General features: G+C 47.5%; 3 protein-coding genes across 10 annotated transcripts in view; 2 read left to right on the forward strand and 1 right to left on the reverse strand.

The window, feature by feature from the left end:
• Positions 1-727: 727 nt before the first annotated feature.
• SLC37A4 (solute carrier family 37 member 4) lies at positions 728-83780 on the forward strand. 8 transcript variants are annotated; one of them, XM_063943474.1, is made up of 11 exons: positions 728-920; positions 10024-10183; positions 31669-32146; positions 74023-74255; positions 75109-75352; positions 78001-78159; positions 79547-79632; positions 81043-81156; positions 81342-81407; positions 82359-82497; positions 83151-83780. In XM_063943474.1, the coding sequence occupies exons 3-11, from the start codon at positions 31993-31995 to the stop codon at positions 83315-83317; spliced, it is 1362 nt and encodes a 453-aa protein (XP_063799544.1). In that variant the 5' UTR covers positions 728-920; positions 10024-10183; positions 31669-31992; the 3' UTR covers positions 83318-83780. The 8 variants fall into 8 exon arrangements, with proteins under 8 accessions (XP_063799544.1, XP_063799545.1, XP_063799550.1 ...); XM_063943475.1 differs by having other exon boundaries at positions 728-915; XM_063943477.1 differs by lacking the exon at positions 728-920 and adding an exon at positions 935-1153.
• A 41273-nt stretch (positions 83781-125053) lies between these two features.
• On the reverse strand, positions 125054-140010 carry TRAPPC4 (trafficking protein particle complex subunit 4). Its single transcript, XM_063943481.1, has 5 exons — positions 139741-140010; positions 137775-137949; positions 129220-129323; positions 126986-127112; positions 125054-126337 (listed from the first exon to the last, which is right to left on the reverse strand). Exons 1-5 carry the CDS (start codon positions 139979-139981, stop codon positions 126259-126261), a joined length of 726 nt encoding a protein of 241 aa, XP_063799551.1. The 5' UTR covers positions 139982-140010; the 3' UTR covers positions 125054-126258.
• Positions 140011-140111: 101 nt separating this feature from the next.
• The window catches only part of RPS25 (ribosomal protein S25), a 4123-nt gene continuing 55 nt past the window's right edge, over positions 140112-144179 (forward strand). Inside the window, exons 1-5 of the mRNA XM_063943482.1 lie at positions 140112-140220; positions 140732-140827; positions 140943-141126; positions 143100-143198; positions 144168-144179. The exon at positions 144168-144179 is cut by the window's right edge and continues 55 nt beyond it. Of these exons, the coding sequence (XP_063799552.1) occupies positions 140218-140220; positions 140732-140827; positions 140943-141126; positions 143100-143194 (378 nt within the window). The 5' untranslated portion in view covers positions 140112-140217 and the 3' untranslated portion in view covers positions 143195-143198; positions 144168-144179. The remainder of the gene's footprint in view (positions 140221-140731; positions 140828-140942; positions 141127-143099; positions 143199-144167) is intronic.

Genomic DNA, 144179 nt, shown 5'->3' on the forward strand with positions numbered 1-144179 from the left:
AGGACGTTAGAGAAATACAAGTGGGTCATATGCAAGGGACCCTACTCTGTTGATTTCAGGTGTCAAATTTGTGGCCCAAGACTCATTAACCCTTGCATAACTGAATGATTCTGAATAAGAAGCTGGAGCTTGAATAAGAAGTTAATAAGATGCTGACCGAATAAGAAGCTAACTTCAGCCTCGTGTTTTTAGGGGATATAAAACTCATAGTGAGCATTTACTATTAATAGGGGGATTTCATCATAAGCCCAGAGTCCAGTCAGACCAACATCTTCATTCACGTTCACTGTCCACACACAGGAAACAAAGGTCCCTCTCCTGCCCAACTTCAAGGGCACACAGCCAGCCAGTAAAATGACAGAGTACACTGACACACACGGCCAGCCAGTGCAATGGCAGAGTACACTGACACACACACACACAGCCAGTGCAATGACAGAGTACACTGACACACACACACACAGCCAGTGCAATGACAGAGTACACTGACACACACAACCAGTGCAATGGCAGAGTACACTGACACACACGGCCAGCCAGTGCAATGGCAGAGTACACTGACACACACGGCCAGCCAGTGCAATGACAGAGTACACTGACACACACAACCAGTGCAATGGCAGAGTACACACTGACACACACGGCCAGCCAGTGCAATGACAGAGTACACTGACACACACAGCCAGCTAGTGAAATTACTGTCATTGCAGTGGCTGTGAGTGTGTGTCGGTGTACTCTGTCAGTGCAGTGGCCTGTATGTCGGTGTACTCTGTCAGGTCAGTGGCTGTGTGTTACTGTACACCGACAGCCACTGCTCTGATTGCACCGGCCAAAGATGGCGGCGGGCGGGCCTGTACGGGAGGCGGGCTCCGGCTGATGATGGAGAGCAGCACTAGAGAAGGATAACGGCCCTGTGTAAGGTGACAGCCCGGAGGGGATAACGGGGAGGGTACCGGCAAGCTGAAATGCTCTTACATGACCGACTGTCCAAAAGCCGAGAGATCTCTCCCTGTTCCCGGTGTGCGGGCTCCGGGTGCGGCCAGTGAGCGGCAGAGGGGCCGGAGTGTCCGCCTGTGATGACTGCAGCAAGCCCGGAACGCTTCTACTGCAGCATATGCTGCGCGCCCAGATACTGACTGCATTTATTACACGGGTATACAGCCCGTGCATTTATTATACCACATACACTTCCTGTGCATTTATTATCACACTTAGAAGTTACTTTAGGAATGGGAAGATAGAGGCCGTCTCTGTTTCTACAGCAGCGGTTGCGTCTGTTGCCTTCGTGCAAAGGACCTGGACAGCACCTCTTCTACTGTCCTGTCCTGTATGTATGTACTGTAACACTGCTGCAGCGTAGCCTATCCTGTATGTGGGATGCGGTCAGGATGCCGGCAGTCATATGACCAATGCCGGAACCCCCTACGCCACACGGAATCCCAGCGCTGGAACACTGACTACCAACATCCTGAAGGTAAGTGTCGGGGTGACAGGGGTATGTATGTACCGTAACACTGCTGCCGTGCAGCCTGTCCTGTATGTATGGGATGCGGTCAACATCCCAGCGGTTGGGATGCCAGCGGTCATGTGACCAAAGCCAGAATCCCAACACCACACAGAATTCCGGCGCTGGTACAACGACCGCCGACATCCTGCAGGTAAGTATTGGGGTGACAGTGGGTGCCCTTCGGATGGGACTTTCCATTTCCAAATTGTGCGGAGATTCAACATGCCTGGATCTACGGTGTCACATGTATACCGGGAATAGCTTATGGAAGGGGTCACCAACCACTGAGGACAGCGCAGTGCTGACCACATGTGCTTAATGATCGTGACCAGCAGCATCTGGCCAGAATTGTACATATTAAACAGACAAGTGACACTGGCTCACATCACATCCACATTCTATGCAGGAGGCACCAGACGCATATACAGCAGGTCAGTGCAGCGTTCCTTAGCTTCCATAGGATATGGGAGCAGAAGTCCCACCAGCGTGCCCCTGTGAACACTACGAAACCAGACACAGCACCTCACCTGGGCTTATGACTTTGCTAATTGGACCCTGGTGGACTGGCAACATGTTGCGTGATCCAAGGAGTCACATTAGCAGTTGTATTGGGCTGATGGTAGGATTCGGGTGTGGTGCAGACCCCATCAGGGCATGGACCCGAGTTGTCAACAAGGCACAATGCAGGCTGGTGGTGGTTACATAAGGTGTGTTCATGTGGATAGGTTGGGTTAGCTGGTCCTCCTGAACACGTCATTGATTGGTAACTGCTACATTGCAGTGCTTGATGACCATTTGCAGCCTTTTGTGGACTTCATGTACCCCCCAGAACGATGGAACATTGCAGCAGGATAATGCACCGTGTCAGCGGTCCTAAGTTCTGCAGAACTGGTTTGAGGGGCATTCTGGAGAGTTCCGACAAGCGGTGTGGCTACCACGTCGACACACCATGAACCCAATTGAGCATTTGTGGAACATGGTGGAAAGGTCTAATCGCACCCAAGATCCTGTACCTACAAATAACAGGGAACCCCGCGGAAGCTATCCAGATGGCATGGTTCAACATCTCTCCAAAGGTTTTCCATCCATTTGTGGAAGCAGCGCCACGTTGAGTTGCTGTACTTCACTGGTTTAGAGAGGGCCCTACACTATACTAGGCACCTATCCCATGACGTTTGCCACTTCAGTGTAGTAGCATGGATGGTGCTTGAAGATACACATTCATATGACGTCATTTACAGACACTCATTCCATGGGGTTGATTCAGTTAGGTGCTAGGCGGCTCACCCCGTGAGTAAGTGCAACATATCAAGAGCTGACTGTTCCCTTGTTGCCTAATATATTCCATCACTTGTCAGGAACCATCAATGTTACTGTATTCTGTTCACCTGTCAGTGGTTTTAATGTTATCGCTGATGGGTGTATGTCACCTAGACCATGGTAACATGATTAAACAGATTCTGATTGGTGGCATCAGAGAGGGGAAAGGATTTAGGAGTATGCACTGAGGTGGGCAGTGGACAGACAGCTGCTAATAAATCCTGTCATGCAGAATAGGAGAATTAATACAGGAGACACTACATTGTACAGCCGCTGTGAGTCAGACCACACTATGAATACACTTCTGGGCAGCCTTGTATAAGAAGAACATAGGAAACGTTGAGAGAGACGGACAGACAGCTTAATTTAGGTAAAGTTGTGATTACACCTCCGAGGCTGCATTTCTAGTACACTGCAGCCCATAATGTCATATAGCCTGTGCTGCACTGTCACTGTCCAGCTTAGGAAGTCTTACCACTTCCTGCATTGGGTGTCTGTGTTTTTTCCTCCCAACACGTCGGTTGTGTCTATGTTGCCTTCGTGCAAAGGACCTGGACGTGACAAAACGAGTGGGCAGGAGACAACTTCCGCCCTTACAGCTCCTAAATGTTTCCTTCGTTCTCCGTTCGTTTAGGGTATTTTTCTCTAACGTCCTAGTGGATGCTGGGGACTCCGTCAGGACCATGGGGGATAGCGGCTCCGCAGGAGACAGGGCACAAAAGCAAGCTTTTAGGATCACATGGTGTGTACTGGCTCCTCCCCCTATGACCCTCCTCCAAGCCTCAGTTAGGTTTTTGTGCCCGGCCGAGAAGGGTGCAATCTAGGTGGCTCTCTTAAAGAGTTGCTTAGAAAAAGTTTTTAGGTTCTTTATTTTCAGTGAGTCCTGCTGGCAACAGGCTCACTGCATCGAGGGACTTAGGGGAGAGATTTTCAACTCACCTGCGTGCAGGATGGATTGGATTCTTAGGCTACTGGACATAGCTCCAGAGGGAGTCGGAACACAGGGCTCGCCCTGGGGTTCGTCCCGGAGCCGCGCCGCCGACCCCCCTTGCAGATGCTGAAGATGAAGAGGTCCGGAACCAGGCGGCAGAAGACTCTCAGTCTTCATCAGGTAGCGCACAGCACTGCAGCTGTGCGCCATTGTTGTCAGCACACTTCACACAGCGGTCACGGAGGGTGCAGGGCGCTGGGGGGGGGCGCCCTGGGCAGCAATGTATAATACCTGTATGGCGAAAAATACATCACATATAGCCCTTGAGGCTATATGGATGTATTTAACCCCTGCCAGATATCTAAAACTCCGGAGAAGAAGCCCGCCGAAAAGGGGGCGGGGCCTATTCTCCTCAGCACACAGCGCCATTTTCCCTCACAGAAAGGCTGGTGGGAAGGCTCCCATGCTCTCCCCTGCACTGCACTACAGAAACAGGGTTAAAACAGAGAGGGGGGGCACTGATTTGGCGATATGTATATATATTAAAATGCTATAAGGGAGGAACACTTATATAAAGGTTGTCCCTGGATAATTATAGCGTTTTGGTGTGTGCTGGCAAACTCTCCCTCTGTCTCCCCAAAGGGCTAGTGGGTCCTGTCCTCTATCAGAGCATTCCCTATGTGTGTGCTGTATGTCGGTACGTGTGTGTCGACATGTATGAGGAAAATATTGGTGAGGAGGCGGAGCAAATTGCCTGTAATGGTGATGTCACTCTCTAGGGAGTCGACACCGGAATGGATGGCTTATTTATGGAAATTACGTGACAATGTCAACACGCTGCAAGCCGGTTGACGACATGAGAGGGCTGGCGAACAAATTAGTATCTGTCCAGGCGTCTCAAACACCGTCAGGGGCTGTAAAATGCCCATTTACCTCAGTCGGTCGACACAGACCCAGACACGGACACTGTTTTCAGTGTCGACGGTGAAGAAACAAACGTATTTTCTTTTAGGGCCACACGTTAAGGGCAATGAAGGAGGTGTTACATATTTCTGATACTCCAAGTACCACAAAAAAGGGTATTATGTGTGAGGTGAAAAAACTACCTGTAGTTTTTCCTGAATCAGATAAATTAAATGAAGTGTGTGATGATGCGTGGGTTTCCCCCGATAGAAAATTATTGGCGGTATACCCTTTCCCGCCAGAAGTTAAGGCGCGGTGGGAAACACCCCTCAGGGTGGATAAGGCGCTCACACGCTTATCAGAACAAGTGGCGGTACCATCTACGGATAGGGCCGTACTTAAGGAGCCAGCTGATAGGAGGCTGAAAAATATCCTAAAAAGTATACACACACATGCTGGTGTTATACTGCGACCAGCGATCGCCTCAGCCTGGATGTGCAGAGCTGAGGTGGCTTGGTCGGATTCCCTGACTAAAAATATTGATACCTTTGACAGGGACAGTATTTTATTGACTATAGAGCATTTAAAGGATGCATTTCTATATATGCGAGATGCGCAGAGGGATATTTGCACTCTGGCATCAAGAGTAAATGCGATGTCCATATCTGCAAGAAGATGTTTATGGACACGACAGTGGTCAGGTGATGCAGATTCCAAACGGCACAAAGATGTATTGCCGTATAAAGGGGAGGAGTTATTTGGGGTCGGTCCATAGGACCTGGTGGCCAGGGCAACTGCTGGAAAATCCACCGTTTTTTACCCTAAGTCACATCTCTGCAGAAAAAGACACCGTCTTTTCAGCCTCAGTCCTTTCGTCCCTATAAGAGTCATATCTGCCCAGGGATAGAGGAAAGGGAAGAAGACTGCAGCAGGCAGCCCATTCCCAGGAACAGAAGCCCTCCACCGCTTCTACCAAGTTCTCAGCATGACGCTGGGACCGTACAGGACCCCTGGATCCTACAAGTAGTATCCAAGGGGTACAGATTGGAATGTCGAGAGGTTTCCCCCCTCGCAGGTTCCTGTAGTCTGCTGTACCAATGTCTCCCTCCGACAGGGAGGCAGTATTGAAAACAATTCACAAGCTGTATTCCCAGCAGGTGATAATAAAATTACCCCTCCGACAACAAGGAAAGGGGTATTACTCCACACTATATGGTGGTACTGAAGGCTAGGTGAGACCTATTCTAAATCTGAAAAATTTGAACACTTACAAGGGTTCAAATCCAGATGGAGTCACTCAGAGCAGTGATAGCAAAGAACAAGGGGACTATATGGTGTCCCGGGACATCAGGGATGCTTACCTCCATGTCCCAAAATTTGCCTTTTCTCACCAAGGGTACCTCAGGTTCGTGGTACAGAACTGTCACTATCAGTTTCAAGACGATGCCGTTGGATTGTCCAAGGCATCCCGGGTCCTTACCAAGGTAATGACCGAAAGGAGGATTCGTCTTCAAAGAAAATGGACGACCTCCTGATAAGAACAAGGTCCAGAGAACAGTTGGAGGTCGGAGTAGCACTATCTCAAGTAGTTCTACGACAGCACGGGTGGATTCTAAATATTCCAAAACCGCAGTTGTTCCGACGACACGTCTGCTGGTCCTAGGGATGATTCTGGACACAGTCCAGGAAAAGGTGTTTCTCCCAGAGGAGAAAGCCAGGGAGTTATCCGAGCTAATCGGGATCCTCCTAAAACCAGGAAAAGTGTCAGTGCATCATTGCACAAGAGTCCTGGTAAAAATGGGGGCTTATTACGAAGCGCTTCCATTCGGCAGATTTCACGCAAGAACTCTTCAGTGGGATCTGCTGGAAAAATGGTCCGGATCGCATCTTCAGATGCATCAGCGGATAACCCTATATCCAAGGACAAGGGTGTCTCTCCTGTGGTGATTACAGAGTGCTCATCTTCTAGAGGGCCGCAGATTCGGCATTCAGGATTGGATGCTGGTGACCACGGAGGCCAGCCTGAGAGGCTGGGGAGCAGTCACACAAGGAGTGTGATCAAGTCTGGAGAATTCTCTCCACATAAATATACTGGAGCTAAGAGCAAATTTATAATGCTCTAAGCTTAGCAAGACCTCTGCTTCAAGGTCAGCCGGTATTGATCCAGTGGGATAACATCACGGCAGTCGCCCACGTAAACAGAAAGGGCGGCACAAGAAGCAGGAGGGCAGTGGCAAAACTGCAAGGATTTTTCGCTAGGCGGAAAATCATGTGATAGCACTGTCAGCAGTGTTCATTCCGGGAGTGGACGACTGGGAAGCAGACTTCCTCAGCAGGCACGACCTCCACCCGGGAGAGTGGGAACTTCATCGGGAAGTTTTCCGCATGATTGTGAACCGTTGGGAAAGACCAAAGGTGGACATGATGGCGTCCCGCCCGAACAAAAAATGGGACAGGTATTGCGCCAGGTCACGAGACCTTCAGGCGATAGCTGTGGACGTCCTGGTAACACCGTGGGTGTAACAGTCGGTGTATGTGTTCCCTCCTCTGCTTCTCATAACCAAGGTATTGAGAATTATAAGACATAGAGGAGTAAGAACTATACTCGTGGCTCCGGATTGGCCAAGAGGGACTTGGTAACCGGAACTTCAAGAGATGCTCACAGAGGACTAAGGGCCTCGGGAGCTAAGAAGGGATTTGCTTTCAGCAAGTACCATGTCTGTTCCAAGAGGAACCGTGGCATCGGCCTTTAAGAAAGGACCTGCTCCAGCAGGGACCTTGTCTGTTCCAAGACTTACCGCGACTGCGTTTGACGGCATGGCGGTTTGAACGCCGGATCCTAAGGGAAAAGGCATTCCGGAAGAGGTCATACCTACCCTGGTCAAAGCCAGGAAGGAGGTGACCGCACAACGTTATCACCACATGTGGTAAAAATATGTTGCGTGGGTGAGGCCAGGAAGGCCCCACGAAAAAATTTCAACTAGGTCGATTTCTGCACTTCCTGCAAACAGGAGTGTCTATGAGCCTCAAATTGGGGTCCATTAAGGTTCAAGTTTCGGCCCTATAGATTTTCTTCCAGAAAGAATTGGCTTCAGTTCCTGAAGTCCAGACGTTGTCAAGGGAGTATTGCATATACAGCCCTTGTGTGCCTCCAGTGGCACCGTGGGATCTCAACGTAGTGTTGGGATTCCTCAAATCATATTGGTTTGAACCACTCAAATCTGTGGATTTGAAATATCTCACATGGAAAGTGACCATGCTGTTGGCCCTGGCCTCGGCCAGGCGATTGTCAAAATTGGCGGCTTTGTCTTACAAAAGCCCATATTTAATTTTCCATTCGGACAGGGCAGAACTGCGGACTCGTCCCCAGTTTCTTCCTAAGGTGGTGTCAGCGTTTCACCTGAAACAACCTATTGTGGTGCCTGCGGCTACTAGGGACTTGGAGGACTCCAAGTTCCTAGACGTTGTCAGGGCCCTGAAAATATATATATATATATAATTCCAGGACGGCTGGAGTCAGAAAGTCTGACTTGCTGTTTATATTGTAGGCACCCAAAAATCTGGGTGCTCCTGCTTCTAAGCAGACTATTGCTCGTTGGATTTGTAGTACAATTCAGCTTGCACATTCTGTGGCAGGCCTGCCACAGCCAAAATCTGTAAATGCCCATTCCACAAGGAAGGTGGGCTCATCTTGGGCGGCTGCCCGAGGGGTCTCGGCTTTACAACTTTGCCGAGCAGCTACTTGGTCAGGGGCAAACACGTTTGCTAAATTCTACAAATTTGATACCCTGTCTGAGGAGGACCTGGAGTTCTCTCATTCGGTGCTGCAGAGTCATCCGCACTCTCCCGCCCGTTTGGGAGCTTTGGTATAATCCCCATGGTCCTGACGGAGTCCCCAGCATCCACTAGGACGTTAGAGAAAATAAGATTTTACTTACCGATAAATCTATTTCTCATAGTCCGTAGTGGATGCTGGGCGCCCATCCCAAGTGCGGATTGTCTGCATTACTTGTACGTAGTTATTGTTACAAAAAATCGGGTTATTATTGTTGTGAGCCATCTTTTTTAGAGGCTACTTCATTGTTATCATACTGTTAACTGGGTTCAGATCACAAGTTGTACGGTGTGATTGGTGTGGCTGGTATGAGTCTTACCCGGGATTCAAGATCCTTCCTTATTGTGTACGCTCGTCCGGGCACAGTACCTAACTGAGGCTTGGAGGAGGGTCATAGGGGGAGGAGCCAGTACACACCATGTGATCCTAAAAGCTTGCTTTTGTGCCCTGTCTCCTGCGGAGCCGCTATCCCCCATGGTCCTGACGGAGTCCCCAGCATCCACTACGGACTATGAGAAATAGATTTATCGGTAAGTAAAATCTTATTTTTTCTTTCTATGCAGCATTGTACCCCTCGCGGGCTCGCTTCGCTCGCCACGCATCGGGCTCGGTGTCTCGCTCCGCTTCGCTCGCCACACTTTTATATTCCAAATAGATTGTGACATGGACCCAGGGGGTTATGGGAAAGGTCCTTAGCGCGAAGAGAATCTAGACGCAACCCCAACACGTCCTCGTGAGCTGACTCATCTACATCGTTTGCCGACTATGGGCTTTCATGGTTGTCTCTCACCGTGAGGGGTGCTGTACTGTACGTATTTGCTAAGCGCAAAGACAACGAAAGAATGAGGTTCCCCTACCTGGTATCTGGTCACATCATCTGCCGTAACCGTGTCATCATTCATAATGTTGACATTAGAGTGTCAACATGGTTCAACAAGCCGACATCCTCAGAATGTCGTCTGCAATATTGCCATGTGAAATAGCAACATTCTGAGGATGCGCAGGGGCAGGATAGGGTTAGGCTGCAGGGAGGGAGATTTGTAGTTTAGGGTTAGGCACTAGGGAGGGGTAGGGGTTAGGGATAGGGGGTACAATACTCACCGGAACACCTGTGCTGAGTTCTCGCCACTTGTACTGCTGCTCATGTGACCACCGGGAGAAGGTGAGAGACCACTAGACCACCAGGGGTGATTTTTCAACAGTTCATCATGTTGAAATGTCATCCATGCAGACATGATAAATTACAACAAGCTAAGCATGTCGGCAGTTTGACCATGTTGACACTCTCATGTGACCTGATGTCTGTTGGCATGATAACTGTCAACCAATCATAACCCTCCCCACCCACTCTACTGTTTCATGAAGCACTGGTAACAGGGCAGCTTATGTCAGTGATTAGGGATGTGAATGGACTGTCACAGTTACTGTGCTATGAGTGAATTACAAGTACCTTTAGAGTCTGAAAGGGCTAGTGTGATATTCAGGAGAATCCATCTGTTTAAAGCATAATTTCCATTTTTATTTCAGGTGTGTACCATTTAATTCTGTAGGACCCCAGACACGTGGTGTGAGCCCGTTAATGCCCCACTTACTCCTAGCGACTGTATGGGAAAAAGACCAGACGCCGGATTGGGGAGCATCTGCTGCATGCCATGAATTGGGGGGACACTGGATTGCTGCACACCAGGTACATCCTGTTCAACACTAGTGCCCAGATTTATCAAGCCATGGAGAGTGATCAATTGAAGGGTGACAAAAAACCCCAGCCAATCAGCTCATGGGGTATATTGAATTGATGTCGAAAGCTGCCGTCTGTCGAAAAGACGGCAGTTTTCGACTTTTTTTTAGGTCGGAAGGGGTTCCAACCTATTCAATATTTTCGACAAGTTGAGGTATTCGACTTGTCGAAAAGCACGTGGATCGGCGGAATAGCTGCTGATCCATGTGCTTGTGTCGAAAATGCCCTTTTCAACCATCTTAGTCTGACATAAAAAAATGTCGGACTGAGATGTGGGACCCAGAGGAGGAGAGGGGGGAGATCCGCAGGGAGACGGGGGACAGCCGCAGGCATATAGGGGAGATCAGCGCTACAGTAGCGCTGCCACAGGATGTCACACAGTTGCTCACGGCAACTTCCACCTGTGGCCGGAGAGACCCCCAGACCACGTGGACAATGGCGGCGCGGCACGGCACTGAAGGGGTTAACCCTCAGTGACCGGCGCCATATTCAAGGACAATGGGCGCTTGGCGCCACTTTTAAACTATGCACTGGTGCTAAGCGCCATCTTTAAATGTAGTGTGGGTGCTAGGCACCGGGTATTTAAAAATATATTTAATACTGTGTTTTCACCATGTTATATTTAATGCAATAGGCACAGTTGTAGGATTGCACATTTACACTGCATGCAAATGCCAGCACTTAGAAGGAATGTGTAAGCTGTGTTGGTTTTAAAATGCATTTACGTTTGTGGACAAATGGCTTGGAAGCTTCTCACCTAGGAATTGAGATGCTGATGACCCTGGCACCTGGAAATGGGTGTATGGACAAGCCATTTCTTTGAGATTGAGATGTGTCTCTGTGTAACTTTATAGACACCTGCAGGTGAAAGGATTTGTTTGCTGTCTTCTCTGAATATTGTGTGCACTGGGTTTGCATGGAGATGTTAGAGAAGACAGGAACATGTTAATCAGATTGTGTTTTACAAATGCAAACTAGTGGGTTTCATTCAACAACAGTTTGATGTAACATTTCTTAGGCTGCATTATGTGTGATGCAGATTATGTTTAATTTACAGTATAAGAACGTTGTCTATGTGTGAGAGGGTGAATGCAATTGAAATGCAAGTTACATTTACATTTGTGAAAGAGACAGGAACATGATAATCAGATTGTGTTTGGGAAAGCACACTGGCTTGGTTATAGATGAAGAGGAGCAGGAATGTGCTTTATCTAATTCTTAACTTTTGAAATGTAACTTGTATTTATTTATATTTTCTGCGATAACCTGATTGGTTGGAGAAGACAGGGAGGGCTTACCCCCCTGTGGTACTGTGTGTAGAACTGAGATAAAAAGAGGATGCCTGTGAGCCTCCAGGTAGTTGTACCATCTTTATTCTGCTGGAACATCTTGCTGTATGCTGTTGCCCCTAGCAATAGGGAAGAGTCTTTTTTAAGGCTATTATTGAGCAAATAAACATCTCATCTGCCTCAAGAAGATTGCTTCATCTTGTGACCTACAGCGTTATGCCAAACATAGCCCCGTCCTCCAGCTGTCCAGGGAAGCACCTAACGTCTCCAAGTTCCGCCTTCCGCCAGCTACCGGTAGAGGCCTAGCAAGTGGCTAGTGGGGATTCGTCAACACCACACAGGTGTGGTAAGGCAGTGCGTCGGCACATACAGAGCAGAACCGTGGTTCCAAACACCACGGCAGGTTAGGAGTTTGGTGGTGGCAGCATAAACCCGCCCACAGCGCAGTGGGTGTAGTCAGTAACAGGCGGTTACTGATGGTAAGAGGGAATCCCCTATGTGGTCAGGCCTCGTGTGACCTGACCCTCCATTCTGTGCGCAGGAGACGGGACGCGAAAGCGGCGAGTGCTTTCGTACGGGACCGTCCTGTCACACCACCCGCCTCCAGCAAGTGAGGTCACACTTGCTGGAGCTGGGTGCACACTGCCGTGAGGTCGGGCGGCTGTGTGACATCCTCCTGCAGCGCTACTGTAGCGCTGATCTCCGTCTGCCAGCAGCTGTCCCCGCTAGTCTCCCCGCGGCCCCCCCCCCCCCACCCCACCCCCACCCCCTCTTCTCCTCTGGGTCCCTCATCTCAATTTGACTTGAAAAAGTCTTATTGAGATGAGATTGAATAGGGGTTGTCGGATCCATTCCGACAAATACATGTCAGAATGGATCCGACGCTAATTGAATATACCTACATGTGTCTGTCATTTTCCAAACAAAGCGTGTAACATGGCAGTTAGAAGCTGGGTGGTTGGCAACTTATTACCGTACTATTTATCATTCTCCAAGGCTTGATAAAATTGGGTATAGATTTCCAGTTTTGGGCTGATTTTGCCCAAATCAATATACAGTACTGCTTTAGGTTTTAGCTCTAACACAAAGGATGGCCTTATGGGAACAATTGAGAAATATATGGTGATTGTGGTAGTAAGAGTTTATATACTGTGCTCAGGATTAAAGTTCAACCTTTTCTTAATTGTAGGTACTTTTAGAGAGTGTTTTTATATGTAATGTACAGGGTAACCATACTTAAAATTCTCCATTGTACAGAGCCATATTCTTCCTCTCTGTGACTTATTGCGTAAACTTTTTTTTTTCCCTGTGGGATCCTGCTTCCCGTGTCCTAAGACTAAGTAGTCTCCCTAACAAATTTGGTGACATTCTGGTTGTTAGACGGAAGTACAGGTGACTCTGAATAGGGGAAGTTTAATTATGGCCACACTGTGTATATAAATTGATATAACCTTAGTCAGTGTTTTTATTTTCTCACAACGTATAACTATCTCACGTTGTAAATGATCGTGTGAACATTCCACAGTGCAATTTGCCTAACACAGGTGGTCATTCCGAGTTGTTCGCTCGGTAATTTTCTTCGCATCGCAGCGATTTTCTGCTAATTGCGCATGCGCAATGTTCGCATTGCGACTGCGCCAAGTAAATTTGCTATAAAGATTGGTATTTTACTCACGGCATTACGAGTTTTTTTCTTCGTTCTGGTGATCGTAATGTGATTGACAGGAAGTGGGTGTTTCTGGGCGGAAACTGGCCGTTTTATGGGAGTGTGTGAAAAAACGCTACCGTTTCTGGGAAAAACGCGGGAGTGGCTGGAGAAACGGGGAAGTGTCTGGGCGAACGCTGGGTGTGTTTGTGATGTCAAACCAGGAACGACAAGCACTGAACTGATCGCACTTGAAGAGTAAGTCTCGAGCTACTCAGAAACTGCACAGAGAAGTCTTTTCGCAATATTGCGAATCTTTCGTTCGCAATTTTGATAAGCTAAGATTCACTCCCAGTAGGCGGCGGCTTAGCGTGTGCAATGCTGCTAAAAGCAGCTTGCGAGCGAACAACTCGGAATGAGGGCCACAGTCAGTTATACCCCTTTTCCACTAGCTAAATTTACCCGTGTTTTTGCACGGGGGCGCGCATCAACACGGATTTATAGTAAGTGGAAACGGCTCAACACGGGTTGAGTGACCCTGGAATCCTACCCGGGTAGCTACCTGGGTTGAACACGGTAACACTGTAACGACCCGGCTAATTGTGCAGTGGAAACGGTCATTACCCGTGTTTTCAGACCCGAGTAACAAGTGACATCAATAGCTTTTACAGTGCGTATCCGGCTTAAGTGGAAACAGATCCGACCCGGGAATAACCCAGGTCGAAGTGCTGTGGAAACGGCGGGGCTGACAGGTTGTAGCCGGGTTAAACAACCGGGATCGGACCCGGTACTCAGGTGGAAAAGGGGTATTACAGAAAGACATTTTTATTATACTCCTGGTGGTGATATAGGTGTATTACAGAGTAACTGGTCAGAAGTGACCTGCCATAGATACCGGTCACTGAAAGCAGTGTTTATAAAGCAGCAGCGTCCCACGGTATTCAGTAGGGCGACCCCAAATGGTCGACCAGGACAAAAGGTGATAATAGTCGACAATTTTTAATTATTTTTTTTTAAATGCAACTTTTTCATCATTTGCGATTCGGAATAGTAACCACTAATTTTTTCAGATATGGTAAAACATACAAAATGACACCAGAAAAACTTGTCCATCATTTTTATGTTGACCTTTTGACGCCTTTTGATCTTTTGTACCCGTCGACTTTTTTCACCGTCTACCTATTCCATCTGACTTTTGACCCTGTTGACCGTTTATTACTATTATTATACATTTATTACTATAGTATTTTTACTGTACATCTATTGGACCACACCCGGATCCCACAGTCACATGCTATTGACACAGTCAGCGTTTTATGCTGCTGCAAGGAGGCAAGTACAGAAATGTGAGTATAAGCTCATGCAGGTCTGGGCAGCACTTCCAGGAGCCATGATGCAGGTGAAACAACAACATCTAGGAAGGATTTCTATTGCTGTTAAGTGATTGACAGTTTACGTTGCTCTGTAAGTGTTGGCTCCGAGATTTGACTGTCTCTCTTCTGAATTGTACATTGTTTTATCTGCAGCTTCTGTAGGTTTAATGACCCTACATGTCCCCATGTTGTTTATTTCCCCTTCTAATACACGCTGATGCACTCACAGTAATGTGTGTGAGAGTTTTCTGCTAAGTGTCTACATGAACCTTTATACAGATCAATACATTTTAACCATTGTCAACAAACAGGTTGTACAGAAAGTCCTGTTGTAGTAGCTGGTACGTTCCCCACGGCCCCAGTTCTGCCAGAGTCTCTGTGTAATTGTTTTTTCTTTTAATTTACTGCAGCTACTAAATGAAAGACACTGTGGTCAAGAAATCGGGGGATATCCAGCATGTTGGATTTCCCCGATTAGCCAATACCCACCAAAAAATTATCCGGATCAGCAAATCAGAGATTTTTTACATGCGGAAATTCCACAATTTCCCGACAGATTACCAATCAGCAGTGGCCGCATCAGCGTTTTGATCGGTGGAATAGATCGGAATGGGGAATCGGTACCCTGATGTATAGTCTGCATAATGCGGTTAACAGTAATGCAGTAAACAGTATTGCACAATGCAGTTAACAACAGCAGATATTATTTATTTTATTTATTAACAGTTTCTTATATAGCAACATTTTCCGTTGCGCTTTACAATTAGAACAACAGTAATAGAACAAAACTGGGCAATAACAGACAGACATAGAGGTAGGACGGCCCTGCTCGCAAGCTTACAATCTATAGGAAAATAGGCGTTGATACACAAGGATAGATGCTACCTATTGCATAATGGTCCACCAGATTGCTAGGTTCTTAATGGGTTGTATGATATTATCACCCAGCAATGTTGGCCAAGTGTCCGCAGGGTGTGAGAGTAAAGAAAGACAAAATATGTGATGTTATGTATACTATACAGAGAGGATGTAATTAGATAGGGAAGCACTGAAGGTCATGTGGGTGGGTCTGGAATTTGGTAGGCTTGTCTAAAGAGATGAGTTTTCAGGGAATGTTTAAAGGTTTGTAGACTAGAGGCGAGTCTTATTGTGCGTGGGAGGGCATTCCACAGAGTGGGAGAAGCCCGGATAAAGTCCTGTAATTTTGAGTGTGAACAAGTAATGCGTGTGGATGAGAGATGTAGATCTTATGCAGAGTGGAGAGGTCATGTTGGGAGATATTTTGAGATGAGTGAAGAGATGTATGTTGGTGCCGTTTGGTTAATAGCCTTGTATGTAAGTAAAAGTATTTTAGATTTAATACGGTAGAATACTGGTAACGACTGACAGAGCAGATCTGCAGATGATGAACATCTAGCGAGGAATATTAGCCTCACAGCTGCATTCAAAATGGATTGTAGTGGTGAGAGCCTATAGTGGTCATTCCGAGTTATTCGCTCGTTGACGATTTTCGCAATGGAGCGATTAAGGCAAAAATGCTAAAAATATTTTTGCACAAAACTTAGTAGATTTACTCACGTCTGAACGAAGAATTTTCATCGTTGAAGTGATCGGAGTGTGATTGACAGGAAGTGGGTGTTTCTGGGCGGAAACTGACCGTTTTCTGGGAGTGTGCGGAAAAACGCAGGCGTGCCAGGATAAAACGCAGGAGTGGCTGGAGAAACGGCGGAGTGGCTGGCCGAACGCAGGGCGCGTTTGTGACGTCAAACCAGGAACGAAATGGGCTGAGCTGATCGCAGTGTAGGAGTAAGCCTCGAGCTACGCAGAAACTGCTATGAATTATTTATTCGCAATTCTGCTAATCTTTCGTTCGCAATTCTGCTAAGGTAAGATACACTCCCAGAGGGCGGCGGCCTAGCGTGTACAATGCTGCTAAAAGTAGCTAGCGAGCGAACAACTCGGAATGAGGGCCTATGTTTGGGAAGACTGGTCAGGAGACAATTACAATAGTCAATGCGGGAGATAATGAGAGCGTGGATTAGAGTTTTTGCTGTGTCTTGTGGTCATATTTTGGATATGTTTCTTAGATGTATGTAACATGATTTTGAGACAGATTGAATGTGGGGAACAAAGGACAGTTAAGAGTCAATAATGACACCTAGGCAGCGAGCTTGTGGGGTATCTGTCTTCAACACAATTGTACATCACAGGTCTATTTGCAGTTCCTGCAATTCCACCAGTGTTTAAAGCAGACCTGTCATCACTATTTGGGTTGCCATCAGAAAGTCATGTATTCCAGGTTTTGTTTTAGAGTGCAATGTGTTATTGCAGGGATGGGGAACCTTCGGCCCTGCAGCTGTTGTTGAACTACACATACCAGCATGCATTGTTACAGTTTTGCGATTTTGCGATGCTAAAACTGTTGCAGGGCATGCTGGGATGTGTAGTTAAACAACAGCTGGAGGGCCGAAGGTTCCCCACCCCTGTGTTATAGGCACACTTTGTGTCTGATTACATTCTCACTAGTGACACCTTCACAAACTAAAATGATGTCACTACGAGCAAGAGATTCTATTAAAGGAACCCTCCACTCATATAAATAAATTACTCCCCGCACCCTTATTAAAATACTCAGCCAAAATACCTGTTTCCGGTTGTTTTCCCCTGCCCTTGTCTACCCCACTGGTGACGAAATACAGCAGGTAAGCCCTCCTAAATTGGAGCGCTCCCGCGGTGCTTACCCCACGCTCAGGCCCATCGGCGGGCGGATCAGCAGCCCTTGCAGCTCTCGTTGCCCTGTGTGGCAGCGATGCAGACGTCGTGGACGCCGAAGTGGATGACCGAGCGTCCGCGGCCCCCCTCAGCCCGGGCGGCGACTGGCGGGTGAATGGGCGGCCCCGAAAAGGGAATGACGGAGGACCTCATGTCGGTCCTAGTAGAAGGACCTGGGCTCAGAGGCAAGGCTGTCGTGCAGGCGCCCTAGTGAGGTGGCGGCGATGGCACCTGTCTGCACTTCCCGTGCTCCTGCTATCAAACATGCGCTCACTGCAAACAAGTTCAACGAACTGTCCCTCCTCCTGGGCAGCGCAGGTTCAGGCATTACAGGGTCGTCCGTCCTCTGCTTTACGGAGACGTGGCTGGGCGACCATATTGCGGACAACCCGATGTCTCTACCGGGCTTCGGTCTCTTCAGGGCCGATCGCTCCAAGGTTCTCTCAGGAAAAACGAAGGGTGGTGGCATCTGCTTCTACATCAATGACAGATGGTGCACCAATGTCACAATCCTAGGCAAATCATGTAGCCCTCACAATTTGCGTCAATTGTCCTTGTAGGAGTGTACATAGCCCCCCCCCCCGCCTGTGCGAACGAAGCCCTGCACCACCTGGCCGTATGCATATCCAACATAGACCAAAAGCACCCAGAATCTCTATTTATAGTGCTAGGCGACTTCAACAGAACTAACCTGAGCAAGGAGCTACCTAAGTACAAACAACAAGTCACGTGTCCCACTAGGGAAGGGTGCACCCTTGACCACTGCTACACTACCCTTGAGTCTGCCTTCCGGTCCATCCCACGTTCTGCACTCGGCCTATCTGACCACTGCCTCATACACCTACTCCCTACCTATACACAGAAGCTGAGAGTGGTTAAGGCTGTCGTCAAGACTGTTAAGAAATGGACAAGGCTAAGATGAAGCGCCAGGCCTGCTTTGACTGCACGGAATGGGGGGTCTTCGAAGCTTCGGCAACCGACCTGAACGACCTGACAGACACTGTCACATCACACATCAGCTACTATGAGGACATGTGTGTACCTACCAAGACTTACCGCATTTACAACAACAACAAGCCCTGGTTCAACTTCATCGGGCCAAAGAGGAGTCCTATAGCAGTGGTGACAGAGCACTGTACAACCGAACTAGGAACTCTCTGACTACAGAAATCAGGCTAGCAAAAAAGCGTTTCTCGGACAAGCTGACAAACGATCTTTCCACCAATGACCCCGTATCTGGAAAGGAATGCAATCTATAACTAACTACAAGAAAACATCGAAGTCCACCACCATGCACCAAGACCTAGCAGACGAGCTGAACCACTTTTATTGCAGGTTCGCAAAAGAAGTTGTCTCCACCCCACCCCCGCGACCCAGACAATCACCCCTACAGTGCCCTGAACACCGGCGGCCAACTCCAGGCACTGCAAGTCACCCAACAAGAGGTAAAGGCACTGGTCAAAAGAGCCAAACCCGGGAAAGCTCCAGATCCTGACGGAGTGTCACCATATGCCCTGAGAGCATGTGCGGGTCAGCTCGCCCCCATATTCACCAAGATCTTCAACAAATCACTGGAGCTACAGAAAGTCCCTTCCTGCCTCAAAAGGTCCACTATCGTCCCGGTCCCCAAGAAACCCTCTATCACGAACCTGAACAACTACAGGCCGATAGCACTTACGTTTGTGGTCGTGAAAATGTTTGAGCATCTTGTTTTGAATCACCTGAAAACTGTGACTAGCATCAAACTGTACCCCCTACAGTTCGCCTATAGATCGAATTAGTGGGCCTGCACTACATTCTACAGCACCTAGACATTCCCGGTATCTACACGAGTGTCTTATTTGTCGATTTCATCTCGGCCTTCAATACACTCGTCCCCAACTTCCTCCACCCCAAATTACTTTTCTCTAACGTCCTAGTGGATGCTGGGGACTCCGAAAGGACCATGGGGAATAGCGGCTCCGCAGGAGACTGGGCACAAAAGTAAAAAGCTTTAGGACCACCTGTTGTGCACTGGCTCCTCCCCCTATGACCCTCCTCCAAGCCTCAGTTAGATTTTTGTGCCCGAACGAGACGGGTGCAGGCTAAGGGGCTCTCCTGAGCTGCTTAGTGTAAAAGTTTAAAGTAGGTTTTTTATTTTCAGTGAGACCTGCTGGCAACAGGCTCACTGCACCGAGGGACTAAGGGGAGAAGAAGCGAACTCACCTGCGTGCAGAGTGGATTGGGCTTCTTAGGCTACTGGACATTAGCTCCAGAGGGACGATCACAGGCCCAGCCATGGATGGGTCCCAGAGCCGCGCCGCCGTCCCCCTTACAGAGCCAGAAGACTGAAGAGGTCCGGAAAATCGGCGGCAGAAGACGTCCTGTCTTCAATAAGGTAGCGCACAGCACTGCAGCTGTGCGCCATTGCTCTCAGCACACTTCACACTCCGGTCACTGAGGGTGCAGGGCGCTGGGGGGGGGGCGCCCTGAGACGCAATAAAAACACCTTTTTTGGCAAAAAATACATCACATATAGCTCCTGGGCTATATGGATGCATTTAACCCCTGCCAATTTTTACATAAAAAAGCGGGAGAAAGGCCGCCGAAAAAGGGGCGGAGCCTATCTCCTCAGCACACTGGCGCCATTTTTTCCTCACAGCTCCGTTGGAGGAAGGCTCCCTGACTCTCCCCTGCAGTCCTGCACTACAGAAACAGGGTAAAACAAGAGAGGGGGGGCACTAAAATATACAGCAGCTATATTAGGGAAAAACACTTATATAAGGTTATCCCTGTATATATATATAGCGCTCTGGTGTGTGCTGGCAAACTCTCCCTCTGTCTCCCCAAAGGGCTAGTGGGGTCCTGTCCTCTATCAGAGCATTCCCTGTGTGTGTGCTGTGTGTCGGTACGTTGTGTCGACATGTATGAGGAGGAAAATGGTGTGGAGGCGGAGCAATTGCCTGTGTTAGTGATGTCACCCCCTAGGGAGTCGACACCTGACTGGATGGTCTTATGGAAAGAATTACGTGATAGTGTCAGCACTTTACAAAAGACTGTTGACGACATGAGACAGCCGGCAAATCAGTTAATACCTGTACAGGTGTCTCAAACACCGTCAGGGGCTCTAAAGCGCCCGTTACCTCAGGTCGATACAGATACAGACACGGACACTGACTCCAGTGTCGACGGTGAGGAAACAAACGTATTTTCCAGTAGGGCCACACGTTACATGATCACGGCAATGAAGGAGGTTTTGAACATTTCTGATACTACAAGTACCACAAAAAAGGGTATTATGTGGGGTGTGAAAAAACTACCCGTAGTTTTTCCCGAATCAGATGAATTAAATGAGGTGTGTGATGAAGCGTGGGTTTCCCCCGATAAAAAACTGCTAATTTCTAAAAAGTTATTGGCATTATACCCTTTCCCGCCAGAGGTTAGGGCGCGTTGGGAAACACCCCCTAGGGTAGATAAGGCGCTCACACGCTTATCAAAACAAGTGGCGTTACCGTCCCCTGATACGGCCGCCCTCAAGGAACCAGCTGATAGGAAGCTGGAAAAATATCCTTAAAAGTATATACACACATACTGGTATTATACTGCGACCAGCAATCGCCTCAGCCTGGATGTGCAGTGCTGGGGTGGCTTGGTCGGATTCCCTGACTGAAAATATTGATACCCTGGACAGGGACAATATATTATTGACTATAGAGCATTTAAAGGATGCATTTCTATATATGCGAGATGCACAGAGGGATATTTGCACTCTGGCATCAAGAGTAAGTGCGATGTCCATTTCTGCCAGAAGAGGATTATGGACGCGACAGTGGTCAGGGGATGCGGATTCCAAACGGCATATGGAAGTATTGCCGTATAAAGGGGAGGAGTTATTTGGGGTCGGTCTATCGGACCTGGTGGCCACGGCAACGGCTGGAAAATCCACCTTTTTACCCCAAGTCACCTCGCAGCAGAAAAAGATACCGTCTTTTCAGGCTCAGTCCTTTCGTCCCCATAAGGGCAAGCGGGCAAAAGGCCACTCATATCTGCCCCGGGGCAGAGGAAGGGGAAAAAGACTGCAGCAGACAGCCTCTTCCCACGAACAGAAGCCCTCCCCCGCTTCTGCCAAGTCCTCAGCATGACGCTGGGGCCTTACAAGCGGACTCAGGCACGGTGGGGGCCCGTCTCAAAAATTTCAGCGCGCAGTGGGCTCACTCGCAAGTGGACCCCTGGATCCTGCAGGTAGTATCTCAGGGGTACAAATTGGAATTCGAGACGTCTCCCCCTCGCCGGTTCCTGAAGTCTGCTTTACCAACGTCTCCCCCCGACAGGGAGGCGGTATTGGAACCCATTCACAAGCTGTATTCCCAGCAGGTGATAATCAAGGTACCCCTCCTACAACAGGAAAAGGGGTATTATTCCACGCTGTTTGTGGTACCGAAGCCGGACGGCTCGGTGAGACCCATTTTAAATCTGAAATCCTTGAACACTTACATAAAAAGGTTCAAGTTCAAGATGGAGTCACTCAGAGCAGTGATAGCGAACCTGGAAGAAGGGGACTATATGGTGTCGCTGGACATCAAGGATGCTTACCTCCATGTCCCAATTTGCCCTTCTCACCAAGGGTACCTCAGGTTTGTGGTACAGAACTGTCACTATCAGTTTCAGACGCTGCCATTTGGATTGTCCACGGCACCCCGGGTCTTTACCAAGGTAATGGCCGAAATGATGATTCTTCTTCGAAGAAAAGGCGTCTTAATTATCCCTTACTTGGACGATCTCCTGATAAGGGCAAGGTCCAGAGAACAGTTAGAGGTCGGAGTAGCACTATCTCAAGTAGTACTACGACAGCACGGATGGATTCTAAATATTCCAAAATCGCAGCTGATTCCGACGACACGTCTGCTGTTCCTAGGGATGATTCTGGACACAGTACAGAAAAGGGTGTTTCTCCCGGAAGAGAAAGCCAGGGAGTTATCCGACCTAGTCAGGAACCTCCTAAGACCAGGCCAAGTGTCAGTACATCAATGCACAAGGGTCCTGGGAAAGATGGTGGCTTCTTACGAAGCGATTCCATTCGGCAGATTCCACGCAAGAACTTTTCAGTGGGATCTGCTGGACAAATGGTCCGGATCGCATCTTCAAATGCATCAGCGGATAACCCTGTCTCCAAGGACAAGGGTGTCTCTCCTGTGGTGGTTACAGAGTGCTCATCTCCTAGAGGGCCGCAGATTCGGCATTCAGGATTGGGTCCTGGTGACCACGGATGCCAGCCTGAGAGGCTGGGGAGCAGTCACACAGGGAAGAAATTTCCAGGGCTTGTGGTCAAGCATGGAAACGTCACTTCACATAAATATCCTGGAACTAAGGGCCATTTACAATGCCCTAAGTCAGGCAAGACCTCTGCTTCAGGGTCAGCCGGTGTTGATACAGTCGGACAACATCACGGCAGTCGCCCACGTAAACAGACAGGGCGGCACAAGAAGCAGGAGGGCAATGATGGAAGTGGCAAGGATTCTTCGCTGGGCGGAAAATCATGTGATAGCACTGTCAGCAGTGTTCATTCCGGGAGTGGACAACTGGGAAGCAGACTTCCTCAGCAGACACGATCTTCACCCGGGGGAGTGGGGACTTCACCCAGAAGTCTTCCACATGATTGTGAACCGTTGGGAAAAACCAAAGGTGGGCATGATGGCGTCCCGCCTCAACAAAAAACTGGACAGATATTGCGCCAGGTCAAGGGACCCTCAGGCAATAGCTGTGGACGCTCTGGTAACACCGTGGGTGTACCAATCAGTGTATGTGTTCCCTCCTCTTCCTCTCATACCAAAAGTACTGAGAATCATAAGAAGGAGAGGAGTAAAGACTATACTCGTGGCTCCGGATTGGCCAAGAAGGACTTGGTACCCGGAAATTCAAGAGATGCTCACGGAAGACCCGTGGCCTCTACCTCTAAGAAAGGACCTGCTCCAGCAGGGACCATGTCTGTTCCAAGACTTACCGCGGCTGCGTTTGACGGCATGGCGGTTGAACGCCGGATCCTGAAGGAAAAAGGCATTCCGGATGAAGTCATCCCTACCCTGATCAAAGCCAGGAAGGATGTAACCGTACAACATTATCACCGTATTTGGCGTAAATATGTTGCGTGCTGCGAGGCCAGGAAGGCCCCTACAGAGGAATTTCAACTGGGTCGATTCCTGCATTTCCTGCAAACAGGACTGTCTATGGGCCTCAAATTAGGGTCCATTAAGGTTCAAATTTCGGCCCTGTCAATATTCTTCCAAAAAGAACTAGCTTCTGTTCCTGAAGTTCAGACGTTTGTCAAGGGAGTACTGCATATACAGCCTCCTTTTGTGCCTCCAGTGGCACCTTGGGATCTCAATGTAGTTTTGGGATTCCTAAAATCACATTGGTTTGAACCACTCACCACTGTGGACTTAAAATATCTCACATGGAAAGTGGTAATGCTGTTAGCCCTGGCTTCAGCCAGGCGTGTATCAGAATTGGCGGCTTTATCCTATAAAAGCCCTTACCTAATTTTTCATACGGACAGGGCAGAATTGAGGACTCGTCCTCAATTTCTCCCTAAGGTGGTTTCAGCATTTCACTTAAACCAGCCTATTGTGGTGCCTGCGGCTACTAGGGACTTGGAGGATTCCAAGTTGCTGGACGTAGTCAGGGCCCTGAAAATATATGTTTCCAGGACGGCTGGAGTCAGAAAATCTGACTCGCTGTTTATCCTGTATGCACCCAACAAGCTGGGTGCTCCTGCTTCTAAGCAGACGATTGCTCGTTGGATTTGTAGTACAATTCAGCTTGCACATTCTGTGGCAGGCCTGCCACAGCCAAAATCTGTAAAAGCCCATTCCACACGGAAAGTGGGCTCATCTTGGGCGGCTGCCCGAGGGGTCTCGGCTTTACAACTTTGCCGAGCAGCTACTTGGTCAGGGGCAAACACGTTTGCTAAATTCTACAAATTTGATACCCTGGCTGAGGAGGACCTGGAGTTCTCTCATTCGGTGCTGCAGAGTCATCCGCACTCTCCCGCCCGTTTGGGAGCTTTGGTATAATCCCCATGGTCCTTTCGGAGTCCCCAGCATCCACTAGGACGTTAGAGAAAATAAGAATTTACTTACCGATAATTCTATTTCTCATAGTCCGTAGTGGATGCTGGGCGCCCATCCCAAGTGCGGATTGTCTGCATTACTTGTACATAGTTATTGTTACAAAAATCGGGTTATTGTTGTTGTGAGCCATCTTTTCAGAGGCTCCTTCTGTTATCATGCTGTTAACTGGGTTCAGATCACAAGTTGTACGGTGTGATTGGTGTGGCTGGTATGAGTCTTACCCGGGATTCAAAATCCTTCCTTATTGTGTACGCTCGTCCGGGCACAGTATCCTAACTGAGGCTTGGAGGAGGGTCATAGGGGGAGGAGCCAGTGCACACCAGGTAGTCCTAAAGCTTTTTACTTTTGTGCCCAGTCTCCTGCGGAGCCGCTATTCCCCATGGTCCTTTCGGAGTCCCCAGCATCCACTACGGACTATGAGAAATAGAATTATCGGTAAGTAAATTCTTATTTTCTCCTAGGGGTCGCAGGAGCTACCTGTTCCTGGATAGTAGTCTTCCTGACAGATAGGTGGTGAAAGCGGGGGAATTCACCTCTCAAGCACGGTCCATTAGTACAGGGGCCCCTCAGGGCTCTCACACCTGCTCTTCTCCCTGTACACAAATGACTGCACCTCAGAGGCGCAAACAGTAAAGATCATCAAATTCGCCGAAGACACCACCGTCATCAGCCTCATCAAGGGCGGAGATTAATCAGCCTATAAACGGGAAGTAGACTGGTTGGCCCAGTGGTGCAGCCTCAAAAACCTTGAGTTCAACTCCCTCAAAACTGTAGAGATGATAGTGGACTTCAGGAAGAAGTCTGCTAGTGCACCTCCGCTAACGATTGCTGACAGTGTGGTATTGCTAGTGGACTCCTTCAAGTCCTGGGGACCACAATCTCCCGGGACCTTAAATGGGGATCCAATGCTGATGCCACTGTCAGGAAAGCGCAGCAGAGGTTGTTCTTTCTTAGGCAACTAAGGAAGTTCAACATCCCACAGAAGCTTCTGCTCCTCTTCTACTCCGCGATTGTGGAGTCGGTACTGTGCTCCTCGATACTGGTATGGTACGACTCCGCCAGCACGAGGGACAGATGCAGGCTCCAAAAGGTGGTCAGAACCCCAGAGAAGATCATCGGGGCCGACCTTCCCTCAGTCCAGTACCTGTACCTGTCCACAGCTAAAAAGTGGGCAACGAAGATAGTAAGGTCCAGCTACACCCTGGTCACAGCATGTTTAACTTGCTTCCTTCAGGCAGGCATTACTGGGACGTCCCCGCCGGGTCCACCATAAGCCTCAAAAGTTTATTTCCCCAAGCGGTCCGCCTGCTGTACTCCTGAACATTGACTGACTAGACGTACATGTAACTCACTTGTGTCCCTACCTGGCCAATAAAACTGATTCTGATTCTTCCAGATTCTCACTAATCCGTTCCCCTGAAATCAACTTTAAATACATGATATTGATATAGATATAGATATATATATATATATATATATATATATATATATATATACAGGGTTTGATAGCGGCACTCAGGACACAGACACCGTGCCTGTGTCCTGAGTGCCGCTATCAAACCCTGTATGTATTCTGCTGTTATGCAGCTGTGAGGGCACCGGACCAAACTACGTGTCTCTATGGGAGTGCCGAGTTCTGTGGACTTGTGTGTGTGTGTGTGTGTATATATATATATATAATTTTTTTTTCTTTTTCTGGCCTCGCTGTATACAGCACAGAGACTTTTGTGCTATATATAGACAGTGTGCCCTTGCAGACAGCATAGCAACCAACTGATGGATACACTGCTATGTACTATACATCCTAGAACATTATAGTAAAACTTAGCCCTATATAACACAGCAGGTGCATTAGCTTGCATGCCCATCAAATGTCTTACATGCAGCCTGGAATCTTGATCAGTCCTGACACTGCAGATCAGTCATTATAAATATATCTATGAGGGGCATGGTCTCAGACATGGGCAATCTATTCATATGGATGGAGAACCCTTTTTAATTGCGCATATTGGAGACAGCCATTTTGTCACCTGAACTCACTGGCTAGCAGCAAGTACCTCAGTGATTACAAGGCCTTCATCTCCTACTCATCCCAAGTTACTATTCATACAAACACAGGGGTGGATGTGTTAAACTGGTACAGATTGTGTCGGTATAACTCTTCCCGATTCTCTTCTTTACCGAGGCGAAACAGGAAGCACCTGCTGGAGCGGGAGAGGGAAAACTCCGCCCTCTGGCAATCCCTGTCAGATCTCACATCACATTAGCCTAGTGCTGATACACTGTGTCTCTCCCTCGACCGGCTCTGCATGCATGAGATCTCACATGCCGCCCGCAGCCCGGCAGCTGCCTCAGACAGGGACAGAGCTGTCCCTATTGTGGTGATGGAAACAGATAGCTGCAGCTGTTGGAACAGTCAGTGCCACTGACCACATACATTTTTGGCGTGCAATGCTAGCCACCTCCTAGTCACCACCCATCACTTTCCGCTGCAGTTCTGATACCACCTGACCCGATCGCAACAGATCCTTTGTGCATGCACTCTGCGTAACGCATGCACAGTAGCACATAATCGCTCAGCTACATGAGCAATTGTCATTGTGTGAGACTCAGTCAGGCCCAGTATCAAGTGCGACCCATATACAGTGTGACACAACGATGTCTACACAGCGATGGGGGTAACCGCCCAGAGATTGCTGTACTTACAGCCTTGGATGGAGATCATGGTGTCCAGCATGTAGCAAGGAAGAGATTCCTGGGAACCAGCAATGGTGTTTGCAGATTACAGTACCCGGCCCGCCAGTGGGAGTTGTCAGGCTGCAGAGCATGGAGTAACCGTAGTCAGCATGGTCACCATCAGCGATTCTCAGCGAAGCCGGCAGTAGTTTTTGAAAGTAGAGGTGTATAGGTTCAGATTTACCTGGATCTCAAAACGGCATCTTATCCGGCTATCACGTGGTTTGGATAGCCAATAGAAAAAATCCAGATAAATCCAAAATTGCGCTAGTTTGGCATCAAGCACTGAGTAAATCTGAACCCGCACATCTCTATTTGACAGGCAGCAAAAAGCTGGATCAGGGTCTTTGTGGGGGCTTCATGAATAGTGCCCATGCAGAGTTGAATGCATGTCTGCACCGCTCGTAGTTGCGATCGCTTGATTCTGGAACATGCGCAGTACGTAAGCACACAAGATCTGCTGCGCAGACGGACTTACTTTCAGCTCTGCAGCAGCCTCTTAGGGCTGCAACACACGCGCCGGTTTCTCCCGGATGGCAAAAAGCCGGACAGACTTTGTCTGGCTTTTTGCCATCCGGCAGAGTCTTTCACACACAACGGCTTTGAACCGTGTGTAATGCTGTGCGCATGCGCAACAGCAGACACGGCTTGTTAAAAAAACGTTGTGTGTGAAAGCTCCCCTTCACACACACGGTCCAATGCCTACAAAGACGGCACGGCAGCCGGACCTTCCAGTGGATATTTCCGGCTGCAACCCGGCAGACAGGCCGGGGCCGTGCAGTGTGAAAGGACCCTACCCCTCACACTGTTAATTACAATACCGGCACGGGCAAAAGCCATCCGGCTTTTTCCCAGCCGGCAAAAGTCGGCGTGTGTGTTTCAGCCCATAGTGTATATAAAAATGGACTGTAAGGGCGGGATTCAAATCTTCTATTGCCCCCGATCTCCCGTCTAAAGTGACGGGATATCGCGGAGCAATATTCTAATGACCCCTGTTTTCGTGCTGATCGCGCCCATAAGAGACGGGTTTAGCCGCGTAAAGCAGCTAAACCCGACTAAAGACATGGGCGTGATCGTGAAAAGTCCCGTTTGGGCATCCAAACGGGTCACTTTTCACGCATTTCAGCTCGCCACCCCTGAGGGTGGCAAGCTGAAATGCTGATATCGCACCCATCGGCAGTAACATTTGAATACTGCTGGCGGGCGGGAGGGGCAGAGAAGATTTGAATCCTGCCCTAAATGTCACATTTTGCTAAAAATCAATGAGTTACCTATATTGTTCTCACAAGAGGTGTGTTTTCAGTGTTGTTTATATTCTAGAACGTTAAATAAGCTTACAGAAATGTTTCTTCTATGACAATGATCAGAGAAGCTTCTCACATTTGCCCTTTTGCTATATGAGAAGGGCAGCCTGCCAACCCCCCAAACCTGCAAGCTCAGCCTGGTTTATATTTAGTCTAGTGTCATGTGTTGTATTTATTTCCCAGTGCTTGCAGGAGTGGCCACCAGGGGCAGCCAAGAGCACCGAATGATATTTGCTATTCATTGTCTAACATGAATTAGCGGTCGCAGCTGATTGGTCTATTTGGGTCACTACAGATTTGTACTCTCATCAGTAAACAAGCCCCTATTTTTTTTTTTTTATTATGTTGCAAAGTAATTGCTGGCTTTGTTATTCTAGGAATATTGGTGATTTCTCCCCAGCTCTTTCACCCAAAGGATTAGAAATGTTTAGTTTCTTACCTTGCAGTCATTCTAAGTCAAGGCATTTCTTGGAAGCTAAGCTCAGACAATACAAGAATGGAGACAGCGTCATGTGCACAGGACATTTTATTTTATCTAAGGTTTGCCACCTGTCAGGGCTGAAAGGGAGTGAGGCAAGGCAAGTGACTAGGAGTTGTACTAAGCAGTGATAAAAGTGTAGAAGTGAGCCAGTGGAGAAATTGCCCATAGCAACCAATCAGCATTGACGTAACATTTATAATTTGCATACTATAAAAGTATACAGACCAGCTGATTAGTTGCCATGGGCAACTGCTCCACTGGCTCACTTCTCCGCTGTTATCACTGCTTAGTACATGTCCCCATATGGGGGTCTAGTTACGAAGCAGTGAAAAGTGTGGAGAAGTGAGCCAGTGGAGCAGTTACCCATGGCAACCAATCAGCATTGCAGTAACATTTATAATTTGCATACTATAAAATTATACATATCAGCTGATTGGTTGCCGTGGGCAACTTCTCCACTGGCTCACTTCTTCACATTAATAGGGTCTATTCACGAAGCAGTGAAAAGAGTGGAGAAGTGAGCCAGTGGAGAAGTTGCCCATGGCAACCAATCAGCTGCTCTGTATAATTTGATAGTATGCAAATTTTAAATGTTACTGCAATGCTGATTGGTTGCCATGGGCAACTTCTCCACAGGCTCACTTCTTCACATTAATGGGGTCTATTCACGAAGCAGTGAAAAGAGTGGAGAAGTGAGCCAGTGGAGAAGTTGCCCATGGCAACCAATCAGCTGCTATGTATAATTTGATAGTATGCAAATTTTAAATGTTACTGCAATGCTGATTGGTTGCCATGGTCAACTTCTCCACAGGCTCACTTCTTCACATTAATGGGGTCTATTCACGAAGTAGTGAAAAGAGTGGAGAAGTGAGCCAGTGGAGAAGTTGCCCATGGCAACCAATCAGCATTGCAATAACATTTAAAATTTGCATACTATCAAATTATACAGAGCAGCTGATTGGATGCCATGGGCAACTTTTCCACAGGCACACTTCTCCACTGTTTTCACTGCTTTATGAATAGACCCCTATGTAAGCTGTATGTCGGTGGACGCCAGCAAGATCTGTGTATTAGTGACGGTGACCCTGCTGTTCTTTCTTGCTCTTGATAGTGTTTTAGCTATATTGAGAATGGGCCACCATACAAATAACATCCAGGCAACTGTTATCATGCAACTGATCAGTTCATTGATGAAAGGGGGTAAAAGAGACCGGATTTTGCAGAGTAACCAACAAACTATGGTCCGGCAATGAGGCCGAAGTGACATATCTGATATCTCATATCCATAGTTAAACCCATTCATCTTTTATGAGACCAAAAGGCCATAGGGAATCTTCTGCAAGATGTAGTCCATAGGGAATGAATAGGATAAGAAAACATATAAGATGGGTGCAACTTGCTCCTAATGGAGCCAATAGCGAGAATGGACTAAAATTACAGAGAAAGGTCCATGCGAGATCAGCCAATCAGGGTGGTTTTCCAGTGCGGTAGCAAATCGGATGCAAGCCACTTGGTTTGGCTAAGCCTGTGCGGATCCCTTCTTGCATCTTGCAATGCCTCCCTATGGCTTCAGGTGAATAGTAAAAAGCTAAAATAGGATTTTAGGGGCAGGGGAGAGAGTTATTTTAATGCAATAGTTTTTTTTTACACGTTTGTGTATTTTATTTTATTTTAGAATTGTTCTGGCAGCTACGGGCATGCTGGTTCTTGCAGTACCACAAGCCTCTGCAAGCCCAAACCAGTACCTGGTTTTTACAGTATGTGCATTAGGTTTATTTGTTTGCTCATTAGTGCAGGACACCTCTCTCTCTATGGAGGGGGGAATACTAGTGAGCTGCAGATCTGGTTTGGCCTGTCCCTGTCATTTTGCAGAAGGTCAGAACTCAAGCCCATGCAAGTTTTGTTTTGTAGTTTCCCCAGCTCGGGACATGTGAAATGGGAAAGCATACTCATCCCCTGGAATTTGTCCTCATATAGCTGACATATTAATGAACAATAGTCCTGGAAAAAAACATCCTGCTTCTGCTGCTGGTACACTGCAACGTAAACACTCGTCAGCTGATAAACCGATTGTTTCTTCTTGTCTGTGTATATCTGTGCACCTCTATGGTACGATAGCAGCCGGTCTGTTCCATAAGGTCATTTCTCCTCTATTTCTGTTTGCTTTTCTTTTCCACACAACTTCAGTGTGTTGCAATGGAGGCCTAGAACGTGCCAGCTTGGAACAACTGTGGGTAATCGTTTGTGTATCTGTGAAGTGATATATTCAGCAGTGATAGCCAGATCTAGTCCTGCTTTTTCTTTATGGCTAATGCTAGTGATCTTCATATTACTCTATGTGCTATACCGACCTACAGGGTGTGTGACCCTCTCAGCAGACAAATGCCCTTATTTATCAATGAGTGATAAATTTCACTGTGAGTGATAAATTGCACCAGACAATCAGCTCCTAACTGCCACATCACAGACTGTGTTTGACAGTTAGGAGCTGATTGGCTGGTGCAATTTATCACTCATAGTGAAACTTATCACTCATTGATAAATAAGGGCAAAAGTAGTTTAAACAATAATAAAAGCTGGTATCATCCCTAGTAACTTGTGTTAAGGAAAAGGCTCAATATACAAGGTTAGCTGGGTTGTTTGTCTGCTTACTCTTTGTACCAATTGTACTGATGGTGTATTCACTGTTACAAGTGTCAGTAAACAGGCTACTTCTCTGTCCCTGCAGGGTAATGTGTGTGTGACACATCCGAGTTAATCATTCTCCCAGAAGCAATGCCTGACAGAGACCAGGGAACAAACTCACAGCTCAGCAGAACTCCTGAAGACTGGCAGAGCCCTTTCCCCTCCTCTGACTGTCTGCATTTAGCAGTGAATGGGCTCTCCCTGTGGAGTGGTTTCTCACTGGCAATCCATGTGACATATATGTGACCTGTGCTGATCTATATATATATATACACACACCTCTGCTGGAACTGGCTTGGGGCTTTGGACCCTTTACATGAACCGCAGGTTGTAAGTCTCTAGGATCTCCCCCGGGGCACGAGGCAAGATGGGGACGCAGGGCCAAGGATATGGCTACTACAGGACAGTCATCTTCGGTGCCATGTTTGTGGGATACACCTTGTATTACTTCAATCGCAAGACGTTCTCCTTTGTCATGCCATCTGTAATGCAGGAGATCACACTGGACAAAGATGATTTGGGTGAGTTATGAGTTATGTTTGCTCAGACGTTTATCTGCAGTGTGGATCTACTATTGCTCATATATGAACCCTGTCCGCCCTCTGTTATATCACTGCTATCTGTATTATCCTGTGTGCAGAACTATAGCACATGCTGTATACGGCTCTCTATTCAATATATGCAGTATGAGTTGCATTTAATCTGATGTCATTGCTTGCTTGTCTAAGAACATTGCTCAGAAATGGCATGAGATGCATGTGAGCAGAGCTTCTGCAGAACATTGCACATAAATGGAATGAGATGCATGTGAGCAGAGCTTCTGCAGAACATTGCACAGAAATGGAATGTGAGCAGAGCTTCTGCAGAACATTGCACATAAATGGAATGAGATGCATGTGAGCAGAGCTTCTGCAGAACATTGCACAGAAATGGAATGTGAGCAGAGCTTCTGCAGAACATTGCACATAAATGGAATGAGATGCATGTGAGCAGAGCTTCTGCAGGCTGCACTATATTTGTAGTTCATTAGGAAGCAGGAATCTCAGGCCGCTTGCTAGGTGTTACTTTTCTGGTACTGCGTCTCCCTCCCGCAGCCTGCCTGAGAAGCACCAAATGTCATGTCACTCAGACCTACAAGACGGCATGTGCCACCTGTTCCTGATCCAGCATTGTTCTTACTTTATGACCTGTTTTACACATTGTCAGATAATGCAGAAAACTGGAGACAAATTGAATTATTATTCTTTTCAATTATTCCTGCGACATTTGTTTCCCGTACGTGAACCTGACCCTTTTGTGCTGTTGTGTTTCCTGGGTGCCGTTGTAAGATGTTCCTCTGTATTCCCCTCCCCTCCTCCTGCCAGGACTGCCCACACTTACATTACACAGGCCCTGGGATGTAGAAGTTTATTTATCAGTACAGGGCTTGCAGGCAGCTGAATTATGTCCGTGCTGGCCTATTCCCACTCACCAGGGAGCTGGGGCTTGTTATGGTGCTTTAAATCTGATTACACCAGTGATTGGCAACGCGGTGTTTATTAGGGGACTTAGGAGTGTCCCTACGTTATAACAGAATGCCACAAATAACTTTCACAAAGGAGCATGAAATCTTGGTATCACAACAGCAGCATGAAGTGCCCGCGTTCGGCAAGTCGGGCGCAATTGCACTCTCACTACATGCACGGAACATAGGGGCAGATTTATTAAGCTCGGTGACGTGATAAAGTGGAAGGTGATAAAGGACCAGCCAATCAGCTGGTAACTGTCATTTTTCAAACCGAACCTGTGACATGGAAGTTAAAATCTGAATGGCTGGTCCTTTATCACCTTCCACTTTATCACTTCACCGAGCTTAATAAATCTGCCCCACAATGTGGATATTTGGCGGTATGCTGAGATGCAGGCATTTATGTGATGGCACTGCACCTATCCATACGCTCGTAGAATCACGGCCAGCGCACACTTACACCAGGTATAGGTGGAGGGCCTATCCAAAATCAGCGCGACTCTGCATAGCCCATAATTGCACCTACACACCTGCATCACGCACTGACTCAGCTTAGCCTACGTGTGTACACCTTCTTACCACCAGTTACCCCCATTCAGTCACAAGTGGAGCTGCAACCAAGATGCATACAAATAAAAACCATTGCATGATCCATCCGCAGAACAGACCTGCATGCAGCTCTGCATCAGCCTCACAGGGTTTTACTTGATGTATGGTTAGATAAGCAGAAGCTTCTATCCTGGACTAACCAGCTACATTAAAGTGAGTGCACTGTGCATCGTTACGCTGATGTGAGCCACAGGTCTGTAATTGGCCCCAGGCAGCGATTCGCCCGCCACCGCCTTAGAACACACCGTATGATTCCTACCATACTGTTCTAAGCCAGTGCTGTGCTGTAGTACTTGCCTAATATAACTAGGATATTTTAAGGTGAATTGTACTTCTAACCTTGCTGGCATTGGACATGTGACCCTTGCCAAAGCACACCACAGCCTAATCCACTGAAGGTATGTTTGCCAATGCTATAGCATAAAGAAGCTTTTGTAATGACTATTCTCATTGCTGTTGGTAACACTACTGTGGTGCAGGCTGTTCTCGGCCGATTGTGTATGTCCATTCATTACAATGACTCTGGCAGAGGACACAATGAAGGTTTTGTTTCTTCAATAAACATTTAAAGCAGCAGTCCCATACAGGAGAACTTGTGCTCCATGCAGGGAGCTCCTAAAGCTGCTGTACAGCCAAAGATTATCTAATGGATGTATCCAACTTGTCTGTATTACCATTTTCTCATGCGTCCTAGAGGATTATTATTATTATTATTATCCTTTATTTATATGGCGCCACAAGGGTTCCGCCGCGCCCAATTACAGAATACATAAACAAATAATCAAACAGGAAAACAGCAACTTACAGTTGATGACAGTATAGGACAAGTACAGGGTAAATAAACATAGTTACATCAGCAGATGACACTGGAATAAGTATCAGGTGGCAGAAGACTGCTGGATTTGGTGCAGTTGAAGAATATTAAAGTAAGAAAAGATAAGCACATGAGGGAAGAGGGTCCTGCTCGTGAGAGCTTACATTCTAAAGGGGAGGGGTAGACAGACAGGGGTGACACAGATGGGGTACATAGAGAGCGTAGAACAGAGGGTTAGGATGAGATTTGGCTGGGTTTGGTGAAGAAGTGGGTCTTGAGAGATCGTTTGAAGTTTTGTAGAGAGGTGGAGAGTCTGAGGGGTAGAGGTAGGGAATTCCAAAGAAGTGGTGCAGCACGTGAAAAATCTTGGAGGTAGGAGTGGGAGGAAGTAATCCGTAGGCAAGAGAGTCGGCGTGCATTAGCAGAGCGAAGAGGACGGGTGGGAGTGTAAAGGGAGATAAGGTCAGAGATGTAGATGGGAGAGGAGTGGGTGAGGGCTTTGTAAGCGAGTGTGAGAAGCTTGAAATGGATTCTGAAAGGGAAGGGGAGCTAGTGAAGGTCTAGTAAGAGAGGAGAGGTGGACGTAGTACGTTTGGTGAGGAAGATGAGCCGGGCAGCAGCATTGAGGATAGGATGGAGTGGAGAGAGGTATTTGTCAGGAATGCCAGTCAGTAGCAGATTACAGTAGTCCAGTCTGGAGATGACCAGTGAGTGGATAAGAGTCTTAGTAGCATCCTGGGTCAGAAAGGGTCTGATCCTGGAAATATTTTTTTGATGAAAATGGCAGGTTTGTGAGAGGTGCTGAATGTGTGGTTTGAAGGAGAGGGAGGAGTCAAGGATTACTCCAAGACAGCGCACTTGGGGGCTAGAGGAGATAGTAGTGCCATCAATAGATAATGAGATTGTAGGAGGTGAGGTTATGCGGGAGGGAGGAAAGATGATCAGCTCTGTCTTAGACATGTTAAGTTTAAGAAAGCGCTGGGACATCCAGGAAGAGGTAGCAGAGAGACAGTTGGAGATACGAGTGAGGAGAGCAGGGGAGAGGTCTGGAGAGGAAAGATAGATTTGGGTGTCATCAGCATAGAGATGATATTGGAAACCAAAAGAACTAATGAGCTTACCTAGTGAGGACGTATAGAGAGAGAAGAGAAGAGGACCAAGGACAGAACCTTGGGGTACCCCTACAGTTAGTGGAAGTGAGGGAGAGGTGGAGTCATGAGAGGAGACAGAGAAAGAACGGTCAGAAAGGTAGGAGGACAGCCAAGAGAGGGCAGTGTCACGCAGACCAATGGAGTGAAGAATTTGCAGTAGGAGAGGATGGTCCACAGTGTCAAAAGCAGCAGAGAGATCAAGTAGAATAAGTATAGAGTAGTGTCCCTTAGATTTAGCAGCATGGAGGTCATTGCATACTTTTGTAAAGGCAGTTTCAGTGGAGTGGAGAGGACGGAAGCCAGACTGGAATGGGTCAAGCAGTGAGTGTGAGGAAAGAAAGGAAGTAAGGCGGTTGTAGACAATACGCTCAAGGAGTTTGGAGGCAAAAGGGAGGAGAGAGATGGGTCAGTAGTTGGAGAGAGTGTTTGGATCAAGTGTAGGTTTTTTAAGAATAGGAGAGATGAGATGAATGCATGCTTGAAGGCAGAGGGGACAGTGCCTGATGAGAGGGACAGATTGAGAAGGTGGGAAAGATGGGAACAAGCAGAAGGAGAGAGGTATCGGAGGAGGCGGGAGAGGATAGGGTCAAGTGGGGAGGTGGTGAGGGGACAGGAACGAATGAGGACCATGACTTCCTCTCCAGATGCATGGGAGAAAGATGTCAGAGTAGGTGCGAGGGATGGGGAGGGTTGGTAAGGGATGGGAGAAAGCTGGTTACTGATGGTCTGGTGTGATGTGATGTCTTGACGTATGGAGTCAATTTTGGATGTGAAGTAAGTGGCAAAATCAAGAGCAGAGAGTGAGGAAGGGAGACGAGGTGGAGGTGGGCAGAGGAGTGAGTTGAGAGTGGCAAAGAGGCGCCGGGGGTTGGAAGACTGGGAGGAGATGAGGTTCTTGAAGTATGACTGTTTAGCAAGAGAAAGGGCAGCACTGAAGGATGAGAGCATAAGTTTGAAATGGAGGAAGTCTGCCTTAGAGCGTGATTTCCTCCAGTGTCGCTCAGCAGTACGTGAGCATTTTTGCAGATATCTGGTGCATTTGCTGGGGATGCTTCAAGAATCATGGGGTATAGACGGGATCCGCAGGAGACATGGGCACACTTTAAGACTTTGAATGGGTGTGAACTGGCTCCTCCCTCTATGCCCCTCCTCCAGACTCCAGTTTAGATTCTGTGCCCAGTGAGACTGGTCACACACTAGGGGAGCTCTACTGAGTTTCTCTGAAAAGACTTTATGCTAGGTTTATTATTTTCAGGGAGACCTGCTGGCAACAGGCTCTCTGCATCGTGGGACTGAAGGGAGATAAGCAGACCTACTTCTGTGAGTTCAAAGGCTCTGCTTCTTAGGCTACTGGACACCATTAGCTCCAGAGGGTCCGATCACTTGGTACGCCTAGCTGCTCGTTCCCGGAGCCGCGCCGTCACCCCCCTTGCAGAGCCAGAAGAAAGAAGCCGCGTGAGTAAAAGAAGATCAGAAGACTTCAGTGACGGCAGAAGGCGGCTTTTGAGGTACCGCGCAGCGGCTGCGCTGCGCGCCATGCTTCCACATACAGAATGGCACTGAAGGGTGCAGGGCGCAGGGGGGGCGCCTTGGTCAGCATAAATCCTCAAATAGCGACTGGCAGAAGTGTAAAAAGTGCCTGGGCACTAATTACAGGGTTCACTACGGCTGGCCGGCGGTCGGGCTCCCGGCGACCAGCATACCGGCGCCGGGAGCCCGACCGCCGGCTTACCGACAGTGTGGCGAGCGCAAATGAGCCCCTTGCGGGCTCGCTGCGCTCGCCACGCTACGCGCGCCACACTATTTTATTCTCCCTCTATGGGGGTCGTGGACCCCCACGAGGGAAAATAAGTGTCGGTATGCCGGCGGTCGGGCTCCCGGCGCCGGTATACTGAGCGCCGGGAGCCCGACCGCCGGCATACAGAAGACCACCCCTAATTACAGACCCCCGCCAGTATAAAAATATAATAATAAGCGGGACTGAAGCGCGCCATTAAGGGGGCATGGCTTAGCCCTCACAGCTCTAACCAGCGCCATTTTCTCCTCACAGAGACGCTGGTCCTTCCAAAACACTACTGTATAGATCAGTGTGAAAAACGAGGGGGGACACAGTTGTTTGGTGCAATATTAGTTAAAAATAAAAGCACTATATCATGAACGCTGTGTATATGAGCTGATAAACTCCTTATGTGTTTCCATGACAGAATGTACTGGGGTCTATCCCTTATAGCCAGTGTAATGTCGGTGGGTGTTTGGTACACGGGTGTCGGCATATCTGAGGCTGAGTGCTCTGCCACAAAGAGAATGATTATGTCGGCGCTGTCGACTCCTAATAGTACTTGGTACATGTTAATCAATGTCAACATGTCAGTAGAGGTATACTTTTCCCAAGAGAAAACTATATGGGAGACACAGACGTGGGGGGTGACCCTGTCGGCACCAACAATATCTGACTGGGTAAAATTTGACATGTTAATATGATGCATATCAGAAAGAGCTATACCTATATGTATATGTAGGTATGGTAAAGTTACATAGGTCTGTGGCACGATCACAGATGTGATAATATTTATGGAGGGAGTCCTATTCATAGAATTGATTTCTCTCAGACCCCTCGGGATCGCAACAATGTTATTTCTCTAACGTCCTAGAGGATGCTGGGGACTCCGTAAGGACCATGGGGATAGAAGGGCTCCCCAGGAGACATGGGCACTTTAAGAAAGAATTTAGTTCCTGGTGTGCACTGGCTCCTCCCTCTATGCCCCTCCTCCAGACCTCAGTTTGATACTGTGCCCAGAGGAGCTGGGTGCTTTTCAGTGAGCTCTCCTGAGTTTACTGATAGAAAGTATTTTGTTAGGTTTTTTTATTTTCAGGGAGCTCTGCTGGCAACAGACTCCCTGCATCGAGGGACTGAGGGGAGAGAAGCAGCCCTACTCTCGGAAGCTAGGTCCTGCTTATTAGGCTACTGGACACCATTAGCTCCAGAGGGATTGGTACGCAGGATCTCACCCTCGCCGTCCGTCCCAGAGCCGCGCCACCGTCCCCCTCGCAGAGCCGGAAGATAGAAGCCGGGTGAGTATGAGAAGAAAAGAAGACTTCACAGGCGGTAGAAGACTTCATGATCTTCACTAGAGGTAACGCACAGCACTGCAGCTGTGCGCCATTGCTCCACACACCTCACCTACTCCGGTCACTGTAAGGGTGCAGGGCGCAGGGGGGGGCGCCCTGGGCAGCATTTGGGACCTCATGTTGGCAAAAGTACACATATATACAGCTGGGCACTGTATATATGTATGAGCCCCCGCCAAAATTACTGTATAAGCGGGACAGAAGCCCGCCGTCGAGGGGGCGGAGCTTCTCCCTCAGCACTCACCAGCGCCATTTTTTCTCCACAGCTCCGGTGAGAGGAAGCTCCCCGGACTCTCCCCTGCTGATACACGGTAGAAGAGGGTTGAAAAGAGGGGGGGGGGCCACATAATTAGGCGCAAAAACTATACATACAGCAGCTACTGGGTTAACATTAAGTTACTGTGTTATTCCTGGGATATTATAGCGCTGGGGTGTGTGCTGGCATACTCTCTCTCTGTCTCTCCAAAGGGCCTTGTGGGGGAACTGTCTTCAGAAAGGACATTCCCTGTGTGTGTGTGGTGTGTCGGTACGCTTGTGTCGACATGTCTGATGAGGAAGGCTATGTGGGAGAGGAGCGGGAGCAAATGAATGTGGTGTCTCCGCCGACGGCGCGGACACCTGATTGGATGGATATGTGGAAGGTTTTAAATGATAATGTTAATTTCTTGCATAAAAGATTTGACAAGGCTGATGCATTGGGACAGTCAGGGTCTCAACCTGTGCCTGACCCTCTGTCGCAGGGACCGTCAGGGTCTCATAAGCGCCCACTATCCCAAATTGTTGACACAGATACCGACATGGATTCTGACTCCAGTGTCGATTACGATGATGCAAAGTTACAGCCAAAATTGGCTAAATCCCTTCGAAGTATGATTATAGCAATAAATGATGTATTGCACATAACAGAGGAAACCCCTGTCCCTGACACAAGGGTGTATATGTATAAGGGAAAGAAGCCTGAGGTAACTTTTCCCCCCTCACACGAACTGAATGAGTTATGTGAAAAAGCTTGGGAATCTCCAGATAAGAAAATGCAGGTTTCCAAACGGATTCTTATGGCGTATCCTTTCCCGCCAACGGATAGGCTACGATGGGAATCCTCCCCTAGGGTGGACAAAGCTTTAACACACTTATCCAAAAAGGTAGCCCTGCCGTCCCAGGATACGGCTACCCTCGAAGATGCTGCTGACCGCAAACATGAGGTTACCCTGAAGTCCATTTATACACATTCAGGTACCTTACTAAGACCGGCAATAGCGTCGGCCTGGGTGTGTAGTGGTGTAGCGGCATGGACGGATACCTTATCTGAGGAATTGGATGGATACCCTAGATAAGGATACTGTATTAATGACCCTGGGGCATATAAAAGACGCTGTCCTATATATAAGAGATGCTCAAAGAGACATTAGTCTACTGGGTTCTAGAATAAACGCTATGTCGATTTCTGCCAGAAGGGTCCTGTGGACTCGGCAATGGGCAGGTGATGCCGACTCAAAAAGGCATATGGAGGTTTTACCTTACAGGGGTGAGGAATTGTTCGGGGAAGGTCTCTCGGACCTGGTCTCCACAGCTACAGCTGGAAAGTCAAATTTTTTGCCTTATGTTCCCTCACAGCCTAAGAGAGCACCGCATTATCAAATGCAGTCCTTTCGTTCACAAAGAAACAAGAAAGTCCGAGGTGCGTCCTTTCTTGCCAGAGGTAGGGGCAGAGGAAAGAAGCTGCACAACACAGCTAGTTCCCAGGAACAGAAGTCCTCACCGGCCTCTGCAAAATCCACCGCATGACGCTGGGTCTCCACTGGCGAAGTCGGGCCCGGTGGGGGCACGTCTTCGGAATTTCAGCCACATGTGGGTTCACTCCCAGGTGGATCCTTGGGCAATAGAAATTGTGTCTCAGGGTTACAAGCTGGAATTCGAAGAGGTGCCTCCTCGCCGGTATTTCAAATCGGCCCTACCATCTTCCCCCCAAGAGAGGGAAATAGTGTTAAACGCAATACAAAAATTGTATCTTCAGCAGGTGGTGGTCAAGGTTCCCCTCCTTCAACAGGGAAGGGGTTATTATTCGACCATGTTTGTAGTCCCGAAACCGGACGGTTCAGTCAGACCCATATTGAATTTAAAATCTCTGAACCTATACTTGAAAAGGTTCAAGTTCAAGATGGAATCGCTAAGAGCAGTCATCGCAAGCCTGGAAGGGGGGGATTTTATGGTGTCACTGGACATAAAGGATGCGTACCTTCATGTCCCCATTTATCCACCTCATCAGGCGTACCTAAGATTTGCGGTACAGGATTGTCATTACCAATTTCAGACGTTGCCGTTTGGTCTCTCAACGGCCCCGAGGATTTTCACCAAGGTAATGGCGGAAATGATGGTGCTCCTGCGGAAGCAAGGTGTCACAATTATCCCGTACTTGGACGGTCTCCTCATAAAAGCGAGATCAAGAGAGCAGTTGCTGAACAGCGTATCTCTTTCACTGAAAGTGTTACAGCAACACGGCTGGATTATAAATATTCCAAAGTCGCAGTTGGTTCCTACGACTCGTCTACCCTTCTTGGGCATGATTCTGGACACGGACCAGAAGAGGGTTTATCTCCCGATAGAGAAGGCCCAGGAACTCATGACTCTGGTCAAGAAACTATTGAAACCAAAACAGGTGTCAGTGCATCACTGCACTCGAGTCCTGGGAAAGATGGTGGCGTCATACAAGGCCATTCCCTTCGGCAGGTTACATGCGAGGACTTTCCAATGGGACCTATTGGACAAGTGGTCCGGGTCACATCTTCAGATGCATCGGTTGATCACCCTGTCCCCCAGGGCCAGGGTGTCACTACTGTGGTGGCTGCAGAGTGCTCACCTTCTCGAGGGCCGCAGATTCGGCATTCAGGACTGGATCCTGGTGACCACGGACGCAAGCCTCCGAGGTTGGGGAGCAGTCACACAGGGAAGAAATTTCCAGGGTCTTTGGTCAAGTCAAGAGACTTGTCTTCACATCAACATCCTGGAGCTAAGGGCCATATACAACACCCAACGTCAAGCGGAGACCTTACTTTGCGACCAACCAGTTCTGATTCAGTCAGACAACATCACCGCAGTGGCTCATGTAAACCGCCAAGGCGGCACAAGGAGCAGAGTGGCAATGGCGGAAGCCACCAGACTTCTTCGCTGGGGGGAGAATCATGTAAGCGCACTGTCAGCAGTGTTCATTCCTGGAGTGGACAACTGGGAAGCAGACTTCCTCAGCAGACACGACCTACACCTGGGAGAGTAGGGACTTCATCCAGAAGTCTTCGCACAGATTGTGAGTCGGTGGGAACTGCCACAGATAGACATGATGGCGTCCCGCCTCAACAAAAAGCTACAGAGGTATTGCGCCATGTCAAGAGACCCTCAGGCAGTAGCGGTAGACGCCCTAGTGACACCGTGGGTGTTCCGGTCAGTCTATGTATTTCCTCCTCTTCCTCTCATACCAAAGGTGTTGAGGATAATAAGAAGAAAAGGAGTGAGAACAATCCTCATTGTTCCAGATTGGCCAAGACGGACCTGGTATCCAGATCTGCAGGAACTGCTTACAGAAGATCCGTGGCCTCTTCCTCTAAGACAGGACCTGCTGCAACAGGGACCCTGTCTGTTCCAAGACTTACCGCGGCTGCGTTTGACGGCATGGCGGTTGAACGCCGGATCCTAGCAGAAAAAGGCATTCCGGTTGAGGTTATCCCTACGCTGATAAAGGCTAGGAAGGAAGTAACAGCAAAACATTATCACCGTATATAGCGAAAATATGTTTCTTGGTGTGAGACCAAGAATGCTCCTACGGAAGAATTCCATCCGGGCCGTTTCCTTCACTTCCTACAAACTGGAGTGAATTTGGGCCTTAAATTAGGTTCCATTAAGGTCCAGATTTCGGCCCTATCCATTTTCTTTCAAAATAATTGGCTTCTCTCCCAGAAGTTCAGACTTTTGTAAAGGGAGTGCTGCATATTCAGCCTCCTTTTGTGCCTCCGGTGGCACCTTGGGATCTTAACGTGGTGTTAAGTTTCCTAAAGTCACACTGGTTTGAACCACTTAAAACGGTGGAGTTGAAATATCTCACGTGGAAGGTGGTCATGTTATTAGCCTTGGCTTCGGCTAGGCGAGTGTCTGAATTAGCGGCTTTGCCACATAAAAGCCCCTATTTGGTTTTCCATTTGGATAGAGCAGAATTGCTGACCAGTTCGCAATTTCTGCCAAAAGTGGTTTCATCTTTTCTTTTTTTTTTTAAAGAATATTTTATTAGGTGATGCAGAATTAGGTTACAGCAAAGAAGAGAAAAACAGCAGACTTATTATGGAATCTCAGCAAGACACTGTTAAACTGTAAAAAGAGTCTGCGGTCTAGTAGACAACACCAGAAATCGGTAGAGGTGTAACCTATTATAGTATTGAAATAAAACATAACATTTTGTTTATGTGAAGAGGAATATACTAGTCAAAGATCGAAACAATGTGTAACAGAATGTAGGAGAAAGGGAAGAAAAAGATAACACAGAACTTTAAAGATTATGTAGAAAGTGAGACAGGAAGGTAGAAAGGGTGTAGAGAGGGAGAGCAAGAGAAAAGGGGGAGAGAGAAGAAGGGGGGAGGTAGGACGAAGGATAGGAATTACAAAATCGGAGATGTAATCATAAGATAAAAGTAGTGAGGGGGGAGGTGGGGGGGGGGGGGGGGTTGCCAGTCGGGGTGTATCACCATGCTAGGGGAATTCAGATGGTTTCAGATGGTCGACAAGGGAGGTTCAGCGTTGTTATATTCGGTCCAAGGTGACCAAACGCGGATAAATTGAGTCGGGGTGTCATGTATAACTGAGGAGATTCGTTCCAATCTGTAAGTTGACCATATGGCGTTAATAGTAGCAGGGATGGGAGGGGGAGCTGTAGACTTCCAATGTGCTGCGATTTGACACTTAGCAGTGTTAAGTATATGATTAACCAATTTGTGTGTGGGGCGTGGGAGGTTGGGGATCGGTCTAGCTAAAAGAGAGTAAAAAGGTGAGGAGGGCATATCAAAGTCAGTAATATTTTTAATTAATTTGTGTATGGTTTCATCTTTTCATGTGAACCAACCTATTGTGGTGCCTGTGGCTACTCGTGACTTGGAGGATTCCGAGTTACTTGATGTGGTCAGGGCTTTGAAAATTTACGTAGCCAGAACGGCTAGAGTCAGGAAAACTGAAGCGCTGTTTGTCCTGTATGCATCCAACAAGATTGGTGCCCCTGCTTCAAAGCAAACTATTGCTCGCTGGATTTGTAACACGATTCAGCAAGCGCATTCTACGGCTGGTTTGCAGTTACCAAAATCGGTCAAGGCCCATTCCACTAGGAAGGTGGGCTCTTCTTGGGCGGCTGCCCGGGGGGGTCTCAGCACTACAGCTGTGTTGAGCTGCTACTTGGTCGGGTTCAAACACTTTTGCAAAATTCTACAAGTTTGATACCCTGGCTGAGGAGGACCTCATGTTTGCTCAATCGGTGCTGCAGAGTCATCCGCACTCTCCCACCCGTTTGGGAGCTTTGGTATAATCCCCATGGTCCTTACGGAGTCCCCAGCATCCTCTAGGACGTTAGAGAAAATAAGATTTTACTTACCGGTAAATCTATTTCTCGTAGTCCGTAGAGGATGCTGGACGCCCGTCCCAAGTGCGGACTTCTTCTGCAATACTTGTATATAGTTATTGCTTCAATAAGGGTTATGTTATAGTTGCATCGGTCTTGAACTGATGATATGTTGTTTTCATACTGTTAACTGGGTAGTTATCACAAGTTATACGGTGTGATTGGTGTGGCTGGTATGAATCTTGCCCTTGGATTAACAAAATCCTTTCCTCGTACTGTCCATCTCCGGGCACAGTTTCTCTAACTGAGGTCTGGAGGAGGGGCATAGAGGGAGGAGCCAGTGCACACAAGGAACTAAATTCTTTCTTAAAGTGCCCATGTCTCTTGCGGAGCCCGTCTATCCCCATGGTCCTTACGGAGTCCCCAGCATCCTCTACGGACTACGAGAAATAGATTTACCGGTAAGTAAAATCTTATTTTTGCCCAGTTACTACTCCCTGAGATCGACTCGAATAGTGTTTCTTATGTCGACCATAATGTTTCCTGATCAGATCCACAAAATCGTCATTCAGTACCTGTTCATACACATTGGAACGTATTAACGTCACTAGGGACCCTGCTGTTCCTGACAAAAGGATATATGTATACGTATTAGATATATATATATTTTCTGTTTTACCTTGATTCAATAATTCCCTAATTATAACTTTTTAAAAAAGGGTGAATAATCTCTTAACATTATAACAATGGAATGATGAGATACAAATATCATCAGGTATCTATTGAATCATTGAAGAGATATTTGTAGTGGATGATGGAGGTGTGAAAACCTAATAATAAAAATTAATTAAGCTATAAATATCCGAAATATGATTCTGATAGAAAATTAGGTATATGATGGAATTGATCCTGTGGTTTTGGAGGCTGTGTAATCTATGAGCTGGTGAAATTCCCTCTGAGCCACGAGAGCAGTTCACTTGAGAATGAGCTTCCAACATTTATTTGACTTTCTCCTGGTCAGTTTTAGATAATTGGGTTCAATTAGGTTAAATCAAAATGATTTATTTTGTTTAAATCGAACATATGCATATATGATTGTTGAATGATGTTTGTACCACCATAAGAAACTGTTGACACTTTTTATATATGATTTAAATGCTTTTAAACAATTATATTAAGTAAGTTCCATGTATTTATAACAGCAGAGTGTAATTTAATCAATCAGTATAATGATTGGCTGATCCCAGCATAAAAAGGGACTGGTTATACTGCTGGGATAACTCTCTGAGGAAACCGCTGGCCCCGTGGGCGGAGAAACGCGTAAGAGGGGCGTTCACTACTTGGATTCCGGTGCCCGGAGCTCTTTCACGAACGGATCCCACTACCGCACGCAGCGCAATGGAAACCTGACCGGGGATAAAGCAACAGCAGGACCGAGTGCAAAACGGTCTGCACCCCGAGGGAAGCAGAGGCGGCTGTGAGTAACCTTTCAAAAGACGTGCTGCGGCTGGGACGTAGGGGTCGTAGCATACCGCTGTGCATCCATTTACTACACAGCGCTCTCCCCCTACTGCTATCTATTAAGGAGCCTTCCAGTGACTGATACATTTTTGCTGGATACAAATAATAAGATTTTACTTACCGATAAATCTATTTCTCGTAGTCCGTAGTGGATGCTGGGGACTCCGTCAGGACCATGGGGATTAGCGGCTCCGCAGGAGACAGGGCACAAAAGTAAAAGCTTTAGGATCAGGTGGTGTGCACTGGCTCCTCCCCCTATGACCCTCCTCCAAGCCTCAGTTAGGATACTGTGCCCGGACGAGCGTACACAATAAGGAAGGATTTTGAATCCCGGGTAAGACTCATACCAGCCACACCAATCACACTGTACAACCTGTGATCTGAACCCAGTTAACAGCATGATAACAGCGGAGCCTCTGAAAAGATGGCTCACAACAATAATAACCCGATTTTTGTAACAATAACTATGTACAAGTATTGCAGACAATCCGCACTTGGGATGGGCGCCCAGCATCCACTACGGACTACGAGAAATAGATTTATCGGTAAGTAAAATCTTATTTTCTCTGACGTCCTAGTGGATGCTGGGGACTCCGTCAGGACCATGGGGATTATACCAAAGCTCCCAAACGGGCGGGAGAGTGCGGATGACTCTGCAGCACCGAATGAGAGAACTCCAGGTCCTCTTTAGCCAGGGTATCAAATTTGTAGAATTTTACAAACGTGTTCTCCCCCGACCACGTAGCTGCTCGGCAGAGTTGTAATGCCGAGACCCCTCGGGCAGCCGCCCAGGATGAGCCCACCTTCCTTGTGGAATGGGCCTTGACAGATTTAGGCTGTGGCAGGCCTGCCACAGAATGTGCAAGTTGAAATGTGCTACAAATCCAACGAGCAATCGTCTGCTTAGAAGCAAGAGCACCCAGTTTGTTGGGTGCATACAGGATAACAGCGAGTCAGTTTTCCTGACTCCAGCCGTCCTGGAAACCTATATTTTCAGGGCCCTGACAACATCTAGCAACTTGGAGTCCTCCAAGTCCCTAGTAGCCGCAGGTACCACAATAAGCTGGTTCAGGTGAAACGCTGACACCACCTTAGGAAGAAACTGGGGACGAGTCCGCAGCTCTGCCCTGTCCGAATGGACAATCAGATATGGCTTTTGTGAGACAAAGCCGCCAATTCTGACACTCGCCTGGCCGAGGCCAGGGCCAACAGCATGGTCACTTTTCATGTGAGATATTTCAAATCCACAGATTTGAGCGGTTTAAAATGTGATTTGAGGAATCCCAGAACTACGTTGAGATCCCACAGTGCCACTGGAGGCACAAAAAGGGGGTTGTATATGCAATACTCCCTTGACAAACTTCTGGACTTCAGGAACTGAAGCCAATTCTTTCTGGAAGAAAATTGACAGGGCCGAAATTTGAACCTTAATGGACCCCAATTTGAGGCCCATAGACACTCCTGTTTGCAGGAAATGCAGGAATCGACCGAGTTGAAATTTCTTCGTGGGGCCTTCCTGGCCTCACACCACGCAACATATTTTCGCCACATGTGGTGATAATGTTTTGCGGTCACCTCCTTCCTGGCTTTGACCAGGGTAGGAATGACCTCTTCTGGAATGCCTTTTTCCCTTAGGATCTGGCGTTCCACCGCCATGCCGTCAAACGCAGCCGCGGTAAGTCTTGGAACAGACCTGGTACTTGCTGAAGCAAGTCCCTTCTTAGCGGCAGAGGCCATGAGTCCTCTGTGAGCATTTCTTGAAGTTCCGGGTGCCACGTCCTTCTTGGCCAATCCGGAGCCACGAGTATAGTTCTTACTCCTCTACGTCTTATAATTCTCAGTACCTTGGTTATGAGAAGCAGAGGAGGGAACACATACACCGACTGGTACACCCACGGTGTTACCAGAACGTCCACAGATATTGCTTGAGGGTCTCTTGACCTGGCGCAATACCTGTCCAGTTTTTTGTTCAGGCGGGACGCCATCATGTCCACCTTTGGTCTTTCCCAACGGTTCACAATCATGTGGAATACTTCCCGATGAAGTCCCCACTCTCCCGGGTGGAGGTCGTGCCTGCTGAGGAAGTCTGCTTCCCAGTTGTCCACTCCCGGAATGAACACTGCTGACAGTGCTATCACATGATTTTTCGCCCAGCGAAGAATCCTTGCAGTTTCTGCCATTGCCCTCCTGCTTCTTGTGCCGCCCTGTCTGTTTACGTGGGCGACTGCCGTGATGTTGTCCCACTGGATCAATCCGGCTGACCTTGAAGCAGAGGTCTTGCTAAGCTTAGAACATTGTAAATTGCCCTTAGCTCCAGTATATTTATGTGGAGAGAAGTCTCCAGACTTGATCACACTCCCTGGAAATTTTTTCCCTGTGTGACTGCTCCCCAGCCTCTCAGGCTGGCATCCGTGGTCACCAGGACCCAGTCCTGAATGCCGAATCTGCGGCCCTTTAGTAGATGAGCACTCTGCAGCCACCGCAGAAGAAACACCCTTGTCCTTGGAGACAGGGTTATCCGCTGATGCATCTGAAGATGCGATCCGGACCATTTTTCCAGCAGATCCCACTGAAAAGTTCTTGCGTGAAATCTACCGAATGGAATCGCTTCGTAAGAAGCCACCATTTTTCCCAGGACCCTTGTGCAATGATGCACTGACACTTTTCCTGGTTTTAGGAGGTTCCTGACTAGCTCGGATAACTCCCTGGCTTTCTTCTCCGGGAGAAACACCTTTTTCTGGACTGTGTCCAGAATCATCCCTAGGAACAGCAGACGTGTCGTCGGAAACAGCTGCGGTTTTGGAATATTTAGAATCCACCCGTGCTGTCGTAGAACTACTTGAGATAGTGCTACTCCGACCTCCAACTGTTCTCTGGACCTTGCCCCTATCAGGAGATCGTCCATTTTCTTTGAAGAAGAATCATCATTTCGGCCATTACCTTGGTAAGGACCCGGGGTGCCGTGGACAATCCAACCGGCAGCGTCTGAAACTGATAGTGACAGTTCTGTACCACGAACCTGAGGTACCCTTGGTGAGAAGGGCAAATTGGGACATGGAGGTAAGCATCCCTGATGTCCCGGGACACCATATAGTCCCCTTCTTCCTGGTTCGCTATCACTGCTCTGAGTGACTCCATCTTGATTTGAACCTTTGTATGTAAGTGTTCAACTATTTCAGATTTAGAATAGGTCTCACCGAGCCGTCTGGCTTCAGTACCACAATATAGTGTGGAATAATACCCCTTTCCTTGTTGTAGGAGGGGTACTTTGATTATCACCTGCTGGGAATACAGCTTGTGAATTGTTTCCACTACTGCCTCCCTGTCGGAGGGAGACGTTGGTAAAGCAGACTTCAGGAACCTGCGAGGGGGAGACGTCTCGAATTTCCAATCTGTACCCCTGGGATACTACTTGTAGGATCCAGGGGTCCACTTGCGAGTGAGCCCACTGCGTGCTGAAACTCTTGAGACGACCCCCCCCACCGCACCTGAGTCCGCTTGTACGGCCCCAGCGTCATGCTGAGGACTTGGCAGAAGCGGTGGAGGGCTTCTGTTTCTGGGAATGGGCTGCCTGCTGCAGTCTTCTTCCCTTTCCTCTATCCCATGGCAGATATGACTGGCCTTTTGCCCGCTTGCCCTTATGGGGACGAAAGGACTGAGGCTGAAAAGACGTTGTCTTTTTCTCCTTTATACGGCAATACTTCCATGTGCCGTTTGGAATCTGCATCACCTGACCACTGTCGTGTCCATAAACAACTTCTGGCAGATATGGACATCGCACTTACTCTTGATGCCAGAGTGCAAATATCCCTCTGTGCATCTCGCATATATAGAAATGCATCCTTTAAATTCTCTATAGTCAATAAAATACTGTCCCTGTCAAGGGTATCAATATTTTCAGTCAGGGAATCCGACCAAGCCACCCCAGCGCTGCACATCCAGGCTGAGGCGATCGCTGGTCGCAGTATAACACCAGTATGTGTGTATATACTTTTTAGGATATTTTCCAGCCTCCTATCAGCTGGCTCCTTGAGGGTGGCCCTATCTGGAGACGGTACCGCCACTTGTTTTGATAAGCGTGTGAGCGCCTTATCCACCCTAAGGGGTGTTTCCCAACGCGCCCTAACTTCTGGCGGGAAAGGGTATACCGCCAATAATTTTCTATCGGGGGAAACCCACGCATCATCACACACTTCATTTAATTTATCTGATTCAGGAAAAACTACAGGTAGTTTTTTCACATTCCACATAATACCCTTTTTTGTGGTACTTGTAGTATCAGAAATATGTAACACCTCCTTCATTGCCCTTAACAAGTAACGTGTGGCCCTAAAGGAAAATACGTTTGTTTCTTCACCGTCGACACTGGAGTCAGTGTCTGTGTCTGTGTCGACCGACTGAGGTAAAAGGACGTTTTAACGCCCCTGACGGTGTTTGAGACGCCTGGACAGGTACTAATTGGTTTGCCGGCCGTCTCATGTCGTCAACCGACCTTGCAGCGTGTTGACATTATCACGTAATTCCTTAAATAAGCCATCCATTCCGGTGTCGACTCCCTAGAGAGTGACATCACCATTACAGGCAATTGCTCCGCCTCCTCACCAACATCGTCCTCATACATGTCGACACACACGTACCGACACACAGCACACACACAGGGAATGCTCTGATAGAGGACAGGACCCCACTAGCCCTTTGGGGAGACAGAGGGAGAGTTTGCCAGCACACACCAAAAACGCTATAATTATACAGGGACAACCTTTATATAAGTGTTTTTCCCTTATAGCATTTTAATATATATAGTCATATCGCCAAATAAGTGCCCCCCCTCTCTGTTTTAACCCTGTTTCTGTAGTGCAGTGCAGGGGAGAGCCTGGGAGCCTTCCCACCAGCATTTCTGTGAGGGAAAATGGCGCTGTGTGCTGAGGAGAATAGGCCCCGCCCCCTTTTCGGCGGGCTTCTTCTCCCGTTTTTCTGAGACCTGGCAGGGGTTAAATACATCCATATAGCCCCCAGGGGCTATATGTGATGTATTTTTAGCCAGAATAAGGTACTATCATTGCTGCCCAGGGCGCCCCCCCCCAGCGCCCTGCACCCTCAGTGACCGCTGCTATGAAGTGTGCTGACAACAATGGCGCACAGCTGCCGTGCTGTGCGCTACCTTATGAAGACTGAAAAGTCTTCTGCCGCCGGTTTCTGGACCTCTTCACTTTTCGGCATCTGCAAGGGGGTCGGCGGCGCGGCTCCGGGACGAACCCCAGGGTGAGACCTGTGTTCCGACTCCCTCTGGAGCTAATGGTGTCCAGTAGCCTAAGAAGCCAATCCATCCTGCACGCAGGTGAGTTCACTTCTCTCCCCTAAGTCCCTCGATGCAGTGAGCCTGTTGCCAGCAGGACTCACTGAAAATAAAAAAACCTAACAAAACTTTTACTCTAAGCAGCTCTTTAGGAGAGCCACCTAGATTGCACCCTTCTCGGCCGGGCACAAAAATCTAACTGGGGCTTGGAGGAGGGTCATAGGGGGAGGAGCCAGTGCACACCACCTGATCCTAAAGCTTTTACTTTTGTGCCCTGTCTCCTGCGGAGCCGCTAATCCCCATGGTCCTGACGGAGTCCCCAGCATCCACTAGGACGTCAGAGAAAATAAGAAGGTTGCCTTGTTTAAAGCCAATTAATTATCAAGACAGCATGGTTACAATTGGACACAATTAATGCGTACCAGTGGAGATTGTACGGATCTATCTGTGTGAATAGACAATTACTAATTCGAGCTCAGGGCATGGGACTAAATAAAGAGTGCACTATATTGTTTTTAATATCCGGATATTATCCTTGATTTTATTTGCTGTTTATATGTGGATTGTAATAAATGTGTGATTTAAACTGACCCTGTTCTTAGCGCTCCCTTGTTTAAATATATATATATATATATATATATATATATATATATATATATATATGGATATATGTGTGTATAGGTGCATTTGAAGGTATATTTATGTATATATAAATATTTATAATGAATGCTGAGGTAAAAGTTATTCCTTCTCATGGATAGAATAAAGTGAGAGTCACCCCCTGTTCTGCACAGGGCTCTGTCACAAAGGATCGTATGCAGGAAGATATGTAATACTATAATTATGTGTCCGCATGTACGTTGATTATACTACCATTACATGCGCATGGGGGAGTAGTTGTATGCAGGGTTCTCCTGAAGTTGAGTCATGTCTATATCATTGCAGCATACTGCCGTGCGACTACAAGGGATATAGGACTCTTGGGTTCGCGGGCCACTTCCATGGCGGTCTCGACTAGGAAGACGTTGTGGATTCACCAATGGAATTCTGAGGCTGACTCCGAGAAGTACTGGAGTATCTTCCCTATGAAGGTGAAACCTGGTTTGGGGGATGGCTTTGTTAAGTTGATCTCGGCAGATACCACTGGTAAGTCTACCTTCTTGACCTATGTTCCCTCACATCGGTTGGTGACGCATTATTGTAGGATGCAGTCATTTCGACCGAATGGATACAGTTTTCCCTTTCTTTGCAGGTAGAGGAAGGTAAAAAGGTAAGAGGTCAGCAGCCTTTTCAGGTTCGCAGAAGCAGAAATCATCCTCTGTTTCTACCACAGCCACAGCATGTCGCTGGGTCTATCTTGCGGGAGCCCACACCGGTGGGACCATGTCTAATACTCTTCAGTCAGTCCTGGAACGGACATGGACCAGTGAGTTTAAGAATAGAGTCCCAAGGGGGACATACTGGAGTTTCCAGACGATTCCCCTCACTGATTTTTCAAATAGACCTTACCGTTTCTCCTCTGGACGGGGAGGTAGTATGCGACACCATACAGGAGTTGGGTCAGGATCAGATCATTGTCCTGCTGTCCCGGTCACAAAAAAAAAGCAAAAAAAAAAAAGCTGTTATTCAAGCTTTTTCGTGCTTCTGAGGCCAGACGACTCGGTCAGAACAATCCCAAAAAAAATTCTACTTAAGAATCTGAACTACAAGATGGAATCTCTCAGGGCAGGGATATCCAATCTGTAAAAGGAAAAAGAGGGTCTAAGTACGGTTTCTTTCGCATTAGGCTTACCTGGGTTTGCTATTCAGGATTGTCATTGCCAATTCACCGGAGTGATGGCGGTATGATGGTTTTTTCCTTCAATAGTAAGAGTCATTATTATTCTGTACTGGGACGCTCTCCTGAGTATGGCGAGGTAAAGAAACAAGTGGTGCAAAACATTGTTTTCTCCCTGACAGTTCTTCAACAAAGTGGTTGGCTCCTGAACTTGCCAGAATCACTGTTGATCCCAACGAAGCGGTTGTCAGAGTTGGGAATACTGTTAGATACAGAACTGTTGAGAGTTTGTTTCTTCCAGTGGAAAAAGCTCTGAGGATCCAGAGTCGGATCGGATCTGCAACGGTGTCAATAACATCAATACGTTCCGTTGATGAAGAAGATGGTTGCAGCCTGCGAGGCCATTCAGTGGGTAGGTTAAATGCCAGAGTGGTTTTAGCGGGACCAGTTGGACATGTGGTCCGGGTCTCACCTGCACAGGAAAATAATCCTATATTCCAGGACCAGATTCTCCTGTGGTGGCTGCACAGTTCTCACCTCTAGAGGGACGAAGGTTCGGGTTCCAGGATTGGATCCTGGTGTCCATGGATGCAAGTCTCCGAGGCTGGAGAGCAGTCTTTCAGGGGGAAGAGTTTCCGGGGAAGATGGTCAAGCCAGGAAGCTTGTCTGCAATAAACATTCGGGAATTGAGGGCTATTTACAACGGCCTTCTGCAAGCGGAACACCTTCTTCGCGATCTGCCGTCTTAAGTCAGCCGGACAACTTAACAGCAGTGGCGTGCGTAAACTGCCAGGGCGGAACGAAGAGCAGAACGGCAATGGCAGAAGCCACAAAAGTTTTCCGCTGGGCAGAAAGACATGTAAGCGCTCTGTCAGCGGTCTTCATTCCGGGTGTAGACAACTGGGAAGCAGACATGATCTCCATCCAGGAGAGTGGGGTCTTCATCAAGAGGTCTTTGCAGAAGTGACAAGTCATTGGGGAATTCCTCAAATAAACATGCTGGCATCTCGCCGCAACAAAAACCTTCATAGATTTTGTTCCAGGTCGAAGGACCGTCAAACGATAGCGGTGGATGCCCTGGTGTCACCGTGGTTGTTTCAGTCGGTCTATGTGTTACCTGCACTTCCACTCACTCCGAAGGTGATAAAGATCATAATAAGAACAAAGGTTCAGGCAATCCTCATTGTTCCGGTCTGGCCAAGGAGGGCTTGGTATCCAGATCTTCAAGAATTACTCATAGAAGATCCCTGCCCTCTTCCTCTACGAGAGGACCTGTTACAGCAAGGGCCGTGCGTGTATCAAGACTTACCGCGGCTGCGTTTGACGGCATGGCGGTTGAACGCCAAATCATAGCCCGAAAGGGTATTCCCAGTGAAGTCATTTCCACACTTCTTCAGGCTAGAAAAGAAATAACGGCAAAGCATTGCCACAGTATTTGGAGAAAATATGTGTCTTGGTGTGAATCCAAAAAGGCTCCTACGGAGGACTTTCAGCTGGGGCGTTTGCTCCATTTTTTGCAAACAGGTGTGGATGCGGGCCTAGAGTTAGGCTCCATTAAAGTACAATTTTCGGCCTTATCAATTTCTTTTCAGAGAGAATTGGCCTCCCTTCCGGAAGTTCAGACCTTCGTGAAAGGCGTACTGCACATCCAACCTCCCTTTGTGCCCCCAGTGGCACCATGGGATCTTAATGTGGTGTTGTAGTTCCTGCAATCTCATTGGTTTGAACCTTTATGTAAGGTTGAGTTAAAATTCCTTATTTGGAAAGTAGTCATGTTGTTGGCCTTGGCATCCGCAAGGCGGGTATCTGAATTGGAGGCTTTTGTGAGACAAAGTCCCTATTTAATCTTCCATGCTGATAGAGCGGAGTTGAGAGCAATTTCTGCCAAAAGTGGTTTTATCGTTTCATGTAAACCAGCCTATTGTGGTGCCAGTGGCTACTGACGCCTTGGCGGAATCGAAGTCTCTCGATGTGGTCAGAGCTTTGAAAATCTAAGTCGCCAGAACGGCTCATATTAGGAAAACAGAGGCTCTGTTTGTCCTGTGGGCTCCCAACAAGATTGGGGATCCTGCTTCCAAGCAGACTATTGCACGCTGGGTCTGTAATACGATTCAGCAGGCTCATTCTACGGCTGGATTACCGTTACCGAAATCGGTGAAGCTCCATTCTACCAGAAAGGTGGGCTCATCCTGGGCGGCTGCCGAAGGGTCTCGGCATTACGGCTTTGCCGAGCTGCTACTTGGTGGGGATCAAACACCTTTGCAAAGTTTTACAAGTTTGATACCCTGGCTGAGGAGAACCTCTTGTTTGGTCAATCGGTGCTGCAGTGTCATCCGCACTCTCCCGCCCGTTCTAGAGCTTTGGTATAAACCCCATGGTTCTTGAAGCATCCCCAGCATCCTCTAGGACGTATGAGAAAATAGGATTTTAATACCTACCGGTAAATCCTTTTCTCTTAGTCCGTAGAGGATGCTGGGCGCCCGTCCCAGTGCGTACTGTATCTGCAGTTATTGGGTATGTTACGCACATGGTGTGTTGCGTTTATGTCAGCCTGTTACTGACGATATTCATGCCATGGCATGCGTTATGATGTTATTGGTTGTGTTTACACACACAGGTTGTGTTACGCCTTATGTCAGCGTAGTGCTGCATATTATTCATGCCGTCGGCTGGTTTTCTATTGAAGGCCACGTTCTGCGGCATACTGGAGGTGTGAGCTGGTAAAATGCTCACCGTGGTTTATCAATAAATTCTTTCCTCGAAATGTCAGTCTCCCTGGGCACAGTTACTTAAACTGGAGTCTGGAGGAGGGGCATAGAGGGAGGAGCCAGTTCACACCCATTCAAAGTCTTAAAGTGTGCCCATGTCTCCTGTGGATCCCGTCTATACCCCATGGTTCTTGAAGCATCCCTAGCATCCTCTACGGACTAAGAGAAAAGGATTTACCGGTAGGTATTAAAATCCTATTATCATCCGTTTTCTTCTGAGTGGCTCCCATACATTACCAGATGTTCTTTCCAAGCAGCCTAGAAATATAGGGCCTAATTCAGACCTGATCATAACGGGTGGTCTTCTGTTTGCCGGCGGTCGGGCTCCCGGCGCTCAGTATACCGGCGCCGGGAGCCCGACCGCCGGCTTACCGACACTTATTTTCCCTCGTGGGGGTCCACGACCCCCATAGAGGGAGAATAAAATAGTGTGGCGCGGCGAGCGCAGCGAGCCCGCAAGGGGCTCATTTGCGCTCGCCAAGCTGTCGGTAAGCCGGCGGTCGGGCTCCCGGCGCCGGGATGCTGGTCGCCGGGAGCCCGACCGCCGGCCACCCGTAGTGAACCCATCATAACAGTTGGGCAAAACCATGGGGGTCATTCAGACCCGATCGCTGCTGTGCGTTTTCGCACAGCAGCGACCGGATCTGAAGTGCGCATGCGCTGCAGTGCGCCGGCGCATGGCTGACAGTCGACAGCTGTCGTAGGCTAGCGATCGCCTCTGCCTGATTGACAGGCAGAGGCGTTTCCTCGGCACGGGAGGGGGCGGAATGGCGGCGTTAAGCCGGCGGTCCAGCCAATGCAGGTGTGGCCGGACCGTTGGGTGGGCGGGCCGCAGCGGCTGCGTGACGTCACACGCTGCCACTGCAACCCGGGCAGCGACGAGTAGCTCCCGGCCAGCGCGCAGGAGCTGCGCTGGCCGGGAGCTACTCCTGAGGTACAAAAGCAGCTTTTGTACTTCTGCAGCGGGGGTCGGGCCTGACATGCGGGGCGGACTAGCCCTGTGCTGGACTAGTCTGTGTGCCTGATCGTAGCCCTGCAACATTTTTCAGGGCTACGATCAAGTCTGAATTAGGCCCCATGTGCACTGCAGGGGGGCAGATATAACATGTGCAGAGAGAGTTAGATTTGGGTGTGGTGTGTTCAAACTGAAATCTAAATTGCAGTGTGAAAATAAAGCAGCCAGTATTTACCCTGCACAGAAACAATATAACCCACCCAAATCTAACTCTCTCTGCACATGTTACATCTGCCACACCTGCAGTGCACATGGGCCCTCATTCCGAGTTGATCGCTCGCTGCCATTTTTCGCAGCATAGCGATCAGGCTAAAAACCGGCTGTCCTGCGCATGCGTATGGGCGGCAGGGCGCATGTGCCAAGTAATTTCACACAAAACTAAGCAATTTTACACAGGGTCGAGCGCAGCTTTTCAGTCGCTCTGCTGATCGGTGTGTGATTGACAGGAAGGGGGTGTTTCTGGGTGGTAACTGAGCGTTTTCCGGGAGTGTGCTAAAAAAACCCGCAGGCGTGCCAGGTAAAAACGCAGGAGTGGCTGGAGAAACGGGGGAGTGGCTGGCCGTACGCAGGGCGTGTTTGTGACGTCAAACCAGGAACTAAACAGACTGCAGTCATCGCAATCTAGGAGTAAGTATCGAGCCACTCTGAAACTGCATAAACATTTTTAGTAGCAGTTCTGCTAACCTTTCGTTCGCTATTCTGCTAAGCTAAAATACACTCCCAGTGGGCGGCGGCCTAGCGTTTGCACTGCTGCTAAAAGCAGCTTGCGAGCGAACAACTCGGAATGAGGGCCATGGTTTTGCCCAACTGCTAACAAATTTGCTGCTGCGATCAGGTCTGAATTACCCCCATAATCTTTATGTGTATGACCAGCTGTACTGGGCCCCCAGGGTCTGCCCTATACTGTGCATCAGGCTGGCCTCCTGTCTATCCTATACCTATTGCATACTATTCCAGATGTACTTAAACATACAATGCTGCTTAGTTGTAGCCAGTTGGAAAATCCCAGCGCTCATTCCGCTCACTGTTGTTATCTACAAAATGTAAAATATTAAAAATGTAAACAAAATATGACATGACGCCCTGATGCCCACTGCAGTGTCTGGGCAGTCTGATACCCCCTGCAGTGTCTGGGCAGCCTGATACCCCCTGCAGTGTCTGGGCAGCCTGATGCCCCCTGCAGTGTCTGGGCAGTCTGATACCCCCTGCAGTGTCTGGGCAGCCTGATGCCCCCTGCAGTGTCTGGGCAGTCTGATACCCCCTGCAGTGTCTGGGCAGCCTGATGCCCCCTGCAGTGTCTGGGCAGCCTGATGCCCCCTGCAGTGTCTGGGCAGCCTGATACCCCCTGCAGTGTCTGGGCAGCCTGATACCCCCTGCAGTGTCTGGGCAGCCTGATGCCCCCTGCAGTGTCTGGGCAGCCTGATTCCCCCTGCAGTGTCTGGGCAGCCTGATGCCCCCTGCAGTGTCTGGGCAGCCTGATGCCCCCTGCAGTGTCTGGGAAACCTGATGCACCCTGCAGTGTCTGGGAAACCTGATGCACCCTGCAGTGTCTGGGCAGCCTGATGCCCCCTGCAGTATCTGGGCAGCCTGATGCACCCTGCAGTGTCTGGGCAGCCTGATGCACGCTGCAGTGTCTGGGTAGCCTGATGCCCCCTGCAGTGTCTGGGCAGCCTGATGCCCCCTGCAGTGTCTGGGCAGCCTGATGCCCCCTGCAGTGTCTGGGCAGCCTGATGCCCCCTGCAGTGTCTGGGCAGCCTGATGCCCCCTGCAGTGTCTGGGCAGCCTGATGCCCCCTGCAGTGTCTGGGCAGCCTGATGCCCCCTGCAGTGTCTGGGCAGCCTGATACCCCCTGCAGTGTCTGGGCAGCCTGATGCACCCTGCAGTGTCTGGGCAGCCTGATGCACCCTGCAGTGTCTGGGCAGCCTGATGCACCCTGCAGTGTCTGGGCAGCCTGATGCACCCTGCAGTGTCTGGGCTGAATGCGCAGAGATCTCTCACACCTCCTTAGCTGTCTCATATTTTATCAAGTGTGCCACGCTCTGGGATTTCCTCCCCTCCTCTCATATCCTGATCTCCGTTACTAACACACCCTTCCAATTCCATCTGCTGCACTCCCTACAGTCTGCCAGCCTGATCACGATGCTTTGCCTTGTATATTAAGAGTGACGCTACAAAGTGCCAATGGCATTGTCAGTGTGGCCCTAGAGCCACTGTTATCTGGGTGTGTTTAATTCTAGCCAAAAATTTAATAAAACATGTGTGTGTGTCAGACTGGGGCATTAGTGGCCCACCGGGGAGATGCAGGTGTGGGTGGCCCATGCTTAAGGGTTGTGGCCATGAGACCAGCCCCCACAGATGCTTGGATAGCCTTTAGAGACCATGGGGTAAATTTACTAAGATTCGTGTTTTCCCGTTTGAGGTCAAAGTTCAATCACGAATGACATCGAAAGTGTAAATATGCAACTTTTTGAATTGATTACGACTAATTTACTAAGCTGCCGTATTCTGCATTTTCGGGTTTTCCGATGTCGATGTCATTCGTTTTTTTATGCAGTGTTTTACGTGAGTGACTTGTAAAACACTGCCGACTTTAATACAATGAATCTCGGCCGGATCTGAGAGATCCGTGCTGGGCTTCATTGTGCACTTTGTTAAACAAAAAAATAAAGTTTAAATGTTAAAAAAAAATTGCGTGGGGTCCCCCCTCCTAAGGCAAACCAGCCTCGGGCTCTTTGAGCCGATCCTGGTTGCAGAAATATGGGGGAAAAATGGACAGGGGTTCCCCCATATTTAAGCAACCAGCATCGGGCTCTGCGCCTGGTCCTGGTTCCAAAAATACGGGGGACAAAAAGAGTAGGGGTCCCCCGTATTTTTGAAACCAGCACCGGGCTCCACTAGCTGGACAGATAATGCCACAGCCGGGGGTCACTTTTATACAGTGCCTTGCGGCCGTGGCATCAAATATCCAACTAGTCACCCCTGGCCGGGGTACCCTGGGGGAGTGGGGACCCCTTCAATCAAGGGGTCCCCCCCCCCCCCCAGCCACCCAAGGGCCAGGGGTGAAGCCCGAGGCTGTCCCCCCCATCCAATAGGCTGCGGATGGGGGGCTGATAGCCTTTGTGAAAAGTGATTGATATTGTTTTTAGTAGCAGTACTACAAGGCCCAGCAAGCCTCCCCCGCAAGCTGGTACTTGGAGAACCACAAGTACCAGCATGCGGCGGAAAAACGGGCCCGCTGGTACCTGTAGTACTACTACTAAAAAAATACCCCAATAAAGACAACACACACACACCTTGAAAGTATAACTTTAATACATACATACACACCACCATATACACATACTTACCTTATGTTCCCACGCAGGTCGGTCCTCTTCTCCAGTAGAATCCATGGTGTACCTGTAGAAAAAATTATACTCACATAATCCAGTGTTTTCGGCTCCTCTGTAAATCCTTTTGTAATCCACGTACTTGAAAAAATAAAAAAACGGACACCCGACCACGAACTGAAAGGGGACCCATGTTTTCACATGGGCCCCCTTTCCCCGAATGCCAGAAACCCACTCTGGCTGAAGAAACCCACTTAGACATCAGTCAATCAGGGAGCGCCACGTTGTAGCACCCTCCTGATCGGCTGTGTGCTCCTGTACTGTCTGACAGGCGGCACACGGCAGTGTTACAATGTAGCGCCTATGCGCTCCATTGTAACCAATGGTGGGAACTTTCAGGTCAGCGGTGAGGTCACTTTCGGTCAACCGCTGACCTGAAAGTTCCCACCATTGGTTACAATGGAGCGCATAGGCGCTACATTGTAACACTGCCGTGTGCCGCCTGTCATACAGTACAGGAGCACACAGCCGATCAGGAGGGTGCTACAACGTGGCGCTCCCTGATTGGCTGAAGAAACCCACTTAGACATCAGTCAGAGTGGGTTTCTGGCATTCGGGGAAAGGGGGCCCATGTGAAAACATGGGTCCCCTTTCAGTTCGTGGTCGGGTGTCCGTTTTTTTATTTTTTCAATTACGTGGATTACAAAAGGATTTACAGAGGAGCCGAAAACACTGGATTATGTGAGTATAATTTTTTCTACAGGTACACCATGGATTCTACTGGAGAAGAGGACCGACCTGCGTGGGAACATAAGGTAAGTATGTGTATATGGTGGTGTGTATGTATGTATTAAAGTTATACTTTCAAGGTGTGTGTGTGTTGTCTTTATTGGGGTATTTTTTTAGTAGTAGTACTACAGGTACCAGCGGGCCCGTTTTTCCGCCGCATGCTGGTACTTGTGGTTCTCCAAGTACCAGCTTGCGGGGGAGGCTTGCTGGGCCTTGTAGTACTGCTACTAAAAACAATATCAATCACTTTTCACAAAGGCTATCAGCCCCCCATCCGCAGCCTATTGGATGGGGGGGACAGCCTCGGGCTTCACCCCTGGCCCTTGGGTGGCTGGGGGGGGGGGACCCCTTGATTGAAGGGGTCCCCACTCCCCCAGGGTACCCCGGCCAGGGGTGACTAGTTGGATATTTGATGCCACGGCCGCAAGGCACTGTATAAAAGTGACCCCCGGCTGTGGCATTATCTGTCCAGCTAGTGGAGCCCGGTGCTGGTTTCAAAAATACGGGGGACCCCTACTCTTTTTGTCCCCCGTATTTTTGGAACCAGGACCAGGCGCAGAGCCCGATGCTGGTTGCTTAAATATGGGGGAACCCCTGTCCATTTTTTCCCCATATTTCTGCAACCAGGATCGGCTCAAAGAGCCCGAGGCTGGTTTGCCTTAGGAGGGGGGACCCCACGCAATTTTTTTTCTTAAAATTTATAACATTTCCCCCCCCTTCCCACTGAAAAACATGCACGGATCTCATGGATCCCTGCATGCCTATACAAACACGGGATAAAAAAGCAGGTCTGTTTTTTTTTAGCACTTTTCACGAATTGTATTTTAGCACGGCAGTGTTTGGCAATTGTCGGCAGTGTTTGTGTTTTGTACTTTTTAGTAAATTCCCGATTTCTACCAAATTGCAGGCGTATTTGACCGATGGTGTATTGATTCGTGATTTTTTCCTAGGACTTCCAAAATATTACGAATGCCCTCATCACTGCCGTGATTTTTGCTTAGTAAATTACCGAGATGACACTTTGATGAAAAAACGGCATCTCGGTCAAAATCGGGACTTTAGTAAATATACCCCCATGTAGCTGAGTCTCTAATAGAATAACAATGTATCATTTGAGTACACTGTCTGGAACCTGACATTGGAGGAAGGGGTGGGACTCGCAGGCAGTGGGGCCTACCCGGGATTTCCCCTGTGGTCCAGTCCAACCCTGTATGTATATCATTTATATAGTGCAGCATATATCTTTCAAGTTGTATTATGACCTAAATCTGAAATCCCAAGTATGATTCTACCCTAACCCTGACCTGTCTGTAGCAGCAGCGGGTGCTGTATCTGTGTAACACCAGCGGGTGCTGTATCTGTGTGACACCAGCGGGTGCTGTATCTGTGTGACACCAGCGGGGGCTGTATCTGTGTAACACCAGCGGGTGCTGTATCTGTGTGACACCAGCGGGTGCTGTATCTGTGTAACACCAGCGGGTGCTGTATCTGTGTAACACCAGCGGGTGCTGTATCTGTGTGACACCAGCGGGTGCTGTATCTGTGTAACACCAGCGGGTGCTGTATCTGTGTGACACCAGCGGGTGCTGTATCTGTGTGACACCAGCGGGTGCTGTATCTGTGTGACACCAGCGGGTGTTGTATCTGTGTGACACCAGCGGGTGCTGTATCTGTGTGACACCAGCGGGTGCTGTATCTGTGTGACACCAGCGGGTGCTGTATCTGTGTGACACCAGCGGGTGCTGTATCTGTGTGACACCAGCGGGTGCTGTATCTGTGTGACACCAGCGGGTGCTGTATCTGTGTGACACCAGCGGGTGCTGTATCTGTGTAACACCAGCGGGTGCTGTATCTGTGTAACACCAGCGGGTGCTGTATCTGTGTGGCAGCGTGGGCAGTAGTAATTATGCTGATAATATTGGCCCCAGGCGCACAGCTCTGACTGACAGCATACCCTCCTATCGTACCTTTTTGGCAGGTACAGGACCTTTTTTTTTATGGTCTGTACCGATTTCTGGCTCTCCAAACTTCCATTGAAAGTATAGGAAAAGGGGCGTGACCACGCCCCCTTTGCCCGTGGCCACGCCTCCTTTCCTAATTTGTACCGATTTTACTGTGTAAAATGTTGGAGGGTATGTGACAGTCACGTCACTAGAGCAGGTCATTTATGGTAGTAGAGAGAGTTCCCATTCAGATGCTCGATGCAATGAAACTGTGCGCTGTTTACAAATAGTGATGGTAATGCTCCTTGCTATTCTGTCAGAATGTATTCTGCTTTTCCAAACGCTTCTTCAGAGTCTTTGGAGTCAGTCACAAAATGGCGCAGGTGCTGTTGCCAACCCCCTGGTCATGGCCCAAAAACCAAATATAACTACTCTTATGAATATTGGTGCCTAAACTAAAAAGGTGAACAAGTTCACTAAATGAATTTTCTGCTTGACATTTTGTCCACCCCATAAACTCATTAAATTGATCCATTTAGATTTCACCTAATGAGTTAATCATCTCTCGCGGAGGCAGTAATAACTTCTGACCGGAACATTTCACCAGTGTTTACGTTGTCATCATATATCACCATCTAGCTGAAAGTAGCTGATGCAAAAAATATTATTACAATCAAGACCTTTTAGCGCATTACATTTTCTGCAAAACTTAGCCAAAATCGGGGCTCTAAGGGGGTCATTCAGGTGCGGTTGTTCTTCCTACCCCTGTTGCAATGATTTGCCTACTGCGACCGCGTATTTGCGCACGGCGCTGCATAATTGCAGAAACATCGGTAACTGTCGCACATCGGGTCGTCATGTAGAGCCTGAGTCCCTCTAAAAACGCACAGGCTGAGCTGCTTTTCCGGGAAGCACACGCTCTCCAGTAACAAGTGTGATGGCAGCTGCTAATATAGCTTATCCGCATGCCCAGTGCAAAAACATTGATCGATATGCATACAACCGCCGTTTGCGTCCGCACCTGAATAACCCCCTAAATCTTTTTTTTTTTTTTTGTGTATTTTATTGATTGTTCACAAAGAACAGTGGAAAGAACCACAATTGAGTATGCAAAAAAGCTAGGTATGATAAATTGGTAGCATACATAGGTGCTGGAACAGGGGTGGCAAGGGGGTGTGACTCGCCCACCCCAAATATTTGACAGGCGCCAGTCAAATATGTGCGGCCATCATCTACAGGTAATACAGGCAGTACCAGGATGGAGATAAGCGGTACATTTCTTACCCGTATTTAATATCTTTTGTGTATTTACTAAAATATTTGAGGTTGATTAATTGAAGCACATGCAGAATTTTGACTAAATAGTTATATATGTTAAAGAAAAAACAAATGCGCCAATTTATATTCCATTGTGTTAAAGCAGACCGAACACCGGTAAGAGTGGTTGCATGATGTCACAACGTGGCTATTACAAAACAAATCATTTTGCCCTTGGTTACGCTATACAAAGGAGGGGGTCAGCCTCCAAAAGGATACAAACAAGTAATAAAAAGATAGGCATTGTACAGCGCTAAGGTATCTAAACAACATTAAACTAATTAGCATACGGCTTAATTAAACTACATTAAAAATAACACAATTACAAACATAATACATAAAGATCATATAAAACACAGGTCAGTCGTATTCTGGCAAAATCTGACAAGATATTGTGGTGGGCTACTGATGGGGAACCAGCCGTAAATGGTATCTTCAGAAGTCAATTGGCGGTAGAAAGAAATTAGGTCAATCTAGGTAATTTCCAGGGAGCAGTTAGTTATATTACCAGCTTGCTGTGAAAGATGGCCGTCCCGTTGCTGTTGGTGGTATGTGACCGTTTTAAGCGCTGGATGCCCCCAAAATTCCTGCTTTTCAATCCCAGTCCAGTAAATGAAGGACAAGTGGCCCAAACGTGTTCAGTGGATAAAGTGCATAACGCGTTTCGTTTTGTGAGTGGACCCACAACTTCTCCAAAAGGCCCCACTTATTTGGACAGCATACCACTGACCTGTGTGTTTTATGACCTATATGTATTATGTTTGCAATTGTGTCATTGTTGTTATTTCCATATTATATATTTTAATATACTTTTATCAAGCCGTATGCTAGTTTAATGTTGTTCAGAACACTTCCATATTATGTTTGAATTGCAGCTGCACTCTGTAGGTTTTGATGACTGATAAATGCAGGGACAAAACCTTGTACTTTGTCCTCACTTTTAAGAGTGTTTGAAGTGTATTTTCAAGGCCTTAGAGTGCTGACATAAAACTCCATTATATGCTCCTGAGTGTTTGCATTGTTTATTGTTACAGCCAGCATTCATATTGTCATCATTTGTCAGAAATTGTGTCTTAAGTACAGATCTTGTCACTATTATTTGGCGTATGCATAATACGTGCTCCACACATCACCTCTGTATATTCCCTCACCCGCTGCCCTGCTCAGCTGACTCCTCTGTCTACTATATTATTAACCCCATGGCTTTGATACAATAGGAATTTATGTTAATTGTTGCGCAGATACAAACATTGTATATCTGAGCAAGCATTTTTAGTAATCTGCACATTAATTGTTGATTATTAATTGATCCGATTATGCAGGGAATAAATACTGGAGCCCACACAATAGAACTACCTCCTCTGATGAAATTACCTGATGGTGATGAAACGCGTTAGAAAGTTTCATTACACACATTATATTTGTATGTTCTCTCCATCCCTGCACTGCTCAACTGACTCATTGTCCTAGATGCTACCTGTGATCTCCTTAACCAATGGGAGCCAATTATTAGCTGACTGGTGGAGTGACCACTTGTATCCTGTGTTATGTGCACGTCCTAATGAGCAGGGAGTTCTGGCCGCTTAAAAAAATAAGCACTATTCAATATGCAAGAAAGATGTTACATATGTATGGCAGTAGGCAATCAGCTTGGTGTATCATACCAGAGGAAGAGTGACCACAGATGAGAGTAGACGATCAGTAACGTCACCTGACGTCAAAGTACACATTGTACAAATCACCATAAATAACGAATTAGTACAATCAATGGTCACATGAAGACATTTGTTATAGCAATAACAGTATTGCTATCCGTATAAATGCCAACAAGCCAGTACAAGAGAGAGAGGGAGGGGAGGAGAGGGAGGGGAGGGGAGGGGAGGGGAGAGTGGGGGGGGGGGGGGGGGCGCACAGGACGACAAGATCCGATCCCTGAAAACTAAAGGCCAAAAGGCGGATTAATAGTCAGAACTCCTATAATGCACTGAAGGGGAGATCTCCCAAGACTCTCCGTTGTTCATACCACATGGTGTTCTTTAGAGCATTTTCCACTCTACGTTGAAGTCCCTTGGGTAAAGTGGAAACATCTTTCCTATGTATCAAAAAATCTCTGGGTTAAGCGCTCCTTATTCAAGGAAGTTTCTATCCAGTCCATATTGAAAACAATTTACTTTGAAACATCTGCAAAGAAGGCAGAGAAGTAGAAATCAAATTTTGTAAGATAATTTTTTTGTACAGCGGAACTAATTACTAACAATAGCTTTCCACATTCTTTAGCAGTCCGTTGTGTGGTAGTTATCCTGAATATGGCCCATTCTGCAGTGAGTGGGATATAGTTGACTAAATGGTCTAGGGAGAATTCCTGGCTGAGAGACAGAATTGACGAAGAAAAGAGCAAGACCAAAAAAAATAATAATGGAGGGAATCCGTCTGAGGAGCCTGGCACCGTAAACGGTTATGTCGTCATTCCTGCTAAATACTCTCTGTGAGGTGTGAAGTAAGACCTATGAAAAATATTTAAAAACATCTCTTGGTATTGCGCTACAGGTAGTAACTTACATGAACTACGCAGGTTTTTGACCAAATCTTCACGTTAACGAGGGGAAAGAGGACGACCATTGGCTTACCCATGACATAACTTGTTCATGATCTATCTGCTTTCTGAGGATAGTATAATGCTGTGAAATAGCCTTCCTAGCAGGAGGACTGGATCTAAGCATTATATTGGTTGCATCCCGATCGGTAAACTTATATTGTAAATTTCTCTATCGTCCTAGTGGATGCTGGGGTTCCTGAAAGGACCATGGGGAATAGCGGCTCCGCAGGAGACAGGGCACAAAAGTAAAGCTTTCCGATCAGGTGGTGTGCACTGGCTCCTCCCCCTATGACCCTCCTCCAAGCCAGTTAGATTTTTGTGCCCGGCCGAGAAGGGTGCAATCTAGGTGGCTCTCCTAAAGAGCTGCTTAGAAAAGTTTAGCTTAGGTTTTTTATTTTACAGTGAGTCCTGCTGGCAACAGGATCACTGCAACGAGGGACTTAGGGGAGAAGAAGTGAACTCACCTGCGTGCAGGATGGATTGGCTTCTTGGCTACTGGACATCAGCTCCAGAGGGACGATCACAGGTACAGCCTGGATGGTCACCGGAGCCTTGCCGCCGGCCCCCTTGCAGATGCTGAAATAAGAAGAGGTCCAAAATCGGCGGCAGAAGACTCCTCAGTCTTCTAAAGGTAGCGCACTGCAGCTGTGCGCCATTTTCCTCTCAGCACACTTCACACGGCAGTCACTGAGGGTGCAGGGCGCTGGGAGGGGGGCGCCCTGGGAGGCAAATGAAAACCTATTTTGGCTAAAAATACCTCACATATAGCCTCCGGAGGCTATATGGAGATATTTAACCCCTGCCAGAATCCGTTAAGAGCGGGAGACGAGGCCGCCGAAAAAGGGGCGGGGCCTATCTCCTCAGCACACAGCGCCATTTTCCCTCACAGAAAGGCTGGAGGGAAGGCTCCCAGGCTCTCCCCTGCACTGCACTACAGAAACAGGGTTAAAACAGAGAGGGGGGGCACTAATTTGGCGTTAGAAATATATAAAAAAGATGCTATAAGGGAAAACACTTATATAAGGTTGTCCCTATATAATTATAGCGTTTTTGGTGTGTGCTGGCAAACTCTCCCTCTGTCTCTCCAAAGGGCTAGTGGGTCCTGTCCTCTATCAGAGCATTCCCTGTGTGTGTGCTGTGTGTCGGTACGTGTGTGTCGACATGTAGGAGGACGATGTTGGTGAGGAGGCGGAGCAATTGCCTGTAATGGTGATGTCACTCTCTAGGGAGTCGACACCGGAATGGATGGCTTATTTAGGGAATTACGTGATAATGTCAACACGCTGCAAGGTCGGTTGACGACATGAGACGGCCGACAAACAATTAGTACCGGTCCAGACGTCTCAAAAACACCGTCAGGGGTTTTAAAACGCCCGTTTACTTTAGTCGGTCGACACAGACACAGACAGGGACACTGAATCCAGTGTCGACGGTGAATAAACAAACGTATTCCTTATTAGGGCCACACGTTAAAGGCAATGAAGGAGGTGTTACATATTTCTGATACTACAAGTACCACAAAAGAGGGTATTATGTGGGATGTGAAAAAACTACCATAGTTTTTCCTGAATCAGATAAATTAAATAAAGTGTGTGATGATGCGTGGGTTCCCCCCGATAGAAAATTATGGGCGGTATACCCTTTCCCGCCAGAAGTTAGGGCGCGTTGGGAAACACCCCTTAGGGTGGATAAGGCGCTCACACGCTTATCAAAACAAGTGGCGGTACCGTCTATAGATAGGGCCGTCCTCAAGGACCAGCTGACAGGAGGCTGGAAAATATCATAAAAAGTATATACACACATACTGGTGTTATACTGCGACCAGCGATCGCCTCAGCCTGGATGTGCAGAGCTGGGGTGGCTTGGTCGGATTCCCTGACTAAAAATATTGATACCCTTGACAGGGACAGTATTTTATTGACTATAGAGCATTTAAAGGATGCATTTCTATATATGCGAGATGCACAGAGGGATATTTGCACTCTGGCATCAAGAGTAAATGCGATGTCCATAACTGCCAGAAGATGTTATGGACACGACAGGGGTCAGGTGATGCAGATTCCAAACGGCACAAAGGTGTATTGCCGTATAAAGGAAGAGGAGTTATTTGGGGTCGGTCCATCGGACCTGGTGGCCACGGCAACTGCTGGAAAATCCACCGTTTTTACCCTAAGTCACATCTCTGCAGAAAAAGACACCGTCTTTTCAGCCTCAGTCCTTTCGTCCCTATAAGATCATATCTGCCCAGGGATAGAGGAAAGGGAAGAAGACTGCAGCAGGCAGCCCATTCCCAGGAACAGAAGCGTTCCACCGCTTCTGACAAGTTCTCAGCATGGCGCTGAGACCGTACAGGACCCCTGGATCCTACAAGTAGTATCCCAGGGGTACAGATTGGAATGTCGAGACGTTTCCCCTTCGCAGGCTCCTGAAGTCTGCTTTACCAAGGTCTCCCTCCGACAAGGAGGCAGTATGGGAAAAAAATCACAAGCTGTATTCCCAGCAGGTGATAATTAAATTACCCCTCCTACTACAAGAAAAGGGGTATTATTCCACACTATATTGTGGTACTGAAGCCAGAAGGCTAGGTGAGACTTATTCTAAATCTAAAAAATTTTTTGAACACTTACAAAGGTTCAAATCAAGATGGAGTCACTCAGAGCAGTGATAACGAACAGGAAGAAGGGGACTATATAGTGTCCCGGGACATCAGGGATGCTTACCTCTATGTCCCAAATTTGCCCTTCTCACTAAGGGTACCTCAGGTTCGTGGTGCAGAACTGTCACTATCAGTTTCAGACGCTGCCGTTTGGATTGTCCACGGCACCCCGGGTCTTTACTAAGGTAATGGCCGAAATGATGATTCTTCTTCGAAGAAAAGGCGTCTTAATTATCCCTTACTTGGACGATCTCCTGATAAGGGCATAGTCCAGGGAACAGTTGGAGGTAGGAGTAGCACTATCTCGGATACTGCTACAACAGCACGGGTGGATTCTAAATATTCCAAAATCGCAGCTGATCCCGACGACACGTCTGCTGTGCCTAGGGATGATTCTGGACACAGTCCAGAAAAAGGTGTTTCTCCCGAAAGAGAAAGCCAGGGAGTTATCCGAGCTAGTCAGGAACCTCCTAAAAACAGTGCATCATTGCACAAGGGTCCTGGTAGAAAATGGTGGCTTCCTACGAAGCAATTCCATTCGGCAGATTTCACGCAAGAACTTTTCAGTGGGATCTGCTGGACAAATGGTCCGGATCGCATCTTCAGATGCATCAGCGGATAACCCTATATCCAAGGACAAGGGTGTCTCTCCTGTGGTGGTTATAGAGTGCTCATCTTCTAGAGGGCCGCAGATTCGGCATTCAGGATTGGATGCTGGTGACCACGGAGCCCAGCCCGAGAGGCTGGGGAGCAGTCACACAAGGAAAAAATTTCCAGGGAGTGTGATCAAGTCTGGAGACTTTTCTCCACATAAATATACTGGAGCTAAGGGTAAATTTATAATGCTCTAAGCTTAGCAAGACCTCTGCTTCAAGGTCAGCCGGTATTGATCCAGTGGTAAAAACATCACGGCAGTCGCCCACGTAAACAGACAGGGCGACACAAGAAGCAGGAGGGCAATGGCAAAAACTGCAAGGACTTTTCGCTGGGCGAAAAATCATGTGATAGCACTGTCAGCAGTGTTTCATCCCGGGAATGGAAACTGGGAAGCAGACTTCCTCAGCAGGCACGACCTCCACCCGGGAGAGTGGAAACTTCATCGGGAAGTTTTTTTCCACATGATTGTAAACCGTTGGGAAATACCAAAGGTGGACATGATGGCGTCCCGTCTGCACAAAAAACGGGACAGGTATTGCGCCAGGTCAAGAGACCCTCAGGCAATAGCTGTGGACGTTCTGGTAACACCGTGGGTGTACCAGTCGGTGTATGTGTTCCCTCCTCTGCTTCTCATACCTAAGGTGCTGAGAATTATAAGACGTAGAGGAGTAAGAACTATACTCATGGCTCCGGATTGGCCAAGAAGGACTTGGTACCCGGAACTTCAAGAGATGTTTACAGAGGTCTTATGGCCTCTGCCGCTAAGAAGGGACTTGCTTCAGCAAGTACCATGTCTGTTCCAAGACTTACCGCAGCTGCGTTTGTTGGCATGGCGGTGGAACGCCGGATCCTAAGGGAAAAAGGCATTCCGGAAGAGGTCATTCCTACCCTGGTCAAAGCCAGAAAGGAGGTGAACGCACAACATTATCACCACATGTGGCGAAAATATGTTGCGTGGTGTGAGGCCAGGAAGGCCCCACAAAGAAATTTCAACTCGGTCGATTCCTGCATTTCCTGCAAACAGGAGTGTCTATGGGCCTCAAATTGGGGTCCATTAAGGTTCAAATTTCGGCCCTGTCAATTTTCTTCCAGAAAGAATTGGCTTCAGTTCCTGAAGTCCAGAACTTTGTCAAGGGAGTATTGCATATACAACCCTCTTTTGTGCCTCCAGTGGCACTGTGGGATCTCAACGTAGTTCTGGGATTCTTCAAATCACATTGGTTTAAAACCAGTCAAATCTGTGGATTTGAAGCATCTCACATGAAAAGTGACCATGTTCTTGGCCCTGGCCTGGACCAGGCGAGTGTCAAATTGGTGGTTTTTTTCTCAAAAAAGCCCATATTTGTTTGTCCATTCGGACAGGGCAGAGCTGCGGACTCGTCCCCAGTTCTCTCCCTAAGGTGGTGTCAGTGTTTCACCTGAACCAGCTTATTGTGGTGCCTTGCACCTACTAGGGACTTGGAGGACTCCAAGTTGCTAGATGTTGTCAGGGCCCTGAAAATATAGGTTCCAGGACGGCTGGAGTCAGGAAAACTGACTTGCTGTTATCCTGTATGCACCCAACAAACTGGGTGCTCTTGCTTTTAAGCAGACTATTGCTAGTTGGATGTGTAATACAATTCAGCTTGCACATTCTGTGGCAGGCCTGCCACAGCCAAAATATGTAAATGCCCATTCCACAAGGAAGGTGGGCTCATCTTGGGCGGCTGCCCGAGGGGTCTCGGCTTTACAACTTTGCCGAGCGGTTATTTAGTCAGGGGCAAACACGTTTGTAAAATCCTACAAATTTGATACCCTGGCTAAGGAGGACCTGGAGTTCTCTCATTCGGTGCTGCAGAGTCATCCGCACTCTCCCGCCCGTTTGGGAGCTTTGGTATAATCCCCATGGTCCTTTCAGGAACCCCAGCATCCACTAGGACGATAGAGAAAATAAGAATTTACTTACCGATAATTCTATTTCTCGGAGTCCGTAGTGGATGCTGGGCGCCCATCCCAAGTGCGGATTATCTGCAATACTTGTACATAGTTACAAAAATCGGGTTATTATTGTTGTGAGCCATCTTTTCAGAGGCTCCGCTGTTATCATACTGTTAACTGGGTTTAGATCACAAGTTGTACGGTGTGATTGGTGTGGCTGGTATGAGTCTTACCCGGGATTCAAAATTCCTCCCTTATTGTGTACGCTCGTCCGGGCACAGTACCTAACTGGCTTGGAGGAGGGTCATAGGGGGAGGAGCCAGTGCACACCACCTGATCGGAAAGCTTTACTTTTGTGCCCTGTCTCCTGCGGAGCCGCTATTCCCCATGGTCCTTTCAGGAACCCCAGCATCCACTACGGACTCCGAGAAATAGAATTATCGGTAAGTAAATTCTTATTTTTAACATATGACATGGTAATTTTTTTAAAATGTACTAAAGCATTATTACGGCCTACTGATAAACCAAAGTGCCTATATATATCGTACTCCTGTAATAACCATGTATGTATATGGAGGTGTTTGTTGGTAATGATTACCAGGCACAATCTAAGCGCTGTGCTTTTATAGGGACGGTAAAGTGTAAACAGTACAAGATCTATATGCGTAAGATTGGTAGAACAAACCAGCTGTATGTACAATGAATGGGAAAGGACCATCCGGGATGGGATACATATGAGATCCCGGCAGACAGGATTCCGTCTGTCACTATACAGATAGCGGCATCCCGTGGGCGACCAATCCATGTAATACTCAGAGCACAATGACACGATATAGAGCCATTTGGGCCGCAGTCATGTGAATTCTGTTTTACTGATGTATTTTACTTCTCTTGTGGGTTTGTGTGTTGGCGACCATGCATGAGTTTTATATAAAATCATATTGGTATCCCTTATCCAAAATTCAAAATCCCACATTTTTGGGTCCCCTACTGAGATAATGACATTTCTGCTGCGGGGTACGCTGGGCTCCACAAGGATAGACATAGGGTGTAGAGTAGGATATTGATCCGAAGCACCAACAGGCTCAAAAGCTTTGACCTTCTTCCCAAGATGCATAGCGCCGCCTCCTATATCACCCCGCCTCCGTGCACAGGAGCTCAGTTTGTAGTTGGTGCTTGCAGTGCAAGCATGTGACAGGTAGAGCTGCTCACAGCAGCTCTAGAAAAAGCTTTTTTCTGAGGAAAAAAGAAGACTACAAGGGCTGCAGCAGAGGCACAGATTGTGCTGGATGTCAGTAGACATTGCCTGCTACAGCTCCATCTCTCCCCCAGCGGCGTTGTACACTCCCGTGCCCTGGTTGCCGGGTACCTACAGCAGGAGGCTCCGGTTTTCTTCCAAGTTAGTCACACATGGCTGGGGCTCTCCGGGATCGTGTGGCCACACTTCGGGAGGAGGTAAGTGGGTCCCGCTCGCGGGACCAGCACTTTATCGCGATCCGGCGCGGCCGGTGGGAGGCGGGCGGCGCGCGCTGGCGGTGGACACTGTGGCAGTACAGGCGATCCCACTAGATCACCAGGGCATGGGTGCAGGTCAGGTTTTCTCTCTAAACCTTTTTTACAAGTAGCCCGCAGTACCCGGTGGTTTTGCCAGCAGAGGGGATAAGGCTTAGACCTGGAGCCTCTCCCTCAGCCCCAGGGCTCCATTTACTGCAAATGTTCTCGACCTGGAGCTGCATATCTGTCTCTCCCTCACTCCCTGGCAGTGTCTGCGGCGCCATTATCCCTCAGCTCACTGCTCCTGGGAATGCTTGGGCAAATCCTCCTATGTAAAAATGTGAGATTTTTAATTTTGGATAAGGGATACTCAACCTGTAATGAAATGTAGATTTTGTTTTTGCTATACGTATGTACATCGAACCTATCCAATCTGTATAGTGATGGGGCACCAGTCCGCTGGCAGGAACTGTGTGCTGGGTAATTAGCCAAATGACTGTGTAACCAACGATGTGTTATCCGCAGGTCTGATCACCAGCAGCCAGTCTGCAGCCTATGCCATCAGCAAGTTTATCAGTGGGGTCCTGTCTGACCAGATGAGCGCTCGCTGGCTCTTCTCCTCCGGCCTCTGTCTGGTGGGCTTAGTGAACGTCGTCTTCTCCTGGAGTTCCAGTGTTTCAGTCTTTGCTATCCTCTGGTTCTTCAATGGACTTGCACAGGGGCTCGGCTGGCCACCCTGTGGGAAGGTCCTTCGAAAGGTGAGTTGGGCATAGTATATCTTACAAGTATAATAACAATATATATATTGTCTCTAGTCTAGTGGCTAGACACCAACCACAGCTTTGTGTGGTGCTAAATGTTCTCCTACAAACGATTACTTGTAGTTAATGGTGTACAAGGGCTTTGATGAAGACTTCCTTCAATGGAAATGATCCCTACAATTTGTATTTGAACAGTGACCCCCCCCCCCCCCCCCCCCCCCCCCCCCCCCCCCCTCTGCCCAGTTACTAGTATCACAGTGGTTCTATATGCCAGAGCCTCCTCAATTTGGGATTAAATCGCTACCACCGACCTTCTAATAAAAGTATACTTTGGGCATTGTGTCGTTGTCACCAAAGTGGATTCACAGTAAAAGCTTTGCTCTTTGTCCCATCAGTTCATTTCAAAACCAGTCAGTGCCCCGGATCTCTACATCCTATAATTGTGATGGAGGTTATTGTGCATCTATTGCGGTTAGGTGGGGGTTCTGCTTAGGTGTGGTCACAAATAACTGGGACGTTTGGAATAGGGGTCTGTGGTAATTAGTGAATACACAGCAAATGACCACAAAATGTCTTTCCCAACATATTTTAACTCTGACCACGTATTTCGGCTCTGACCACAAATTTCAGCTCTGTAGAACAAAGCAACTGTATGTACAAAGACTGGGAAAACACCCACGTACGTATAACAGCTCTGGCCACGTGTTTCAGTTCTGGCCACGTGTTTCAGCTCTGACCACGTGTTTCAGCTCTGACAATAGAGTGAATGTAGTGGAGCTGTAAAGTTATCGAGCATTTGAAATATACCATGTGAGGTCTTTATACTCATTGCTATGCTCTTGTTTTGCAGTGGTTCGAGCCCTCCCAGTTTGGCACATGGTGGGCAGTACTATCCTGCAGCATGAACCTTGCTGGCAGTCTGGGTCCTATCATTGCCACCCTTGTAGCAGCCAGTTACAGCTGGCGCAGTACGCTTTCCTTCTCTGGTCTCATCTGCGTTGGAGTCTCTGTCATTTGCCTTATCCTCATCAAGAATGAGCCGTCGGATGTGGGGCTGAAGAATATTGAACAGGGGCCTAAGAAAGGGAAGAAAGGTGAGCAGAGTTTATTCTGGATCATGGGAGAGTGGGGGCGTGTTACCACATTGTATGGGGATTGGTTTGGATGGGGAGGAAAATCTTGAAAGAACAAGATTGTAAAGTGCAATAAGCATAATTTAACAGTAAAGCAAAGACTCGTCATTAAATAAGGGCCAGGTAAAGGTGACGTCCATGCAAGGTACACACAGCGATATAGATCAGGGAACAAAGAAGAAAACCTACTAAAACAAATACTGCTGGTTTAAAGGGGTTGGTAACGGGATCCTGTTTAAAGTGTAGCAAGAAATCAAACCTGATAGCGCTATAGTTGGTTCACTGTTCTTTGCACTAATATGCTCAGATAGCTCCTAAATCAGGGGTGGCCAACTAGTCAGAGGCAAAGAGACAGAAAAGTTCCGTAGTCAAGGGACAAGAGCCACTATTACAAAAAATGGGGGTGTGGCCTAGTTCTCGAAGCCACGCCCCCTTTTGTGCGCACACCTTTCGGTACAACGTTTGTAAAAGTATGACCTTGTGTCATAATCCCGTTTTTAGTCATGTTGTACAGTGCCACATACATATAATTCCCCAGTACAGTACCACATACATATAAAAATGCCTCCACAGTGCCAGATACACACATGTCCCTACAGTGCCAGATACATATATGCCCCACAGTGCCAAATACATATATGCCCCACAGTGCCAGATACACATGTCCCCACAGTGCCAGATACATATATGCCCCGCAGTGCCAAATACACATACCCCACAGTGCCAGATATTCCCCCAGTGCCAGATACACATGCCCCCAGGGTGCCAGATATGCCCCCAGTGCAGATACACATGCCCCCACACAGTGTGCCAGATACACATGCCCCCAGTGCAGATACACATGTCCCCACAGTGCCAGATACATATATGCCCCGCAGTGCCAAATACACATACCCCACAGTGCCAGATATTCCCCCAGTGCCAGATACACATGCCCCCAGAGTGCCAGATATGCCCCCAGTGCAGATACACATGCCCCCACACAGTGTGCCAGATATGCCCTCAGTGCAGATACACATGTCCCCACACAGTGTGCCAGATATGCCCCCAGTGCAGATACACATGTCCCCACACAGTGTGCCAGATATGCCCCCAGTGCAGATATACATGCCCCCACAGTGCCTCCCACAGTGCCAGATATGCCCCCAGTGTAGATACACATGCCCCACAGTGTGCCAGATATGCCCCCAGTGCAGATACACATGCCCCACAGTGTGCCAGATATGCCCCCAGTGCAGATACACATGCCCCACAGTGTGCCAGATATGCCCCCAGTGCAGATACACATGCCCCCACAGTGTGCTCCCCCCCCCCAGTGCTGCTCACCGCGCTGCTGCTGTGAGGGGAGGAGAGCGCAGCGTGCGCCTCTCCTACGTCTCCGGTGGCGGTGTCTATCTTCAATTCGGCGCAGGCCCATGAGCCATTCAGAGCCCGCGGTCCGGCAGCCAATCAGGAGCCTCAGCTGCCAGTCCGCGAGCTCTGATTGGCTCACGGGCCGGCGCCGAGTTTAAGATAGACGCCGCCGGAGACCTTAGAAGTCTGTGCGCCCGGCCCGGCTGTGTCAGTGTGTGCGCACTGTGTGGGGCAGCGGTGGCCAGGAGTGGATCGACACGAGCCGCATGCGGTGGATGAAAGAGCCGCATGCGGCTCGAGAGCCGCGGCTTGGCCACCACTGTCCTAAATGATATTCAAATATCAATTCTTATAAAAAGGCAACGATGGATAATACATTCATTCATTAGTGTTACTGGTAATGAAGTCCCTTAACGGAACATCTGTACAGATTTTCATTATATTTTTCAAAAAGTATTTGGATTGATCACAGGGTCTTTCTGGTCAACAGGTCCACAGGGGAAATTTCCCGGTGGGACCCACTGGCTGAAGGCCCCACCCCTTCCTCTAATACCAGGCTGTGATCTCAAATTAATATTGCTCTATTAGAGGGTCACTTACATGGCCTCTAATGGCTGGCCAAGCCTCTGGGGTGCTGGCCACAACCTCTGTGTTAATTGGCTACCCCTTAAGCATGGGCCCTGCCACTGCATTCCCCTGGTGGGACCTTCATGCTCCAGTCCAACACTGCAAGGGTGTATAGAACAGTCAATAACAAAATTGGGGTGCTCTCATAGTGCATCAATCTATTTCGTACCATAATTCTAATAAAAATCCAATTGCATACATAACTTAAAACCACCTTGATAAGTGCTTATCTCTTTTTGGGGTAGTTCACAGATCCCAATGTGTGCATATACTCCGAACGCGGGTACTAGGAAGTAAAACATCAGATACTGTCTCCTTAAAATATTACAATTTATTTAAAACAAATTAAAACCGCTCACAAAAAGGAATATTCTTAGCATAGTAAGTGTATACTGCACTGTGTAATCTCTCACTTCATACGGAAACAATACTCCATATATACACCCCAAATTTAGGATTACAAAAACTTCTCTAAACCAACCAGAGGGAGCGTGGAGCCATCCAGCGCGTACCGTCACTCCATCATATCAGCAGCAGTCACATCTTGTGTAGAGAAATAGGGTACCCATGCCAACAAAGGTTTGTTCTAATGTATGTAACGCGGCCGTGTTGCTGCATTTGTCTTCCAGGTTCCCAAAGTGATGAGACTACCCTGAAGGAGTTCCTGCTGTCTCCTTACCTGTGGTTGCTGTGCGCTGGTTACTTGGTGGTGTTCGGAGTGAAGACGTGTTGTACAGACTGGGGACAGCTCTTCCTCATTCAGGACAAAGGGCAGTCCGCTTTGATAGGTTAGTGATTTGCAGGTGTGTTTGCATTACGGGGGTCATTCCGAGTTGTTCGCTCGCTGGCAGTTTTTAGCAGCCGTGCAAACGCATTGTCGCCGCCCACCGGGGAGTGTATTTTCGCTTTGCAGAAGTGCGAACGCATGTGCAGCAGAGTACATGCAAAAACATTTAGTGCAAAACAAGACCAGCCCTGGACTTACTCTTCGTGTGCGTTGATTCTAACGTTGGAGGGTTGGCTTTTGAGGTCACACGCCCGCCCAGCGTTCGCCCAGCCACGCCTGCGTTTTTCCAAACACTCCCTGAAAACGGTCAGTTGCCACCCAGAAACGCCCCCTTCCGGTCAAACTTCTTGCGGCCGCCACTGCGAATGTAAACGTCGCTAGAACCTGTGCAAAATCACAATTCTCTTTGTACCCATACGTCGCGCGTGCGCATTGCGGTGCATGCGCAGAAATGCCGATTTTTAGCCTGATCGCTGCGCTGCGAACAACGGCAGCTAGCGATCAACTCGGAATGACCCCCTACATACTAAACACACTCACCGACATTTTTTGCACTTTTCCATGGACAGTTTAATATACTGTAGTAGTTTTACTTTTAAGAGTTCCAATAAGTTATTTACTTCTGGTGTGAGAATAAAAGTATGTGAGGAATTCATAGTCTGTAATTTAAGCTCGACTTAAAACGCAGATCTCCGCACCTACCTTCCAACAATTCACATCAGTCAGATATGTTTAACTAAAAATATTTTGTTTACTTCCAACATCTATATTTTATGTAAGTTTTTGTTTTAATCAGACAAGGTTTAACATGTTAGTTGTTTACTTCACACTTAAAAATGTCACAATCCGTTACGTTGCAGCGCGTTTTTTTGTGTGTTTTTTTGCAAACTTGTGGAAATATATAAAATTTGCCGTCAGCCAGTATTTCATCATATTGTCACGCTTACAGTTCACACAGGTTTTTGTCATTTTGAGGTAAAGACATTTTGTATAGAATTTTTTTGGCGTTTTCTATTTAAACATCTTTTATCAATGTAATAGATCCTCATTAGGACACCTGGTTCTTTATGCAAATTACCAGGCATGCAGCGTTCCACAGAAAGCCGCTACACCATAAAACAAACTTCTGATAGTACACAACGATCCGTATTATGGCCAGGAAAAGAGTCAGAGTTTTGAAAGGCAGTAGACCCAAAGGAAGGAAACTGTGATAGAGGATAACCTATGGATAGAGTAGGGGTTAGGTCTACAGTGTGACCATTCCTCGGAGAAGGATGAACGCGAGATCCTAGACAAGTGACGTTTATACGTGCAATATAAAATGCATACTATACAAACTATATATGCCTATGAATGGTTTGCTGAGTTTCCCTTTATGTCTCCTGCAGGAAGCTCGTACATGAGTGCGCTTGAGGTGGGGGGTCTGGTAGGCAGTATCGCCGCAGGATTGCTGTCTGATCGGGCTGTGGCAAGAGTAAGAAATTTGAACACAAATTATTTTGGCCGCATCACAAAATCGCCTGGTTCAGTGGGCTCAGCCGGCAGCTCCTGAGGCTGCTGGAGAGGAAATCCCACCTGCAACTGGGACTCGGTCTAGACCATTCAGTTTAACCTCACAGAGGGTGGATGGTGGAGCAGAGGATATGAAGGCCCAAGTTATCTCAGTATTAACTAAAACATAATTGGATGTTTCTGAAAACTGATTTCTTAGGAGTATATTCGAAAAGACGGCAGTTTTCGACTTTTTACGGTCGAATCCTGATTTGACCTATTCAATATTTTGCAAAATTTTTCGACAAGTCGATAAATTCGACTTGTCGAAAAGCACGTGGATCGGCGGAATAGCTGCCGATCCACGTGTTTATGTCGAAAACGGGGCTAAAACCGACAGGTTTTGGCCCCCTTTTCGACCATCTCAATCTGACATCAAAATGATGTCGGGCTGAGATGCGGACCCAGAGGAGGCGAGGGGGGGGAGCCGCAGGGAGACGGGGGGACAGCCGGCGGGCATACAGGGAGATCAGCGCTGCAGCTGGATGTCACTCAGCCGCCCGACCTCACGGCAGCTTCCACCCAGCTCCAGCACGCAGTGCTACTGTAGCGCTGATCTTCCCTGTATGCCCGCCGGCTGTCCTCCCGCGGCTCACCCCTCCTCTGCGTCCCATTTAAATTCGACTTGAAAAAGTCGAATTAAGATGGGATTGAATAGGGGTTGTCGGATCCATTCCGACAAATACATGTAGGAATGGATCCGACTTTAATTGAATAAAACCCTTAGTAACTTTGTAGAAAGAGATTTACAGATAATGATCAATCAGATTCTGTCATTTTTCTAGTACAGTTTAGAAAATCGTAGCAAACATCGTATCTGTTCTACACGGCTTATAGAAATGCCTCTTATTGTTATATATCAATCAATCTGAGAACAACACTACAACAACTGAAAGTAATGCTTGAAGCATCTTCTCCTGCAATACAGAAATGGGGAGATTTATCAAAGCTTGGAGAAAGATAAAGTACCAACCAATCAGTTCCTGCCATTTTTTGAAACACAGCCTGTAAAGTGACAGCTAGGAGGAGATTTATTCAAAGATTGGAGAGAGATAAAGTACCAATCAGCTTCTGTCACTTTACAGGCTGTGTTTCAAAAAATGACAGGAACTGATTGGTTGGTACTTTATCTTTCTCCGACCTTTGATAAATCTCCCCGTCAGTCCCTATGCTGGCAGCTGCCATGGTAATTATCAGCACTTTGTAGACCACATTGTACTGTACACACACAGTTATTTGGCAGTGGGATATATATTTCTTTGTTTTTAGAATCCAAATAAGTATTAATCATTTACTTTTCTTTGTGGTCCTGCTTTCGCACGTCTTATTTTAGGTGGGCTTGAGGAGCCACGGTAACCCCCGCCACGGACTTCTCCTCTCTATGATGGCTGGAATGGTTGTGTCCTTGTTTCTGTTTCGTGTTACCGTCACTCCAGGATCACCCAAGGTAATATTGTAATGGTCACTAAATAAAGTGTACAGGTGAACGACACAGGAGTAGTTTTGTGTGTAGAATTAGTACATATCACATAACTGTTACAGATAAGACAGGGCTTGCTCGTTCCTTCCGCTCAGCCTCCGTTCTTACAATGTCTGCTCTCTTCTCTCTCCTTGCTGCCTACGCTCTCTCAGGTTGATGGGATCTTGTCTCTCGCTCTCCAGCCTCTCGCTGAGATGTCCAATCTGAACCAACAAGAGGTTTCTGTCTTTCTATGCAAAACCCTGTCAGTCCTTTCCCAGATAACTATTGTTAGCTTCCCTGGCGTCCAGCCACGTTACCTTTCTGCTACACGATAATGTGTGTATTGTCTCTGTTACCGCTGTCGTTATACACCAACTTACCGCTCACACTGTCCAAATAAAAGTCAAAAGAAAAAAGCTAGCACCCTCCTAAAAACATAGCTCCTATGAACCTGAATCACAGTTGCACGCAACTCAGATCTGCAAATGGATCTCACCCTATTTATTAACTGCACATGCGTCGGAGCCCACGTATGCATCTTTGAGAAACTACAGGTGACTCTGAGTTATACGGATCTTCACGGCGTCTTCATGTTTGGCTTTTGTGGGTGTTACTGGGCAGCAGTGGGGCGACCACTCCTAAAATCCGGGTGCCACAGGCGTGTAGACAGAACTGCGGGCTACTCGGTGCTCTGCGTATGCAGAGATCCATCTGATGTCAAACGGATCTCTTGTGCGACGGATGGTGCTGGTGCATTTGCATGCTGATAGTGAAGAAGGGGGGGAGGAGCTGTGCGGTCGCAGAGATGCAGCTGGCTCTGAATACTGGTGGATATTTGCACCTATTGTGGAGCAGGAAAGCATCCACCAGTGCACCTGGTGTGCACGCAGCTCAGATTCAGGCCCTACTGTATGTATTCATATCCCAAAAGGCAATATCAGAGTTTGTCTTTTTCTTAACCCCTGGTGTTCAGAGTGAGATTTGTAAAAGGTGTATGCTTTTATGTCTTACATGTTTGTATGTTTCTCCAAGTGTTTGTTGTCCGTCTAACCAGATATTCATTTAATATAATACTGATTTATAAAGCAAAGTTCTACTAATGTGTTAGATGCATTGTAATGACTGCGTATTTAAATGTATAAGCGCTGTATTCATTAATTGGGCACATTTGTCTTTTATTATGGTAGGTATGGATTCTCATCCTAGGAGCTGTCTTTGGCTTTTCCTCTTATGGGCCCATAGCTCTGTTTGGCGTGATTGCCAATGAAAGTGCCCCTTCTAACTTCTGCGGCACGTCTCACGCAATCGTCGCCCTATCGGCTAACGGTGAGTGCAGGGTTCCTCCTCTGATCTCGTTTTATGGACTGGGTTTAGTTTTTCAACAGTTTGGATTTATCATTGAACAATCTATTTTATAATTGTCTGTGGTTTTATGTTCTCTTCTCCTGGACAGTCTGTCAGTGCAGTAAATAAATGCAGACCTATAAACAGTTTCATTGATGAAATTGTTTGACAGCTGGAAGTTTTTTCTATGTTCCATGAAAACGGCATTTCCCATTCCTGAATGTTTCACTAAATGGGTATAAGTTTGCTGGATTTCTCTGGCTGGAATGTCTACTTCATGATCGGTTATACCTAAAAATGGAGCAGATTATCCTTTCTATTGCTTCAATTCAATTGCTGCATTTCTGGTAATAATAGTATTCTGTAATGAAGGACATCCAAACCGGCTAGGTTAAATATCTAAGACCGCCATGTACCATAAAAACAAAGCATATAGGTTTAATGCTCTAAAGGCATTAGGTTGGTTATAAATAACTCCACACCAAATTTGGTATTAGGAGAATGAAAGATGAAATACTTTTCTCATACCTGTGATGTCGGCGTCTCTTCATCCTTCTGGTCTGTAGAACAGCATCAAACATTTTCTTCTTTCCCACATTTTTAGCATTATACTAACATATTGTTTCTCCCTGCAGTTGGTGGGTTCCTTGCAGGACTGCCTTTCAGCACAATAGCCAAGCATTATGGCTGGGACACTGCTTTCTGGGCAGCCCAGATGACCTGTTTGGCCGTCACCATAGTCTTCTTTCTTCTGAGGAACATCCAGACCAAGATGGGGCGCTTGGCTAAGAAATCAGATTGAGATGAAAGCCCTGCCCCTAACTCCATGCATGAAGAGACAAATCGGGAGGATGGAGAGGGGGTGGGCTGTAACTTTTCGTTTGTACTCACGTCAGGGTACTGCAGGATTCTGGTTAGTTGTGCCAAGCAAGTAGCCTGGTCTTTCCCTATCCATTCTCAGGTGTCCTCTGGCTGCAAGACCACTCTGGAAGCTTCACCTTCTTGTGCTTATGACAGAAGACATGTCACGTAGCATTGTACAGGCAGGTGAGATGCTGAGGTCCTCATACACAGCAATCATGGGGACATCACATTCTAGCAGTGAAATCATTTAGTCCAACTGCGTTTCATGGGAGGCCCCTCCTCTCTGGATGGCGTGCTGATTACCTCTGCACACTACTGCATCTCAAACATATAGTATATATGTCTCTGAAGACATTAACTGGAAGATTACTTATTTAACTAATAAAATCTTGGATTTTGAATTGTGTTGCCAGTGAGTTACTTTAGTCCTATTTTTTTTTGAAATGACATTTCACATAGTTGCAAGTAAATTTGATTACTACAAATGTGCTGTACCCTTCCAGAGGTACGCCTGTCGCTCAGCCTTTAGCACATACTTGCATACTCTCCTGGAACAGCTGGGAGGCTTCCGAAAAGTGGGTGGTGCTCCCAGTTCCCCGGGGAAAGTAGGCAAGTCTCTTGAAGCAGCAGGGTCCACAGGTTATCCACAGGATAACATTGGGATATGATGAAGCGACAGCGGATTTGTACCAAACGGTCAAAGCTTTTTGGCCTCCCAGCATGCAACGGGCCCGTCCATATATCCACGTCTCCTGGCTCAGGCAAATCATTTTTTTGTTTGGTGCGGCAGGAGCCAGACCATGGTCAAGAGGGCTGCTGTTTTAGCAGCCCTAAGCTTTCTTATTTTATTTTTATACTCTTACTATTTTTCTTGAGTGATCTCTCTAAAAAGCGTCTTACCTTAGAAAGAGTCGCTCCAACAACTCCCCGCCGGGTCGCGACAACGCTTACCCATGAGTACAGTGCTGTTTCGGCGGGCGTCTGTGTCAGATATACTAGCAGTCCAGCAAACATTACCAGGCTGTGGCCGGAGCACAGGGAGAAGGTAAGGCAATGGTTCCGCTTAGTGGGGGAACGCGTACAAAGCCGCAGCTGTTTTGGGAGGAGACTACCAAACAGTCGCTGACGCGGCTGCCACCTAGGGTGCACCAGCGCTAGGCCTTAGCTCACTCACACCAACACTCATATCATGTTTGTCGTGCAAGGCTGGGTTAACCTCTCAGGATTTGGTTGAGGATGGTTTGTGTGCAAATTGTTTTAGCTTTTACCAAGGTCTCTTGAAAAATACAAGGCAGACACAGGTGCAAGTTGATCCCCCATGGGCTATGTTTGCACAGACATTATCCAGTATAGCTGAGCGGATAATTCCAACTTCTGTACCAGGGATAGGTTACACTATTAACCCTTACATACAGCATTCCACCTGGTTTATCACTTTCAGCAGCGGAAGCAGCAGCCTCTCAACAGAAACAGACTGAAAAGTCAATGGTAAGTAAATCACATAGACATGAAACAACATCTTCACAGTCTAAACATGTTTCAGATGAGGATTCGTCGGAGGATGAAGCCTCATTACACTCTGGTTCTGCATACGAAGACGAGGAAGAAGGTCTCAGCTCAGTGGACATATCTGAGTTAATTAATGCAATGAAATCCATTCTATCCTTAAAAGAATCAGCAGAGCCTGTGTTAAAATCCAAGGCACCTGTGTTTAAACCCCCCTTAAAACAGTTAAGACTGAGTTTCCTGCGTCAGGGCAGCTGATGGAAATTATGGAAGAGGCTTGGGCTACGCCTAGTAAGAAGTTTAGAATTCCTAGGAAATGGAATTCCAATTATCCTCTTCCGGCTGGGGACTGTTTAAAGAGGGAGGTGGAACCTAAAGTAGATACGCATGTTATTCGATTAGTGTGAAAATCTACATTACCTCTGCCTTCAACATCATTAAATGATGTCACGGATAGGAGAGTGGATGGTTTTCTAAAAAAAATTTTTTCCCTGTCTGGGGCAATTATTAGACCAGCCATGGCTTCAGCCTGGATGGCAAAAGCAGTGGCTGCCTGGGCTGATGCATTGGAAGGGGATCTTTCAATGGCATCTAGAGAGCAAAAATCCCATTTTGCACATATCAAACAGGCTGCGATGTTTTTGAAAGAAGCAGCCTTGGATATGGGTACAATTGACTCTCAGGCATCAGCTTCAGTAGTAGCCGCTCGCAGAGCAGTTTGGCTACGTACATGGAAAGCTGATTCAGAATCCAAAAAGGTTTTGGAGTCTTTACCTTTTACTGGAGATATTCTTTTTGGTAAAGAATTAAACAGTATTTTGGAGTCAGAAGCAGACTCCAAGAAAGTGAAGTTTCCTTCCACATACAAATTAAAGCCTAAAGTTCCAGCTTTTCGGCCCTTTCGGTCTCAAGGTAAAGGAAAAGGTGATGGCAAACAGTCCCAATGCAACAAGTCTGGTAAGACTAAAAAGCATTGGGCTACCAGAGGACCTGCTGCTAAAACAGAAGATAAGCCATCAACCTGATGGTGCGGGCCTCCACCTGGGGGGTCCCAGGGTGGGAAGCTGACTTCTTCAATTTGCACCGATCTGGCAGCAGTCTACCAAAGACGCCTGGGTGCAAAAAGCAGTATCTCACGGTTATGCGTTTGCTTTCAAGAAAAACCCTCCTCAAAGGTTTTTTTTTACCAGCCCATCTTTGGTAGAGACGAAGGCCAAGGCTTTGCAAGAGGCAGTTCAGAAATGGCTTAAGTCAGGAGTAATCATTCCAGTTCCCCCTGCACAACGAGGACAGGGTTTATACTACAACCTGTTTCAAGTTCAGAAGCCAAATGGGTCGTTCTGGCCCATACTCAATCTAAAAGTGATGAACAAGTACATCTGGGTGCCTCAGTTTCATATGGATACTTTGCGTTCCATAATTTTGGCCATGGAGCCAGGGGATTTTATGGTGTCCCTGGATATCGAGGATGCTTACCTACATGTTCATATAGCCCTGTCCCATCAGCGCTATCTCAGGTTCGCTATCCTCCAAGAGCATTTTCAGTTCCAAGCTCTGCCATTCAGATTGGCCACAGCCCCCAGAGTATTTACCAAAATTATGGTGGTAATGGCAGCTTATCTCCAACAGCAGGGGATTAGAATTTTTCCATACCTCCACAATCTTTTAATCCTGGCACAGTCTCAGGAGTTGCTACTGTGTCATCTGCAACAGACAATAGAGTGTCTGCAGAAGCACGGTTGGCTCATAAATTGGGCGAAATCATTTCTGGGTCCGTCACAGAGGATGACTCAATTGGGGGCTATATTGGATTTGATGCTTCAGAGAGTAATTTTACCTCTGAACAAAATATCCAAAGTTCAGTCAATGATTCAAGAGCTGCTACACAGTCGGAAGGTATCTATTCATGCAGCAATGCGTGTGATGGGATTGATGGTGTCAACAATCGACATGGTAGAGTATGCTCAGTTCCATTCGAGGCCTCTGCAACATCTGATCTTTACCAAATGGAATGGTTTTCATCAGACAATAAAAACGCAGACTATGGTCCTTACTTTGAAAGTAAGGAGGTCGTTAGCCTGGTGGCTACAGACATCCCATCTGAACAAAGGGAGACCCTTTTGGATATCAGATTGGGAAATTCTGACAACGGATGCCAGCCTTCAGGGCTGGGGAGCAGTGTCAGAAAGGAGTTGCTTCCAGGGGCAGTGGACCAAGGACGAAGGTTGCCTGCCAATAAATATATTGGAACTCCGGGCCATATATATATGGCACTGATTCAGGCAAAGGACATTCTTCAGGGGAAACCAGTTCAGATCCGCCCGGACAATGCAACGGCAGTAGCGTACCTCAACCATCAGGGAGGAATTCGTAGCCAGAAAGCAATGAAGGAGGTAAGTCTCACGTTAAAGTGGGCAGAACTTCATCTTCCAGCCTTGTCCACAGTGTTCGTTCCGGGAGTCCTAAACTGGGAAGCGGATTTTCTCAGTCGACACACCATTCATGTAAGCAGATGGGCTCTACACCCGGAGGTCTTCCAGACCCTGGTCGACAGATGGGGGTTGCCAGAGAGAGATCTCATGGCGTCCCATCAGAACAGCAAAGTTCCCGCATACGGGTCAAGAACAAAGGATCCCAAAGCGATCTTTGTGCATGCCCTGTCGGTAAGATGGGACTTTCATCTGGCCTATGTGTCCACCATCGCTTTATTACCCAGGGTGGTGAGAAAGGTAAAGCAAGGAAAGAATTCTGTGATACTAATAGCTCCGGCTTGGCCCAGAAGACATTGGTACACAGATATGCAGAGGATGTCAATGGATGCTCCATTCCTACTCCCTCAACGTCCAGATCTACTGACTCAAGGTCCTTGTTATTACAGACACCTGGATCGACTGGCTTTGACGGCGTGACTCTTGAGACCTCTATCCTGAAGTCAAGAGGATTCTCACAACAGGTAATTCAAACAATGCTCAGAGCCAGGAAACCTTCCTCAGTTCGCATTTATCACCGGATATGGCAAGCCTATAGTCAATGGTGCAGTGAACGGAAATTTGACCCTAGGTCTTTCAGAGTTTCCAGAATCCTGCGTGAAAGGTAGCGAGAGAGTCTACAAGGCGCAAAGCAATTGTCTCTGGAAATGGTGGTACCAAGGGCTTCAGACTGCGGAAAATGTATCTACCGAGTCGTGGAGTAGGGCTGTAATATATTCCATTGAGGCTACAAACCAAATTTTGTTGATCACCACTTGTAGGTATGGGGCAGCTGGCTGTTTCCAGTTAGCTGCTATCAATAATTTAGCGGATTTAAATATATGGTTGCATAATTTGCTTTCCGGTCTGGAAATGTTTTCCAGAGGTTTGCAGAGCAATGCATGAAGTGAATTTTTGGGGATGGAGAAAATATCAATCCAGTAAAGACCAATCCCCGGGCAATCCCACCACATGTGTAAAAAAGAGCCCCTGGAACCACAGTGTCTCCAAAACAAATCTGAGCTTAAGGGAAAGATAGTGTGTATTCGTACAGGAACCATGTACCACCGTGAGTAAACCTTGTAGGCATTTTCCTTGATATTCGCGTTTATAGAGGCTTTAGCGACCAACTCTCTAATTTCTGACCAGTCCCCCTCCCCCAGAGCCACACCCAAATCACATTCCCAGGCTAGTTCGAATGGCTCCTTGGGGGAAGGGGAGCCGGCCAGGAGAGAGTACAGAATGGATATAGTGCCCCTACGGTCAGGAGTATAAAAACATGGATTGTTCAAAGGGGGTTGGAGGTCTGAGTTTGTCAGGTCTACTCAGGGAGCACACAAAACTGTTAATCTGTTTATAGTCGTAGTCTTTAGATTGTTGTTCTCCGTATTTCTCGCAGAGGGCTGAAAAGTTGTTTGGGGCAAATTCCCCTGAAATGTGTATAAGCCTGGTTATACCCACTGTGACCCAAGGGCGCATATAAGAAGCCATACAACCGAAGGGGAAGCCGGGGTCGTGCCACATAGGCGTCAAAGGAGAAGGGTATGGTGCTAACTTGTTATTCCTATTGAGGCTATGCCAGGTTTTCAGTACGGATTGGGCACAAGGAGTGGCTCTGACCGAGGCTGGTCTCGTATACGGAGGAAGCCATGGAAGAAAGCTGACCTGGTGATTGTTAATCAGGTTGTTTCCAGGGACACCCACTTCTTGTACCCCTCCTGGGCATGCCATGCTACTATGTGGCTCAGTTGTGTGGCTTGGAAGTACCGTAAAAATATAGGTAGGCCCAAGCCCCCATTGATCGAGGATTTAGCGAGACACTTCCTGCCGAGTCTAGGTGTTTGATTAGACCAGACAAATTGGCCGCACAGAGATTGCACTGTGCGAAGAAAAGAGGACGGGACAACCATAGGAACAGTTTGAAATAAATAAAATAATCTTAGAAGAATAGACATTTTAATCAAGTTTTTCTCTGACGTCCTAAGTGGATGCTGGGGACTCCGTCAGGACCATGGGGAATAGCGGCTCCGCAGGAGACAGGGCACAAAAATAAAGCTTTAGGATCAGGTGGTGTGCACTGGCTCCTCCCCCTATGACCCTCCTCCAAGCCTCTGTTAGGTTTTTGTGCCCGTCCGAGCAGGGTGCAATCTAGGTGGCTCTCTTAAGGAGCTGCTTAGAAAAAGTTTTTAGGTTTTTTATGTTCAGTGAGTCCTGCTGGCAACAGGCTCACCGCATCGAGGGACTTAGGGGAGAGAAGTTCAACTCACCTGCGTGCAGGATGGATTGGCTTCTTAGGCTACTGGACACCATTAGCTCCAGAGGGAGTCGGAACACAGGTCTCACCCTGGGGTTCGTCCCGGAGCCGCGCCGCCGACCCCCCTTGCAGATGCTGAAGATTGAAGGTCCAGAAACCGGCGGCAGAAGGCTTTTCAGTCTTCATGAAGGTAGCGCACAGCACTGCAGCTGTGCGCCATTGTTGTCACACACTTCACACCATAGGTCACGGAGGGTGCAGGGCGCTGCTGGGGGCGCCCTGGGCAGCAATGTATAATACCTTTTATGGCTAAAAAATACATCACATATAGCCCTTGAGGCTATATGGATGTATTAAACCCATGCCAGATATCTCAAACTCCGGGAGAAAAGCCTGCCGGAATAGGGGGCGGGGCTTATTCTCCTCAGCACACAGCGCCATTTTCCTGCTCAGCTCCGCTGTGAGGAAGGCTCCCAGGACTCTCCCCTGCACTGCACTACAGAAACAGGGTAAAACAGAGAGGGGGGGCACTTTTTTTTGGCGATATTTTATATATTTAAGCTGCTATAAGGATACAACACTTATATAAGGTTGTTCCCATATATATTATAGCGCTTGGGTGTGTGCTGGCAAACTCTCCCTCTGTCTCCCCAAAGGGCTAGTGGGGTCCTGTCTTCGATAAGAGCATTCCCTGTGTGTTTGCTGTGTGTCGGTACGTGTGTGTCGACATGTATGAGGACGATGTTGGTGTGGAGGCAGAGCAATTGCCGATAATGGTGATGTCACCCCCCAGGGAGTCGACACCGGAATGGATGGCTTTGTTTATGGAATTACGTGATAATGTCAGCACATTACAAAAATCAGTTGACGACATGAGACGGCCGGAAAACCAGTTGGTACCTGCCCAGGCGTCTCAGACACCGTCAGGGGCTGTAAAACGCCCTTTACCTCAGTCGGTCGACACAGACCCAGACACGGACACTGAATCTAGTGTCGACGGTGAAGAAACAAACGTATTTTCAAGTAGGGCCACACGTTATATGATCACGGCAATGAAGGAGGCTTTGCATATCTCTGATACTGCAAGTACCACAAAAAGGGGTATTATGTGGGGGGTGAAAAAACTACCTGTAGTTTTTCCTGAATCAGAGGAATTGAATGATGTATGTGATGAAGCGTGGGTTAACCCAGATAGAAAAGTGCTAATTTCAAAAAAGTTATTGGCATTATACCCTTTCCCGCCAGAGGTTAGGGCGCGCTGGGAAACACCCCCTAGGGTGGATAAGGCGCTCACACGCTTATCAAAACAAGTGGCGTTACCGTCTCCTGATACGGCCGCCCTCAAGGATCCAGCTGATAGGAGGCTGGAAACTACCCTAAAAAGTATATACACACATACTGGTGTTATACTGCGACCAGCCATCGCCTCAGCCTGGATGTGCAGTGCTGGGGTGGTCTGGTCGGATTCCCTGACTGAAAATATTGATACCCTGGATAGGGACAGTATTTTATTGACTATAGAGCAATTAAAGGATGCTTTTCTTTATATGCGAGATGCTCAGAGGGATATTTGCACTCTGGCATCGAGAGTAAATGCGATGTCCATATCTGCCAGAAGAAGTTTATGGACGCGACAGTGGTCAGGTGATGCGGATTCTAAACGACATATGGAAGTATTGCCGTATAAAGGGGAGGAATTATTTGGCGTCGGTCTATCGGATCTGGTGGCCACGGCAACTGCCGGAAAATCCACCTTTTTTACCTCAGACCCCCTCCCAACAGAAAAAGACACCGTCTTTTCAGCCGCAGTCCTTTCGGTCCTATAAGAACAAGCGGGCAAAAGGACAGTCATATCTGCCCCGGGGCAGAGGAAGGGGTAAGAGAGGACAGCAAGCAGCCCCTGCCCAGGAACAGAAGCCCTCCCAGGGTTCTGCAAAGCCCTCAGCATGACGCTGGGGCTTTACAAGCAGACTCAGGAGCGGTGGGGGGTCGACTCAAGAATTTCAGCGCACAGTGGGCTTGCTCACAGGTGGACCCCTGGATCCTGCAGGTAGTATCTCAGGGTTACAGGTTGGAATTCGAGAAGTCTCCCCCTCGCCGGTTCCTAAAGTCTGCTTTGCCAACGTCTCCCTCAGACAGGGCGACGGTATTGGAAGCCATTCACAAGCTGTTTTCTCAGCAGGTGATAGTCAAGGTACCCCTCCTACAACAAGGAAAAGGGTATTACTCCACGCTATTTGTGGTACCGAAGCCGGACGGCTCGGTAAGACCTATTCTAAATCTGAAATCTTTGAACCTGTACATACAGAAATTCAAATTCAAGATGGAGTCACTCAGAGCAGTGATAGCGAATCTGGAAGAAGGGGACTTTATGGTGTCCCTGGACATAAAGGATGCTTACCTGCATGTCCCAATTTGCCCTTCACATCAAGGGTACCTCAGGTTTGTGGTGCAAAACTGTCATTATCAGTTTCAGACGCTGCCGTTTGGATTGTCCACGGCACCTCGGGTCTTTACCAAGGTAATGTCCGAAATGATGATTCTTCTTCGAAGAAGAGGCGTATTAATTATCCCTTACTTGGACGATCTCCTGATAAGGGCAAGGTCCAGAGAACAGCTGGAGGACGGAGTAGCACTAACCCAATTAGTGCTGCAACAACACGGGTGGATTCTGAATTTTCCAAAATCTCAGTTGACACCGACAACACGTCTGCTGTTCCTGGGAATGATTCTGGACACGGTTCAGAAAAAGGTGTTTCTTCCGGAGGAGAAAGCCAAGGAGTTATCCAAACTTGTCAGGAACCTCCTAAAACCAGGAAAAGTGTCTGTGCATCAATGCACAAGAGTCCTGGGAAAGATGGTGGCTTCTTACGAAGCGATTCCATTCGGCAGATTCCACGCACGAACTTTTCAGTGGGATCTGTTGGACAAATGGTCCGGATCGCATCTGCAGATGCACCAGCGGATAACCTTATCACCACGGACAAGGGTGTCTCTTCTGTGGTGGTTGCAGAGTGCTCATCTGTTAGAGGGCCGCAGATTCGGCATACAGGACTGGGTCCTGGTGACCACGGATGCCAGTCTGAGAGGCTGGGGAGCGGTCACACAGGGAAGAAACTTCCAGGGAGTATGGTCAAGCCTGGAGATGTCTTTTCACATAAATATACTGGAGCTAAGAGCGATTTACAATGCTCTAAGTCTGGCAAAACCCCTGCTTCAGGGTCAGCCGGTGTTGATCCAGTCGGACAACATCACGGCAGTCGCCCACGTAAACAGACAGGGCGGCACAAGAAGCAGGATAGCAATGGCAGAAGCTACTAGGATTCTTCGCTGGGCGGAAGATCATGTGATAGCACTGTCAGCAGTGTTCATTCCGGGAGTGGACAACTGGGAAGCAGACTTCCTCAGCAGACACGATCTACACCCGGGAGAGTGGGGACTTCATCCAGAAGTCTTCCACATGATTGTGAACCGTTGGGAAAAACCAAAGGTGGATATGATGGCGTCCCGCCTCAACAAAAAACTGGACAGGTATTGCGCCAGGTCAAGAGACCCTCAGGCAATAGCTGTGGACGCTCTGGTAACACCGTGGGTGTTCCAGTCAGTGTATGTGTTCCCTCCTCTGCCTCTCATACCAAGAGTACTGAGAATTATACGGCAAAGGGGAGTAAGAACGATACTCGTGGCTCCGGATTGGCCAAGAAGAACTTGGTACCCGGAACTTCAAGAGATGCTCACGGAGGATCCGTGGCCTCTACCTCTAAGACGGGACCTGCTTCAGCAGGGACCGTGTCTATTCCAAGACTTACCGCGGCTGCGTTTGACGGCATGGCGGTTGAACGCCGAATTCTAAGGGAAAAAGGCATTCCGGAAGAGGTCATTCCTACACTGGTAAAAGCCAGGAAGGAGGTGACTGCACAACATTATCACCGCATTTGGAGAAAATATGTTGCGTGGTGTGAGGCCAGGAAGGCCCCCACGGAGGAATTTCAACTGGGTCGATTCCTACATTTCCTGCAAACAGGATTGTCTATGGGCCTCAAATTGGGGTCCATTAAGGTTCAAATTTCGGCCCTGTCGATTTTCTTCCAGAAAGAATTGGCTTCAGTTCCTGAAGTCCAGACTTTTGTAAAAGGAGTACTACATATACAGCCCCCGTTTGTGCCCCCAGTGGCACCGTGGGATCTTAATGTAGTTTTGGATTTTCTCAAATCCCATTGGTTTGAGCCACTCAAATCGGTGGAGTTGAAATATCTTACATGGAAAGTAACCATGCTACTGGCCCTGGCTTCAGCCAGGAGAGTATCAGAATTAGCGGCTTTATCATATAAGAGCCCATATCTGATTTTCCATTCGGACAGGGCAGAACTGCGGACGCGTCCTCATTTTCTGCCTAAGGTGGTGTCAGCGTTTCACCTGAACCAGCCTATTGTGGTGCCTGCGGCTACTAACGATTTGGAGGATTCCAAGTTGTTGGACGTGGTCCGGGCATTGAAAATATATATTTCAAGAACGGCTGGAGTCAGAAAGTCTGACTCGCTGTTTATATTGTATGCATCCAACAAGCTGGGTGCTCCTGCTTCTAAGCAGACGATTGCTCGTTGGATTTGTAGCACAATTCAACTTGCACATTCTGTGGCAGGCTTGCCACAACCAAAATCTGTCAAGGCCCATTCCACAAGGAAAGTGGGCTCATCCTGGGCGGCTGCCCGGGGGGTCTCGGCATTACAACTCTGCCGAGCAGCTACGTGGTCGGGGGAGAACACGTTTGTAAAATTCTACAAATTTGATACCCTGGCTAAAGAGGACCTGGAGTTCTCTCATTCGGTGCTGCAGAGTCATCCGCACTCTCCCGTCCGTTTGGGAGCTTTGGTATAATCCCCATGGTCCTGACGGAGTCCCCAGCATCCACTTAGGACGTCAGAGAAAATAAGATTTTACTTACCGATAAATCTATTTCTCGTAGTCCGTAGTGGATGCTGGGCGCCCATCCCAAGTGCGGATTGTCTGCAATACTTGTACATAGTTATTGTTACAAAAAAATCGGGTTGTTATTGTTGTGAGCCGTCTGTTCAGAGGCTCCTACGTTTGTCATACTGTTAACTGGGTTCAGATCACAAGTTGTACGGTGTGATTGGTGTGGCTGGTATGAGTCTTACCCGGGATTCAATATCCTTCCTTATTGTGTACGCTCGTCCGGGCACAGTATCCTAACTGAGGCTTGGAGGAGGGTCATAGGGGGAGGAGCCAGTGCACACCACCTGATCCTAAAGCTTTATTTTTGTGCCCTGTCTCCTGCGGAGCCGCTATTCCCCATGGTCCTGACGGAGTCCCCAGCATCCACTACGGACTACGAGAAATAGATTTATCGGTAAGTAAAATCTTATTTTTTTACCCGTCCACGAAATGCAAAAGGGAGACCATTTAGCTATATCCAGTTTAATGTCGTGCAAGAGAGGAATGTAATTAGCTTTAAACAGCTGGCCATAGTATTTCGTGATCTGGATACCAAGATACTTTTTACTTAGGCCTCCAGATATAGTTAAAGCTCAGCTGCAGAAGCTGCATCGAGATGTGGGGAAGATGGAAAGCCAGTGCTTCAGATTTGGTGCTGTTCACCTTATGTCCCGATAAGGTACCATATAAGGAAAGTTCAGCCTGTAAATTGGGAAAGGATGTCAATGGAGAAGATAAAGAAAGAAGGACATCATCCGCGAAAAGAGAGATTTTGTAATCGGAGCCCTGAACCACGATCCCTTTAATATCTGGGTTTTGCCTAATACGAGCCGCGAGGGGTTCAATACTTAGGGCATACAACAAAGGGGACATGGGGCAACCCTGCATGGTGCCATTTCCCAAGCCAAGCACAGGGAAGGAGAGCCCATTAGTGGATACAATTGCCGCAGGGTTATGATACATAGCATGAAATGCAGACATAAAGCCACCACATAGGCCGTAGGACCGCAACGTTTGAAACATAAAAGGCCAGGACAGGAGGTCAAAGGCCTTTTCAGCGTCCAACGATAACAGAACTGCTGGTATCTTATGTTTATTGATGTGTGAGATTGAATTGACCGTACGCCTAGTATTGTCTAGAGCCTTTCTGGTAGGGACGAATCCCACTTGATCTGCATCGATCAATTGTGTCAGGTATATATTGAGCCTAATAGCCAATATTTTCGCAAGTAGCTTTCATGTCTGCATTGATGAGTGAAATAGGCCTGTAGCTCGTGCAAAGTGTAGGGTCTTTTCCAGGTTTGGGGAGCACAATGATTGTCGATGTTAAGGAGTCAGCATGGAAACATTCTCCTTGCATCACTTTGTTAAAAACGGCAACCAGATGGAGCGCTAGTAAGCCCGAGAAAGACTTGTAGTGGGACATGGGGAAGCCGTCCGGGCCTGGCGCTTTAGATGGTTTTTTGGGTCAAACTCCTCGATCGAGATAGGGGAGTTGAGGGCTTGTATGGCAGAATCTGAGAGTTTAGGAAGGTTACATGCATCCAGGTAGTGCTGGGCAATTACAGAGGGCATATTGGGTCTAGGGGCCGGGACAGGCAAATTATAAAGAGATTTATAGTAAGTATAGAATGAATTATTGATAGTGCCTGGATCGTAACTACGGGCATTCGATTCATTTAGAAGAGCCATGATAGTTTGAGAGGCTCTCTTAGCCCTGAGTCTCACTGCCAGAAGGGACTCAGATTTATTGCTTTTCTCATAGAATTTTTGATTGAGGTATCAAAGGGATTTTTCGGTGCGCTCAGCCAGAAGGAACTGAAGCTCACCTCTAACACTCTGGATCTGGTTTAAAATTTGGGAAGAATGGGATCGTTTATGTATGTGTTCTAGATGAGTCAATTGGGAGGTGAGAGAAGTGATCCTCTCGCTTTGCTGTTTCTTCCTATGTGATGCATATTTAATTATCGCGCCATGAAGGACGGCCTTGTGGGCTTCCCAAATTCCTGGAAAGGGAATGTCGTCCGTAATATTAACCTCGAAATAGTCTTTTTATTGGGTTTTGACGTATTCCTGAAAGTGTGGGATGCGAAGGAGGGTTTCATTTAACCTCCATGATTGGCAGCCCTTATGAGTGTCCACTGGGTCTGTGGAAGCCAGAACAATCAAATGGTCTGACCAGGCATTGGAAATAATGTCTACTGTCAGTAAAAATTGAATTAAGTTACTGCAACCAAGAATCATGACGATGCGTGTGTACGTACCGTGGGGATTCAAAAAGAAGGTGTAGTCTCTGGAGGACGGGTAGTGTGCCCGCCACGTGTCGAATAGACCAGCCTCGGCCATGTGTCTCCTCAGATTACCTGGGGGGATACGCTGAGAATGCGGGCAAGTTTAGCCGCTTTTATCTAAATCTGAAGATATCATAGAATTAAAATCACCCCCACCAGGAGAACACCCCTGCGGACTTATTGAATTTCCGTGAATAGTTGCTGAAAAAAGCAATTTTAGCCCACATTTGGAGCGTATAAATTTACAGGGGTCATAACCTGGGGACCCAATTGACTTACCAGTATAATGTAATGCCCTTCAGAATCCGTATTGGTGGAAAGGATTTGAATTGGGACCGTGGATCGCAACAATATGGCAACTCTATTCTTTTTTTGATGATGAGAGGAATACACTGCAGTAGGGAAGCGTCTGGATTCCAAGGAGGGGTGGGAGTGTTTCTAAAATGTGTTTCCTGAAGAAACACTATGTCCCCGTGATGAGTATTGAGCATTCTAAATAAAAGGGAGCGTTTTTGGAGAGTGTTCAATCCTTTAACATTCAGAGAGAGTACGTTGTAGGGCATGATGTTAATTAGGTAGACTCACTCTACTACTACTGTACTATGTGCTAGAGGGTAGAGGACTGAAAGCAAGTAATAGTAATTACTGAAGGGGAGTTGAAATGGGAAGGGGGTGGGGGTGGGAGTGTGAACTAGCAAATGCCTCCTCAAGGAGGAGTGAGTCCACTTTGAGTGGGTCCGGTTTGGGGGAGGGAAGATAGGTAAGCTTAGAAACCCAAACAAACCTGGAGGACCTGGGTGATGGGAGTGCTAGAGAAAATAATCAATTACCCAAGAATCGGAGAGAGAGCGGGAACGGCAGGAAAAGCTCTCAATTTAATCACAACTAATTTGGGGGTGGTCTAGAATGGGAGAGCTAGAAACTATCCACCCGGAACCAAAAAACATTATTTACTGTAAATATTACACAATAGTAAACTGGAATAAGAACAACAGAACCAACAACATATCATGTATAGAATGACAGAAGAACCATAATACCAGTACATTGCGTTAGAAAATCAAAACAGAGGAACAATATAAAGAATACAGAAAGTATGGAAGGTCCCACTCCCAAACATATTAATAGCAGGTGGACCAGGGCTAAGTATCTGGAGGGTTAGTGGTGATATAAAAGTTCAGAGGCCAGATAGATTACAATCGTCCAAACAAACACATAGTTCAGGGACCGTAGTCTGAGAATAACGTAGTGGAAAAGTCAAAATAGTGAGGAGTGGGACCACCCGTTACCTGCTAGGCAATCCCCTTCAGGATCGTGTCGGGCTACCAGAGGAGGAGCTGACCGCCGTCGGAGAAAGCTGGAGTCTGTGAAGTAGATCAGAGCCACCGACAATGGCCAACCGTTCACGTCCACTATCAAACAAAATGGAAAACCCCACTTGTATTTGTATCCATTGTCGCGGAGGACTCTGGTGACGGCACGTAGTTCCCTTCTCTTAAGAATGGTTGAATGAGCTAAGTCCTGGAAGATTTGCAGTTGGGAGTCTTCGAATATTATTCGAGGCAGTAATCTACTGGAGTTGGAAATCTGATCTTTTACTTTAAAGGAAAGAAATTTCAACACCACATCCCTTGGTGGGTCGCCCTCTTTAGGTTTCGGACGGAGGGCCCTGTGAGCCCTTTCAATATGTAGAGGTTGATTCTTAAGAGTGGGAACCAGTGTCTGGAAAAGGGGTGACAGATACGGTTCCAGGTCGCGGGGAGTGACCGACTCAGGAATATTCCAGATTCGAAGATTACATCGCATCTCCCTATTATCAAGATCTTCGGCCTGGTCCCGTAGAAATTCCACTTCTCGATACAGACGATTGACATCCTGGGAAAATTCCAGTAGGCCTTTGGAGTTGGAGTTGACTTTAGTCTCCAGTGCAGCAGTACGGTTAGAGAGGGAGGTTAAATCATTACGTAAATCTGCAAATAATTGCTGAAAATTGGTATTGAGGGTTTTGCTCAAATCTGACATCATCTCCCGGATATCATGTTTAGTAGCAAAAGAATCTCCGGAGGGCCGGCTACTTTTGGGGAGTTAGCCGGAGAAGCCGGGGGAGATTCAGAGGAGTGAAGCGATGTTGGTCGTTAAAGGTGTTGCATAATTCCCTGTTGTTCATTCTTTTTCACCTTGTTGTTGTTTTCGGACATGGTGAAGCTGGAACAGAGCGAATATGATAAACAAGCAAAGCCATAGAGGTTACGGGTGAACATTAGAGGAGGGTTCAAAACATAGCCGCCACAGGAAGTCACCCTATGATGGAGATTGCTGAAGGCAGGGAAACAGGGAAGACCGTGCCACACACGTAGACCTGTTGATCCCCTTAGCAGCCGAAGTGGCAGGAACACAGCGAGAGGTGGCCAGCCCGAATCCCCGATTCTGTGTGTCCGGGATCGTCAGGGGGGCCCTGGGCCAAAGCAGTGTTGTCTAAAGGCTGGGTCACAGCTGCCAGTTCCTGCCCAGTGTAATGGCTGCTGTCTGTGTACCTCTAAACAGCGGTCTCTGGCGGACCCTGCCCCTGGTCCCAGGTGCAGTACAGCTTGATGGGGACTGGGTGAACTCTCGAGGCTCCGGGCTCAATAAGTGGGGGTCTCCAGCACGTAAAGCAGGTGCCCTTTTAATAACAGAGGACAGCAGAGGGCGAGAGTGGGTGTTGGGTGGTTGTAAGAGTGCAGTTTAGGGCTTCCCTACCTTACAGCCCAACCACAATGCACCCAGGAACAGCTACTGGAGGCAGGCAGTGAGCAGTATCCAGGGGGGAGCCCTACCCCCTGAGCTGTCTGTGGCAATGCTGTAGGCAAGATGGCCACCGCTTGTAGGAGGCCTGTGAAGGACAGCTCGTGTACGTTGGGCGCCGGGTCCCGAGCTCTCATCCTTGGGCTAACCGGGGCCTGTCATGGGTGGTGAGGAGGCCAGAGGATGCAGGGGAGGATGAGGGAAGCGTCCGCCGCTATCCCGTCGGGTCCAGCGGGCGGCCACTCAAATCGAGGTCCTGGCTTCAGCATGGTGAGTAGGCCGCAACCTGCAGGACCGTGAAAAACGGCACCCAGCTCTGCAGCACCGTGGCGACCCCACCGGAGGGTAAGGCGGAGGGCAATTAGGACGTGGAAGGGGGGAAATGCGTGCACGGCGGGCAGTTTTGGGAGTGTAGGAGCCGGAGCCCTGTGAAACTGCGGCTGCACTCCTCCATTGCTTGGCCACCCATTTCAGATTTTTTATTCAGCTAAAGCAGTTCTCAGAACTAAATCTGGGTATCTTCTTAAGGTGGTGTCTAAATTCCACCTTAACAAAGAAATTGTATTCTCTGCTTTCCAAGGGCCGGACCTTTCTGCAGGAGACGTAGTCTGTGCCTTAAGGATCTACGTAGATCATACCAGTGCTATCAGAAAGGCAGATTCTCCCTTTGTTCTCTACGAGTTTCACAAGAGAGGATGGCCTTCTGATAAGTAGACACTGGTGAGGTGGCTTCGGATGATGATTTCAGAAGCATATTCTCAAGCTGATCTCCCTGTTATGGATAATGTCTCTGCTCACTCTACTCGTAAGGTAGGTCCATCATGGGCAGCACAACGTGGTGCTTCAGAAGAACAGATATGTAAGGCAGCCACATAGGTGGTCATTCCAAGTTGATCGCTAGCTGCATTCGTTCGCTGTGCAGCAATGTGGCAAAAAAAGGCACTTATGCGTATGCGGCGAATGCGCACACGCGCAACGTACTATTACAACGAGTGATGTGGTTTCACACAGGGTCTAGCGAAGCTTTTCAGTCGCACTGCTGGCCGTAGAGTGATTGACATGAAGTGGGCGTTTCTGGGTGTCAACTGACCGTTTTCAGGGAGTGTTCAAAAAAACGCAGGAGTGCCAGGAAAAACGCAGGCGTGGCTGGGCGAACGCAGGGCGTGTTTGTGACGTCAAAAGAGGAACTGAACAGTCTGAAGTCATCGCAAGCGCTGAGTAGGTATTGAGCTACTCTAAAACTGCACAAAAAAACTTTGCCGCCGCTCTGCGATCCTTTCGTTAGCACTTCTGCTAAGCTAAAATACACTCCCAATGGGAGGCGGCATAGCGTTTGCACGGCTGCTAAAAACTGCTAGCGAGCGAACAACTCGGAGTGACCACCATAGTCTTCCATTAACACATTCATTAGACATTATGCCGTTGATACCTTTGCCTCTCAGGACACTGAATTCGGGTGAAGGATTCTCCTGTCCAATCAGGAGTGTCCCAATTATAGCATAAATTGATTTGGGACATCCCAATGTTATCCTGTGGATCCTGCCGGAGAAATATACGTTAGGGAAAGAACTTACCGTTGATAACGGTATTTCTCCTATCTCCACAGGATCCACAGGGATCCCACCCTGACACACCTGATTTGAGGATCCTATTACTCACTAACCTCTTCCTTCTTGTACGGAAGGGTGTGCATGTGTGTTCTTCTTGCCTGATTAGGGCTCTCTATGATGCTCCTGCCTTGAGCTTTGGAAAACAACTGATTTGCCTGAGCCAGGAGGCGGGGATATATGGACGGGCCTGTTGCATGCTGGGAGGCCGAAAACACCTTAATAATTAGTGTACAGAGTCTTCACACTACCAACTTCAGTGTTCTGTGAAATATTACTACTGCGGTGATGCGTTTCACATGCCAGCTGAAGGGATCTCAGCGGTCAGGATACAGACGCCAGAATCCCGGCAGCCGACAATGCCGCCAGGTGGAATCCCGGCGCAACAGGACTATTCCTACTCATCCACAACACCCATAGAGTGGGAAAAGATCCTGTGGCGAGTGCAGCGACCCACCGACCCCGCAAGGGGACTCTTTGTGCTCGCCCCGCTGCTGGCATTCTGGCGAGCTGTTGGGATATTGACAGCCGGCATACTGTCTGCCGATAAATCATACTGAACCCCTACTGTGTACCCCTGTGCCCCTATCAGACTTCCTTATAGCAAAAATAGGATGTTAATACCTACCGGTAAATCCTTTTCTCGTAGTCCATAAGGGATATTGGGGGAAACTAGTACGATGGGGTATAGACGGGGCCCAAAGGAGTCGGTGCACTTTAAATTTCTTCAACTGGGTGTGCTGGCTCCTCCCCTCTATGCCCCCTCCCACAGGCAGTTATAGGTAAAAACAGTGCCCGAAGGAGAAAGGAGATATATGAGAAAAGGAACATGATAACAGCAATGGTGGTGAGATTTACACACCAGCACACCACTAACATACAACAACCAGCAATGGCTGGTAACAACAAAAGCAACAGCTGAACAGGTAACTATAGAACAAGAACGTGCAGAAAAGACCATGCGGGCGCCCAATATCCCTTATGGACTGTGAGAAAAGGATTTACCGGTAGGTATTAAAATCCTATTTTCTCTAGCATATTGGGGGAAACTAGTACGATGGGGACATACCAAAGCTTCCAGAACGGGTGGGAACGGGCGGAGACTGCTGAAGCATCGCCTGCCCAAACTGGGTATCCTCTTTGGTCAGGGTATCAAATTTGTAAAACTTCACAAAAGTGTTCTTCCCCGACCAGGTAGCAGCATAGTTGTAAGGCCGAGACTCCACGGGTAGCCACTCAGGAATAGCCCACTGATCTAGTAGAGTGGGCCTTTAGAGACTTAGGAACAGGTAAGGCTGCCGACACATCAGCCTGTTGTATAGTAAGCCTAATCCAACGAACAATGGTCTGATTTGACGCAGGGCAACCCTTCTTCTGCACATCATAGAGCACGAACAAGGAATCCGTCTTTCTGACCCGAACTGTACCCTTGACATATATCTTCAAGGCATGCACAGCATCCAATGCCTCTGGAGGAGCAGAGGCGTCAGAACTGGATGGAACCACGATATGTTGATTCAGATGAAACGCAGAGACAACCTTTGTCAGGAACTGCTGTCTAGTCCGGAGCTCCGCTCTGTCCTCATAAAAGACGGACTTTTACACGATAGGACCCCCAATTCTGAAAAACGACGAGCAGGAGCCAGGGCCCTCCTTCTCGATTGATATACGCCACTGCCGTGGCATTGTCCAATTGTACCTGGATTGCTTGATCCTTGAGCAGAGGAGATGCCTGAAGCAGAGCATTGTAGACTGCCCGAAGTTCCAGAATGTTGATTGGAAGAAGGCTTTCGTGGGATGACCACCTGCCCTGAAACTGCGCCCCTTGGGTGACAGCTCCCCATCCTCGCAGACTCGCATCCGTCGTGAGGAGGGTCCAATCCTGAATCCCGAAACTCCTGCCCTCCAGGAGATTGGAGAACTGAAGCCACCACAGGAGGGAAATCCTGGCCTGAGGTGACAGTTGAATCATCCGGTGCATCTGGAGATGTGACCGGACCACTTGCTCAGGAGATCCAACTGAAATGTTCTGGCATGGAACCTCCCATACCGGATTGCCTCGTAGGAGGCAACCATCTTCCCCAACAATCTTATGCAGAGATGTACGGACACCTGAGTAGAGTGTAGCACCATGCGGACCATCTCCTGAAGTGTTGCTGCCTTGTCCTCTGGTAGAAACACCTTCTGTGCCACAGTATCCAGCAACATCCCCAGGAACAGGAGCCTCTGAGTTGGCTCCAGATGGGACTTCTGTAAGTTGAGGATCCACCCATGGTCGGACAGAAGACGGATGGTGCGGTCGATATGGAGCAACAAAAGTTCCCTGGATCTTGCCTTTATCAGAAGATCGTCTAGATAAGGCACCACATTGATCTCTTGGATCCGGAGTTGAAGCATCATCTCCGCCATCACCTTCGTAGATACCCTCGGGGCTGTTGACAGGCCAAAGGGTAGTGCCTGGAATTGGAAGTAATCATCCAGCAGGGCAAACCGCAGGTACGCCTGATGAGGAGACCAAATCAGAATATGGAGATAGTCGTCCTTGATATCCAAGGAAACCATAAATTCCTGTTCTTCCAGGTCCGCAATGACTGCACGCAGGGATTCCATCTTGAACTTAAACTCCTTTAAATAAGGATTTAAGGATTTCAGATTCAGAACGGGTCTGACTGAACCGTCTGGCTTTGGCACCACAAGCAGGTTTGAGTAAAACCCCTTGCCACGTTGCGGTAGAGGTACTGGAACAATGACGTGGGGGGGGGGGGGTACTGACAAACTCCAGCTTGTAGCCCTGAGAAACATGCTCCCTGACCCAGGCATCCTGGCAGGAGGTCTCCCAGACACGGCTGAAGTGACGCAGTCGAGCTCCCTCTTCGAGATCCCCTCTGGGTGGTTAGGTACCGTCAAGCTGAGGCTTTAGTGGAAGCAGAACTGGTGGACTGTTCCCGAGGACTGGTACTTGCAGGTTTTCTGGACTTACCTCTGGTACCTCTAGCCACATTGGAGGCACCTCTGGCCTTTGATCGAAATGTGCGAGACCGAAAGGACTGGACAGACTGTCCTGGATAGGAACGTCTCGCTGGCGGGGCCCCAGAGGGGAAAAACATGGATTTCCCAGCAGTAACCTTGGAAATCCAGGCATCCCACTCAACCCCATAAAGCCATTCCCCAGAAAAGGGGAGGGACTCCACATTACGTTTGGATTCTGCGTCCGCAATCCACTGACGCAACCACAAGGCCCTGAGCGCCGACACTGCCATGGCCGACGTCTGAGCATTTATGTTCCCCATCTCCTTGAGGGAATCACAGAGGACATGAGTAGTGTCCTGAATGTGCTTCAGGAGGGTTACCATGGTAACTAAGGGCATATCCCCCGAGAGCCCCCCCTGAATTTGTGTGGCCGAAGAATGAATGGCATGGGTCATCCAGCAACTCGCAATGACCGGATTTTGTGAAAGGCCGGCTGCAGTGTATATAGATTTTAGGGTAGTATCTATCTTTCAATCCCCAGGATTCTTCATAGTAAAGGAGCCCTGGACAGGCAGCACCGCATTTTTAAACAGGCAAGAGACAGAGACATCCACCCCAGGGGGTTCCTCCCAACATTTTCTACCTTGAGGAGCAAATGGGAAAGTGCGTAAAAACTTTTTGGACACTTGGAATTTTTTGTCTGGATTTTTCCAGGCCTGTTTGAATAAGTCATATAAATCAAAAAACGACTGCTGTGAAGCAGTGTCCTCTAGAGGGAGCTATAACACATACCTTATAGCCAGAATTAGGGGTTCAATACCCTGAGTAGAATCGGTATCCCCACTAACGGGATCTTGGTCATCCCCACCATCATGGACATCATCATATGTATCAGAAAGCAGAGCAGGTAAACCACGCTTCTGGGGACCTGCATGAGAGAGAGGGGGGACTGTGCATCAGCCCTAACAGCTAAATCTGCAACAGCTTGTTGTAGTAGCTGAGTTTTCTGCACATTAGCAGAGAGCTGGGATGACATATCTGACAACATAGTTTTAAGAGACTGTCGAAGTCGAAAATATTATAGCCACACGCATCACATACAAACACCATTCAGAGTGGCCTCTGTGCGTTGCATACCAGCCGTGCGTGCACAAACCCGGACACTGCGTACATTGGCTTGTGAAGCCCTGCGTATTAGCACGGGGTATGAGTAAATAAGGTAACATACGCATTCGCATAGAAAGGCCCCAAAGCCATGTTAAATATTTTATCCATATAGTGCAGAATTTACACATAGTCTGTACATTCTTCAATGGCAAGTCACTATGCACACACAAATTAATCAAACCACCCATACGCATTCAAAGGCGATTCTTCCAGAAACTCAATCACAAACAGTGTCTTGAATGTATCAGACTGTCTTGTTTATGCAAAGCTTTGTAATCATGGAACATGGACCCTGATCTATGAGAAAGGTAAATACCTTTGGATGCCCCCATTGTTTTAGAGTGTATATTGAGACAACAGATACTGGACTGTCATTGTTTTACTAGAAGCCAGGACAAACAAGAAGACAATATACATCCTACGCAAAACACAAGCCAGAACCTTGCTTGTACAATAACTTGAAAAACCACTAAATAGCTGACAAATTACAGACCAGACATTTAATGTATACTGTATAACAATTATATTCTCATACACATAGTCTAAACTCATCCAACCCATGGTAATATATGTATATTTCATAACTAATTGTAATAGCAGGAATGTGTATATATATATATATATATATACACAAATACAATACTCAGAGGGCGCTCAGTAACAATTTGTTCAAATAAAATCCAAAACCAGCTTGACCTAAATTACACAATTTAATTTATTAAAAACATCTAAAATATTGTGTAATAATACATCAATATAGTAATTCATACAGTGAATTCATAAAACAATATTTCATAAAGGGTTTTATGAAATATTGTTTTATGAATTCACTGTATGAATTACTATATTGATGTATTATTACACAATATTTTAGATGTTTTTAATAAATTAAATTGTGTAATTTAGGTCAAGCTGGTTTTGGATTTTATTTGAACAAATTGTTACTGAGCGCCCTCTGAGTATTGTATTTGTATCACTATTTTTGTCACCGTCTAGCAAGGTGACTACTATTGAGGTGCAGCTGTGTTGTACAGCGCGAATTAAGGGTATATTCTTTTTATATATATATATATATATATATATATATATCTTGAGGATGGAAATGGCTAAACATATCATGTGTGGGATCATATTGTTCAGGGTCACATAAGCAGTAATCCGGTGGGTATGAGGATATTGTCTCATATTGCAGCAATAAGTTATTAGTAATACCGGATTTATGTATGATAATGTGGTGGGTTAACTGGTCTTGGGGCGGGAACTCAGATGTAAACAACAGTAATCACATCTCAGGACTTAGCCATCGCCCACCGCTTGAGCTGACCAATGATCCCCAGTGCACAGGATATGTCCCACCCCCAGACCAATGGAAGAAGAGCATACCGTTTCTATTGTTTCATGCTTTGGAATATTGTATAAAAGCCACGCTGCCTGGCCGGTCAGACACATTCTCTGAAGCTCATCTTTCCAGATTGACTGAGGACCGGAACCGGGTGGCGCTGGCGAACAAACGTATGTATCCACTGATTGTAGCCTCTTCTCTTATGTGATTGTATTATTGTTGTAACCCCCTTTTGAGTAAATAGTTGTTGGTGGGTTGGATCCCAACATTTTAAATACAATTGGTGTTGTACTCCTTTCCTGCTAGGGGTTATAGAGTGTATTCCGCCTCACGTGTAGCTACTCTGTGCTTACAGCGTGACGGCTTGCTTACGCAACGTGTATGCATCTGTTAGGGGTTTTACACACACACGCTTAGCGGTTGCAGCGGCCTGAACAGTTATACATATAAGGTATTGCTTTTTCTTCCTGACAGTTGATCAGCTTTAACAAGGCCCTAACCAGTGGGGTTCTGTACCCTCTCCCTCAACCTCTTCACTAATTTGTGAAGATTGACTGATTTGCTCACAGGAAACAGAGTCATTAGACAATGGAGAGACTCTGGTGTGACAGATACTGCACAGCTTGTGCTTACCCAAATTTCACAGTAAGTACAAATATACACTTACACACAGACAGTTATAATGCAAGCCTGCTTTTCCTTCTGTATGTTAGAGGAGAGACACAGAGAGGGAGAACTACTAACACACCCGGAGCTGCACAGCCCCAGTGAGACTGTCAGCTCTGTAATCACAATAACACTAATAAATGCAGTCCTAAATAGGCTCAGAATAGTGTACAATAGCGGCTCTCCCCCTTAGCTACACCTTGTACCAGTTTCCAGCATGTCTGTGAGGCAAGAAGCGCTGAGTGTGTGCTGCTGATGTCTGCTGTAAGCAGAGGAAGGCGCCAAAACGCAGCTGGTCCCGCTCTGAAGAAGCGCCACTAACCCAATTGGCGCCGGAGCTATACATATTATTTATACTGGCAAAGTCTCCAATAAGCTTAAAAACCTCACACAAGAGCTTAGTTAAGCATGTTTGTGCCAGTGTGTACTCACGGGGGATCCTAGCGGGACCCCCCAGGGAGGGTCCCGTACATCGTGCCCGTGATCAGCTGCACTTTGAACCGAGGGCCCCCGGTGTGTACTCACCACTGATGTCACCTTCAGGCAGCGTTAAGGGTGTGCGGCATGCTGCGGCTGTGACAGCCAAGGCGCAGTGCCCCGCTGAACAAACAGCCCCTCAGGATGGTGTTCCTGCAGCAGGGAAGCAGCTCTGCACCTCGCAAGGCCAGTGACCGCCCCCCACCTAACTCCCATGGCGCAGATATGCTGCTGCCCAGACAGCATTCCGAAAAAAATAAAAGATTTAAATGAAATTGCAGCTCCAGAGATTTTTCTTCAGAGATGTGCATCCTCTCCTGAGGGCACTTTTTTTCCAAACTACCTATGGGAGGGGGCATAGAGGGGAGGAGCCAGCACACCCAGTTGAAGAAATTTAAAGTGCACTGGCTCCTTTGGGCCCCGTCTATTCCCAATCGTACTAGTTTCCCCCAATATCCCTTATGGATGCTAGAGAAACATAGATAGTACTTCATCATGTTCCTCCCTGATAGTCACTACTGGTACTCACTCAGAAGGCCTGCAACCTGCGGGTTACCTCCTGCGAAGCCCAAATCCTCGTGCAGGGGATCCCTGGCAAAAACTGTTGGCTCATTAAACTCCCTGACTCCAGGTGAGTTAAGTTAAATCAATGTCGACAGGACTACCCCATGACTAATTGGCAGCAAAAATCCCTGCTGCATGGGGAAAGGTTATTCAATTAAATAGCCTTTTTCCTGAGCCAATTTTTTTTTTATTAAACTGCAGAAACCCACTAATGATGTTTTTTTTTCATTTTTTTTGGGGGGGGGGGGGGGGGGGGGGCTATGCAGACTTAACTGCATGAGATGCAAAGATCAGTCTGCCTGTGGGCATTCATACGTGGGGTATTCCCCTCTAAATGAATATGTCCAGCAGCGGGAATTAGTGGCAGGGTTTATTGAATCGCCCCATTAAAATACATTAGGAAATAAAGGGCCTGTATAACACACAGAAGAGGGAATATAAAAATAGGATTTTGGTATTTACCAGATAAATCCTTTTCTTTGAATCCACAGGGGGCACTGGAGTACTCTTGGGATATGGACGGGGCGTTAGCAGCATAGGTACATTTAAATATATTTAAATTAGTAACTCTCCTCCCTCCTTCATGCTCCCATAGTACCTCAGTGTTTTTTACTGAGCCGAACAGGAGCGATAGAGAAGATGAACAATGGAGAATTACATATAACATAACGGACAACAATGAAGTTGACACATAACGTAACGGACAACTAAATAGTTGACACAATAATCAATATAACCTGAACATTTGAACAAGTCGTGAGAATGTGTTACCATAAGATCCACTGAACTTACCACAAGACAGGTATAAACTGCTCTGGGAGGGCGTCCAGTGCTCCCTGTGGATTCAAAGAAAAGGATTTATCTGGTAAGTACCAAAATCCTATTTTCTTTTTCATCCACTAGGGGTCACTGGAGTACTCTTGGGACGTACCAAAGTTTCCCCCTTGGGCGGGAGAGCTGTTTGGCACCTGTAACACTAGATGGCCAAAGCTACATGCTGATGCCGCAAAAGTATTAAACTTGTAAAAGCGCACAAACGTGTGCACTGATGACCATGTAGCCGCATGGCAAAGTTGCGTCGTATAAGCTCCACGACCTGCTGCCCATGAAGTAAGCACAGAACGTGTGGAATGAGCTGAAACTGATGTAGGCGGTTGTAGCCTAGCATGAAGATAAGCCTGACGTATGGTCAGCTTAATCCATCTGGATAAGGTCTGCTCGGAAGCTGGCCAACCCATTTTGACTGCATCATAGAGAACAAACAATGTATCTGTTTTACGTACAGTTGATGTTCGGGCTACATAAAACGCGTAGTGTGCGTACCACATCCAAAGTAGCTGGAGTTCCTGAACCTTCTGATAACACAGGAACTACGACTGGTTGATTGATGTGGAAAGATGATACTACCTTTGGTAGGAAAGCGGGATTTGTCCGAAGTTTCGCTCTGTCATTATGAAACACCAAATACGGTGGCTTGCATGACAAGGCACCCAATTCTGAAACACGCCTTGCCGAAGCTAAGACTAGCAGAAAAACTGTTTTCCAAGTGAGGAACTTAACATCCACTTGTAAGGGTTAAAAATTTGAAGACTGTAAAAAATCTAAAACCAGATTCAAGTCCCATGGCGCTGTAGGTGGTATAAATGGAGGTTGTACTCTGAGGACACCTTGCAGGAAGGTGTGTACAGTTGGCAAAAGAGCCAAACACCTTTGAAAGTAAAATGACAAGGCAGAGACCTGCACTTTAGTGTAGATAAACGTAGTCCTCCATCTAACCCAGTCTGTAAAAATAGCAAAAGACGAGATAACTTGAAAGATGATGTCGGAAACTTCCGAGCTTCACACCAACCTATATAGGCACGCCAAATCCTGTGATAATGAGCTGCCATAACTGGCTTCCTAGCACGTAACATGGTTGGTATAACCGATTCTGGAATACCCTCTCTTCTTAAGAGGGCGATTTCAACAGCCAACCCGTCAAACGCAACCGCGCTAAATCTGGATAAAGAAATGGACCCTGTTGTAACAGGTCCGGACGTAGCGGGAGCGGCCAAGGATAGTCTGCGAGTAGCCCACGGAGATCCGAGAACCATGCTCTTCGAGGCCAGTGAGGCGCCACTAGTATGACTGTGGTGGACTCTCGTTGATCCGCTTTAGCAACAGAGGAGAGGAAGCAGCGGAAACGGTGGAAACAGATACACGAGGATGTACGGACACGCGAACATGAGAGCATCCACTGCCACTGCCTTTGGATCTCGAGTTCTGGACATATACTGGGGTGTTTGAGGATTTTGGCGAGATGCCAATAGATCCACCTGTGGGTAACCCCACCGCTGGACCAACACGTGAAACACTTCTGAATTTAATGCCCATTCTCCTGGATGAAAATCCTGACGGCTGAGATAATCCGCCTCCCAGTTGTCCACTCCCGGAATGAATACTGCTGACAATGTCACCTGGTGATGCTCGGCCCTCGAGCAACTTCCCGCGTGACCATGCGACTGCGAGTTGTTGATGTATGCGACTGCCGTCACGTTGTCTTACTGCACCTGGACAGTCTGAGACCAGAGCATGTGCACTGTTTGTCGCAGCACGTTGTAAAATGCCCCGAGTTCCAGGACATTTATTGACAGCAATCTTTCGTGATCTGACCAGAGACCCTGAAGCTGACAATTTTGGACCAAAGCACCCCAACCTCTGAGACTCACGTTCGTCGTTAGAATTATCCCATTCCAGACGCTGAACCTTTTCCCTGCAGTGAGATTATTGGAGCCACCAGAGTTATGATACACTGGTCCCTGGATACAACCGAACCATCTGATGAATTTGTAGATGTAAGCCTGACCACTGTGCGAGAACATCCAGGTGAAAAGGACGTGAGTGAAATCTTCCGAACTGGAGTTTGTTTTTTTAAAGATGCCACCATCTTTCCTAACAGTCGAATGCACAAATGCACAGAGACTGTCCGTGGTTTGTGCACTAACTGTACCAGATGACGAAATACTTTGCTTTCTGTACTGGCGGGTAAATTCGTTGATCCACGGTATTGAGAATCATCCCTAGGGATTGAAATCTTTGAGATGGAATCAGGCTTGATTTCTTGAAGTTGACAATCCAACCATGCTGAACTAGTACCTTGTACGTTAGTAAGGCATGTTGAAGGAGTGTCTGTTGAGACGGAGCTTTGCTGAGCAGATCATCTAAATACTGAACTATTATCACTCCCAGGGATCCGAGATGAGCTATCATCACAGACATCACTTTTGTGAATATCCAAGGCGCTGACGAGAGGTCAAACGGTAGTGCCTGAAATGGACAATGGTTTTGTTGCATTGCAAGCCTTAAGTACGCCTGATGTGTGTAAGTACACATTCTTGAGATTCAGCGTAATCATGAATTCCTGTGGTTCTAAACCTGCAATCACTGACCGCAGGGATTCCATCTTAAACTGTAGAAAGTGACGTGCTGATTGAGCCCCTTTAGGCTCAATATCGGTTTGACAGAGCCATCCAACATTGGAACTACAAAAAGACTGGAGTAAAAACCTTGACCCTGTTGGTGAACTGGGAACTGGAATTAAAACTGCTGAATCTACCAGACACTGAATCGCGGTCTGCAGAACAAGTTTTTAGTCTTCTGACACAGGCAGACCTGTCTTGAAAATTCGCATTGGTGGAAGACAATCGAACAGTATTGTGTAACCTTTGAACACTAAACTACGGATCCACCCATCTGTGGATGTCCGAGACAACGCCAAGTGAAAACGTCTGAAGGCGTGCTTCCACAACTGAAGGGCTGGAAGGCCTTCATGCCACTGGCTTGTTGGCGGTCTTAGCGTCATGACGACGGTTAGTGGTTTGTCGAAAACCACATCCTCTCTCACAGCTACCGTTCTAGCATGGCCTCGAAAGGACTGAGGTGTAAAGGATTTGAACGCTGGTCCCGAGTATTTCCATTTAGGAACCTGTGTAGGCAATGGTAGGAGAGCAGACTTTCCCCCAGTGGCCTGAGAAATACATTTGTCCATTCAGGACCAAACAACATCTCACTAGCGTAAGGTAACGCTTCTATTCCTCGTTTGGGCTCTGTCTGTGAAGAACACAGCCAAAGTGCACGTCGTGCCGCAACTAGTGAAGCTGAAAGATGAGAACTAACCTGGCCGACGTCTATAGAAGTCATACCTAGATCCTCAGCAGATTCACAGATGTGATCAGCTAGAAATATAAGGTGTTCTTCTTGAAACCCCAACTTGAGCTGTGATGGCCATGCAACTACAGCCTGGTTAACCCAACTCCAACCACAGTAGAAAGGAGAGGCTGCGCTCCAGGAGGAAAGAGCAATTGATTACACTAAATGTGTCAAATTTAAAACAGTTTATTAAAAACAAAATTTCTAAAAAACAATATCCTGTGCAATAATTAGTATACCACATGAATTCTTAAAAGGGAATAGTTTACCCGATATATTGGGTCAGGACATATAGCATAGTGCAATGCAGGGGATCCGTTCCAAATGATGCCCTTAAATAAAATAGAGGTCCAGTAAAAGTCCATTTTTGAGAGTCTTTTATGAAATTAGATACCTTTGAAAAAGCTGCAAGCTCTATGCAGCGAAACGCGTCAGGTGTTATCTATTGGAACAGGACTATCTCCATTTGGATCCGAACCAGCCATTGTCATCCACCAGTTATCCAGAGGAGCTACAGAGAGGTACCACCTAACCACCGCATTGCATGAGGTACTCACCTATATATGGGGCACGCTTCATAACCCTCTAGCGGTGTATGGAAAATACATTGGACTCTAATTTCATAAAAGACTCTCAAAATTGGACTTTTACTGGACCTCAATTTTATTTAAGGGCATCATTTGGAACGGATCCCCTGCATTGCACTATGCTATATGTCCTGACCCAATATATCGGGTAAACTATTCCCTTTTAAGAATTCATGAATTCATGTGGTATACTAATTATTGCACAGGATATTGTTTTTTAGAAATTTTGTTTTTAATAAACTGTTTTAAATTTGACACATTTAGTGTAATCAATTGCTCTTACCTCCTGGAGCGCAGCCTCTCCTTTTCTTTTTGTTGTACATTGGAAGTGACTTCCCTCTATATATTGGCTGCTGCCTAGCGGGGCATCTTGTCTCATAGCGCCCGAATATTTTTGGTTATAACCTTTTTCTGCATCCAACCAAAGTAGGCCTATCCTACTGCTGTATACATTGACCCTCGCATATATTCTAGCTGATGCTCTGACGGGTCGTAGCAGCTGGTACTGGAATGGTTAACTTCTTAGAAAGTTTTGACACCTAGGAATTCACAGCCAGTGGCTTTTCCAATTTAGACGTCATAGCTTCTTGAAACGGGTAACTAGACAGAAACTGCCGAGGCATAGAAAACAGTTTATCCTGCTTCTTCCATGCTTCTGTTAACTGCTTATTAAGAGAATCTGAATAAGGAAAACACACCGGTGTTCTGTCTTTTAGCAACTAACACTTCATAATTTGAAAGTTGTTCGTCAGTCGTCGTTAAATTTAGAACCTGACGTACTGTGATGAGATTATCAATAGCCAGGTAGCAGGATCTGACTGCTGGCCAATACAGCTTCTTCATGTCTTCAGATATCAGATCTGGTATTGACTCGTCCTAATGCAAGATAGCTGAACTGGTAAATTATAAGACAAAAGATAACTATTTATCGGAAGTGAGCTAGACATGGACTTGTTGCAAAGTCCCAGACGTCTCCTGAGCCCCTTCTGGTATCTGAGGAGGTATTGCCCTAGCCTCCGAGATAGCCGCTTCACGCTCTTTTTGCGCAGCAGCCTGCTTGTAAACTAGTTATGACATCCGCGAGCATTGCCCAGGTAGTTAGGGCAAGGATTCGTATTTTATTTGAAGGACATACTGTACATGGGGTAGTTCCGTCAGTTAACCCACTGTTACAGACCTTGTTGCCAAGCGTCTTTTTTTTTTTTTGGTAAGACAAAAAACAGGCAATTCCCACGAGAAAGTGTGTTTATGCACACTATAATTAATGATACAAGTTTTACAATTTTCCTACTAACACCCCTGCTCCTCCAGAGGCCGAGTGTTGTAGGACAGCAGCCACTTGCTGTGAGAAGAACCAGGAAGTAAAGAGAAAATGGTGTCCAGCCATGTGCTTGCACCTGTGCAGTATGTATGTGTTTGTGTGTATATATATATATATATATATATATATATATACTGCTCAAAAAAATAAAGGGAACACTAAAATAACACATCCTAGATCTGAATTAATGAAATATTCTTATTAAATACTTTGTTCTTTACATAGTTGAATGTGCTGACAACAAAATCACACAAAAATTATCAATGGAAATCGAATTTATTAAACCATGGAGGTCTGGATTTGGAGTCACACTCAAAATGAAAGTGGAAAAACACACTACAGGCTGATCCAACTTTGATGTAATGTCCTTAAAACAAGTCAAATTGAGGCTCAGTAGTGTGTGTGGCCTCCACGTGCCTGTATGACCTCCCTACAACGCCTGAGCATGCTCCTGATGAGGTGGCGGATGGTCTCCTGAGGGATCTCCTCCCAGATCTGGACTAAAGCATCCGCCAACTCCTGGACAGTCTGTGGTGCAATGTGGCGTTGGTGGATGGAGCGAGACATGATGTCCCAGATGTGCTCAATTGGATTCAGATCTGGGGAACGTGCGTGCCAGTCCATAGCATCAATGCGTTCGTCTTGCAGGAACTGCTGACACACTCCAGCCACATGAGGTCTAGCATTGTCTTGCATTAGGAGGAACCCAGGGCCAACCGCACCAGCATATGGTCTCACAAGGGGTCTGAGGATCTCATCTCGGCACCTAATGGCAGTCAGGCTACCTCTGGCGAGCACATGGAGGGCTGTGCGGCCCCCCAAAGAAATGTCACCCCACACCATTACTGACCCACTGCCAAACCGGTCATGCTGGAGGATGTTACAGGCAGCAGAACGTTCTCCTTGGCGTCTCCAGTCTCTGTCACGTCTGTCACATGTGCTCAGTGAGAACCTGCTTTCATCTGTGAAGAGCACAGGGCGCCAGTGGCGAATATGCCAATCTTGGTGTTCCCTGGCAAATGCCAAAAGTCCTGCACGGTGTTGGGCTGTAAGCACAACCCCCACCTGTGGACGTCGGGCCCTCATACCACCCTCATGGAGTCTGTTTCTGATCGTTTGAGTAGACACATGCACATTTGTGGCTTGTTGGAGGTCATTTTGCAGGGCTCTGGCAGTGCTCCTCCTGTTCCTCCTTGCACAAAGGCGTAGGTAGCGATCCTGCTGCTGGGTTGTTGCCCTACTACGGCCTCCTAAACGTCTCCTGATGTACTGTCCTGTCTCCTGGTAGCGCCTCCATGCTCTGGGCACTACGCTGACAGACGCAGCAAACCTTCTTGCCACAGCTCGCATTGATGTGCCATCCTGGATGAGCTGCACTACCTGAGCCACTTGTGTGGGTTGTAGACTCCGTCTCATGCTACCACTCGAGTGAAAGCACCGCCAGCTTTCAAAAGTGACCAAAACATCAGCTAGATAGCATAGGAGCTGAGAAGTGGTCTGTGGTCACCACCTGCAGAACAACGCCTTTATTGGGGGTGTCTTGCTAATTGCCTATAATTTCCACCTGTTATCTATTCCATTTGCACAACAGTATGTGAAATTGATTGTCAATCAGTGTTGCTTCCTAAGTGGACAGTTTCACAGAAGTGTGATTGACTTGGAGTTACATTGTGTTGTTTAAGTGTTCCCTTTATTTTTTTAAGCAGTGTATGTGTATATATATATATATATATATATATATATATATATATATAAAAACAAACATCTGTCAGGGTTTTCATTATTAATCATTATAAAAACCCCTGATCTGCGCCGCAGTGCCGCTGCAGGAGTAAACACCCCTAAGCCCCTCGCGATCTCCCCCCTCAGCGTGCAGAGCTTTGCTGGCAGACCACGGCAGCATAAAGCACTGTTCGCGGTCTGTAAGGGAGAAGAGAGCCGCGGCAGCATGTAGCTGTTCGCGGCCATGCAGGACCATGGCAGCTAGCGGGAGCTAACCGCGGACATATCAGGGGTGCGGCGACGGGCGCCCAGCAGCAGCTCCTAGGCAGTCAGCGGCTGGCTGGGGTTCGCGGAGGGAAGCGGCTGTGTGGAGCCGGAGGCTCGAGAGCAGGGCGGACGTTAGGCAGGGCGCCAGTTTGACAGGGAGACCAGCAGTAATATAAACTAAAACATGCAGTCCCCACATGGCGCTCACCCCCAACAAGATATAACAAGTGAGCGGCAGCAGTGTGAGCTGCCTCACAGCTCAGTACCTGCAATCCATGGAGGCTATGACGGGGCTTCTCTTTGTTAAGCTCTGTCCAGCTCCTCTACAGCTCCAGGCTGCAATCAGCTCTCTGCTGATTGTGGTCTATGGCGGTGCTCCTCTCCTGAGCGCTGACAAGCCATCTGCTGCAGCAGCAGCAACAACCATCCCGCACCCAAGCTTCTTTACAAGCTGGGAAGGGATGTAGTGTCAAAAATTGAAAATAAAATAAAAAATTCTTCTTCAGAAAGGTTAAAAAAAAATAGAAGTAGTGTGGATTGCTTCCTCCCCCCTTCCATTTCTCCAAACACAATTTTATGTTAGGCATGTTCTTACGCATTTTGCGGAGGGGGATTGGACTAATTATTTAGACAGCCTCTTATTACACCCTGTACCTAGCCACAAAGCCATATCCATACATTATACATTTTTAAGGACAATCCTGGATCATGCTACCGTGGCGGGTGGCATGTCCAAATGGTTGACCCACTTTCCTAGGCTGACTATACCCGTAATGGAAAAAGCATTATCTTATTCTCGAAAGGTCCTGCCAGCTAGTATGTATACTGAATTATTTCTTAATATATACCATCATACATATCTATCCCCGCTACAACGCTTCCATATGGGCACGTCGGAAACGCACTCTTGCCCAAAATGCCACCAGAGTGAGGCAGATATCTATCATTGTCTATGGGCATGCCCTATCGTGCAGTATTTCTGGCACCTTATTAGGAGATATGCAGAGGCTAAACTAATAACCTATGTGCCATTCACCCCCGAATGGGCAGTTTTAGGTATCATTGATCCTACTCTCCGAATGCCATCGGAATGTAGAAACTATTGATAGCCCTCAGCGCAGCTGGGGAAAAAAATGAGTTTACAGGGGTGGATAGATAGCACGCCTCCACAGATACCTTTATTTTTTAATAAATTACACCACATATTCAGGATGGACTGGGTGGAAGCCATTGTGGATAGAGACAAACAGGTAGACAGGTTTTTCAATCTTTGGGAATCATATATATCCAATCTACCCCTTACCAGGAGGCTGCAAATCCACAACAGTCTAAAGAATACCACATGGTACCAAACTAGAATGGCAGCACAAGATCAACCTGTCTCTTTGGTTTGAGAACTAACATGTATGGCGGCTCTCCCCAGGGTTACTTTTATTGTCCATAATTCTATAAATGATACGAATGAAGGAATACATACTCTGTAACAATTTTTATTACTATACATATGTGAAATCAATGCACTACGCACATTTGTAACTCTTCTTTACTGCAATATTTCATTGTCTTTGTATCTGGATTATATTTACCATGATGTCTCAATAAAAAATTGTTTAAAAAAAAAAAAAAAAAAAAAGTAGTGTGGAGACCCTCCACGTGTGCTCTATCCTGGGTGAGCACAGAAAAACCACTGAGGTACTATGGGAGTGTGGAGTAGGGAGGAGAGTTACGGATTTAAATATTTAAATTGTGCCTATCCCGCTAACGCTTCGTCCATATCACAAGAGTACTCCAGTGACCCCTAGTGGATGAAAAAGAAAATTGGGCTGAGTGCATTTAAACAAGTGTATCTCTTGCACTTAAGCCAAAATAAATAGATTCAGAGTAAATATGAGGCTATAATGTAGGCTCTACATCGTGGGTCTTCAACCAGTGGCCCCCAGGCTGCTGTGGAACTACACATGCCAGCATGCCCTGTCACAGTTTTGCTATTAAGGCATTCTGTGATGTGTAGTTCCACAGCAGCTGGAGGGACGCATGTAGCGGTACACGGATGAGTCTATATAAGAACCATTACATGCTGGATGCTTCTGTAGCCACAAGCTTACACTACAGCCCACTTTCCACCACTCTGCTCTTATAGCCTGGGCTTCAGCAACAATTAGAAAGGAGCGTGTTACAGAGCCAATATTTGTATGAAGATATGGGTGTGATAGCTCCCATATTTCCCATGACAGGACATTCCCTGTAAGAGATAGTACATTAGCAGTATGGTTACTCTAGGTCAGTGGACTCTAACCTGCCCATGCCAGTAGTGTGTATGCACCTGTACAGGCCAAAGATTGTTTAATCAGTGGCTCATCCAACTGAACACATTCATGGAAGATCAAAATGAAAGCATGTATAGAGAGATCCACAAATAATGCTATTGGCAAGGTCCGAAGACAGGATGGAAAACACTGCTCTAGTCATCTCATACAGGATCCAGTATATAATTTATACACAGACCTCAGCCATTGGAAGGCGCCGCCGATGTTTTTTTCAACATTGGGTTTCCGCTACCTGCACTGCCATCAATTGAAGAAAAAAAAATAAGATTTTAAACCTACCAGTAAATCTTTTTCTCCTAGTCCGTAGAGGATGCTGGGGACTCCGTAAGGACCATGGGGGTATAGACAGGCTCCGCAGGAGACATGGGCACTATAAAGAACTTTAGAATGGGTGTGCACTGGCTCCTCCCTCTATGCCCCTCCTCCAGACCTCAGTTAGATAAACTGTGCCCAGAGGAGATGGACAATACGAGGAAAGCATTTTGTTAATCTAAGGGCAAGATTCATACCAGCCCACACCATCCACACCGTATAACCTGGAATATACGTAACCAGTTAACAGTATGAACAAAACAGTATCAGCTAAAGACTGATCTCAACTGTAACATAACCCTTATGTAAGCAATAACTATATACAAGCCTTGCAGATTTTGTCCGCACTGGGACGGGCGCCCAGCATCCTGAACGGACTAGGAGAAAAAGATTTACCGGTAGGTTTAAAATCTTATTTTCTCTTACGTCCTAGAGGATGCTGGGGACTCCGTAAGGACCATGGGGTTTATACCAAAGCTCCAGACCGGGCGGGAGAGTGCAGACGACTCTGCAGCACCGACTGAGCAAACGCAAGGTCCTCATCAGCCAGGGTATCAAACTTATAGAACTTTGCAAAAGTGTTTGAACCCGACCAGGTAGCTGCTCGGCAAAGCTGTAAAGCCGAGATGCCTCGGGCAGCCGCCCAAGAAGAGCCCACCTTCCTAGTGGAATGGGCCTTTACCGAATTTGGTAACGGCAATCCTGCCGTAGAATAAGCCTGCTGAATTGTGTTACAGATCCAGCGAGCAATAGTCTGCTTCGAAGCAGGAGCGCCAACTTTGTTGGCTGCATACAGGACAAACAGTGCTTCTGTTTTCCTAACCCGAGCCGTCCTGGCTACATAGATTTTTAAGGCCCTGACTACATCCAGGGACTTGGAATCCTCCAAGTCACCCGTAGCCACAGGCACCACAATAGGTTGGTTCATATGAAATGAAGAAACCACCTTAGGCAAAAATTGAGGACGAGTCCTCAACTCTGCTCTATCCACATGGATATTGGCGACCTTGTCTTGTGAGACAAGGCCGCCAATTCGGACAATCGCCTTGCAGATGCCAAGGCCAACAACATGACCACCTTCCAAGTGAGAAATTTTAATTCAACCGTTTGAAGAGGTTCAAACCAGTGAGACTTCAGGAACTGTAACACCACGTTAAGGTCCCATGGTGCCACTGGGGGCACAAAAGGAGGCCGGATGTGCAGCACTCCCTTTACAAAAGTCTGGACTTCTGGGAGAGAAGCCAATTCCTTCTAAAAGAAAATAGACAGGGCCGAAATCTGTACCTTAATGGAGCCTAATTTTAGGCCCATATCCACTCCTGTCTGTAGAAAGTGGAGAAAACGGCCCAGATGGAAAACTTCCGTAGGAGCATTCTTGGCTTCACACCAAGATACATACTTCCTCCAGATACGGTGATAATGTTTCGCCGTCACCTCCTTCCTAGCCTTTATCAGAGTAGGGATGACTTCCTCCGGAATACCTTTCCCAGCTAGGATTCGGTGTTCAACCGCCATGCCGTCAAATGTAACCGCGGTAAGTCTTGGAACACGCAGGGCCCCTGTTGCAACAGGTCCTCCCTGAGAGGAAGAGGCCACGGATCTTCTGTGAGCATCTCCTGAAGATCTGAATACCAGGCCCTTCAAGGCCAATCTGGAACAATGAGTATTGTTTTCACTCTTTTTTGTCTTATGATTCTCAATATTTTTGACATGAGAGGAAGAGGGGGGAATACATAGACCGACTGAAACCCCCATGGTGTCACCAGGGCATCCACTGCTACTGCCTGAGGGTCCCTTTACCTGGCACAATACCTCCGAAGCTTCTTGTTGAGGCGGGACACCATCATGTCTATGTGAGGAATTCCCCAAAGACTTGTTATCTCTGTAAAAACTTCTTGATGAAGTCCCCACTCTCTTGGATGGAGAGCGTGTATGCTGAGAAAATCTGCTTCCCAGTTGTCCACTCCCGGAATGAAGACCGCTGACAGAGCGCTTACGTGATTTTCCGCCCAGCGAAGAATCCTGGTGGCTTCCGCCTTTGCCACTCTGCTCCTTGTCCTGCCTTGGCGGTTTACATGAGCCACGGCTGTGACGTTGTCTGATTGAATCAGAACCGGTAGGTCGCGAAGAAGATTCTCCGCTTGTCGTAGCCCTCAATTCCAGTACGTTGATGTGTAGACAAGCCTCCTGGCTTGACCATAGCCCCTGAAAATTTCTTCTTTGTGTGACTGCTCCCCATCCTCGGAGGCTCGCGTCCGTGGTCACCAGAATCCAGTCTTGAACCTGCGACCCTCTAGAAGGTGAGCACTTTGCAGCCATCACAGGAGAGACACCCTGGCCCTGGGGGACAGGCTTATCTTCTGATGTATTTGTAGATGGGACCCGGACCGCTTGTCCAGGAGGTCCCACTGAAATGTCCTTGCATAAAACCTGCCGAAGGGGATGGCCTCGTAGGCTGCCACCATTTTCCCCAGACCTCCGGTGCATTGATGAACAGACACTGTTTTTGGTTTAAGCAGGTCTCTGACCATGTTCTGGAGGTCCCGGGCTTTTTCCATCGGGAGAAAAACCCTCTTCTGTTCCGTGTCCAGAATCATGCCTAGGAATGATAGTCGAGTCGTCGGAATCAATTGTGACTTTGGCAGATTGAGAATCCAACCGTGTTGTTGTAGCACTCTCAGGGAGAGCGACACGCTCTTCTGCAATTGATCTCTCGATCTCGCTTTTATCAGGAGATCGTCCAAGTACGGGATAATTGGGACTCCCTGCCTGCGCAGGAGCACCATCATCTCCGCCATCACCTTGGTGAAAATCCTCGGGGCCGTGGAAAGCCCAAACGGCAACGTCTGAAACTGGTAATGACAGTCCTGTACAGCGAATATCAGGTACGCCTGATGAGGAGGATATATGGGGACATGAAGGTATGCATCCTTTATGTCGAGTGACACCATAAAATCCCGCCCTTCCAGACTGGAGATCACAGCCCGAAGCGATTCCATCTCGAATTTGAACTTTTTCAAGTACAGGTTTAGGGATTTTAGATTTAAAATGGGTCTGGCAGAACCATCCGGCTTCGGGACCACGAACAGGGTTGAATAGTACCCTTTCCCCTGTTGGACTAGGGGAACCTTGACAATCACTTGCTGTTGACACAGCTTTTGAATTGCAGCTAACACTACTTCCCTCTCTGGGGGAGAAGCTGGCAAGCCTGACTTGAAAAATCGGCGAGGGGGCACCTCTTCGAATTCCAGTTTGTAGCCTTGGGATACAATATCCATCGCCCAAGGATCCACTTCTGACAGAACCCAGACCTGGCTGAAGAGTCGAAGACGTGCCCCCACCGGTGCGGACTCCCTTAGTGGAGCCCCAGCATCATGCGGTGGATTTAGTAGAAGCCGGGGAGGACTTCTGCTCCTGGGAACTAGCCGAAGCAGGTGTTCTCTTCTGGACTTACCTCTGGCGAGGAAGGATGAGCCCCGACCTCTTCTGGACTTAAGGTCAATAAAATGGTATCCCTGTCTAGGGTATCAAAGTCAGCTGACAAGGTATCTGTCCAAGCTGCAACAGCGCTACATACCCATGCCGATGCTATTGCCGGTCTGAGCAAAGCACCCGTATGCGTATAAATAGACTTTAAGGTAGTTTCCTGTCTGCGATCAGCAGGATCCTTGAGGGCTGCCGTGTCTGGAGACGGTAGCGCCACCTTCTTGGACAGGCGCGTTAAAGCCTTGTCCACCCTGGGTGAGGATTCCCAGCGTACCCTGTCCTGTGCAGGGAAAGGATATGCCATAAGAATCCTCTTGGGAATCTGCAGCTTTTTGTCTGGAGTTTCCCAAGCTATTTCAAATAACTCGTTCAGCTCATGAGATGGGGGAAAGGTTACCTCAGGTTTCTTTTCCTTATACATGTGCACCCTCGTGTCAGGGACAGAGGGGTCATCTGTGATATGCAAAACATCTTTTATTGCAATAATCATATAATGAATACTTTTGGCCACCCTTGGGTGTAACCTCGCATCATCGTAGTCAACACTGGAGTCAGAATCTGTGTCGGTATCAGTGTCTGCTGTTTGGGATAGGGGACGTTTTTGAGACCCTGAAGGGCCCTGTGACCCAGTCGAAGCCATGCTTTGTCCATTCTCTTATGTAATAAGGTCACATTTGCATTTAAAACATTCCACATGTCCAACCAATCATGAGTCGGCGTTGCTGACGGAGACACCACAATCATCTGCTCCACCTCCTCCTTAGATGAGCCTTCCGCTTCAGACATGCCGACACACTCGTACAGACACCCCCACACACACACAGGGATATAGTTATACGGAGACAGTTCCCCAATAAGGCCCTTTGGAGAGACAGAGAATGCCAGCACACACCCGGCGCCAACTGACACTGGAAACAATTTCCCAGATAAACTAGCGCTTTTTATATATAATACACTCACTGCGCCTTACAAGTGCCCCCCCCCCCCCCTCTTTTCAGCCCTGTGTCACCGTGTTCAGCAGGGGAGAGACCGGGGAGCCAGCTTCTCTGCAGTGCTCTGTGGAGAAAATGTCGCTGGTTAGTGCTGAGGGACCAAGCTCCGCCCCCTCCAGCAGCGGGCTTCGGTCCCGCTCAAATATATAAAACTGGCAGGGGATTTTTATTATTACTGCCTCCGCAGCCTATATACATATAAATGCCAGACTTAGAGGTTTATATTGCTGCCCAGGGCACCCCCCCCCCCCCCCCCTGCGCCCTGCACCCATCAGTGCCTGCTAGTGTGTGCTGTGTGTGGGAGCAATGGCACGCAGCGTTACCGCTGCGCCAGGGACGTGCAGTCCTCCCCTGTCATTTATGATTAAAATAATATAAAAGATACTTATGACAGATTCTGTGTCATAAGTATCTGCTTTTGCTTTTATACACTGCTCAAAAAAATAAAGGGAACACTAAAATAACACATCCTAGATCTGAATGAATGAAATATTCTTATTAAATACTTTGTTCTTTACATAGTTAAATGTGCTGACAACAAAATCACACAAAAATTATCAATGGAAATCAAATTTATTAACCCATGGAGGTCTGGATTTGGAGTCACACTCAAAATTAAAGAAGAAAAACACACTACAGGCTGATCCAACTTTGATGTAATGTCCTTAAAACAAGTCAAAATGAGGCTCAGTAGTGCTTTTTTTGGTGTCGTTTTTTGCGTAAAGTGACTGGGAACCCCAATTAGTGCACTGCTTAACTCGCCATGCTTTGGGCATGGTGCCTTCGCTCCGCTAACGCTTCGCTCGGCACAGATTACCGTTCCAATCGCAGTCCACGTGGATCTTAAAGTATGGAAAAGTACCCCAAAAGAAAAAAAACCTCATGCCGACCTTTTCACGTGTCGACCATGTGTCCATGTCGACCATGTCAACCAATAGTGATCGACCTAATGACCGTCGACCATAACATGGTCGACCATCTGAACGGATACCCTTTAATGCACCTGAAGAATGTTACTAAACTCATGGAACAGCTACCATTTTATATCGCTGTGCAGATGATCTGACGCAGCTGTGGATCAGAGAAGCCGCCAGGAAGCACTACTTACACAAGACGCCTCTTGCAGCTTCAGCATATCATCACACAGTAGCGGTATCCAAAGTGCCAGATGCTGTGTGACAAGCATACATCTCTGTATTAAGCACAACGCTACTGCAAAATCCCAGCAGTAAACTTCTCACCCACAACATGAGCAAAAACCTTTGCATTACAATAGTATGGTAAACTAGACTGGAAAGAGCATGCATACTGGAAATATTGTGAGGTTCAAACACCAAAATGAGGAACGTTACAAATGGACGATTGAAGCCAAAGGATGCATGAGGGAAGTATATAGAGGTGAATGAAATAAGCGAATACATTCAACGTTTGGCCTTTTTATTTAACAGGATTACAGAGAGCCAAACAAATTAAATTATTTAAATACAGCAAGCTAGCAATACAGAATGTTCTTCCACGGTTACAGAAAAACTTGTCTGGCACCAGGTGATCATGGATTTGTTTTATGGGGAGCCCAAACGTGCAGCTCAGGCTGAGCGGGGCTTCCCACTAGAGAACACGCGCAGTGCAATTGTTTGGTGGTTTTCATTGATACTGTGACTACTGCAATACAAATATAATATGCAGAGCCTTGATCTGTATACACTTTGTAACTTGCTTCCAATGCGCTGTGAACTTTCAAATAAAGATTTGTATCTATATTGAACCTAGATAATTGGATGGACATAGTTATGTTGGTAGCTCACGGAAGAATGGAGCGAGTACAATTTGTTCCTCTGTTCAGCTGCAACACAGTAATTACAAATCATGTTTCATCACCAGGAAGGATCGTTGACCCCCCCAGGTTGTCGTGGACACCCAGGAGTGGGAGCAGTCCCTGTTGGTTGGCATGCCAACCGGCGGGCTATTCTGCATTCGGTATCCTGGTGTAATGTGGCCGGCGGTCTCCCAACCCCTCAATTATATCAGGCTTTGGAAGATGCGATTGCTTAATTAGGTTGCGGACACCATGCCAGAGAAAACCTGCTTTATCACCTTCCACATTTGCTTAATATCAAACATGGAATATAAGTTACTAATTTTACAATATATACAATGGAGAAAACACAAATTATTACTCTTAAAGGGGAGCATACAATTGATATCGCCGCCCGATCTTCCATCTAAATTGACGGGAGATTGCAGGGGCAATATTCAATTGATGCCCATTATCGTGCCATTAGTGTCGGGTTTAGCTGACTAAACTAATGGACGCAATCACTAAAAGTGCCACTTAGCCATCCCAAATGGGTCACTTATTGCACATTTCAGCTCGCCAGCATGGGGGGGCAGCGAGCTGAAATAAGTCTTCCCGCTGCACGGCACGCCCGAATGGAGCAACAATTGAATTGCTCCTTTGTGCGCCATCTAGTGGTGGCCACGGGGAGAAACAACTGAATTTCCGCCAAAGAGAGAGGGAGAGGTGAGCCGAGTGTGAGGACAGCAGCGGCTTCCATTCATGTTCCCACAGAAGAGCACCCTCATCTGGTGAGCCTTTACTATAGATATACTGGATTTCATAGAAGACTAGGAGCTGGGGCCGAACGTTCCAGCTTTCTCTGCTATCTCCAGAGCAGACTTTAAGTTTTGGTCAAAGAGTTCACACCTAAAAGAAAAAAAACCAAAAAAAAAAAAAAACAGAAAATTTATAAAAAAAAAACACTACAGTGTATTAGCTGTAACCTATGAACCTTGGCGCAGGTTACACGATCTGGCTTATTTTAATGCACATCAGTCTCGGGGGAAGATATTATTGTCACGGGATACGTTTCACATCCTGACGGACAGGTTGCCTGCGGTCAGGTGATTGACGGCAGAATACTGACACCGATAGCAAGAAAGGCGCCGGATCCCCGACAGCACACATCCCGCTGGAGAGTATCAGGGTGGGTTTTGGGCATGATAGGGGGGTTAGGCACTAGGGAAGTGGTTAACCATAGTCGTAGACGTCACTCCCCTAGATTTAACTTTGCAGCCACCAAGGGAGGGTTAGGGTAAGGGAGGGGGGAGGTTAGGATAGTTATCCCCCAAAACAGGTATTTATAATATTTTGGGATGCCGGGATCGGTCATGTGACCGGCCGCATCCTGAACGCTGGGAACATGCATCACACCCATTCCCACAACTACAATGATTATCAACAGCTACAAGCTGACTGGTTGCTTTGGGAAACTTCTCCACTTTTATCTCTCTCCAATGCTTGATACATCTTCCCCTATATCTATATTAGCTTGTTGTCCTATTTTCTACTCACCTAATTGGCATTTCCAGGGAGTAAAATGGGTTCTTCAGAGCGTAGTCAGAATACAGTTCATAGATCTTGCGTAGTAAGGAATCTATGCCAGCCTGGCGTGGGTCTGACAATACCATGAACTTTATACCTGCAAAGAGAGAATCGTCAGCTATTTACTGCTCCTACAGGACGGACAGCCGTCACCAGTGCAAATATTTGTATTGGATGGTGGGGGTCATTTGTACGGTACATTCAGCTAAAAAGCTGCAGTAATAAAACGCCAGTAGGTATTTTTTGTAAAATTACTAACATTAGAAACAAAATATAGACTTTTACGCTATCTTCAAAGTCAACATTTTTTTTGCCTTAAAATATTCCATGGCAGCCATTAAGAATGGTGTAACACTATAGGGGGGTAATCAACTACACCCAATAAAGTACCGCGGGTGAAATCAGGAGGCAGCTTCAGGCTTTAAAGCCTGGGGCTATTCAATTGCACTCCCAATTTCTCCCAATAACAAGTTAACGGGCGTTAACAAACAGAATCTGTGAAAAGTTCACAGGGTCGCAACACGTTTCTGATGAAGGATTAAAAGATCCGAAAGCTCACGCTGGGGTGGACCAAGAATTTATTGCATTTATGAAGTCCATTGAGTGCCACCTCTGCATCCTGTCTAATTCTTCCCTGAGGGGATTTAATGGGCACCGGGGCCACTGTGTTTAGTTTTAGTTCACTTCAAAACTACAGCGGCTGTGCCGTTCATCTGATCAGCTGCGTCACCACAGAGAGGTCACATCTGGGAGGCGTGTAACACTCAGCGCTGTCACGCGGTGACCTTAGGCAGTCTTCCATCGCGCTATCCCTTTACTGGCACTATCACCGAGCTCCAACTTACATCTCCAACGACTGGGAGACTGTACCCTCCGACAGCAGCATAATCTTTCTATTGGTGCACTTTAGAACCCCTGGATGACCTCTTACCCTCAGGTATCAGCTCATAGGAGAGGCGGCAACGTAAAGCCATATTTCATATATGATTCACGGCTGCCTATACCAAATGGATTATCCCGATTTCCACTGACTAGCGACTAAATCTTTGTGGCACTCCTGGGTTCATTTCACTATCCCTACAGGGTTTGTATCAAAATATAATTCCGCATTTATTTCAGGCTGTAGCAGTGAGGTTTCAAAATTATTTTTTGTCCTTCAATTTTTTTTTTCTTTGGCCTTAGGGATACATACCACACATCAAGACCCCTCATGATCATCAGCTAAAGATGTATCATATGCTGCACAAACCTTCTCTCCCCCCCCTTTAGCAGGCTCTCTAGGGGTACTGAGCAGAGGAAGATTACAAGATACCTGGGGGGATATTCAATTTCCGCCGATGAAGCTTTGGGTGATATTTCCTGGTGTCTCATCAATGTTTTTTTACCCGGAAACACGCAGGTTCAGCGAAACCTGTGTGTTTTCGGTAGAAACAGCCCCGTTTTCAGGGATTTTGCTTTGCCTGCTGGAGGCAGGTGAAACACTCCGTAAAGCCGCGGAACGCACCGGCTTATTGGGGAGAATTAGATAGCCCCCCACCGTTTCTTTTACACCCGACAGTCAGTGCAGGTAATTGAATATCCCCCCTAGTGTTCCTGACAATGCACCCCTCTTCAGCTTTCTGTGGGTGGATTCACGCTCATGGGGTATAAATCCCATTTGATACAGCAATTCTTCCCCATTGGCAGCAAAAAGGGGGGGGGGGGGGGTAGTTGGTGGTCGTCTTTTCCAGTCTCTTCCTTGTTGGCCGATATGGAGTTTATAAAAGGAAATACAGATCATCAAGCTTTAGTTATGATATGAAGTTACAAATGTAATATTTAATAATTTTATATTACAGTAAAGGACCTTATTTTGTATAGTATAAGTGTTGAATTGTGAATAAGAAACCATAGTCTAGTTCAGTGGTTCTCAAACTCGATCCTCAGGACCCCACACAGTGCATGTTTTGCAGGTAACCTAGCTGGTGCACAGGTGTATTAATTACTCACTGACACATTTTAAAAGGTCCACAGGTGGAAATAATTATTTCACTTGTGATTCTGTGAGGAGACCTGCAAAACATGCACTGTGTGGGGTCCTGAGGACCGAGTTTGAGAACCTGTGGTCTAGTTCATAACAGTGTCACACAAAGCTTGTCATGAATATTACAGTACAGGTTAAGTTGCAAAGCACCAGCGGGTGGGTTATTGATTTAGCTACTGACCTGTCAGAGTCTGAAAACAGTGCAGCTTGAAAGTGTCCGTCTCCAGCATTTCAATGCCAGAACTTCCCGGTTCTGGGGAGAGCTGAGATCCAATAGCAAATAATCTGTAGACACAGATAGTTCAGAGTCAGGTTTCTATATGTTCTAACACAGATGTAATGGACTTCTTTCAACAAATGAGAGGAACCAACCCATTGTTTATAGTTATTCTCTTCCATCTCAAACTTTCACGAGAAAAACAAACAAACAAAAAAAACGTTTCTTGCCTACATATTATACTAAGCCACCCCAACTTACATCTTCTAGTTCAGTGGTTCTCAAACCCCACACGGGTCATGGTTTCCAGGTCACCCAGGAGGGGGAAGGTGTGTATCACCATCACATAAAAAAAAAAAAAAGAAACACACAGGTGACCTGGAAAAAACAAACTGTGTGGGGTCCTAAGGCCCGAGTGTCTCCTAACCACTGTGTCAGTAAATCAGCTGCAATAACCTTGTGGGCCCTGTATGGTTCTGCCAGTTGGGAGCCTTCTAGGGTAATACAGGTTGAGTATCCCTTATCCAAAATGTTTGGGACCAGAGGTATTTTGGATATGGGATTTTTCCGTATTTTGGAATAATTGCATCCCATAATGATATATCATGGTGATGGGACCTAAATCTAAGCACAGAATGCATTTATGTTACATATACACCTTATACACACAGCCTGAAGGTAATTTTAGCCAATATTTTTTATAACTTTGTGCATTAAACAAAGTGTATCTACATTGACACAATTAATGTATGTTTCATATACACACAGCCTGAAGGTCATTTAATACAATATGTTTTATAACTTTGTGTATTAAACAAAGTTTGTGAACATTGAGCCATCAAAAAACAAAGGTTTCACTATCTCACTCAAAAAAGTCCGTATTTTGGAATATTCGGATATGGGATACTCAACCTGTATTAGATTGAGTGGTGTTCTATAATCCATTGTGTGCAACTGCATCACTCGAGGATATTCAAATCAGAGTTTCTGATGCCAAGGAAAACCACTAGGCCCAAAATAATCAGATCAAAAAGACCTTTACACGTCTAGAACTGATCACACATCTACAAACTTCCATATGATTACTACTATCAAAGTCTCCATAATAAATCACCATTTAATGTCAAGTAAGCTCTCGCTCAGTGCACCTAAGCACAATGGAGCAGAACCATAAACATGGACAATTTCTTATTACTTTTGCACATAAGGCTATTTCATCATGGGTACTATGGTCATACAGAGAGCACTGGTGCAAAACGTAGCTCATTATGTATGCACAGATTATAAAACGTACATGAGTGTAGACATCAAAACATAGATACCCATTTGTCAAAGTAAGGGTGAAAGCACAATGGGGAAAAATGATGGTTTTTGCCCTCACCATATTTCCCTATTTATGTATTGTATGTATTCTACAATCTCTCTTCCTTTTTGTTTCCCATCTGAGAACTCATTAGTACCCGTCAGTGTTTGCACTTACACAGTACGAGCAGTCAGCAGTGCGGTCCTCAACTGCCAATCTGGTCCGTCAGTCCGTCAGTGCGGTCCTCAACTGCCTAACACAGGCCGGTGGAGCCGGCCCTTGAATCAGCAGAGGAAGGAAATAGTGTTGTGCTCCCCTATCCTCCCACAGGCTCCTACAGTAGTATGGCCATTCAGCCGGTAGTGCTCACAGATCCAGTTATCAAGATCTATGCGCTGAACAAATGGCATGTGATGGCATTGTGGAGCTGGGACAAAGTGTGTGACACATGCGGCATCTGCAGAGTGCAGGTAAGGGATGCTGGTCTGCGCTAGCAAGAGGAGAACAAGCAGGAGGGCTGTGTAGTGTTGTGCAGATACAGATCAGTTTCTTTTGATGTGGAATACAGTTAAAGTTGTTAAAATAAGATTTTACTTACCGATAAATCTATTTCTCGTAGTCCGTAGTGGATGCTGGGACTCCGTAAGGACCATGGGGAATAGCGGCTCCGCAGGAGACAGGGCACAAAATAAAAGCTTAAGGATCAGGTGGTGTGCACTGGCTCCTCCCCCTATGACCCCCCTCCAAGCCTCAGTTAGGATACTGTGCCCGGACGAGCGTACATAATAAGGAAGGATATTGAATCCCGGGTAAGACTCATACCAGCCACACCAATCACACCGTACAACTCGTGATCTGAACCCAGTTAACAGTATGATAAACGCAAAGGAGCCTCTGAAAAGATGGCTCACAACAATAATAACCCGAATTTTTGTAACAATAACTATATACAAGTATTGCAGACAATCCGCACTAGGGATGGGCGCCCAGCATCCACTACGGACTACGAGAAATAGATTTATCGGTAAGTAAAATCTTATTTTCTCTGACGTCCTAGTGGATGCTGGGACTCCGTAAGGACCATGGGGATTATACCAAAGCTCCCAAACGGGCGGGAGAGTGCGGATGACTCTGCAGCACCGAATGAGAGAACTCCAGGTCCTCCTCAGCCAGGGTATCAAATTTGTAGAATTTAGCAAACGTGTTTGCCCTTGACCAAGTAGCTGCTCGGCAAAGTTGTAAAGCCGAGACCCCTCGGGCAGCCGCCCAAGATGAGCCCACTTTCCTTGTGGAATGGGCTTTTACTGATTTTGGCTGTGGCAATCCTGCCACAGAATGTGCAAGCTGAATTGTACTACAAATCCAACGAGCAATCGTCTGCTTTGAAGCAGGAGCACCCAGCTTGTTGGGTGCATACAGGATAAACAGCGAGTCAGATTTTCTGACTCCAGCCGTCCTGGAAACATATATTTTCAAGGCCCTGACAACGTCAAGCAACTTAGAGTCCTCTAAGTCCCTGGTAGCCGCAGGTACCACAATAGGTTGGTTCATGTGAAATGCAGAAACCACCTTAGGTAGAAATTGAGGACGAGTCCTCAATTCCGCCCTGTCAGAATGAAAAATTAAGTAAGGGCTTTTATATGATAAAGCCGCCAATTCTGACACCCGCCTGGCTGAAGCCAAGGCTAACAGCATCGACACCTTCCATGTGAGATATTTTAAGTCCACAGTGGAAAGTGGTTCAAACCAATGTGACTTTAGAAAACTCAACACAACATTGAGATCCCAAGGTGCCACTGGAGGCACAAAAGGAGGCTGTATGTGCAGCACCCCTTTTACAAATGTCTGAACTTCAGGTACTGAAGCCAGTTCTTTCTGGAAGAAAATCGACAGGGCCGAAATTTGAACCTTAATGGACCCTAATTTTAGGCCCATAGACAGTCCTGTTTGCAGGAAATGAAGGAAACGACCCAGTTGAAATTCCTCTGTAGGGGCCTTCTTGGCCTCACACCACGCAACATATTTACGCCAAATGCGGTGATAATGTTTTGCGGTTACGTCCTTCCTGGCTTTGACCAGAGTAGGGATGACTTCTTCTGGAATGCCTTTTTCCCTCAGGATCCGGCGTTCAACCGCCATGCCGTCAAACGCAGCCGCGGTAAGTCTTGGAACAGACAAGGCCCCTGCAGTAGCAGGTCCTTTCTTAGAGGTAGAGGCCACGGTTCGTCCGTGAGCATCTCTTGAAGTTCCGGGTACCAAGTCCTTCTTGGCCAATCCGGAACCACGAGTATAGTTCTTACTCCTCTCCTTCTTATGATTCTCAGTACTTTTGGTATGAGAGGCAGAGGAGGGAACACATACACTGACTGGTACACCCACGGCGTTACCAGAGCGTCCACTGCTATTGCCTGAGGGTCCCTTGACCTGGCGCAATATCTGTCCAGTTTTTTGTTTAGACGTGACGCCATCATGTCCACCTTTGGTTTTTCCCAACGGTTTACAATCAGGTGGAAGACTTCTGGGTGAAGTCCCCACTCTCCCGGGTGAAGGTCGTGTCTGCTGAGGAAGTCTGCTTCCCAGTTGTCCACTCCCGGAATGAACACTGCTGACAGTGCTATCACATGATTTTCCGCCCAGCGAAGAATCCTTGCAGCTTCTGCCATTGCCCTCCTGCTTCTCGTGCCGCCCTGTCTGTTTACGTGGGCGACTGACGTGATGTTGTCCGATTGGATCAACACCGCCTGACCCTGAAGCAGAGGTTTTGCTTGACTTAGGGCATTGTAAATGGCCCTTCGTTCCAGAATGTTTATATGAAGAGATGTTTCCATGCTTGACCACAAGCCCTGGAAATTTCTTCCCTGTGTGACTGCTCCCCAGCCTCTCAGGCTGGCATCCGTGGTTACCAGGATCCAATCCTGAATGCCAAATCTGCGGCCCTCTAGTAGATGAGCACTCTGCAGCCACCACAGGAGAGACACCCTTGTCCTTGGCGACAGGGTTATCCGCTGATGCATCTGCAGATGCGATCCGGACCATTTGTCCAGTAGATCCCACTGAAACGTTCTTGCATGGAATCTTCCGAATGGAATCGCTTCGTAAGAAGCCACCATTTTTCCCAGGACCCTCGTGCACTGATGCACTGAGACCTGGCCTGGTTTTAGGAGGTTCCTGACTAGCTCGGATAACTCCCTGGCCTTCTCCTCCGGGAGAAACACCTTCTTCTGGACTGTGTCCAGAATCATTCCTAGGAACAGTAGACGTGTCGTTGGAATCAGCTGCGATTTTGGAATATTTAGAATCCACCCGTGCTGACGTAACACTACCTGAGATAGTGCTACTCTGACTTCTAACTGTTCCCTGGATCTTGCCCTTATCAGGAGATCGTCCAAGTAAGGGATAATTAAAATGCCTTTTCTTCGTAGAAGAATCATCATTTCGGCCATTACCTTGGTAAAGACCCGAGGTGCCGTGGACAATCCAAACGGCAGCGTCTGAAACTGATAATGACAGTTTTGTACTACAAACCTGAGGTACCCTTGGTGAGAAGGGTATATTGGGACGTGGAGATAAGCATCTTTGATGTCCAGAGACACCATATAGTCCCCTTCTTCCAGGTTCGCTATCACTGCTCTGAGTGACTCCATCTTGAATTTGAACCTTTTTATGTAAGTGTTCAAGGATTTCAGATTTAAAATTGGTCTCACCGAGCCGTCCGGCTTCGGTACCACAAACAGCGTGGAATAATACCCCTTTCCCTGTTGCAGGAGGGGTACCTTGATTATCACCTGCTGGGAATACAGCTTGTGAATGGCTTCCAAAACTGCCTCCCTGTCGGAGGGAGACTTTGGTAAAGCAGACTTCAGGAACCGACGAGGGGGAAACGCCTCGAATTCCAGTTTGTACCCTTGCGATACTACCTGTAGAATCCAGGGATCCACTTGCGAGTGAGCCCACTGCGCGTTGAAATTCTTGAGACGGGCCCCCACCATATCGGAGTCTGCTTGTAAAGCCCCAGCGTCATGCTGAAGACTTGGCAGAAGCAGGGGAGGGCTTCTGCTCCTGGGAAGCGGCTGCACGGTGCAGTCTTTTTCCTCTTCCTCTGCCCCGGGGCAGAAAGGAGTGGCCTTTTGCTCGCTTGTATTTATGGGAACGAAAGGACTGAGTTTGAAAAGACGGTGTCTTTTTCTGCTGATGTGAAGTGACCTGGGGTAAAAAGGTGGATTTCCCAGCCGTTGCCGTGGCCACCAGGTCCGATAGACCAGCCCCAAATAACTCCTCCCCTTTATACGGCAATACTTCCATGTGCCGTTTGGAATCCGCATCCCCTGACCACTGTCGCGTCCATAACGCTCTTCTGGCAGAGATGGACATAGCACTTACTCTTGATGCCAGGGTGCAAATATCCCTCTGTGCATCACGCATATATAGCAATGCATCCTTTAAATGTTCTATAGTTAACAAAATATTGTCCCTATCCAGGGTATCAATATTCTCAGTCAGGGAATCCGACCATGCGACTCCAGCACTGCACATCCAGGCTGAGGCGATTGCTGGTCGCAGTATAACACCAGTATGTGTGTATATACTTTTTAGGATATTTTCCAGCCTTCTATCAGCTGGTTCTTTGAGGGTGGCCGTATCAGGAGACGGTAACGCTACTTGTTTAGATAAACGTGTGAGCGCCTTATCTACCCTAGGGGGTGTTTCCCAACGCGCCCTAACCTCTGGCGGGAAGGGATATAATGCTAATAATTTATTAGAAATTAGCTGTTTTTTATCGGGGGAAACCCACGCTTTATCACACACCTCATTTATTTCCTCTGACTCAGGAAAAACTATTGGTAGTTTTTTCACACCCCACATAATACCCTTCTTTGTGGTACTTGTAGTGTCAGAAAGGTTCAATGCCTCTTTCATTGCCGTGATCATGTAACGTGTGGCCCTACTGGACATTACGTTTGTCTCGTCACCGTCGACACTAGACTCAGTATCTGTGTCAGGGTCTGTGTCGACCCACTGAGGTAACGGGCGTTTTAGCGCCCCTGACGGTGTCTGAGACGCCTGGACAGGCACTAATTGATTTGCCGGCTGTCTCATGTCGTCAACAGTTTTTTGCAAATTGCTGACATTATCACTTAATTGTTTAAATACAATCATCCAGTCAGGTGTCGACTCCCTAGGGGGTGACATCACCAACACAGGCAACTGCTCCGCCTCCACATCATTTTCCTCCTCATACATGTCGACACACGCGTACCGACACACAGCACACACACCGGGAATGCTCTGATAGAGGACAGGACCCCACTTAGCCCTTTGGAGAGACAGAGGGAGAGTCTGCCAGCACACACCCAGCGCTATATATATACAGGGATAACCTTATATAAGTGTTATTCCCTTATAGCTGCTGTTATTATCGTTATTTGCTGCCAAAAATGCCCCCCCTTCTCTTTTTTACCCTGATTCTGAAGCAGGACTGCAGGGGAGAGTCAGGGAGCCGTCCTTCCAGCGGAGCTGTGAGGGAAAATGGCGCTTGTGTGCTGAGGAGATAGGCTCCGCCCCTTCACGACGTCCTTATCTCCCGCTTTTTTGTGTAAAAATGGCAGGGGTTAAAATACATCCATATAGCCCAGGAGCTATATGTGATGTATTCTTTTTGCCACCTAAGGTATATACTGTTATATTGCGTCTCAGGGCGCTCCCCCCCAGCGCCCTGCACCCTCAGTGACCGGAGTGTGAAGTGTGCTGAGAGCAATGGCGCACAGCTGCGGTGCTGTGCGCTACCTTAGTCTGAAGACAGGATGTCTTCTGCCGCCGATTTCACCGGACCTCTTCGTCTCTTCTGGCTCTGTAAGGGGGACGGCGGCGCGGCTCCGGTGACCCATCCAGGCTGTACCTGTGATCGTCCCTCTGGAGCCAATGTCCAGTAGCCTAAGAAGCCCAATCCACTCTGCACGCAGGTGAGTTCGCTTCTTCTCCCCTTAGTCCCACGATGCAGTGAGCCTGTTGCCAGCAGGACTCACTGAAAATAAAAAAACCTAAACTAAACTTTTATTCTAAGCAGCTCAGGAGAGCCACCTAGATTGCACCCTTCTCGGCCGGGCACAAAAATCTAACTGAGGCTTGGAGGGGGGTCATAGGGGGAGGAGCCAGTGCACACCACCTGATCCTTAAGCTTTTATTTTGTGCCCTGTCTCCTGCGGAGCCGATATTCCCCATGGTCCTTACGGAGTCCCAGCATCCACTAGGACGTCAGAGAAATGTGGAATAAAATAAATAAATAGTGATATAACTGAAGTAACGCTTAGTGCTTCTGGGCAGAGGAGGTCTGATGCCATACAGAATGAATGTGGGCATTTGATAGGCACAATGAGGGGCACATAGGGAGGTGTGAGGGCATGTGGGAGATCTGATAGGTATTTAAAGGCATGAGTGATGGTTTGAAGGGCATTTAAGAGGCATGTGGTGAAGTCTGATGGTCATTTAAGGGGCACGTGGGGAGACTGGATGGTATTATATAATACTGGTAGGTTAACTGGATCCCAACAAAAATTAACCCTATCATGAATGTGTGTGCGTGTACATGTGGTAGAGAATGTAGATTGTGAGCTTCACTGGGGCAGGGACTGATGTGAATGGGCAAATATTCTCTGTAAGGCGCTGTGGAATATGTGTGCGCTATATAAATAACTGGTAATAAATATAAAAAATAGAATTCATAACCATTTATTATGATCGCACCCAAAAACAATGAAGTAGAAACCCAAATTTGTTAAATGATGGATCTCTGGGACCAACATAATGTGCCTGGTGCAATTGATGCCTCCTGGTAATTCCTAATTACCAAGTCTTCCACAAACTATCACTGATCTTGGGCTACACACTGACTGCAAGTGCCCTGTTAAACTTTCACCTCCAACCTGCCAGGAGGCGGCTTAGTAAATAATGCTACTTGTCCTCATTCTTCCCCGTGTGGTGATGATCAAGGAACAAAAGTGCCATTACGTTAGTAACATAACACTGTTCCTAAAAGCTGGGATTTCCCCAGTTCAAAAATGGAAACAATGGGAAACACACGAGTCACTAAATGCTGATGACAGCTTTTGAAATCTAAATTATTATTTTTGGGGACACACATAAAAAAAGAAAATCACTGAGAATCACAGCTATGACATGAGATATGAGCGCATGTGCCGAGCACAACGCAATGACTCACGAGTGAAACATGGAGGCCAGCATGAGCTTCTCATTGGAACTCAGACGGGGACGACCAAACCGGATGGAAAGGGGATAGTTGGAGGGGTTCCCACAGAATTCCACAATCTCTTTTCCATCTGCTGTGTTTCTGCCATTCACATCAATCCCATTAATGGAAAGCACGGAGTGTCCAACTGTATAGGGACAAAGGGTTACATAATCCCTAATCAATGTGCCCTTAACAAGCGTATGCGTAATCAATGTGATAGTAACAAGCGCTCCCGTAACAGGCGTACACATAACAAGCGCGCCCGTAACAAACGCACCCGTAATCAATGTGCCCGTAACAGGCGTACACATAACAAGCGCACCCGTAATCACTGTGCCCGTAACAGGCGTACACATAACAAGTGCACCCGTAATCACTGTGCCCGTAACAGGCGTACACATAACAAGTGCACCCGTAATCACTGTGCCCGTAACAAGCATACACATAACAAGTGCACCCGTAACAAGCATACACATAACAAGTGCACCCATAACAAGCATACACATAACAAGTGCACCCATAACAAGCGCACCAGTAATCAATGTGCCCGTAACAAGCATACACATAACAAGCGTACCGGTGATCAATATGACCATAACAAGCGCACCTATAATTAATTATTATAAGTGCATACCTCCCAACATGACCCTCTCCAGGAGGGACAGAATGATCTGCTCCTGGACTTCCCTCTTAAGTTACAATTGCCATCACCTGTGGTGAAACACCTTTCTTATCCATTAACCTGTTCAAAGCAGGTGCCGGCAATCATACATTAAGAGCAGGGGTGGGCAATTATTTCAGCTGGGGGGCCGCTTAACACTTCCAGCGAATATTCGAGGGCCACACACAAAATACTCAAAAAGAGTCCCCTTTTTACACATTACGGCAGATAGCGTCCCCTTTTTACACATTACGGCAGACATCGTCCCCCTTTTTACACATTACATCAGACAGCGCCCCCGTTTTTACACATTACGGCAGACATTGTTCCCCTTTTTACACATTACGGCAGACTGCGTCCACTTTTTACACATTACAGCAGATAGCGTCCCCGTTTTTACACATTACGGCAGACATTGTCCCCCTTTTTACACATTACGGCAGACTGCGTCCCCTTTTTACACATTACGGCAGACTGCGTCCCCTTTTTACACATTACGGCAGACATTGTCCCCCTTTTTACACATTACGGCAGACAGCATCACCCTTTTTTACACATTACGGCAGACAGTCCCTACCCCCCTATCCCCTCCCTCCCCTAAACCCATATTGTAGTTTTTAACTCAGCTGCCTCCCCACCCTTAAACCTATATGGCAGCTTAAGCAGTGATCCAGGGGCTGGCAGGACAGGGGGTTTACCTGTTCGTCACAGTGGCAGACGATCCCCGCTGTCCGATGATGCCGCCTGGAGTCACTGCTGATGTGGTCTCTTGCTCCCGCTCGCTGGCCGCTGCTTCTTCTCCTCACTCAGCCGCCAAGCGCAGTGCCCGCCCCCTGTGCCGCCCAGCGCGCTTGGTAACAGAGGAAATCCCGGTCAGCTGACCTTGTGACGTGACCGGGATTTCCTCAGCGGCGCCTCGTCTGAGAGCAGTGCAATGACAAGCGGCCTGTCGGGCCGCTTGTCATTGCACTCTAATGGGGCACAGCGGGCCAGGCACGATCGGTCCGCGGGCCGCCTGTTGCCCACCCCTAATTAAGAGGGAAGTCCAGGAGCAGAGCACTGTGTCCCTCCTGGAGAGGGTCATGTTGGGATGTATGATAAGTGTACCCATAATATAGGTGCAACCAAGACAAATAATATTCACAATACAGTAAGTGTATCCATACTAAGATGGCACAACTGGCAGGCAGTGACTATGAGATAGATAAGAGGGCAGGAAGACGGGTATATCAGGGGCAGCACAGCCCATGTCACACCGGCTAGCCCCTTCCTTACCCCGGATGCCGTCCCGCTGGCCAAAGGAGACCAGCACCCGCTCGTCGTGCACCTTGAGCACCAGGTCCAGGGGATAGCTAAACGTCTTCTCCGTCTCAGAGCGCGGGTTCTGGTTGTCCAGCTGGTAGATGAGCCCGCCCGCCTTGTTCACCACATACACACTGAAGATCGCCATCTTACCGGAGCCCAACCCCTCAATCAGCCCGGCTGGGGTAGCAGCCGGCGCATGACAGCGGGGCATGCTGGGAGTGACATTTCCCGCCCCAACCAATGGCAGCTCTCCATACAGCAGACGCAGCAGCACGCACGCCACGTGACCCCCAGCACACACCGCCCCCTAGTGATGCCGGGAAGTGTAGTTCTCTGATAGAGGGCTGTAGTCCTGTCAAGCGGAAGATCCCGCCCCCAACGGGGTTTCCTAGGCTGCTGGCACGGGGTCTCTTCCTTTCTGTCCGACATCTTTGAAGGAGCAGCAGCATGGTGAGACTTCGGGAACTGGGGGTGGGCGGCAGAGGGTGCAGATACCCCGGTGGGGTGTCCGGGGCTGCGCTGCCGGTGTCCGGGGAATCTCCCATGGCGACATCCGGGCTTGCGGTTACGGAATGGGGAGGGTATAACGCGAGCACGCCGGGCCCAGTGCGCCGGCCTCCGTGTAGCGCCCGGAGTGTCCTGTAAGGCGGCTTCCTCACATGTGTGGGGGCTCTGACGGCGATTACCCGGGCCCGATGCCTGGCCACTGTAGGCCACCGTTAGTACATGAGGCCTGGAGGCTGCTTCCTCTGGTTAGCAGTTGTGTATATATACCCCCTGCCTGCATAACCCATCTCCCCTGTACCAGAGCCGCCCCAGTGACATCTGCTTTTGGGACACTAGCATCTGGCCAGACTTGGGACCTCATGGTTGCGTTACGGCTTCCCCTTACTGATGACACCTTGGGGAAGCGTGCGATATACCGGTATGCAATCTACTAACACCCTATTGCCTCGTGCAGCCGCCTAAAGACGATAAGAAGAAGAAAGATGCGGGCAAGTCCGCCAAGAAGGACAAAGACCCCGTCAACAAGTCTGGGGGCAAGGCCAAAAAGAAGGTAAGCGGTGACTGAGCCGGGGTCTGGCGCGCATGCCCATCTGGGACCAGTTTGCTGGAATGGAATGTATACTGTACTGCATGTAGTTATTTCTTCTTTCTCCTGTGTTGAGTAGAAGTGGTCCAAGGGGAAAGTGAGGGACAAGCTGAACAATCTAGTGCTGTTTGACAAGGCCACATACGACAAGCTGTGCAAAGAAGTCCCCAACTACAAGCTCATCACTCCCGCTGTGGTGTCTGAGAGGCTAAAGATCAGGGGGTCACTGGCCAGAGCTGCCCTCCAGGAGCTACTAAACAAAGGTGAGTGTGTAGCGGAATGATGGAAGATACTATATGAGTATAAGGATGTAGGTCTGATTCCTGTAGTACATATACTAAGCTGTGGGTGGAGATAAAGTGCCAACCAATCGGTTCCTGTCACTTTTCAAACACCTTGTAACATGGCAGGAGCTAATTGGCTGGTAGTTTATCTCCATTCTCTTTATCTCTCTCCAATGGGGATATTCAATTTGCCGTGAAGAGACATCTGGATTAAGAACCCCCAATGTTTCTTTGTGTGTTGCGGGCGGTAAAAAGGTGCATTTACACAGGCTGGCTTATCTCCCCCCCCCCCCCCCCCCCCTCCCAGCAATACATTACACCCAACAGCAAATCGGGGTAATTGAATATCCCAGTAAGGCTTCGTATATAGACCCCTCTGTGTGGGAGTCAGTATTGTGTACAGGCTTCTAGCACCTGTCTGTCTGGAGATTGAGCATCCCAACTCTTTAGCTGCTGTCCATGTTAGAATGGATTCTCAAGGGAGAAAATGCCATTTGAGTTGGAAGCTAACAATGCTGTTGGCTCTTCCTGGCCGCATGCTGGAACACATTTATAACAAATGAAAACTTTAGGGCTCAATTCAATTACAAGTAACGGGAGCGAGTTGCAGTTACAACTGTGTAACAGTGCTGGCAATGGTTGAGGAACTCTCTTTACGGCCCTATGGGTTGCGATTAAAAATCCTTGAATCCCGTAGTACCGTAAGTGCTGCATATAGCTGTACTTACTGGCAGACGTGACAGTCTCGCCTAATTGAATTGAGCCCATTGTATTCCTAATTCCTATGACGGGAATGCATGAATACAGTTGTGATAATCTGAATGTGGGCATGGGTCATTGGATTCGTTACCTGGTCTTGTTCACACATTACCTAGCTAAACGCAGTGCATAATACTGTCACGTGTGAGTGTTCTCTGAATTTAGTGGTTTGGACTAAATTGCATGGAAACTGCATGTGTATACCTTGTTTGTAGGGGCAGATTTGATTCTGTGTAAGGTCCTGGCAGAGCCTTGCACAGTGTGTTCATAGTAACGAAGCCAATGGGATTGATCTTAATAAAAGCTCATCCAGTTTTATGGTCACTGTTGCTACTTCCTTCTGCAGCAGATAATGACTTTAACCTTGCTCACAGGTCATTGCCAAAAAAGTGGTGGTAGAATGGTTTGTCTGACACCAGAAGGATCATGAGGCCACGGCTGCTTGCTGTATGGTTGGTGTTTGATCAGTTTTTAATAATACAATGACACATTTGTGAGAACTGGGACAACAGGAAAGGCAACCAGCTTTTGCCCTTTTAACTGAAAGAAAAAATTCACTGATATGGCTGCAATAAGCCAATTTGCACCTTTGCATAAAGTTGCAGACAGCCAACAGAAGGCTATAATAGGGGCTGTAACCGTTATGTGCATTTGTCGGTGCAAGGGTTTTATGAGGAAGACAATTCTACTTTCCTAGTGGGGCCTCTGCGCATTTATAGCAACACTGTCTGCTTATGTGTTGGGCATAGATGTGTACACTTGTGGTAAGACCTCTCCAGATGCACTCCACCCTGTATTAGTGTAGGACCCTGAAATCAGTTGCTGTGAAATGGTTTCTTCCTGGAGCTTTGAAGTCAGTGCTAAGAGTTCACACTGCAACGTGCTGATAGTCTAAGGCAGGCATGTCAAACTCATGGTCATCCAGCTGTTGAAACTACAGGTCCCAGCATGCTTTACCAGCTGATCAGTGGAAGGGATGCTGGCAAAGCATGCTGGGACTTGTGGCCCTCCAGCTGTTGTGAAACTACGAGTTTGACATGCCTGGTCTAAGGGCTCCAGAACAAAGCTTAAGACCGACCAATGTTCCCTGTCGGTGAGCAGCTAAAGTTGTGCGTCAGTGGTCTGACTACAGAGGTCCAATAAATGTTTCATGGTTTAATATATATATATAAACTTATTCCTTGTTTTCCCAGGCCTAATTAAGCTGGTATCCAAACACAGAGCCCAGGTTATCTACACTAGAAATACCAAGGGAGGTGACGCACCACCAGGAACTGAGGAAGCATAAGCAGGTGAGTCCCTCTGAATTTTAGCTCACTTCATGCATTGGTCCACCTTCTTACCACAAGCTACAACTGGCACAGCAGCCATGGTCTTTTAACCACTTGCTTGGCACCTTTGCATAGCATGCGACCGCAGCCGCTACTCCATCTCTGGATTTTAAAGAGAATCCGTTTTGTACATTCTGCTCCAAGTAGGGCTGTTATGTAGCAGTCCCATGCCTTTTGTGTGCCCCAGAAGGCATTTTGGAGTGGCAAATACGAAAGCATTCAGAGGGGTATTGAAGTTCCTTCTGAGCACTATAACACAGGGTCTGCACCCAGGTCCTCAAAGTGATCAGCTCAGTAGGTAATGGAACAGGTATATCTATAGGCACTGGGGAGGAATAATGCTACAGGGTCATCAAGACTACAGTGGGTGCAGGGAGAGTCACTTACTGCAAGGTGATGAGGAAAAGCTACAGCAGTCTGCTAGACCGATATACTTCATGCGTGGTGCTAAACACCACCAAAGTAGTGCTATGTCTTTAAATACATGGTATCCTAATGACATTTCTAATAGTTTTGTATAAAAATTGTCAGTTAAGTGTTTAAAGATGACACAATGTAATAAATTTCGGGTTGTTGGTGATCCGGCGCCGGTCAGCTGAGTGGTGTCTGGATTCTGTCATTGGTCGTATGACCACCTGGATGCTGAATTCTTTATAAACCTTGTCCTGCATTGTGTTGTACTGTAAGTCACTTTTTGTGTTCATACAGTTCCTGTTTATTTCATGTTAGGTTCTGCAGGCCTTCAATGTCCTTCTGTTTTTGACATGTTAAACACTGACTTGGTGTCTGCATACAGTTGGAAATCCCTTTATAAATATTAAGCTCATGCGGCAAATCTGATTAGTTAGACCTGGTAGTTGTATAGTAGGTACAGAGGGCTGTGTAGGGCTGGTTGCTGAGAAGTATTAATACAATGTTCTTTCATTGCAGGACCTGGATCGG

The sequence above is a fragment of the Pseudophryne corroboree genome, chromosome 10 (genome assembly GCF_028390025.1).
Source record: "Pseudophryne corroboree isolate aPseCor3 chromosome 10, aPseCor3.hap2, whole genome shotgun sequence".
Taxonomy (NCBI): domain Eukaryota; kingdom Metazoa; phylum Chordata; class Amphibia; order Anura; family Myobatrachidae; genus Pseudophryne; species Pseudophryne corroboree.

Bases quoted from the DNA above. Each gene is read 5' to 3' on its own strand.
- SLC37A4 (XM_063943473.1), top strand. From the start codon at position 73,293: ATGTCAGTAGACATTGCCTGCTACAGCTCCATCTCTCCCCCAGCGGCG. The intron at 78,160-79,546 runs GTTAGTGATTTG...TGTCTCCTGCAG, and splicing joins AGGGCAGTCCGCTTTGATAG to GAAGCTCGTACATGAGTGCG. The intron at 82,498-83,150 runs GTGAGTGCAGGG...TTCTCCCTGCAG, and splicing joins CGTCGCCCTATCGGCTAACG to TTGGTGGGTTCCTTGCAGGA.
- TRAPPC4 (XM_063943481.1), bottom strand. From the start codon at position 139,981: ATGCCCCGCTGTCATGCGCCGGCTGCTACCCCAGCCGGGCTGATTGAG. The intron at 129,324-137,774 runs GTGAGTCATTGC...CTGTGTCTACAG, and splicing joins CTGGCCTCCATGTTTCACTC to ATTATTTGCTATTGGATCTC. The intron at 127,113-129,219 runs GTCAGTAGCTAA...CTCTCTTTGCAG, and splicing joins CTGTTTTCAGACTCTGACAG to GTATAAAGTTCATGGTATTG.